This window comes from Solanum lycopersicum, chromosome 12 (genome assembly GCF_036512215.1).
Source record: "Solanum lycopersicum chromosome 12, SLM_r2.1".
In the NCBI taxonomy this organism is placed as follows: Eukaryota; Viridiplantae; Streptophyta; class Magnoliopsida; order Solanales; family Solanaceae; genus Solanum; species Solanum lycopersicum.
The window spans coordinates 5,089,081-5,231,359 of NC_090811.1; the positions used below are offsets into that span (position 1 = coordinate 5,089,081).

Sequence of the window (142,279 nt, forward strand, 5' to 3'; positions counted from 1 at the left end):
AAAATTCAATCATATTTAATATTGTAATCATATGAAATGAGTTACAAAAAACTCCATCTATTGACATTCTCCACTTAAATAGCATGTCTTTTCAATTCCCTTTTAACTATTTTTATGACTTATTTTATCTATAAATACCAATTATCTATGGAGATATTGCATGTTCATTTCCATTTTTTCATTCTTTATTTTTAGTAGTATAATCTTTTAATTTTATTTTCTTCATTTTTCTCTTCATCAAGCATGTAGTTAAGTAATCAAAAAAGAAGACATAGAAACGATGATATCACGATATGATCTTCACTTTGATGAAGATCATCGGTATATTCTTGAAAGATTCATCACATTATTTGGTACAAGTTCAACAAATTGAAGAAAGAAACTTAATTATCTTGGAGATTCATGCGTGAGTTGTAGTAGTATAAAAGTTTGATTGATTTTCAAACCTTTTGAAGATTCATTGTTGTATTAATTTGATTGATTTTCAAACATTTTGAAGATTCATTGTTGTATTATTTTGATTTCAATTAATATTATTTTATTCTCTTTTATTTTATTTCTTCATGAACAAAAAAATGATTATATATATTTCTATCTAATTAATATTTTAGATTTTTCCATGGTTGAATTAAAGGTATATTATCTATAGTATCTACTGAATCTTTTTGTCCCTAAAAATATATGATATGGTATATTATATTAGTAATCAATCACAAAATAAATGAATACATATATTTTTTTAGTATTGAATATTTTTAATGATATATTCTAATTGAGCACACCCGATAGCACTTTGTAAGAATACACTATATTTTTGTTGTTTTAATTAGAGAAAAGACATAAAGTCAGAACTGAAATTGTCCCGAATTTTTAAAAAGACACCTTAACTTTACAATCGTCTTATTACCCCACTAAACAATTTTGAATAGATATAATTGCATCATTTTTCGTTCATCTAACAAGAGAGTAGTGTGCACTCTCTCAACAAAGAGTGAGCACCCTAAAATAACTAATACAATTTTATTTTTATAAGTATTTTGTTATAAAATATATTTTCTTATTTTTCTTATTATTTTAATTTTTTTTCCTTTTTATTTTTCTCTTTCTTTTCAAAATTGATTTTCATCTCCGTCCATTGAAACTTCTTATGTTCAATATCATTTTTACCACAACTTCACTTTTTACTTTTTATTACTATTAGTTTTACTCTCTTTAGTTTTAAAATTTTATCTAAATATTTTTTTACATTTCGAACAATTCGATAAATTCATTAGATTTGAAGATGATTAGGAATCATCATATAGTTTTTTTATTCAACTTCAATTAAGTTCTTTCAATTTTTGAGAAATTCATTGATTCTTTTAAAATTTCCATTTCTAATTTTGAATGTATATGAAAATGAGTAGTTGATAATACCTTCGTACTTTTAGATTTTCTTAAAAAATAATTAATTTTGTTATCAATAATTCAATAAAGTTTAAATAATTGTATGAATTTTATAAAGAATTTGACTGGAGAAGAAGAACAAAAAAGAAGAAGAAAATGAAAATGAGTTTCAATTTGACATGGGAGGCTGGAGGGTGAAGAAAAAAAGAAAATGAAGGGATGAAAGTGGAAGGTGGAAGATTAAATGAAATTTAAGATAAATCAAAATTAAAATTTAAAAGTAAGAGAGAGAAAAATAAAAAAAGAAAGAGATAAAGGAAAAATTTTAAATGAATTTTTTTTAATAATTTTAATTAACACGTGTCACGTAATGATTGGGGTGTGAACTCACTTGCTTGTTAAAATTTAGGGCTGATCGAAAAATGGTATGATAACATCTGTTCAAAATTGTTTAGTGATGTAATAGGACAGTCACAAAGTTAAGGTGTCTTTATGAAAATCCGAAACAACGTATTTTTTAAGTTAGTAATGATATGTAAATTTGTGACTAATAAAATTAATTTCGATTAGAGAACTTTTTTATTGTAATTTGTTGTTATTAACATTTTAAGTTTCTTACCTTTTCATTTTCTCCTATTAAATATATAAGGGAGAAACTAATCTTACAAACATAATTGGAACTTTGAATTTAGCATTCTCTAAAATTATCTCATTAATTTTCCCTTCTTAAACTAAGAAATATGTATTTCTTTATCTTCATAACTTATATTTCTATAATCTCTATAACTCCTCATAACTCTCAAATTTTAAATGTGTAAACTTATGATAATATATTGTGTTTCTCAATGAATATCTATATAAATGTGTATTGTAGGACAATCTTTTTTTAAGCAAATGTTATTGTATTGTCATTCATATTTGATGTACTCATGATAGAGGAAAATCTTATGAATTATGTATAATGATTTTTTCTTGCTTTTTAGTTAGTCATGTTCAAGAGATCAATTCTTGACCACAGAATCTTAGGCTCTAAATTTATATTTCCATAATCTTTACAACTCCTCATAACTCTCAAATTTTAAATATGTAAACTTATGATAATTTATAGTGTTTCTTAATAAATATTTATATGAATGTGTAGAGTTAATACCTCAGATGGTCACTCAACTATGCACTCTTCTCTCAGAAAGTCACTCAACTTTCAATTTTTACTCAAAAGTCACTCAACTATGCACTTCTTTCTCTGAAAGTCACTCAACTTTGAATTTTAACTCAAAAGTCACTCAACTATTCACTCTTTCCTCAGAAAGTCACTCAATCTATTAAATTATTTTTTAATTAAAATTTATTGATATTAATTATTTATATAACAAACCAAAAATTTTAAAAAATAAATTAAATCATTTAGTGATCCACCCACCTAACCCGACCCATTAAAAAATATGATATGACCCATTTTATTTTATCTTTAATCCTAAATTAATCTCTCTCTTTAAACCTTGAATTAGGATTAAAGACAAAATAAAATAGGTCATATCATGTTTTTTAATGGATCGGATTACGTGGGTGGATCACTAAATTGTTTAAATGGGTGTAGGGCCTGTCAAATGAACAAATGCAAGTGGACAAGGAAGCATTTACATGTAACCAAACACCGGGTGGGAAACCAAAAAAAAAAAAGCATTTACATGTAACTTATTATTCTCAAATCTACTATAAAGAAATACATTTTTAAAAAATATTGTATTCTTTTGCATCATAGACTAACATGTATACATGTTTAACATAAAGTAACTATTAATTTATATTTGAACTCTATAAATATAACTCTATTAAAATATATGATTTATTATCTTTGGAAACTAGCATTAAAATATAATTAATAGAATATATATACGTGCAAATGCACGTAACCAAGACTAGTATTATTACAAATGGGAAGCTCCAAAGATGAAAAATTAAATTATTATTTTATCCCTAGACTAAATTAAACATCTAATTAATTAAATAATATTTTTTTAATTATTTTTGAATTGTAAGTTATTTATTAGAAAGAGAATATGAAAAAACAAGAGTCAATTACGATTTCTTAAAAAACCAACTTTTATTAAAAACATAATATAAAAAAATTATTATTATTATTATTATTACAAATGGGAAAAAATTTAGGAAAAAGTTCAATTATTTTTTTCCATATATTAAATTAGGCAGACTGCAACTAAGTTCCAATCCGATAACATGACCAATTAACAAGTCACAGATGATCCGTCATAATTAAATTTTTAACAGTACTATGACAAGAAACATCAAATGTGAGTTTTTATGCTAGAATTAATTACTTTCACGCTATTAACTATAAATCTCAAATTATTAGTTATAAACAAAATTTCAATTAAATGTTTCACTCTTGGTGGCTAGTACCAATTATTCCTTATTTGTTTTCTCTAAATAATGTTTCCATTTCGAGGTCATCGACTATCTCTGCCGTTCGTGTCACCAAAGACAATGTGAATTAATGATACCATGTGGAATTTTTCAAATATGATGAGATGGAAAATAACTAAAGCAGTAGTTGAAGCAAATGCTAAGAATAACAAGGTTCTTATTCATGACATTATTCCAACATTGCTTGTTAATATTATACGAGATCTATAATATATATCCCGTAGGTGAATTATGTAAAGGTTTAGGTACGACAATGAATCTCATCTCATATTGCCAAACCAGTTAAGGATTGAGTCATGAATCATATGAAGCCACCAAGAGTCCAGGGACCAGGTCCTTTAAACCCTAAACTCGAAACCCCAAACTCGAAAACCTAAACCCTACTTTTTAGAGGACGAAGATACTTCACCAAATAATACTCACTATGTTCTAACTTTCTGTAAATATTGTTTTCATTTCGAGGTCATCGACTATCTTTGCAGTGTGTGTTACGCTAGACGATGTGAATTGGTCCCATTACGTAACACACCCTGTACAGAAATTCTCTGCAGACTTCTAACAAATTTCCAATGAGAAACTATACAACATTAATTAAAGACATGATTTGACACCTGCATTTCCTCCTACATCTACTCAGATTATCTACTTAGAGTATGTAACAAAACAATGATACCTTGTGTAATTTGGAAGTCATTGAACCAAAGTAGTGGTCCACGCTAAGATAAAGAAAATTTCTTTACTTTCTTAAACTTCGTGTCAAATCAAAATCAGATAAACAAGTTGAAATAGATGAAGTATATCTAATTGCACAAAATAATCTCAGATAAGAAAACACTTATTCTATTCCATGATAATTATAAAATGCAGATGTTACCATATTTGCTTCTAAACAACTGATGTTCTTGGATATCTTTGATGTAGTACACAATTTCATTATTGCAAAATAAGGATCCGACTCGGTCTTACAATTCTTTAGACACAACTAAACCGGAACATGTATGCTAGATAGATATTAAACAAAGTCCATAAAAGATATTCATAGCCTCTAAAGGATCCAATTGGAGCTACTAAGAAACAGCTAGTTTTCCGCAGTCGAAGTTAGCAATTTTTAGTGTAACTGATATAGTAACTCCACCTAAAAAATGTTGTCTTAAGAAACTGATTATCTTGTTATCAGTCTCTTGTATGAAACCAGATAAATAAGCAGCACTGATAAATGTAAAACTTCTCCATCTCCTCTCTTTAGCATATTTCTCGAGTCCTTTTCTAATCCTCATAGATTCATCGTCTTCTTGTTCTGTTATCGGTTTTATCAAGGCTTCTGCAAGGCACTTTGCGATAACAACACTGTCCTCTAAAGCAGAACATCCACCTTGACCAAGATCAGGAGTCATGGGATGAAGTGCATCACCTACCACACAGACGTTATTTTTCAAAATATTCCCAAACAGAACATTCCATGGTACTCTCAATTTCAGCTGAGCAATAGATATAGAGTCGAGAGTTGTTCTGTCTATAACGGTGGAGAGTTCTTTAGACACATTACTGGCCTTGTTCAACACGAATTGCTTCAATTTAATTGGATCTTGTTCTGCATTTCCATCAACTGCATAAAATCCCAATTAAAATGAACAACTAAACATGACTAGTTTATGAGATGTAAGATATCTAGACAGCTCGGTGCACTAAGCGCCTGCTATGCACAGGGTTCGGGGGAAGGCCTGGACCACAGGGAACTAATGTATGCAATCTTAACCTGCATTTCTGCAAGAGGCTGTTTCTACAGCTCGGATCCGTAACCTCTAGGTCACATGACAGTAACTTTACCAATTACGTCAAGGCTCCCACTTCAGAGAGTTAAGCTCTCTAGCCAACACCAATATCCTTCAAAAAGTAAATCTTCAAAAGAAACGGTATGTAAGAGGTGGCTTACAATGAACAACAGATGGTGTGAATGTGCAAAACCAGTATAAACTCTTCTCATCACTAGGAAGAAATCCAAACCGAACTCCACCTCCAAAATATGCGTGGAACTTAGGCTGATAACCATGTTTTTCGGGATACTCAACAAAGCCTCTAATTGCAGAGCGCCCAGAATAGACAGGTTTCTGAAGCCCAAGCCAGTTTGCCACCACAGAATTGACTCCGTCACACCCAATTAAGGCCTTAATTGAAGCTTATTAAAGTTAGTCACGTGTTAAGACTAACGTAAGGAATTGATATAATGGTCAAAAACACGTCTGATATATCAGTGAAAGATTTACCTTGGTTCTAATAGTGCAACCATCTGCAAGATGTACCAATTTCAATGGTCCAGATACTTCAACGGAATCTACCTTAGAAGAATATCTAATAGCGCCTTGAGGCAGTTCATTAGCTAATGTCTCCAACAGATCTTTTCTTCTCACACAACGACTTTCATACTCCACACTGCAACGATAATATAACTGACCTTAGATGACTATTGACTTCAAAAATAGAAAATGTTAGCTGACGAATGATCAGTCCATCCAATAGTCGGAAGAAAGACATACAAAACCACGTCAACTCAGTACTAGTGAACAATTTAGAAAATTCAGTATGCAGCATCCTTGATTCATAAGTCCTTCGTAAACAGATGTGATTGTTCTCTACAAATATCGATGCTGTGAGAACCGGAGGTTAAATACGTTACTGGTTCTTACTGTACTTGAATTACTTCGACGTTTGTGAGGAACTTTTAAATCGATGGTTAGAAATTTATACATCTCTATATAGAGTTCAGATTCGAATTTGCCTTACAAACTAAATTATCAAGTGTTTAGAAGAAAATGAAGATACATAAAACGAATAGATAAAAGGACTTATATAACCGACCCCAACTAATACGAAAATTGATATAACGCTAACCTGTTATTCCCCACAAATGATACCTCCGTGATAGGTGCACCTGATTCCGCTGAGAAACTTTTAAACCTGCACATTTTGGACAATCAGTAACGTTATTTTTCAGAGCTAGAACTCCGCAAAACACATTTGACCATAAAAATACGAAATTGAACTTCAAGTTGCTAGTAATCGTAAATCCTAACTAATAATATAGAGGTAACTCACCCAGTAATGGATAAAGAACGTTGTCTAAGAGAGTCCCCAATGTCCAATGCATCCAAAGCTCTCCAGGCATTAGTCCACAACGCCAATGCAAATCCAGTAGCTCGCAACGAATCAGCTGATTCCAACACAATACTCCGCAGCCCCAATCTACATACACACCTTCCGCCAAGTTATTTCTCAAATCGTCACTCAACTAACAGCACTATTATACCAAAAAATCATCATAATATATAAATACATCATCTAACTTAGCCCCACATCTATATCCTCCAACTCTGAATATGTCCAAGTAACACTTAAACTACTCAAAAGTTGAACAAGTTAACACAACGTCCAATGTGACATCTTATCTAACAGTTTGACCAGGGGATTCAAAATCTGCAGAAATAGATTCACGAAGTAGCTTAAGGTGGTTCGACATCTACTATATATACATAACAAATTATTTTAACTACGTATAAATAATATAATTTTCTGCTGAAGGGGTTCGGATGAACCCTGCTTACCTGACATCCTACGCGTATTACTACTTAGGTACGTCCAAAATTTGAGGACATAATTGCTCGTTGAGATCAAGTTCTTCTAAATCAAAATTTTAGAATTATTGAACAAGTAATAGAATAGAAATTATTACCTGTGAAGGGCCAAAGAAGTAGCAAGACCAGCTATACCAGCACCAACAATTACAATATTTTCTTCAGTCTCCATTATTTCTCTGTTTCTCCCAATTTAATTTTTAATTAATAGATGCAAAAATCCTCAATATATATATATATATATATATATATATATATATATATATCCAATCATTATTAATTAAAAACAAATGGGTCCAAAGAATATAAATGACGCAAGCTCCTACGTTAGCATTTTCAACATTAGTCAATATTGACGTTAGCCGCCATTGACAGACGTTTTAACTTAAACAGACTACTAGGTCATATTGGTAAAACCGTTTCATCCTTAATCAGAAATTTCGAGTTCGAACATAAAATCATTCTAGAAACGGTTGTATAATGCGTGAATAGCGAACAAGTTAAAATGAGTAGAGTATTATTTTTTCAAATATGTTTTTATATTTGGTGTATATTTTTTCCAGCTTATTTTTATTGACATTGATATGGTAAAGGATAGAACAGCAAAATTACTTAATTTATTAATGATTTCTTAATTATTGTATAATATATGAGCGTCCATTTAATATGTAACGGAGGGAGTAATGTTAATTGAAAAGTTATATTATATAAATATGTTATTAAATTTAGTTTCAGTTAATATTTATGTCTTTTAATTACTTTAAATATACACAAATAGATATTTTAACTAATATAATATTAAATAAAAAATATGCATTTTACATGATATAATAATAATAATATAGGAATACGTATCAAATGAACTGTCGTATAAAACATCAAAGTAGAATATATGTTTGCGAGTACACAAATTTAAATATCTATTTCCTTTAAAATTAAAAGATACAGATATCATTTTGATGTCGAAAAATTAACTAATCCAACCAATAATAATAGGGATAAGGGTCTGATATACCCCTTAACTTTCTCATTTAGAGCTGATATACCCCTTGTTATGAAAGTGGTTCATATATACCCTATTTGTAAACAAATGGCTCACATATACCCTTTTCCTCTAACGTAAATGAAAAAAAAAATAATTTTGATCTAAATTTTTATTATTTTTTTCTAAAAAATATAATCCCATATGAGTAAATTTAATCATCGTCAAACATATTGTTTTTGACTTTTTTTTGTTTCAATGACTAATTTATAATTATTATTTTGATAATTAAATTTATTTATGTTTCACTAATATTCTTGTAAAACTTATTGTAGATGACATAATTTTTTCTTCGAATACGAAATTAAATTACAATACACAGTAAAAAAAAATAGTTTAATTTTTTTTCCTTTAAACTAAGGAATGAAAGAAAAAAACAAAATAAGAATAAGAAACTCAAATAATTATAATAAAAGAAGTCAAAAAATAATTTATGTATGAAAAAAATTAAAATATACCTTGAATTTTAATAGAAGAATCATATATATCCCTAAATAATTTTAAAAAAAAAATTAGAAGTAATAAATATAAATTATTTTTTAATAGAAAAGAATTAAAAATATTTTTAAACTATTTGAAATAGCTTATATATATCCTTAAATTATATTTTGATTCAAAACTATCTTACCCGTCAAATTATTGAATCGAAAATACCCTTCTACTTAACAAAAATTATTAAAATGTTCTTCTAATTAATGGATGAAGTATTGTTTTTCAATTCTCTTTATTAATTGAATTTGATTTTTGCACGATCCTAATACCATCATATAAATTGTTAAAACGCCCACTGTTAAAGGTTGTTGGCCCCACATCAAGTGGTAAAAAGCTCAATTTTTTTTCTTTTAATAGAAAAAACAATTCGGCTGGCTGACATAAAGCTTAACAAAAAGAAAAATATAATCAGAAAAAAATATTTGGAGGAATAAGTAGAAAAATAACTACTAGAGGATAATCGGTGAAAGATCTATGAATCCTAAATATACTTCAAGAGAAATAAGAAGTCTTTTTTCTTCTTTCTACTTTCTTCTTCTGCTAATTTCATATAGTTTCATAACATGTTATCGGCACGATTGTTCTATTCTTAAAGAATTATGAAGAAGACGGGAAAAGTGTAAAAATATCTTGCATACCTTATGCAATAAGATTCTTATATCTTCAAGGTATGATTTATTTTTATTTTATAATTATTTATGTAACAGATCTGGAGGTACCATATAAAGTAAGTATTTAAAGAGACTTGTCGACTTTCTATACGTTTAATTTTAACCGACAGAAAAAAGAATTTCTTAATTTATTTTAATAATTAAATAAGCACAATTTAGTGAAAGATATGTTTTCAATTTTTATATGAGGAATGTGATCTATTAAGCTATATTTATTAACTACTAATGTTGATTATAATAAATTAAAAATCTCAATTTTGTGTGTAGTTATAATGTACGATCATATTAATTATCATCAAAAGTAATAAAATTACAATTATTTTGAAGGCTTGAGGTTGAGCCTCATTATGAGTAAGACGATAGATTTAAGTTTTATCGCACCAAAAGAATAAGACGATGGATTTATGTCCAATCACAAAAAGAGGGTAAAACATTGGGTTAAAGTCCTGATGCACCATGATGATAAGATATTGGGTTCAAGATCCATCGATTTATGACCTAAGACACTTTTATATGGGATAAGACATTGAATGTGAGTCTCAATGTACCATATTGATGATATAATAATGACTAAAGGGAAAAACTAATGTGTTTTTGATGAGAAGTCATGAAATCTATTGAATTTGCTCTATTACATAAAGTGAATGTGGTTGTAGTGCGTAATATGCCTGAAAGAAGACAAGTGGTTGAATAATGCACATAAATATGGAGTGATGTACTAAAGTTATCATAATTTGATAATCTCACATGTTTGTGTTCCATTCATGAAGAATGAGAATTTCTGATAAATGCTAAAATATGGATCCATTCTCTAAAGGGAATGAGGTGTAAGCCTTCTAAAATAAGATTTTTCCTATAAATAAAGGGTTTTCTTCATTGTAAATAAGATTAGTGAAAGATCTATGAATTCTAAATATACTTCAAGAGAAATAAGAAATTTTTTCTCTTCTTTCTACTTTCTTCTTCTTCTTCTAATTTCATATAGTTTCATAACACCTTTCATTTTTCCCTTATTAATGTATATAATTATAACCCCTCTTGCAAATGCATTTAAAATATTTATGGATCAAATTTTTAATAGAAAGGATTAATAACATCCTCAACATATAGTAAATGGCTCAAAAGATATCCTATTTTCAAATATTAATTAATTAAATGATCATAAGATAATTTTCAAAACTAAAAATGTCCTTCAATTATGACAATAGCATAAATTAATTTTTATTTAAATTAAATACATGGTTAACAGAATTATAACACGGCATCTTACGTTAAATAGAATGGATTCAATTAAACCTTAAGAGAACAATTTTAAAATATTGCATGAATTAGATAGAAAATGAGTAATATGCTTTTTGAAAATAATGAGATATTATAATTATAAGTAAAAAAATTTAGTTCAAGATACCTAGGTTGAAGAATTAGTCCACGTGGTTTTGCCACATCACTAACGGCGAAAATAACTTTTTATTTTAATATATGATAAAAAAATATAAATAACCTATTATACATAATTTTTATTTTAATATATAGTAAAAAATATAAGTAATCTATTATATATAATTTATGAATAATTTTAACTCTTTTTTGTAAATTCAATAATTTAATTTTGATAAAAAATATTTTCTTCATTTAAAAAAGAATGATTTTATTTTATTTTTTATCGTTTCAAAAAGAATGATTTCTTTATTTTTTTGGCTACGTAACTTTAACTTTTCAGGCGACATGTTTAATACTACAAGATTAAAAAATATTTTTGTATATATGACATAACTTTAATTTAGAACCACTAAATTACAAATTGTATTTTTTTACAACTCAAGTCAAATTAAATTATTCTTTTATAAATAGATAGAGTATTTTTTTTTTCAATTCTCTTTATTAATTGAATTTGATTTTTGCACGATCCTAATACCATCATATACATTGTATTTTTTTGATAATTCAGGTCAAATTAAATTATTCTTTTATATACGGATAGAGTGTTTTTTTTTTCAATTCTCTTTATTAAGTGAATTTGATTTTTGCACGATCCTAATACCATCATATAAATTGTTTAAATCGCCCACAGATTTGTTAAAGGTTGTTGGCCCCACATCAAGTGGTAAAAAGCTCAATTTTTTTTCTTTTAATAGAAAAGACAATTCGGCTGGCTGACATAAAGCTTAACAAAAAGAAAAATATAATCAGAAAAAAATATTTGGAGGAATAAGTAGAAAAATAACTAAATGGATAAGGATATGACTAGAGCGGTTAAAACGGGTTTAACCCGTGAGGTCGGTTTAATTTGATTTTTAAATTAAATATAGTTATATTTAATTTTTTTAGTCTATTTAGGAATAAGCCTTTTTAATCCAATCTCACTTGGTCTGCTAGTCTCGTAGATCCAATCTGTTAAACTCAAAGGCCAGTCCATGGATATTGAATATTTAAAAATATTATATATATGCATATATATTAGTAGTGTTTTATTTATAAATGTTTAATCAATAAATATGTTAAAAACATAAAAATCAAGTCTTTTAAACTGGCTTGTTTTTTGTGGGAGGAAGGGTTAAATGATCAACATTTTTCTGCTAAATCTTACGTTGACTATTATGTATTTTGATAAGCGTTCATCGAAGTGTGATATTCATAAATGTACTTCTATAAGTATTCGCTGAAGTGTGTTATTCATGAATAAAAATTTGCATATGTCTAGTTCATAGCGACTCCTTCTAAGAGAATAATATTGTTTATTTTTTTGTTAAAGGGTCAACCCGTTCTAACCTGTACCCCGCTTAGGACTGGATTAGATTGCTATTTTATTAACCCTTTAACTAAAAGGGTCAGCCCGTCCCAACCCATTTAACTCTCTAGCCCGTTAGGGTTAGATTGGGTTGGGGTGGGTCAACCCATTGACAGCTCTAGATATGACATGTACATTACAAAAAAAATGTAAATTTTTATACAATATATTAATCATCTTTTTTTAAAAAAAATATAAAAATATAGTTTCTTTTTTAATTTGTTTTATAAAATATATAAACGGAAAAAGGCCTAAAATACCCTTAAAGTATTGAAAATGGTACAAAATTACTCTCCATCCACCTATTGGCACCAAAATGCTTTTTCATCCACATATTGGCTTCAAAATACTCTTGTCATCTATCTTTGGGTTCAAAATTGACCACTTTTTTAATTATTTTAAAATTAAACTCTTTAAATATTTTTAAAAATACTTGGCGTTCAACTATTGATTATAATTTTAATTTATTAATATAATTTATAAACTAACTCACTACCCACTCATTACTAACTAAACCTCACTCAATAATAATCCAATTTTAATATCAAAATCGTCATAAACACTAATAAAACATGATGAAATTATAGATTCCTTAAAATGACATCCAAAATATATTCGAGTCCGAATTTAAGCTCCAATTAAATTTAAGTTGAGCCGCTTATTTAGGATGAGACTTTCAATAGGATTCTCTTTCAAGATTGAATTATAAATTTATGATTAAAGATAAAGAAGTAATACATCCCGAATTAATTCATGTACTTTTTAAAAATATAATTTTATAAATATTTATGATTTGTTTTAAAACTTTAATATATTATTTTGAAAAAAAGTTACCTATGAAGTAACATCACATAATTGAGACGTAAGAATAATTAAGATGAACATAGTCAGACTTTTAAGTTTATCGGTGATTTTATTTAGCCACTTGAATGTATGATAATTTACTTCTATAATTTTTAAAAACACTTAATTGGCAGTAGCTTGCATTGATAACGTGACGGGTTTATTAAGAGGAATTTAATTAGTAATGGATGAGTAATTGATTGATTTATAAATTATACTAATAAGTTAAATTATAATAAATAGTTGAGCATCACGTATTTTAAAAAATATTTAAATAATTTAAATATAAAACCGTTAAATAAGTGGTCAATTTTGAACCAAAAAGTGGATGACAAGGGTATTTTGGACCAAATAGGTGGATAGGAAGGGTATTTTCGAGCCAATAGGAGGATGTAGGATAATTTTGTATCATTTTTAATATTTTGAGGGTATTTTAGACTCTTTTCCGATATATAAATTATTGAAAATATTATTACTCTTTTTTCAATTTATGCGATATAAACAAAATTTGAAAAATTAATATAAAAATATATACATATATATTTCATATGCACGCGCATAATAAGAACAGAGCATTTTTGTATAAGCTATTAGTGATACTCACACTTTTGAATCAAACTGTGATAAAAAGAGAGGTAATTTTTAGATTAAATTGATAATTTTTTAGTATATATTTTTGAAAAAATGATACAAATCTTCTCTTATTATTATTATTCCCTATTATTTTTATAAATCTTTAAAAAATTTTATTTTTACGTATCAGATTGATGTATCAGCGCATCAAATTAATGTATATCACGTATCAGATTAATGTATCTCACGCATTAAATTTATGTATATCACATATCAGATTAATATATCTTGAGCATCAGATTATTATATCGTGTATAAAATATACATCATATTAGTATATCGTGTATTACATATAATATATCTCGCAATCATATTAATTTATCAAAGCTTATATAATATTATCACTTTTGAGAGATTTTATTATAAATTTATAAATGACAAATAATGATTTTATCTTAAAATATGTGATTTCTATATTTTTTTGATATAAAAATTATAGTAAAATCTAAATGGATAAAGACATATAGAAGTACGAGAAACCTTATCCATCCTCATCATTGTCACGTCACACTCTTTAACACTTCTATCACTACAAGATAACATTGACATATTTCATCTCCAGCATACTTTATTAAATTACTATAAAAAAAAAACGTTAGTGTAAAAAGTTTATTAGTATATATATCCTCCTTCAGTAACCATTTTTTTATGTTGTTAGATATTTCATCTTGAAGCTAAAAAAAACAAAAAAAAAAACAAACGATGTTGGCTATATTTCACAAGGCATTTGCTCATCCTCCTGAAGAATTAAATAGTCCTGCATCAAAAAAATGTTTACTTCCACAACAAACGCTACAAAAATTCGTATCGACTCGTCCATTTGACACCTCTTATGTTACTTTTGGAGATGTTGCTGCTCTTGCTTTTGTTCGTCCTAATTGCACCTCCTTGCTCAATCACAAACAAAGGTAAAATAATTACTACTAATTTTACTACTTTTTCGGTTTATTTTATATGATACTGTTTGATTTTGATTTGATAATAACATAAAATTGTATTATAAAATTTTTCTTGTATTAGGGTATAGGTGGATCGCGCTCCCTAGGAATTAGTATGAAAATTTGTTTAGTCTGATTTAGTTGTCAATGTATGTAAAAAATAATTAGTTTAAAATATTTTTTTAATTTAATAAATCAAGAAAAAAGTACTATTTTTGTTCAATTTAATGTAAAACTATTTGACTCTGAAATGATATTTAAGGAGAAAAAAAGGAAGATTATCGAAGTTTGTGCTCTAAAATAATATTTAGATGTTTTTGTGGTTGGTAATCATTTCATCATTCGGAGTAAAAATAATATTTGAAAGTTAAATTGTGCATAGTAATGTGATATTATTTTTGGAAGAGACTAAGAATGAAAAGTATTCCACATAAAATGAGACCAAATTTTGCCCTTAATATTAGTTATTTTCGAATTTAGAGAAGTGAAGTAAATAAAGACTAAAATAGTTCATAAGATATATATATATATCAGTCAAATTACACCCCATAACTTCTTAAGAATTGTGTAAAACAATAGCATAACGAGACAACTAAACAGGAACAGAAGGAGTAGCTCGTAGCTAGCTGTCTATGAATTTTGTTGTTTAGCTGAAAGAATGCTTTTTTGTATTGAATTTCATGGAATTGAAGCGCGATTATAATTATTGTTGTAGGTATTTTTGTGGTTATGATGATATTTACTGTTTGTTCATGGGGAGTTTGAACAATTTGTGTGCACAAATCAAACAATATGGGCTATCACCAAAAGGTACAAATGAAGCCATGCTAGTCATTGAAGCCTACAGGACACTTAGAGACAGGGGACCTTATCCAGCTGATCAAGTTATTAAGGATTTTGAAGGAAGTTTTGCTTTTGTTATCTATGATAGTAAAACTGGAACTGTATTTGTTGCTTTGGTAAGTATCTGTATTACTCCCTCCGTCCTATTTTATACGAGTCAGTTTGACTATTGACACGAAGTTTAATATAGTTTAGAATAAGTTGATACAATATTTGTTTGTGTGCCTATAAATTATTTCATTAAGGATAAAATAGTCTATATAGAAATATGTCATTTTTTCAACAGTGACTATAAAAGACACTGAGTCATATAAACTGGGATAGAGGGGAGAGAGGGAGTATTACTTGTTTGTTCATTTACTCAGCTCAGTTTCAATATGTTTGTTTGATTTTGACTTGATATGAAGTTTAAGAAAGTAAAAGACGGAGTTTTGAATCTTGTTGTGTTTAAACTAAAGATATTTTGGATGTATCAAAATGTGGTTTAATCTGTTGTCGTCATACAAGTGCAGGGTTCAGATGGTGGGGTGAAGTTATTTTGGGGTATTGCTGCTGATGGATCTGTGGTGATTTCTGATGATGTAGAGGTTATTAAAGCTGGATGTGCTAAGTCATTTGCACCCTTTCCCACAGGTAACATCTATAAGGAATTTCATATTTTATAGATGGAGGAATATTTTGGTTTCTTCGTTTCGTAGTAAATAGGAGAGGAAGTTGAATTTAGTTCTTCGATTTTACAAAATTTGATTCACTGACTTGGCTACATCAGCCCCCTCGTCTACTTAACGTTCCAATTGAAATGTACAGGTTGTATGTTCCATAGTGAGAAAGGACTAATGAATTTCGAGCACCCGATGAACAAGATGAGGGCTATGCCAAGAGTAGATAGTGAAGGGGTAATGTGTGGAGCCAACTTCAAAGTGGATATGTATTCAAGAGTTAATAGCATCCCTAGAGTTGGCAGTGAAGCTAACTGGTCTGACTGGAACACTTCTTACTAAGTCGATTCTCTGCAATTTTCAAACTTCCTTTAGTGTTTGTTCTGTTTTGGTTAGATTTTCGAGTTTGTTTTAGGTTTGGTTTCTTTCCTGTACGTGCTTTGCACCTGTGTATAACGCTTGAAAAATAAATGAAACATTAGAAATGATTCAGCTTATTCGATGACATATTCGAGCTTTTTCCCGTCTTAAAATTAACTTGGTTTTGGCATAGTGGAGATATTACAAGTACCCCTACTGCATAAAATTTATTATGCAGTTGATTGTTATTAGGTTTTCCAGGGAAATTTCCCCTCTGCCTATGCAATTAGCTCGACTCCAAGTGTAGCTCTTATATAGAACTCAACAGAAGTTGTTTGTTGCTAATTTTTGTTTTTATGTAGTGAATACGGAATCATAATTCACATGATCATTCATACTGGAAATTGTTGAGTGAGTCATTGATCGAACATGACGCTTGTTGGGTGGACTTAAAGTTGTGAGCGCTATAATTGTTGGCGTGTTGGTAAGCGCTCGATTCTAAAAGGATGAATGATATTTATTCCTAACTCAAAAATTTTACGAAGTGACAACTTTTTAACTACAACAAAACAGACTCGATTCAAATTCTCCTTCATCAACTCCTTTTTCGTGTTCGTCTTGGTGATGGTTGAACTCAATCAGCAAAAAATCTAAGCCAATCCCACGAGTTTCTCACTGACTTCCCACACTTTACGCGCTTTCTCAACGTCACTAGCTTCTTCTGACAACTGGTTCTCAAAGGAGGAAGAGTTCTTGTTCCAGCTCCAGTACACACCTGATTTTGTAAGACTTGGATCACTAACAACCTGTAAATAACAAACAAACAACATCTTATGTTTAGTAACTTTAGTGTGACAAAAATTAGTTTCTTGGTTAGGCCTAAAATCATCTTTACATGGTATCCCTCTTTGGGCTCCCAGTCTACGCTTCAGTTGGGCATGGGCGTGAAGGGGAGTGTTAGAGTGAATAAAAGTCTCACATTGGTTGATGAATGGATTGGTGCTCTCCTAATATAGACTCGAGCAATCCTCTCCTCACGAGCTAACTTTTGAGATTGAGTTAGGCCAGGTATCTTATCTTTACGGTTACTGTTATAGTGGATAAAGTTCAGTGGTTATACGTGAAACTGACACTAATAAATATTACCTGTGCAAGTCTCTTTCCAGATTCTGCCTCGGAGACGAATCCTTTGGTGATAAACTTCTGGAATGGAGGGAAAAGGAGCCTAAACAAGGGGATATGCTCCCTGAATAGCCCTGTTGTCGCGATGCAGCCAGGGTATAGGGAGGCAAATGTGATGCCAGTCTCTTCGTGGTATCGTCTATGGAATTCCTGCATAGTGAGCATATTGCAAACCTTGCTGTCTTTGTAAGCTTTGGCACCATCAAAGTCACCACCGTCAATCATGGCTGAGCTGTTAAGTCCATCGAGCCCCCTTGCTAAACCCCTCAAGTCCCCGAGGTTGGCCTTTGGAGGTACATTTCCAGCCAATGTGTTTGTGTTTCCTGATATTTGATTTTCAGTAACAACGATTAGTCTCCCACTAAAATGAGTATCAAAACTATCTAGACAAACGATGTTGTTATAAAGAGGTCTGACTGTTACCTGTAATCGAACCAACAATGATGAGTCTCTTTGAAGGGTAATCAGACTGCTTCAAATCATCAATCAACAATCTCGAAAGAAGGAAATGACCAAGATGGTTAGTCCCAACACTAAGCTCAAATCCTTCAGCTGTAAACGAAGGCTCTTTCGCGGTAGGCTGATAAACAGCTGCATTGCAAACCAATACATCAAGAGGATTGCCTGATCTCCTAAAGTTATCGACAAATTGTCTGACGCTGTCAAGCGATGCAAGGTCTAAATGCATTATTGTATAATTCTCCTTAGGCATCCCTGCTGATTTTGCTGCTCTTTCAGCTTTAAGAAAGTCTCTACATGCCATAATTACATGCCATTTCCCTGTCTCAGCCAGAGCTTTTGCTGTAGCTAGTCCTAGTCCTGAAGACGCTCCAGTGATTACTACACAACCTTTTCTTAAGGTTTTCTTTCCTGTCACAGGGGTACTCGTTACACCGGGAGATGCAACCATTGTCTCGGCTCTAATAGCTCCGAGGGATGACTTTCTTCCGCTCTGTAACGAAATTACAACAGGTTAATTTCACGTATGGTCACTGAATGCACTAGTATAGTTTGGAAAGTTCAGTTGCTTCATAATGTGACAAAAGGAATGTGTGTTGTGAGTTGTGACATCGTCTTGGCTCTAATAGCTCTGAGGGATGACTTGTTTCTGTAATGAAATTCTAACAGGTTAATTTCACGTATGTGTACTAGAATTGCTCGTTAAGTTTAGTTACTTTATAATATGACAAAAAAATGTGTGTTGTGACAATTGTCTCGGCTCTAATAGCAACGGGGGATTACTTTCCTCCAATCTGTAACGAAATTACAGTAGGTTAATTTCACCTATATCATCACTAAATGTAATAGTATACCTTGTAAAGTTAATTTACTTTATAATGTGACAGAAAACAGTGTTTTGTGACTTTAGTGTTACACAGTAGGTAAAGTTTAATGACAATTTTTATTTTTGCGTTGCATCGAATTAAACCACCTGAAAGCTAAAATTATACCTTGATTTTGAATGAAGAGCCAAAATCAGATTTAACATGGTCAGAGAGAGAAATTCCAAAGAGACTCGAATCCTTCAAAGATGCACTAGTTTTCCCCTGCAACATCACATAAATGAGTAAAAAAAGTATTTCTTTGGCTTTTTTAGAGTCAATTTATCTCGAAATTAAATTGAACTAGATCAACTTAATATCATTGGTCAAAATTTATACATACTTTCCCTATTCTAATTTACGCGATCGTCAGGCTTTCATTTTTAATCAGTTAAAATAATGACATATTTTTTATATTTAGTAGCAATTTAACTGTAAAATGTTTATTTTATTTTTACTGAAATGATTTATAGTTACACCAACATAGATGGAGACGTAGATATTCAAATTTTAGGAAACGAAAAGTGTCACGTAAATTAAATCGAAGATAATATAATGAAAGACAAACCTCCTTTGGAATAGAGAAAGTAGAAGGAAGCAATGCAGCAGCTTGAAGAGCCATGATTATATTAGGAAAATGATTTTTGTTTTGAAAAAATTGTAAGATGGAGATTTTAAAAAATGATTTTTGGACTGATAGTGTGTGTAGTAAGAATTTGGGACAATTATATTTATAGTTGAGATATTATGGGGTGTTACATGATATTTAGACAAAAACAAAATAGAGTATCATTTTGGATAAGATAAATATTTATGAGTTGTGTCAATTGTAAGCCACCAATCAGGCTTCAATGTTTAGATTTCCTTTTGATATTTCTACAATAAAATATATTGTAATGCTCAATTTTTCGATTTTTTTAAAAAATAAAAATCTTTTGTTAAATTAAAATCAGATAAATAAAGTTAAAATAACAAACATATTTCTATGTCATAATGTTATTTAGGGTCCGTTTGCTTAGGAAAATTTATCATTTTTTTTTCTAGAGTTGAACTTCACGAAAACATATTTGGCCATAAAATTTTAGAATTTGAATTTCCGAAAACAACTTAGTTTATATTCATGGCAAAACATACTTTAATTTTTAAATATGATTTATTGAATTGAAAATGTATATAACTCTTTTCATTTCAAAAATATTGACCTGCTTTTCTTTTAGAGGGTGTTTGAATTGGTTTAAAAGTTGATAAAATTTACTTTTACGTCGGTTTTCGATTTATGTAAGTGTTTGCAAATATAAAAATAACTTAAAATAAGTAAAAAAATGATTTAAAATAAATTAACAAATATTTGGCAAGGTCAAGAATGACTTAAAATAAGTCAATAACCAAAAGTAAGTTTCCCCTACCTTTTATTCTTTTGATTTAAAAGTCATTTCAGTTTGAATTTTTCTTTTTGATTTAAAAGCTACTTTTTCAAAGTCAATTTAAACGGGCCCTGAGTCTATTTTTTAAAAAATGACTCATTTTTTTTCACAATACACTAATTTCAATTTTTCATGCGACATATTTAAGGTGACGAAATTAAAGTATATTCTAAAACATTTGATACAACTTTATTTTATGATACAAAGATAAAAAAAAACTTTTTTACTATCTTTGATTACTTATTAAGTCAGACTAAATTATTCTTCTTAAACGGCGAAATTCTTTTTTTAAAAATAATTCAGAAACACTCTTTTAATTCAAAAAAAAAATGGAGATATTTGGCTCTTTACCCAAGGCAATCCTCTTATATTTAGTCATGGGCTTCATCATGGGAAATCTACTAGTGACAGGGACAGGGGATAAAAGGGCAGTTATTAAACTCCATTGTCACATGGAGTAGTACTTGCTATTCAAAAGAATTTAAGTTAATATTTCAACAATTTTTATTTAATGTTTTTAAGTCACTTTATAAATAAATGTAAGGATAAAACAAAAAATATTTAATTAATATTTTTTCTTAATTTAATAAAATGAAACTTTTTAGTAAGATAATTAACTTTCTAGTGGAGGGTGTCTCTTGACACTCCTCATTCAAGGGTACTTTATTGCTATTTGAAATATATTGTGCGACTTGATGTTGCATGACTCTAATTTAAATTCACTTCTAAATAGTAAAAAAGTGTAGATAAAAGATATAATTTTTTTTTGTAACTTATAATGAAAAGTAAGTTACACGTTTATACTATTGTGATAATTCATTACACACCTAAATTACTTAAAAGTGAATTTATTTCAATATTGATGCATATACGAACCACATCAATAATTACATCATATTTTTTTCAAAAAAAAATCCATGTCACCCAATTTCTTCTTTCTATACACCATCAAATCCACCATTAAATTATCATCCATAATCAAATTCACCACCGGAATCTTCTCACAATCATTGTCATCATAAAAAATCGATAACAAACATCATAAATTTATTAATTAACCATCAGAACCATATCACTATTATTGAAATTCATCACAATCATAATCATAAATTCACCATCCACATCAAAACCATGAGTTTCATTGTCATTATCGAAATTAAAAGTCATACCACCACTAATCTTTCACTCATCACCAAACCCACCACAAAAAATTATCCCAATTCAAGCTCAAAGAAGAGAATTGTGAAAAGTTACAATATTTTAATTGTTAAGAATTTAATCGAACAATTGAAAAATTAGTGCTTGATTTACTATTATTGATTTTGAAATAAATCTTGAGAGAATTTTTATAAGAGAAGAAGGATCTATGAACATACATTAAAAAATTAAATTTCGTGCAAAAATCCAAAAAAAAAATACAAAAGAAAAGGCAGATCTGATTTTTTAAAAATTTCAAATGCTCACAATCAACAAAAAAACACAAAACTAAATTGAATAATCCGTTCTTGACTTGACGAATTTGATATGGAGATAGTGTTTGTGATAAGAAAAAAATGGAGGAAGAAGAAAGGTAGGGTAAGGTTAAGGAGAAGGGTGGACGTGGGAAATTTTTTAACTCAAACGGGCTTTTTTATTTTTATTTAATCTTATTTTCATGTCAACTTCGAGGATGGTATTAAATTCACTTTTGAATAGTATAACTGTGTAATAGTTCACATCAATAGTTTAAGTGTGTAACTGACTTTTCGATACAACTTCAGAGGTGATTTTTTTTTTAATCAAAAGTATAAAATGCATGTCATCATAATAGTTTACGCATGTAACTAACTTTTCGAGATAAATTTACCAGAAAATTTATCCCTTTTCCGTTTAGCATTGTTAAAAATTTATACTCAAAAACTAAAAACAAAAGAACATAGAACATAACTTTCCTTTTTCTTGAAATAATTTATTCAATTGCATTCTTCATCTAAAATCAATAATACTAAAAAAGATGGATTTAAGATCACTTATAAATTGATTATTATGATGTCTTCACTCATGAATTGAGAGAATGAGCCAAATTTGTCATGATATGAACTTGGTTGGAAATAATTTTAGTGGCATATCGCTGTCTATGTATACACCAAAGTTTAACGGTTTAACAATATTGTATCTACTGATTGACCGAGTATATCCGATATATATTCACTACGAAAAATCCAAGGCGAAACCTACTTATCCAGATGCTATTGATCCTTGCTAGTAAAGTGCACACTTATTTTGTGCGTTCCTTATGCTATAACTATTCTCCATTCATGCGGGGGATTGTTGGGCATGTAGCTAACAGTTGGATTCTAATATGTTTGTATTTTCATGTACCAACCCGATAAACGTAAGGGGGACTGTATTCATTTTTTATTTAATCTTATTTTCATGTTCCAACCCGATAAGGTACAAATGTCTTTTCTTTCCGTTCTGTTTTTTTTTTCAGATTCTGATATGTTTGCAGATTTTTGTTGTTGTGAATTAATCTTTGTTCTTCTGATCTTACCGATTCATTAAACTTTGGTTACTTCGTATTTCTGCAAAGTTGTTCAAATTAGTAATTCTATTTTAAACACAAATTGACAACAATATTTGTTATTTAGAGAGCTTACCTTGCTGAAGGGGAGCCTTGATGTAATTGGTAAGGTTATTGTGATAATATAACCTAGAGGTCGCATTTTTGAGCTGCGGAAACAGCCTTTTTGCAAAAATGCAGGCTAAGACTATATACAATAGACTCCTATGGTCCAGGTCTTCCTTGAACCCTGTGCACAGCAAGAGCTTAGTGCACCGAATTGTCTAGATATCTTACATCTCATAAAGTAGTCATGTTTCGTTGTTCATTTTAATTGGGATTTTATACAGTTAATGGAAATGCAGAACAAGATCCAATGAAACTGAAGCAATTCGTGATGAACAAGGCTAGTAATGTGTCTAAAGAACTCTCCACCGTTATACACAGAACAACGCTCGACTCTATATCTATTGCTCAGCTGAAATTGAGAGTGCCATGGAATGTTCTGTTTGGGAATATTTTGAAAAATGACGTTTTCATGGTAGGTGATGCACTTCACCCATGACTCCTGATTTTGGTCAAGGTGTATGTTCTGCTTTAGAGGACAGTGTTGTTATCGCAAAGTGCCTCGGAGAAGCCTTTATAAAACCAATAACAGAACAAGAAAACGATGAGTCTATGAAGATTAGAAAAGGACTCGAGAAATACGCTAAAGAGAGGAGATGGAGAAATTTTACATTTATCAGTGCTGCTTATTTATCTGGTTTCATACAAGAGAGTGATAACAAGATAATAAGTCAATATTTTTTGGCTGGAGTCACTATATCAGTTACTCTAAGAATAGCTAACTTCAACTAACTGTTTCTTAGTAGCTCAATTGGATCCTTTAGAGGCTGTGAATATCCTTTATGGACTTTGTTTAACATCCATCTAGCATATTGTTCTGGTTTAGTTGTGTCTAAGAATTGTAATACCGAAATGGATCCTTATTTTGCAATAATAAAATACAAGTTGTGAGCAACCAATTGTTTACTTCATCAAAGATATCCAACAACATGAGTTGTATTTGGTGAAGTCTTCTTCGTCCTCTGAAAATTCTTGTGGGAATACAACAAAATATGAGTAACAAGTTACTCATTTACAATAAGCCACCCGTTAACGTGTGACTTAGATATATTGAGGCGATCCTTGTTGGGTATGTAGCAAGAACTAATGGGAAATGAAGGGAAGATGAAAAGAGAGGAACTTGAAATTCCTCTTATGTTTTAGTGAAAAAGCATTTGTCCATCATCGGTGGTAGAAAGAAAAATAGGAGAGTTTAAATATAGAAATACTCCTATTAATTGTTAAAACGATTGGAAAGAGGGACCTCCCTCGTTCCGTTGTCGTCGCTCGGCTTCGACTTCGTCTAATGATCGAGAGATTATTTTTTGGACGAAGATTGTTTTATTTATTTATTTATTTAATTAAATTGAATTAAGTTACCAACACTCGACTTTTGAGTTGATTATCTCAACCCGACTCGGATCCATACGACCCGTTTTATTTAAAATCTTTCCCGAATTTATTTATATTTTCCACCATTTGGAAATGAATGTTCTGACATGTTGCAACTTTAAGGAACAACCAAGACCTTTTGAAAGGTTGCAAACTTTCATTAATAATCGTGTGAATTCTGAAAGGGTTGCAACATTTCGGAACCTGTTCCTCTTGCTTATAAATACCATTTATTCTTCAGAATTTTTTCTTACGATTTTTTTTTTAATTTCTTCTTCTTCTTCTGCACAAATATTTGCTTCTGAATTTGCCTTTATAGAGAAACAGATCCACAATATAGAGAGATTGTGTGTGCTTCAATTTCTGCTGTATTGTTTGTTCTTAGTCCCTTGACTCCTGGAGGGCGATTCACGACTCAAACCTTGACTGGTTTAACAACATGAGATGGGATTCATTTTCGTACCTAAACCTTTCACATAATTCATTTACACGACACGTAATATAGATCCTGTATAATATGTTAGAACCTTGTATTTTTTTAGTATTTGCTTCGACTACTTATTTAGTTATTTCCCATCTCATCATATTTGTCCTTTTTTTTTCTGTAGTTTTTGTGGAAATTGGCTTAAAGACTTGGAAGTTTTTTAAACATCTATTTCTACTACAACTACATGGATATGAAAAGTCTCGTGGAAAATTGTAGAGTGACTCACAAGTTTGAAAAATTCCACACGGTATCATTGATGTTACATTACATACTCTTAAGTAGATGTAGGAGTTAAATCATGTCTTTAATTATTGTTTTTTTTTTTACTTTTAGGAAAACTTAAGCAGATGTAGGAGTTAAATCATGTCTTTAATTATTGTTATTTTTTTCTTTTAGGAAAACTTAAGCAGATGTAGGAGTTAAATCATATCATTAATTATTGTTATGTTCTATTTTTGGGAAAAGGGACCGAAAGATATTTTCACTTTGACTGAAATTTATGTTATGATACCAAATATTATGGAGGATCTTTACCCCTATACTATTTAATAATGTATTTTAAAGGTATATATGTGTCCGTGTAGACATATTATTATTTATAATAATGCAATATTTATGATGTTCACGTGGGCACATATATACCTTTAAAATGCACTATTAAGTAGTGGAGGAGATAAAAGGTTCTTTCCAAAGTTCAGTATTGTTACAACAATTTCGATCAAAGTTCGGATATATTTCAAATCTTTTTCCCTTTATTTTTCTTACTCGACTAAGTGAAGCAATAGTATCTCTCATTGGAAATTTGTTACAAGTTCTGCACCAAAATTTTCTACCGTGTGTGTTGCGTAAGGGGACCAATTCACATTGTCTTAAATAAAACACTGCAGAGATAGTCGATGACCTCGAAATGAACACAATATCTAAAGAAAAATTAGAAAATAGCTGAGTATTAACTATTTTGTTAAATTCTTTTGTCTTCCAAATAGTCTTGTGGAACACTACAAAATATGAGTAACAGGTTGTTAGAATTGAGACTATTGTAGAGAATAGGAGAAAAAAAGGTATAATCGGGAACCTTCTTCAATCTCAAGATCGTGTTAGTGTTTTGCCCTGATTTTTTTAATCATATTTGAGTTTTATTTTTGGCTTAAAAAAAAATTAAAGTATTATCATAATTGCTTTTACTTTTTTTCTGAAAGGAAAATATAATTCTCTTCATATTTAGTTGATTCTTTCCTTTTAGAAAAATATTTTGGAGTGACAAGGTTTTTGGAGTAGCTAGTTTTTTCCACAATGTAGTCGTTTATAGGCCTTTGTTTATGGGGAGATTTATTCTCTATACAGTTTCAAACGTTTTTCTTTATAATAGTTTTGATACAATAATATTTTGATTTTTAGTATTAGTTTTTGTTCTAATTTATTAACCATATGATTTGCAATTTGTAAGCTTCCGCATGACACCCTAATCACCCCTTCACATAACCAACAGATCGTTAACTAAGATCGAAAGATTCAACTAAAGAAAAGGAAGCTAGAAAGGAGAAAGAGTACTATTTTGAATGAAAGAGCTTTGTTATATAAGAAGACTATTTGATTTTTGTTGGTATTGAGTTGTTTACAAATGCCTAATACCACTCCTATTTAAAGTTGTGTAAGGATGATTCTAGATACTAATATAATAATCTAGACTATTCTAACCTCTTCCTACAAATATCTAAAACTCTGGGACTATCTAGATTTTTCCTAACTATAAATATCTAATTCTCTAGAATATTAATATTTTTTTTAGATATAACAAATACTAAAAATATCTCTATAAACTATAAAAATTTTTACTAAATATCTAAGATTATTTGTACCTTTGAAAAATCATCTTTATTTTTCACAACTATTACTCATCCATGGACCACAATTTGTGTATTTAGTGATGCCAAAGTTGTATTATTTTATCTCAATTTATGCCAAAGTTGAGCAAAACAAATATTGTATAATTGTTACTATCAACAAAAGACTGAAAAATTCGGTCAGTCTTTTTGGAAATAGACTTATGAGGGGTAAAGCACCCACTTTTATTTGTATGGATATTTTTCATTTATTATATCCAAATAAGTTGGGGCCAGTGATATGAAATCTTCAAAATTGTAATAACTACATTGAGATAATGACCAAAAAGTCATTTATGATAATAAAGATTTTAGGATCATTTTTAGCATAACTTGATATGATATACAATAATAACAAAGAAATTGATGGAGGTCATAAGAAAGGAGTCCAAAGTCATCAATTTGAATTTAATTAATGATGATCTTGTATCAATGTGATGTTCCACTTTACTTGGAAGCAGGGGCGGACCCACCTTATAGCAAGCTATGTCACCCGACACTGCTTCTCCGAATTTATTTTATATTTATGCTCATATAAAACCTAAAAAACAAAATATGTTACTGGTAAAATGAATTGTAGTAGATGGTCACATAAGAGATCTTGGCCTATTGGTTGGGAGCATGACTTGTGTGCAAGAGGTTGTGAGTTTGATCCTTAGCAGAGCAGACCCTTTTCTATGAATTTAATTTCATGAAAACGTTTCGTTAAGAGTTTCACTAGTTAACATAATCATGTTTATTAATACGTCTTGATTAATTTTTATTAATATAATGTTGTTCATACTATTTATTTTAAATATCGACATCGTCTACACAAAATACTGCGTACGCTACTGCTTTTTTTTGTCTCTTTTATAACGTTTGATATTGTTCTTTACAACTTCTTAGAATATAAAAAATTTCTTTATATTTGACCAACTATTTCCAGGGAGATTTTCTTAAACTTATTTTTTATACTTAAAATCTTCTATGACTCATAATTTTTGTATAATAAACACAAAAATTAAAAGAATATAGCACTTTAAGATTTTGAAGGAACATTTTACCTTAAGATAAAATGTTCTTGACAATGTAGTGTATGTATCGAAAAGACGAACATTACCGAATGATCATATATAAGCTTAACAAAATAGTTCAAATCTCGTGCAAAACATGAATAATTTATCTAATTTAAAATAAAAGTAAAGAAAAAAGATTCCCCCTTTATATGTAATAAGTGAGAATTATATTTTATTTTTGCTATTTTATTTTATTTATTTCTAACTCAAACGAACACTAAAAAACAATTTCTTGATTTATCGAAACCACAAATAAATTCTAATGAAAACTACAACCCTAACTCCTCCAGTTTCCATTGCCACCATCTCTTGAAGAGCAATCACTGTAGTAGCTACCTATTTAATATTTTCTGCAACTTTTGAAAATTTAAAATATCCAATTTTGCTATGCTAGTAATTAATATTTTTAGGTAATGTTCTCAACAGACACAAAAATAAATTAATATGGGTAAATGTGTAATTTATTATTTCAATACATGTTTAATTAATATTTACATAACTTATTCTACATTCTAACAACATAATTTATAAATAAATTTTCTCATTACTTATATTAATATTAATTATGTATGACTACAAAAAACACAACCAAATACAATATAAAATTTATACATGAATAACTTTTAGATAGTGTTTAAAATCCTACCAACTAAACATGGTATACGTTAGATTGATTTTTCTACCAAAAACAAAACTTCTATCAAACATAATAAAACTAATATAATTTTTTATACATGAATAAAATGCAAGTTATACAATAACCAAACAGCGCCTTTGTGATGCCAACGCTGTATTATTTTCTCTCAATTTATGCCCAAGTTGAGCAAAACAAATATTGTATAGTTGGTACTATATCAACCATGACTAAAAACTTGGTCAGTCGTTTTGGAAATAGAATTATTAGGGGGAAAGTACCCCATTTTATTTGTCTTTCTTGTCTCTCTTTAATTTAAATCTCTGACTTTTATATATCCAGTGTAATTCCTTAATTCGGGGTTTAAAAAAGGTAGAGTGAATGGAGATTTTGACTTGAGATAATTTTTTTTTTTTTTTTAAAAATGTATGTTGTGATCTGAAATTAAAATAAAAGTATGTAGAATTCCACTGGAACATTGTCTTGTTAAATCATGTGTTCAATTATTGTTCTTTTTATTTTTCTCACTTTACTTAGTCAAGCAATAAAGCTTAAAAGACTTGAGAGTCTTAATGGAAATTGACTCAACATTTTGGGCAAGTACCCCATTTTATTTGTCTGGATGTTTTACCCAACAGTTCGATAGACAATTCAATAACGACAATAACATATTCAATATAATCTTATAAGTGGGCCTAGAGAAAAATAGAGTATACGGCTACCTTATCTTTATGAGAGATTACTTTTGATAGACCTTCAACTTAAAATAAAGCATAGCATAGCATTTTGAAAAAGGAAATACAAGTATATGAATATACAAAAATCAGAAAATGAAAGATTTACCTACTCTGGACTCATTAGATGCAAATTATTTGTTGTAATTTATATGGAATATGATAATACTCGCATATTTTCAAACAATATTATTGATAATTTAAAAGATATATATTCAATGTTGGAATTATCTATTTTTTATGGTGTGTCTTAGGGTAATACTCCCTCTGTCCCTATTTACTTGCCCATATTTTCTCTTTTGGATGTCCCTATTTACTTGTCCATTTTGACAAATCAAGAAAGGACAAAAATTTTTTTCTATTATACCCTCATTTAAACTTCTTGAATATTTCTAAGTTTTAATTCATCATTTTTGAAATCATATTTAATAAGGGTAGAATTGTAACTTCACTATGTTAATTATTGTTGTCTTAATATGTGTGTCTTTTTTAAAGTGGACAACTAAATAGGAACAGAGGGAGTAAGTAGTATCATTTATGTTTTCTTTAGATTTGTTCATTTGTTCTACTTTATAAAAATTAACAATAATAATTATAGATTATGCATTGATTTTGTATTTTTTTTGTTTCTTCTAATTCTTGCCATTAAGGATATATATATATATATATATATATATATATATATAACAAGGACAAAGAAGGAAGAAATATATTTTAAAAAAAGATTGAACAAAAATGATTATTTCAACAAAAATTTTACCATTTGACGAAAGCAATAATTTATTTCCTAAATACATATAGTTAAACTATTTGTATTAACATCATAATATGAATTTTTAGAAATAAATTAGTTTTTTTCATTTTAATAAATTGTAAATAATAGAAAATATATAATTCATTTTAAGCTCTATCTACTAAAACATCTAAAAATTAAATCGCAAAATTCAAACACTAAAAATAAATTAAATTAAGAGTCTTTGTAAGAAAATAGCTCTCAATATCTTTTTTTTAATATATTTTATGTCTGAAGTTCAAATGGATTGTTTGTGTGATATAGTTGTTGTGAACAACTATAAAACAGAAAAGTTGGTTGTTATGTGTACACACTTGACACTACCTTTTTATGTATATATATATATATGTATATATTATGATGATTGATTTAGCAACATCATCTTATTATTTGCTGAAAATAAGCAAAAAGAAGATGGGAATTCTCTTTTTGTTTTATTCACTTGTCTGCTGTATTTTGTTGATAGTTAGTGAAAGCTTTTCTTCATCCATGCATCATCTTTGCTCTCCCACTGAAGCTTTTGCTTTGCTTCAATTCAAACAATCCTTTCAAATCGATGACCTCTGCGTATGTTGGGATGATAGTAATCTGAAATATGTTGATATCCCAAAAACGAAGTCTTGGAATGAGAATAGGGACTGCTGCAGTTGGGACGGGGTCACTTGTGACATGTTAACCGGTCATGTTATCGGACTGGACCTTAGTTGCAGTTTGCTTGATGGAACTATCCATCCCAATAGTAGCCTCTTCCAACTCCATCATCTCCGGACACTAAACCTTGCTTATAATAACTTCCATTCTTCTTTAGTCTCGCATAACATTGGCCGATTGACGAATTTGAGGCATCTCAACCTTTCTCATTCTTTCTTTGAAGGGGAAATCCCTTTCCAATTTGGTTTCACTTGATCTTTCTTCTATATTGGTGTATGGATTACAACTTGATGAGACAACATTTGAAACAATGCTTCAGAACCTGACAAATTTGGAGGTAGTTTCTCTCTCTGCTATCAACATCTCATCTCCGATACCTGTGAATATTTCTTCTTCCTCCTTAAGGTACATGTGTTGGGAAAGACAAGACACTAACAAAGAATGTCTGACAGGATAACAACGGAAGAATACCCAAGTCTATACTTTCCCTTCTCGATTTGAACCAAGAGAATACAAACAACCACAAGCAATATGATAGTAAGGCAGCAAGTAATTCAACCAAACAAATATAACAAGACAATAATAAACCAATCACACAAGACACCAAGATTTACGTGGAAAACCCTTCGATGTGAAGAGTAAAAAACCACAGGACCAAAAGCTCCACTATAATAACCAAGAGTTACAATATTGTTCTCCAAAATTGGCCATAAAACAAGTGCCAAACAACGAGCAACAACAAAATAAGATTGCACCAAATCTAGAGAATTAAAGGAGCAAAATCACCAATTTCGCAGCTACTGTTCACGACAGCAAAACTGAAGCTTCAGGCCACCAAATCCAACTCTGTCAGTTTCTAATCAAAGATTGAGATGAATATAATATGCTGTCCAAAAATCAGCTCAATCGGACAAGAAACGAAGCGGGAATCGCAATTTGAAGTTGGCTGTTAGGGCTGAATTTTGACTGCGAAAAACTGCTCTTTTTCTCTCTTTTTGGCTACTGAAAAAACTCTCTGTGTATTTGAAAATAAGACCTAAATAGGCTTATATTTGCCTCATAAGAATGGGCCTATGGGCAAAAATGGGTTGGTCCAAATTGGACTTTTATTTATCCACATAGGAAGGGAAAAAGGTCCATAACCCAACAATTCTCCCCCTCACGACTATGTGGAGGAGACCGCCATCCCGGCGACCATGCAACAATCTTCAAACTTCCCTCTTGGCAAAGCTTTAGTCATCATATCGGAACCATTGTTATTTGTATGAATCTTTTCAAGCTCAAGCAACTTAGAATCCAACACATCTCGAATCCAATGGTATCTCACATCAATGTGTTTAGACCGACCATGGAACATAGAATTCTTGCCAAGATGTATAGCACTTTGACTGTCACAATAAAGCACATACCTCTCTTGAGCACAATCAAGTTCCCCCAAGAATCTCTTCATCCAAAGCAATTCTTTACGAGCTTCAACGATAGCAATAAGCTCAGCTTCTGTAGTAGATAGAGCAACACATTTTTGCAACCTAGATTGCCAAGACACAACTCCCCCTGCAAAAGTAACCAAGTACCCTGAAGTAGACTTGCGAGTATCAACATCACCAGCCATGTCTGAATCAGTATAACCACCAAGAATAGGCTTCCCTGTACCAAAACACAAACTCAGACTAGAAGTGCCACAGAGATATCTCATAACCCACTTCACAGCATTCCAATGTTCTCTTCCCGGATTAGAAAGAAAACGGCTAACAACTCCAACAGCGTGAGCAATATCCGGTCTTGTACAAACCATCGCATACATCAAACTACCAACAGCTGAAGCATAAGGAACTTTCTTCATATCTTCCTTCTCATCATCACTAGAAGGACACTGTTTCGTGCTCAATTTGAAGTGCATAGCTAAAGGTGTACTGACAACCTTAGCTTTGTCCATGCTGAACCTGCGAAGTACTTTCTGAATGTACTTCTCTTGTGATAATACCAATTTCTTGGCCTTTCTATCACGGACAATCTGCATGCCAAGAATCTGCCTTGCTGGTCCTAAGTCTTTCATAGCAAAAGACTTACTCAAATCTTGCTTCAACTTCTGAATCCTGCAAGTATTATGACCAACAACAAGCATGTCATCAACATAAAGCAACACAATAATAAAGTCACCATCAGAGAAATTTTGCACAAAAACACAATGGTCTGAAGAAGTCTTCTTGAAGCCCTGCTGACTCAGAAAAGAACCAAACTTCCTGTACCACTGCCTGGGAGCTTGTTTCAAACCATACAAGCTCTTTTTCAATTTGCAAACATAATTCTCTTTACCCTTGACTTCAAAACCTTCCGGTTGCTCCATATAAATTTCTTCATCTAAGTCACCATGGAGGAAAGCAGTTTTAACATCCATTTGCTCAATCTCTAAATATAGACTTGCAGCTAAGCCTAGAACCACACGAATGAATGACATCTTCACAACTGGAGAGAATATCTCATCAAAATCAACTCCCTTTTTCTGATTAAATCCCTTGACAACTAATCTAGCTTTGTACCGTGGAACTGGATTACCATTTTCATGTTTCACCCGAAAAACCCACCTGTTTTTCAAAGCTTTTCTGTCTTTAGGTAACTTAACCAAATCAAAGGTATGATTATCATGCAAGGATTTAATCTCATCTTCCATAGCATCAAACCACCTTTCTTTTTATTCACTTTCCATGGCCTCATCAAGACTCTCAGGTTCTCCCCCGTCAGTCAAGAGTACATAATCATTGGGAGAATAACGAGATGAAGGAATTCTCTCTCTACTAGATCGTCTAAGAGAACTCTCTGGAGCATCTATAATTGGTTGTTGGACAACTACATCATCTTGCACTGGAGCATCAACAACATCATGCCAGTCATTCTGAACATGATCACCATCTTCATTATCAACTTGATTTTCATCATTATGAAGATTTTCTTCCGGTGCAATAGTCAAAGGAACTGGATCAACATCAACTAAGCTCTCACTACTCTGAAAATCAGCCTTGTCAGCTTTGTCAAAATCTTCAATTGTTTGGTCTTCAAAGAACACAACATCACGACTTCTAACAAGTTTCTTCTCAACAGGATCATAGAAACGATAGCGAAATTCATCTTGACCATAACCAATGAAGATACATTGCCTCCAAACTCTGTCAGGGACATCACCATCTAAAGCAACAACAGGAGATAAATTGATAACATAAGCAGCAGTATTAAGTGCTTCTGCCCAAAAAGAATCTGACAGCTTAGCATCTGAAAGCATACATCTAACCCTCTCAACTAGAGTTCTGTTCATCCTCTCTGCTAAACCATTTAACTGAGGAGTCTTTGGAGGAGTTTTCTGATGCCTAATACCCTGCTCTCTGCAATATCTATCAAAAGGACCAATATACTCACCACCATTATCTGAGCGGATGCATTTCAATGTCTTCCCTGTTTGTCTTTCAACCAAGGCCTGAAAACTCTTGAACACATCAAGTAGTTGATCCTTGGACTTCAAAGGAAATACGCAGAGTTTGCGAGAATGATCATCAATAAAAGTCACAAAGTAAAGTGCACCACCATGAGATCTTACCTTAAAAGGACCACACAAATCAGAATGTACCAACTCCAGCAGATCAAGCTTTCTTGAAGGCGGATGACTCTGAAAAGAAACTCTTTTCTGTTTACCGGCTAAGCAATGAACACATTTCTTCAACTTTGCTTGTTTCACTCCAGAAAGCAAATTTTTCTTAGCCAAACTATCAATCCCCTTCTCGCTCATATGACTCAGCCTTCTATGTCATAACTCTGATGAAGTATCATTCTCCACCAAATTTACTGAGTCTCTGGAGATGGAGCCCTGAAATACATACAAGTTAGACAACTTGTCACCACGGGCCATAACCATCAAACCTCTAGTAAGCTTCCACTGGCCAACACCAAGTGTATTAACATAACCCTCATCATCAAGATATCACACAGAAATCAAATTCAAGCGAACATCTGGAGCATGCTTGACATTATTGAGAACTAGTTTGGAACCATTGTTACTTTCCAAACAAACTGTCCCAATGCCAATAACTTCAACTTCATGATTATTGTCCATTTTCAACGTTCCAAAATTACCTGGAGTATAAGAAGAAAATAATTCCTTCTTTGGCGTGACATGAGAAGTAGCACCAGAATCCACAAACCAGCTAGACTTATCACGAACAAGATTAATGGCATTTGCATCACAAGAAACAAGAAGATTATCATTAGCAACAACAGCAACACGAGTTTCATTATCGCCTTCTCTCTTTTGTTGTCTCATATCTCTCTTGTGCTTGTAACAATATTTCATGATATGCCCATTCTTGTGGCAATAGTCACATGTAATATTCTTGTATTTAGACTTTAACTTGCTTCTACTTTTACCTCTATCATTCTGACCTCTGGACTTGTTTCTCCCCCTATCTTCAGTAACCAAAACATCGGAGTGTGAAACTGAAGAAGATGAGGCTTGAGATCTTCTTCTCATTTCTTCATTCAAGACACCACTCTTAGTATATTCCATGGTTACAACACCACTGGGAGCAGAATTAGTCAAAGAAACTCGAAGAGTTTCCCAAGAGTCTGGCAGAGTATTAAGAAGCCAAAGTCCCTGTATCTCATCATCAAACTTTACACCCATTCCGAACAGCTGGTCAAGAACACCCTGAAAATCATTAATATGATCAGAAATAGAAGTGCCCTCTTTATACCTGATATTCATTAATTGTTTCAATAGGAACAACTTGTTGTTGCTAGTCTTCGAAGCATAAAGTGTCTCGAGCTTGTCCCACAAACTTTTGGCATGTGTCTCATTCACAATATGATTTCTAACATTATCTTCAACCCATTGTCTAATATAGACACAAACATGCAGATGCTCAAATTCCCATTCTTCATCATTCAAAGACTGAGGCTTATTAGAAGCAAACACAGGTAAATGCATCTTCTTGACAAATAGAAGATCTTTCATCTTGCCTTTCCAAATATGATAGTTACTACCAGTTAAACACACCATTTTACTCATATTTGCCTCTATCATTCAAAACGACAATCAACAATAATCAATGCTCTGATACCACTTTGTTGGGAAAGACAAGGCACTAACAAAGAATGCCTGACAGGATAACAGCGGAAGAATACCCAAGTCTATACTTTCCCTTCTCGATTTGAACCAAGAGAAGACAAACAACCACAAGCAATATGATAGTAAGGCAGCAAGTAATTCAACCAAACAAATATAACAAGACAATAATAAACCAATCACACAAGACACCAAGATCCACCCTAGCAACACTACTATGTTGGAGTTGGATATTTCTAACACAGGAATCTCTGGTGAGCTGTCTAATTCAATTGGCACCTTCAGTTCCTTGGATATCTTGAACCTCAAAGGATGTCAATTCTCTGGTTTCATTCCTGATTCCATTGGCAATCTTACGCAAATTAGGTATTTGGATTTCAGTTATAATCATCTCATCGGCCATATTCCTTCCACAATCTCTCAATTGAAGCATCTCACTATTCTAGGTCTTTCGTCCAATTCCTTTTCAGGTGAAATTCCCGATATTTTTTCTAACCTCCAAGAGCTAAGTTATTTAGATCTTTCTAACAACAACTTCATCGGTTCGTTTCCTTCTACAATTGTAAGCTTGACATATCTTCAAGAGTTAGACTTGTCAAGTAATTCCTTATCTGGCCCACTGCCTAATAATTTGAGCATGCTTCAAAAGCTAACCCGACTGGGTTTGTGGAACAACTCACTGAATGGTATCATACCATGTTCGCTGTTTAGCCTCCCTTTGCTAGGTCAGTTGTGTCTCGATAATAATCGGTTTAGTGGACTACCCAATGAGCTCAAAACAAACCCAACATTGGTACGCCTGGGTTTAAGCCATAATCAACTCAGTGGTTTTTTTCCTCAATCACTTGTGAATCTCACAAATCTTTCTACCCTTGACCTTTCATCAAATAGCATCACCATCGATGAGGGAATACAAATCACTTTTCCTAACCTAGAAATTTTGCAGTTATCATCTTGTGAACTGAAGGATTTTCCGTACTTCTTGAAAAATGTAAAGGAACTTCGGGTCTTGGATATTTCTAACAATAAGATTCGTGGAGAAATCCCAAACTGGTTTAGCCGCATAAGGTGGGACGAATTGAGGTACCTAAATCTTTCGCATAATTCTTTAACAGGCCACCTACATCAATTTCATTTCCATAATCTGCAGTTTCTTGATCTTAAATTTAACTCCCTTCAGGGTCCACTACCATCATCCATTTGTAACATGAACTTTCTTGAATTTCTAGATTTATCACGCAACAACTTCAGTAAGTCGATTCCAAGTTGCTTGGGAAGCATGTCTAGTCTAAAAGTGTTGGACTTAAGAAGGAACAATTTCACAGGGAGTATTCCCCCATTATGTGCGAAGAGCACTTCTTTGATTACCATTGTCTTGAATGACAATCAATTTGAAGGAACTCTGCCTTTATCGTTGATCAACTGTAGTAATTTAGAAGTTTTTGATATGGGGAATAATGCAATAAATGACACATTTCCAGCTTGGCTAGGAACACTTGAAGAACTGCAGGTCCTAATACTAAAGTCTAATTTGTTCCATGGACCAATTAGTTCTTGTCAGAGTACACTTTGCTTTCCCGAGTTGCGAATTTTTAATCTTTCGCATAACCAATTGAGTGGCTCAATTCCAGTAAAACTCTTTGGAAAATTCAAGGCAATGATTAAGTTAGATGGTGAAGACACAGGAGAGATTAGATATATGGAACCAAATATGATTTCATTGTACACATCCTACGAGGATTCTGTGAGTTTGGTGATCAAAGGCAAGGACATTGAGTTAGAAAGAATCAGCACAATTATGACAACCATAGACCTCTCGAGCAACCATTTTGAAGGTGTCATTCCAAAAACACTAAAGGATCTCAGCTCACTTTGGCTACTCAATTTATCCCATAACAATCTCATAGGTCACATTCCAATGGAATTGAGGCAATTGAATAAGCTTGAAGCGTTAGATCTCTCCTGGAATCGTCTCACCGGAAAGATTCCAAAGAAATTGATAACAATGAAGTTTCTAGCAGTCTTAAACCTCTCTCAGAATCTTCTTATTGGATCGATTCTCAAGGTCTACAATTCAACACATTTGAAAATGACTCGTATGGTGGAAACCTTGATCTATGTGGTCCTCCTTTATCAAAGCAATGTGGAACGACTGATCCATCCCATGTTCCTCAACCATTGGAATATGAAGGCGAGTCATATTTTTTTAGTGGATTTACGTGGGAATCAGTAGTCATAGGCTACAGCTTTGGACTAGTTGTTGGAACTGTTGTGTGGATCCTCGTGTTTAAATACCGTAAGCCAAAATGGTTTGTTGAATTTTTTGAAGGCATTTATCCCAAGAAAATGAGAAGGTCAATGAAGAGAGCTCAGAGACGACACACTTAATGGAAGAATGCAAGAGTGAACTTTTCTGTTTTTTTAGTTATCTTTTTGTTGTTTGTATATATGCTTGATAACAATATAATTGCATGTGTTATTTTGTGAATTTCCACTGGATTAAAATAAGTGTTCTTGATCTTTGCTTTCAAACTAAAAAATTAAACTCAAAATAAACATAACTTTCCTTTTTACTAAAACAATTTATTCAATTATATTCTTGAGTTTAATAATCTTGAACATGTTTGGTAATATCATCTCAAATTAATAATACTAAATATGATGGATTATAAATTGATTATTATGATGTCTTCACTCATGAATTGAGAGAATGAGCCAAAGCTGTCATGATATGAGCTTGATTTGAGATAATTTATGTAGTTGAAAGAATTAGTCCCAAAACAATAGAATATATGATGAAATCTATTAACTACTAACAATCAAACTTCTCTAAGCTTCCATTAACAGCCATTAGAGGAAGCTTCAACAAGAAGGAAAAGAGAGAAGAAGTTTATTTTGTAAAAAAGAAGAATACAAACTGAATACATTGTATTGTAACTTGATGCAGTACATATACTGTTTTACTAACTAACTTCCTAACAAACTTCTAACTAACTACACTTAACAACTTTAACCAACTTGATTAAACAGTAATGACTAATTTGCCCTTGTGTCATGTAATGCCTATTTCTTCAGTCCCCCTCAAGCTGGCTGGTATGAAGATATTCAACATGCCTAGCTTGCCTACTAGATATTCATGTTGTTGTCGCGATAAACCTTTAGTTAGCACATATGCCAATTGATCTTTGGAACACACATGCACTGTTTTGATCAATCCTTCTTGAATTTTCTGCCTGATGAAATGGCAGTCTATCTCAATATGTTTTGTACGTTCATGAAAAACAGGATTTGCAGCAATCTGTAATGCAGCCTTTCTATCACTGTGCACAATTACAGGAGTCATTATTTCACTACCCAATTCTTTCAATAGAGTAGTTAACCATACTACCTTAGAAACAACATTTGCCATACTTCTATATTCAGCTTCTGCTGAACTTCTGGACACCACAGTCTGCTTCTTTGATTTCCATGAAACAAGTGAGTTCCCATGTTTGATTACAAAACCTGAAACTGATCTTCTTGTGTTTGGACAAGAAGCCCAATCTGAATCACAGAAAACTGTCAGTAAATTTGAAACCTTGTTACTCAGTAATACACCTAAGGCTGGCTCTCTTTTGATATACTTCATTACCCTTACTGCTGCATCCCAATGAGATTGTTTAGGCTGTTGCAAAAATTGACTAAGAGTTTGTACTGCATAGCTTATGTCAGGTCTGGTAAGTGTCAAGTATAGCATCTTCCCAATCAACCTTTGGTATTTTGTCTTGTCTTCCAGCATGTTATCATCTCCTCCTTGTACCAAACTATCAAATTCTAGTGTAGTCAACTTTGCATTAACTTCTAGTGGAGTCCATGCTGGTTTAACAGCTCCTATACCCAGTTCTGAAATGATTTCCAAAGCATATTTCCTCTGATTTATCAGAATACCTTTAGAAGATCTGTGAAACTCCATTCCAAGAAAGAATTTCAGTGTACCCAAGTCTTTGATTTTGAATGCTGCATGTAAGGCTGCTTTTGTTTCCTCAATAGCAGATATACTGCTACCTGTTACTAACATATCATCCACATAAACCAAAATAATAACAATGTCATTCCCTTTCTTCCTTATGAACAATGAGTGATCCATAGAACTTTGAATAAAACCTGATTGAATCAATGCCTCAGATAACTTCATATTCCACTGTCTACTAGCCTGTTTTAAACCATACAGGGATTTAACAAGTCTACAAACAATGTTGCCACCACTACACTCCCCCTGACTTGATAAACCCTGAGGAAGTTGCATGTATACCTCATCATCTAAATCACCTTGGAGAAAAGCATTATAAACATCTAATTGATGAATATGCCAATTATGTTGAGCAGCCAGTGATAAAACAATCCTCACAGTAGCAATCTTGACAACAGGAGAGAATGTTTCATGATAATCCAGCCCTTCCTGCTGATTATACCCCTTAGCCACCAGCCTAGCCTTGAACCTTTCCACTTCACCAGAAGCCTTCAACTTAACCTTATATACCCATCGACAGCCAATGGCTAATTTTCCATGAGGTAAAGAAACCAAATCCGAAGTATGATTGAGCTTAAGAGCCTCTAACTCAGAAGCCATGGCCTCAACCCACCTTGTATCCTTAATAGCCTCAGCATAGGATCTAGGCTCATGCATATGAGAAAGAGAGCTAAGAAATACTTGATGTGAAGGAGAGATATTTTCATAAGACAAGTATGCACTGATGGGGTAAGTAACATGAGCTGCATTTTTAGTGACATAATCAACATGCCAAAGTGGTGCTTTAGAAATTCTGTGTGACTTTCTTAATGGAACAGGATTGGACATAGGTAAGATCATATCTGGAGATGTAGAAGGAACAACAAGAGATGGAGTTGGTGAACTAGAAGACTGTATAGGAGAGAAACAGACTCTTCATTCTCAATGATAGGTGAATCTGTACTAGGTGTGTCTTCATTAGTAGGAAAAGACTCAGAAGACCAAGGAAAATGATCAACCTGTGAAACTGGTTTAGAAGAAGATTGAAAAGGAAAAATATGTTCCCTGAAGGTGACATCCCTATTGATAAAAAACTTTTGTTGATTTAGATCAAATAGAACATATCCTTTAGTAGTAGTAGAGTAGCCCATGAAAACAGATGGTACAGCTCTAAAGGCAAATTTATCCTTTCTAGGTAATGCACTAGCATAACATAGACACCCAAAAGTTCTTAAATGACTAACTGAGGGTGGCTTCCCAAAAAACAATTCATAAGGAGATTTACCACCAAGAACTGTTGATGGCAGTCTATTAATAACATAAGCTGCAGTTAGAATGCAATGACCCCAGTATTTAATAGGATCATGTCCTTGAAATCTAAGAGCTCTAGCTACTTCAAGTAAATGTCTATGTTTCCTTTCAGCCACACCATTCTGCTGAGGAGTATAGACACAGGTTTTCTGATGTATAATACCAAGCTCTTGAAGAAATCTTTGCATCTCAGCATTGACAAACTCACTGCCATTATCTGTTCTAATCCTTTTAACATTAGCCTGGAATTGAGTGTGTATCATCTTGAAGAACTGTCTCAATACTAATACCACATCACTCTTAAACTTTAGCAGAAAAATCCAGGTAATATGAGAGAAGTCATCAACAACAGTCAAAAAATGTTTATTCCCATCAAAAGTTTCAGCATGATATGGCCGCCAAACATCTAGGTGTAACAACTCAAAAATTGCAACAGAAGTGCTAGTAGAATGCTGAAAAGAAATTCTGGTGTGTTTAGCTAAAGGACATACTTCACAATCAGCTACAATAGATTTACACTCATCTAGTTTATAGCCAAACAAATGCCTCATAGAAACACTGGAAGGATGAGCAAGTCTTCTATGCCACAACAACATATCTTCCTGTCTCTTCTCTGCAACATTAACTCTGTGAGTTTCTCCAGTTGAACTATTAGAGTGTTTATCATTTTGCTGCGAGAACATTATGTATAAACCATCACTCTCCTTACCAATCCCCTTCAAGATCCCACTTGTAAGGTCCTGGAACAAGCAGAAACCAGGATAAAAAGAGACAAAGCAATTAAGTTCTCTTGTTATCTTAGAAACTGATAAAAGATTATACTTAAAGTCTGGTATGTATTAAACATTATCAAGCATCCCTATTCCTCCCAAACTGTATTTTTCTTTGTGAGATACCATTGTCACCTCACCATTAGGCAAATGAACTTTCCTTTTATGAGATGATCTCACAGATTCTATATCATTCAGTGTATCTAAACTAGCAGTCATATGATTTGTAGCTCCTGTGTCTATTATCCACTTTATTTGCTTTACTGTGGACAAAGTTTTGAAATTAATACCTGCCATATGAGCCATGTATTCTGGTTGCTTATCATTATCAAGCATCATTTTGATCTTATCCTGCTGTTTCTCAATCAAGAATGGTGCTCTTTGAAAATCTCCTCTTCCACTTGAGGATTCAGTATTAAATCCTGTATTCATATCTGAATGTACACTTTCAGTTTGAGCATTATAGGCAGTAGCTTCTCCTTGATACCTCTGTTTACTATTATCTTCATTTTGGGCAGTGTTTGCATTAGGAAAATCTTCCTTCTTCTTTCCTTTATATCCTGGTGGATATCCAATCAATTTATAGCATACATTCTTTGTGTGACCTTTAAGTTTGCAGTAATCACATTGAAGATTCCAATTCTTTGGAGGTCTGTGATAAATGTTTCCTCTTCCTGCCATCATAGCTCCTAATTCAATTCTTTCTCCGGAATTGATAATTGACCTTTGACTCTCTCTTTCGATTAACATAGAGTAAGCCTTATTGATGTTAGGAGTTGAACTTGTCATCAATATTTGGCTTCTAGCTTGTTCATAGTTTTCATTCAGCCCCATAAGGAATTGCATCACCTTTAACCTCTGAACATCCAACATGAAATCCTTGGATTTAACACAATCACAAGGAGGTGGTGTCATACTATCAAACTCAGCTCAGAATTGTCTCAATTTTGAGAAATAAGTTGACACACTATCAGTTCCTTGACTCAAGGTCACCATATCTTTATGCAATTGATAAACTCGTGAAGTGTTTACCTTATCAAATCTTTCCTTAAGATCTTCCCAGATCATCTTTGCATTTTCTGCATACACAATCCCTGCATGTAGTTCCTTTGTTACTGATCCCAATATCCATCCAATCACAATAGCATCACATCTATCCCATTGATGAGCTAAATCTGAAGGAAAATCCTCTTTCTTCCAGGTTCCATTTACGATCCCAAGCTTGTTTTTTCCAAGCAACTGAATTCTCATTGATCTACTCCAGATTGAGTAGTTTTCAGATCCTATTAATTGAATAGGAATAATCGGACCTCCAGTTGTATCTGAAGGATGTATGAAGAGTGCATGTGTATGGTCGATCTTCGTGGCTGCCATTGCTGTTCTGCTTCAGCAATTGCACTCACCTTTCAACTACAATGCTACTCTATCTAAAACAATCGATTAACAACTCACAACAGTGGTTATTGCTCTGATACCATGATGAAATCTATTAACTACTAACAATCAAACTTCTCTAAGCTTCCATTAACAGCCATTAGAGGAAGCTTCAACAAGAAGGAAAAGAGAGAAGAAGTTTATTTTGTAAAAAAGAAGAATACAAACTGAATACATTGTATTGTAACTTGATGCAGTACATATACTGTTTTACTAACTAACTTCCTAACAAACTTCTAACTAACTACACTTAACAACTTTAACCAACTTGATTAAACAGTAATGACTAATTTGCCCTTGTGTCATGTAATGCCTATTTCTTCAATAACCATCATCATAATTCTCCATTCCATGTGCCATTAGTTGCCATACTAAACTTCCTCCCATTGTTCCACCTTCTTTTGCCAAATTATACACATTTCTATACACACTACTCATAAATATATCTCTTGATCCTTCACCTGATCTACTAGACTTTCCAAATTCAGCAAGCACTAAAGGTTTCTTCAATATATTTCTTGCATCTTCCCAATGACTTGTTATCCACTTTTCCATCCACGCCAATTGTGCTTCATCACTTTGTCCAGATAACCTATAACCATCGATATAAATAAATATTTAAACTTATAAAAATGTACGTACACATTCGAAAGATCATGTAAAAACTACGTACCATTGGTCAATGTATGAACGGATTGTAGCAAAAATCAATTTCATTGATAAGCTGGTTACTAAAGAAATTTGTTCCAACTTGATAACCAGGATTCACTGATTTCCTTTCAGGAATTGAATCACCATAAAATCCTTCAATTTCAACTTCCAATTTGTTATCTAATGACTTCACAAAACTCGCCATTTCTTGAACCCAACCAACCCTATAACAATATTCATCAAAAACATCAATCACAGATTTAATATTGCTAAAATTAAACTTAAATGTGGAACTTATATTAACAGTTGTTTACATCCCTACTCTTTCGAAATAGGGCGAAACATCGCGGCAACTCGAAAAATAATTAATTGATTTAATTGTAACAAAATTTTAAAAATAAATGAGTTTTAAAAAAAAAAGAGTCGCCACCTAATTTTAGGAAAACTAGGAAACCAAATATTTATCTACGAAACCAAATTGATTCTAGGTAAGGGGTTCAAGTTATTCCGAAGGGAAGGGTTTAGGCATCCTTCGGAATCCACAAATGTGGTTCCCGACTGAATTCATTTTTTTTCAAATCGAGGAAAAATATAAAATAATGTACAAGTATAATAAACATTTAATATGCACAATAAAATAAAATAATAATTATCGGCATAAGGTTTGCCTAACGTCAATATTTACAATAATGAAATAAAAGGAAAAGCACCTCCGGGTACCTGTAAACACACTTAGTAAAAATGTTAGTAAAGAATAAATATGATTAAAATTGAATAAAGCAAATAATAATTAAAAATAAAAATCCGTCTTATCAACATGGGAGGCCTTGGAAATCGACGATAATTTCTTCATCGGCCAATTCCAACAATTTTTAGAATATATAAACTTGAATTAAAGTTCCGTCTTTTAAAATGGGGAGGCCTCTAAATCCGACGGATAGATTTTTCATAGGCCCTTTAACAATTTATAATATAAACTAGTATAGCATCAAACAAAAATTTAGTAAATAAAAGAAGCATAAAAGATAATAAAAATTACCCCATATTAAAGTAATGTAAACCCCATTGAAATAAATCTTCAACAATAGAATAATCAAACTAGCTATATACAACTTCATAGTGGCCCACAATAACTAGAAAACAAGATAACAACCAATAAGTAATGAAGATATATAAAAAAAAATAATTGCTGCAAAGTCTAAACGATAGCAATATATATATATATATATATATATAAATATATATATATATAACATTATGTATCATCCAAAATCAAAATAGCATTGCTGATTTTTTTTTTTTAAATTTTTTGCTTTTTGAACATTTGCAAAGATTAACAACCTAATTGACAAAACTTAACACAAAAATAAAACAAAAAAAAGTAAACATGGCATCATTAATATAACATAAAACGGATAACACACAAAACTAATATTAGCAGCAACAATAACTAAATGTCAAAATATAATTAAAGTAGAATACAATTACTCTAACTATGACTAAATAACTCATCAAATAAATATTAGGGAAAATAACAATATAAAAAAGAGACAAAATCACAATATACACAAATAATGATAATAATAATAAAATTATGTGTGACAACTCAACAATACAAAAGATAATACAACAATTAGTATAAGCATGAACAAAACAATGACTAAAAAAAAAGGGTTGTCAAAATTATTACCTTTTGGACAGATCTGAATGTTTTCTCTAACAAGGTCGGAGTTGATATCATCTGTGGTGCTCGCCTCCTGGAGCTGCTGACGCTGATGGTGTCTTCACCGGATAAGTATGCGAGTGGTGGCGCTGCTATTTCCGTCGTTTGTTGTTGCTGCTTCAGCCGGAGCTTTTGCCGGTTGCTGTCGCTGCTTTGCCGGAGAAGAGGGAGAGGGCGGCGCTGCTTGGCTCGCCGGCTGTTGGAGCTGTTGTTGTAGGCTGTCTCAGCTGCTGCTGGGTTGTTGTCGCTGCTTTGCCGGAAAAAGAGAGAATGGAGGAGATAGAAGAGAGGAGAGGAAGAGGAAGGGGGAGAAACGGGAAAGAGGGAGGGAAAGGGTGAGAGGGGCTGACGGAAAAGAGGTAGAGGAGGAACGGTTTGGGAGGAAGAGAGAAGAGGAGATGGAGAGGGGAGAAGAAGGAGGCGGCTTGGAGAGGGGGGAAGGGTTTCTCCCTCTTCTCTTTCTGAAAAATTAATTCCCTCCCTTTTTGACCTAAATAAAGACTCAAAAGGGCTTAAATGACGGGCTTAGCATTGTGGCCCAAAACTACGAAATTTTAAAAATGCTAGGCCAAAATTGGGTGTCAACAACAGTTTTTCCTGAATAGTCAGCTTGATCGCGAGGCTCATTCATAAGTTCCCATGCCATAATTGTTGGATCGTCTTTGTAAGCAACTTTAGTGATACTATTCAACCTTGTAACAACTTTCTCTAACAATTTCATAATATTATTTATTAAAAAAAGTTTTTTATATGTATTAAATAATAATTACCCCATGAATACTCAGGTGCCACTCGACACATTTGCTTTGCAAAAGAAGCCTTTGCAACGTACACTCCTGTTGAGTTCAATGAAGATTTATTCATGGGAAACACAACAACAACAAGGATTGCAGGAACTGGAAAACTAATGTGGAAAATGACACTCGACAAGGTGTTGACTTTGAAGAGTGTTCTGTATGTCCCTACTATTAGGAAGAATGTAGTATCCGCTGCACTGATCATTAAGAACAAATTTAAGTGTGTCCTAGTTAGTGACAATATTGCAATAATTATGAACCATATGTTCTTAGGAAAAGTTTGCCTCAATGAGGGTCTCTTCAAACTGAATGTAATGATTGTTGACAATATTAATAAGAATTCTGCTTCTGTTTACTTATTGGAGTTAAATGATTCATGAAATATCCGTTTGGGACATTTAAGTTATAAAGCGTTGCGAAAATTGTTTACTTTAGAAGTATTGTCTTATTTTAAATGCGATAAATCGAAATGCGAAATTTGTGTGGAAAGTAAGTTTGTTAAACATCCTAATAGGTCTGTTAAAATAAATTTAAAACCTTTATACTTAATTCACACAGATATATGTGATATGAAGTCGACACCATCTCGTGGTGGGAAAAAATATTTTATAACTTTTTTGACGATTGCAGTCGATTCTGTTACGTATATTTGATTAATAGTAAGGATGAAGCAATTGATGAGTTTAAGCAATACAAAAATGAAGTGGAGAATCAAGTGAATCTAAAGATAAAATGATTCAGAGTGATAGCGATGGAGAATATGAATCTTCTTTTGAAGAGATATGTTTGGAATATGGTATTATTCATCAAACTACTGCACCTTATGCACCACAGTCAAATAGTTTGGCGGAACAGAAGAATAGAACATTAAAGAAAATGATGAATACATTGATAATCAGTTCTGATTCACCGCGAAATCTTTGGGGGAGTCCATCCTTACGGATAATACGATACTCAATAGGGTGTGTCGTATCAAAACACAATCAATTCCATATGAGTTGTGGAAATAAAGGAAACACAAGTTGAAATATTTCAAAGTGTGGGTGTCTAAATTGGACCTGTCACGCCCCGAGCCTACACTCTGGGCGGAACTGGCACTCGAAGACTCTGGCCTTGAGCGGACCCTTGGTCTGAATTACCTAACTCAGAAGAAGACAATTATCATATCTATCACATCAATGAACATAACTTAACTGAAAAAGGATGTAATAACTGAGAATGTTTAAAATTCAAACATTCAACTTGGCCAAAACTGGCAACCCAAGTCTTAACAATAAGAGATAATATTAAAAGACTCAAAGGATTAACATCTGATTGTCAATCTATGGAGCCTCTAGAACTGAGATGGATGTTGGGACAAACCCCACAACATCCTAATGAATTAAACAATAAAACAAGTAAAAGAGTCCTATGGAATGCAAGGAGGCTCACCAACTTACTCTGGAGTAACCAATTGCATCAACGGTGCGTTGGATGTCGATCCTTGTTACCTGCGTCTGCATCACAAGTCAACTGGTATTAATACATTGAATGTACGAGTATGCGAATTGGAATGGTAAATAATACAACGTACGCTTGAAAGGAGAATATGGAGAACTTACCTGACTCAACTCAACTCTAGAAGACCGAACTCATTTCAATATGAAATAATTTTAAAACAAGTGCAATATAAAGAAAAGTTGTTTAAAACATGTTGTCAACTCTTTATGTATTGCAAAGATACAATATTACTCTGAGGTGTATGTAAAAATACAAATAATTGTATATAAAATTCATTTAACTTCTGTGGGAGTTTTCTCTAACCGACAACCATCACTTAGGAGTTATGGTGATGATACAATATTTTGCCTCACGCTGCCAAGGCCGTCCTATTCTGTGCCATTGGTATAGAACCTGAACTACTAAGTGGATCCACTAGTCTATGCTAAAAAGCACTACAAGAATCGTCTAAAAAGTTGACCCTTTTCTACCCATGGTGGCTACATGGTTTAGGGGGGTTGGGAGTTATCTGAACTCTCCCCCATAAAGGTGCTCAATACTACTCCCAAAAATATTATTATATTAGCTCTTATGTTTTTAAGACATACTTACTTCTGTGGTTTGAGATTAGTGCTCAAAGGATATCTTGGAAATCTTAGTTTCCCTGCTTGTTTTATTTAAAAAATTATTTATCTTTTATGAAAACTAGTCTGAGGGCTCTTTGAAAATCTCAATTTCCATTCTCATTAAATTTGAACTCTTTCTCATAAAGGTGCTCAATACTACTCCCAAAAATATTATTATATTAGCTCTTATGTTTTTAAAACATACTTATTTCCGTGGTTTGAGATTAGGGCTCAAAGGATATCTTGAAAATCTTAGCTTCCCTGCTTTTTTTATTTAAAAAAATAATTAATCTTTTATGAAAACTAGCTTGAGGGCTCTTTGGAAATCTCAGTTTCCATTCTCATTAAATGTGAAAACATTTTGTACTTCTTTGTGAATACTCAGTCCCTATGTACTACTTTGAAGAAAAGACTTCATTTTACTATGAATTAAACTCAAACTTAAGTCTTAGAACAACGTTAAAACATTTGTGAAAGACTTATGAAACTTGAAATGAACTTATTATCATTATATTTACTCTTTACTCAACTTGATCTTTAAGTCTTAAAGCAAAGTTAAAAGCATTTGTAAAAGACTTTCTGAAAAGACTCTAAGAACTTTCTAGACTTGACTCTTAACTTTCCTTGAATTTGAAGTTATAGATTCAAGGTTTCAATTCATATTTCTAGATGATTTCTATATGATTAGAAGTTATTAAGAATAGTTAGAATCATTAGGAAATGTTAAAACACTTTAGAAAGGCTTAAACGGAATGAACTACGAAAACTGGATAAAAAAAATACCGATTCAGGCATATTTGGGGGGCACCGTGCCAGCCTCGCTTGACTGAGGCTCCATTTGGAAGAACTGTAGCATGCCACCCTGGTCCCACTGGCGCAGATGGGGCACGCCGTTCCTAACCCTCCGTAGATATGCCTGACAAATTTTTCAACTCGTTTTCTTATCTTAAATCGTTTTAACTCGTTTCTTTTTCTACTTTCACTTTAAGATTCATGTACCCACATCATATATACAAGGATATAACCCAATGAATTCAATAAACAACACTTAGATCATCAAGGAACTCCTAAATCTCAACTTATGTTCAAGAACAAAAGCAATTCAAAAACAACATTAAAGAAAATTCAAAATCCAATCTTTTAAAGATAAAATCACGTTGAATCAAACATGATTGACACGTGGGTGAACAAACCCAATGTTGAGATAGACTCACATAACAGATCGAAGTAAATCCTTGGCAAAACCAGTATCAATCTAGAACGATCTTGGTCAATCTTGCCCTTTTCTTCTTCTCCTTTCTCATTAGCCCTAGCATGAAAATTTCCAACTTCTAAAATTGATTATGTTCTGATTTGTCCCATATTAAGCTCCTAAAAATGCATTTAAATAATAGGATAGTGAAAAGACTAAAATATCTTTAAAATCCTGGATTTAGACATTTTTCTTAATCCGATAGCCCAACTTCCATGTATAACTCACTCATATGAAGTTAAAATTGCAGAAACTTGGCGGTGTTGGAAATATCGTTCCAAAATCTTACCATTCTAGAACTACACCTCATGTATCCTGAGCTAGAAGTTATGACCATTTGAAGTTGACCAAAAACTCTTTTTTCAACTTTTTTAAATTTCTAGATTTTCTTATACTTTCCAAAATAAGTATTTCCAGATTTTAAACTCCTTTTTAGTTATGTCTAATCGCAAAATGTTACGAGAACCAAAACGGTAGATTGTGTATTTATTGAACATGTTGTGAACAGTTAGGCCTGCCGATTTTGATTCACAAATATAATAATCCTGAGATTCATGTTAATATGATAATTGAGTAAGATAAAACAAAGTTTTTTGAACATATTTATCCGTATAAAACTGAATGTGATTCGACAAGTGAAAGACTTAAACGACTACGAGAAAAATCAACAGAAAATACATTACCTTAGTGAGGATACTAGGAGTAGCACTCGCCAACGAAAATCCACTTCTAGCGGATTAGATTTTCTGGCACTGTTGCTTGAAAATGAACCTCAAACATTTAAAGCAACTATTTCTTCATCTGAGTCAACTTATTAGAAAGAAACAATAAATAGCGAGATCGAATCAACTTTAAGTAATCATACTTGGGAATTGGATGATCTTACTCAAGGAATTGGCCTTTAAAATCAAAGTGAATATTCGAAAGGAAAAATGAAAGTTGATGGGACTATTGAAAAATATAAGGCTAGAGTTGTAGTCAAAGAATATAGACAAAAGGAAGGTCTTAACTACTTTGACACGTACTCTCCACTGACAAGGATAACATCAATTAGAATGTTAATAGCACTAGCGGAAGTGCATGGTCTTAAAATCAACATGGATGTAAAGAAAGTCTTGTTAAATGGTGGATAGTTAGAGGAAGAAATTTACATGGAACAACCTAAAGGGTTTGTAGTTCCTGGTAAAGAAGATAAAGTGTGCAGACTTGTGAAGTCGCTTTATGGGTTCAAGCAAGCACCCAAACAATGACATTCTAATTTTGACCAGACAATGTTGGCAAATGAATTCAAAATTAATGAATGTGATAAGTGTGTTTACATTAAAAACGTTCCAAATTATGAAGTCGTTGTTTGTCTGTTTGTTTATGACATGTTAATAATACGTAAATTTGTTGACAATATAAATGCTACTAAACTCATGTTGTCTAGAAAGTTTGATTTAAATAACTTAGGAGCTGCTGATTTGATCTTAGGGATCAGGGTTCTCAAAACTCCTCACGAACTAGCGTAATCTCAATATCATTATATTGAAAGAGTATTGGATAAGTTCAAGTACTTGAATTTCAATGTTGTCAAAACTCCAATTGATTTAAGTTTTACATTTCAAAAGAATGCAGGTGAAACTAACTCTCAATTGGAATATGCAAGAGTAATGGAAAGTGTTGGAAAGTTTGATGTATATTATGAATTGTACGCGACCAAATACAGTGTATGTTATTAGCAAACTGAGTCGGTTCACTAGTAATCTGACTCTAACTCATTGGATGGCAATGAAACGTATGTTGGGGTACCTGAAACATACACAACACTATGTTTTGAAGTATAATAAATATCCTATTGTGATTGAAAGATATAGTGATGCAAATTGGATCACCGAGTCAAATGAAGTAAAATCTACAAGTGATTATGTGTTTACACTTTGTGGAGGAACAATCTCTTGGAAATTATCCAAATAGACATGTGTCGCTCACTCAACAATGAAATTTGAACTTATTGTTTTAGATAAGGCTGGTGAAGAAGCTAAATGACTCCAGAATTTTCTAGAGGATATTTTATTTTGGCCTAAACCTGTGGGATCTATTTGCATACATTGCGATCGTCGAGCTGCAATAGCTAGGACAGGGAGCGTCATGTACAACAGAAAGTCTCGTCAGATAAGATGGAGACGTAACATCATAAGACAACTGCTCTTTAGTAGAACTATCACAATAGATTATGTGAAGTCAAACAATAATGTGTTAGATCCACTAACGAAAGGCCTAACGAGAGAGGCAATTGAAAGATCATCTAAGGGAATGGAGGTACGGCTTAGGACAAGTCATCATGACGGTAACTCTATCTAGCAGACTAGAGATCCCAAGAGCTATATTCTAGGAGAAAAATAAAGTTGTGACTGGTGGTTCAACATTGTCAATCAACTCAATCTATTCTCATGATGAAGACAATGTTCAGGAACAAGGTTAAGACTTTAAGACTTGTTAATGAGTTGATAAAGCTTAGAGTTTTTAATGATTTGCTAAGTTTGACATATTCGACCAAATAATGTATCTGCGAGATGACATAGTTAGAAATCACCTATGTGAGTGTGAAGTGTAAGCCGCTTCAAAGAGAATTTTATGTCAAAAGTCTATTCTCTATACACTCATAAAACCAGGAGGTGTTCATGGTTGAAACTAACACAATTGCAAGAACCATAAACGGTAAAAAGCTAATTTAGTGACATATGGTTGTCTAGATATACATCAAAACTCGATAGTTCAAAGATATCGCATCTACCGATTGACTGAGTATGTTCGACATATGTTCACTACAGAAAGTCCAAGGCAAAACCTACTTATCCAGATGCAATTGATCCTTTCTTGTAATGTACACATTTTTCCGTGCATTCCTTCTGTTATAATCATTCTCCATTCATGTGTGGAACTGTTGGGTATGTATCAAAAGATGAAAAGAAGAGCAACTTGGGAAGTTGAGAACTTGAAGAGTAGGGAACTAGAAAAGTCCTCTTATGCTTTAGTGAAAAGACATTTGTCCCTCATTGGTGATGGAAAGAAAAACAAGAGAGTTTAAATATAGAGTCACTCTTATAAATTGTTAAAAGTGTTGGAAAGAGGAACCCCCTCGAGCCGTCATCGTCACTCGCTCGGCTTAGGACTTAGAAACGTTTCTTTGTGTAATTTATTGTTGTTGAGTGGTTCACTGATACCAGAGTTTTGAGTATCAATACGCTGGTGATTGAGATCATTGGCTTGATCTTTAACGTTTTGATTGGTTAAACTTTGGTTACTTTGTGTTTCTGTAAAGTTATTTCTAGCCGCCTTAAACCTCTCTCAGAATCTTCTTATTGAATCGATTCCTCACGGTCTACAATTCAACACATTTGAAAATGACTTGTACTGCGGTAACATTAATCTATGTGGAACGAGTGGTTCATCCCATGTTCCTCAACCACTAGAGTCGGAAGACGAGTCATATTTTTTTAGTTGATTTACGTGGGAATCAGTAGTCATAGGCTACAACAGTGGACTAGTTGTTGGAACTATTGTGTGGAGCCTAGTGTTTAAATATTGTAAGCCAGAATGATTTGCCCAACTTTTTGAAGGCATTTATCCCAACAAAATGAAAAGGTATAGAAGATGGACTTTTCTGTTTTTTAGTTTTCTTTTTGTTGTTTGTATATATGCTTGATAACAATACAATTGCATGTGTTACTTTGTGAATTTCCACTGGATTAAAATTAGTGTTCTTGATCTTTGCTTTCAAACTCAAAATAAAAACATGTGGACATATAACATAACTTTCCTTTTTACTAAAACAATTTATTCAATTACATTCTTGTGTTTAATCAACTTGAACATGTTTGGTAATATCATCTCAAATTAATAATACTAAAAATGATAGATTATAAATTGATTATTATGATGTCTTCACTCATGATTGAGAGAATGAGCCAAAGCAGTCATGATATGAGCTTGGTTTGAGATAATTTGTGTAGTTGAAGGATTTAGTCCCAAAACAATAGAATAACCATCATCATAATTCTCCATTCCATGTGCCATTAGTTGCCATACTAAACTTCCTCCCATTGTTCCACCTTCTTTTGCCAAATTATACACATTTCTGTACACACTACTCATAAATATATCTCTTGATCCTTCACCTGATCTACTAGACTTTCCAAATTCAGCAAGCACTAAAGGTTTCTTCAATATATTTCTTGCATCTTCCCAATGACTTCTTATCCACTTTTCCATCCACGCCAATTGTGCTTCATCACTTTGTCCAGATAACCTATAACCATCGATATAAATAAATATTTAAACTTATGAAAATGTACGTACAGATTCGAAAGATCATGTAAATTCTACATACCATTGATCAGTGTATGCATGGATTGTAGCAAAATCAATTTCATTGATAAGATGGTTACTAATGAAATCTGTTCCAACTTGATAACCAGGATTAACTAATTTCCTTTCAGGAATTGAATCACCATAAAATCCCTCCATTCCAACTTCCAACAAGTGTTTGTTATCTAATGACTTCACAAAACTCGCCATTTCTTGAACCCAACCCTATAACAATATTCATCAAAAACGTCAATTATAGATTTGATATTTTTAAAATTAAACTTGAATTTCAAACTTACATTAACAGTTTTTCCTGAATAGTCAGCTTGATCGCGAGGCTCATTCATGAGTTCCCATGCCATAATTGTTGCATCGTCTTTGTAAGCAACTTTAGTGATACTATTCAACCTTGTAACAACTTTCTGTAATAATTTCATAATATTAATTATAAAAAAAAGTTGTTTATATGTATTAAATAATAACTACCCCATATGTACCTCAATGTGATTCTTCAAGTATTTTTTGAGTATAGGATGAGTATAGAATTCATCGTCATTACTAATCTGAACTCCTGCATTTCGCGCCCACCACACATATTCAGCTTTTCCTCCAAAATCATTCCATTGATTTACAAAGCTCAATATTAAACGAACACCATATTTCTTAGCTTCCGCGATCACAAAATCCAAACCCTAAATTTAGAAACAAGTAAGGGACTCACATGCATTGAAATGCGACAATGCAAAAAAAAAATCATTGATACTATAACAACAAATGTCCTTTACCTGAAAAACACGTTCATCATAAACACCAGGTGATATTTGTAATGCTCTATCACCTCCATCACTAAAAGCCCAAGTACGACAAACAGAAAGACCAGCGGTAGAAGCATCTTTAAGAACCTCAGTGACTTTGTACCTTTCAGCAGGGTCAGCAGCAACATGCATCAACCAATATGAGTTGAAACCATTGAATAGAAAAGGAGATCCATTGAGTTCAAAATGAGAATCTTTAACTCCTATAAACCCCGAATTCGCTTCACAAGAAAGAGCTAACAACAAGAGAAAGAGCCCAGAAATACAACTTCTTCTATGTGTATAAGACATTTTGTATAATGAATAATAGATGTTATATGTGTGATATGTTAGATGTCACCTTTTATAGTGTGTTGAAGATAAGGAAATTTACTAAAAATAGCAAAACTTGCAAAAACTAAAAAAAATAAAATCCTAGTGGATATAATTGGTTATTTTGAAAAAAATGTTTTTGTTCTTAAAAGGTATGATGGGATGTTGATTTTTTGTTGATAGAGAATTAAGGTAGTTATTTAGTTAAGATAGAAAGATAGGTCTATTGAAAGAATTTTATAGGGTAAATGAAAAAGAAAAAAATATGGAAAACATTAATTGATTGGTTTTTAAGGTTTGTTGAGTGTGGATTTGATGATGAAATAATATAATGGAAACGTGTACTCATAGTATTATATTTAATTTAATGCAATGAACTCTTCCATAAATTTTAATTTCAAATACAAATGCAAAACATGTACACTAAACTAGTAGTAATAATGAAATACCAAAACTCATATATTAAATCATCAATTAGTTTGATTCGTGGAAAAAAGTTGATTTTTTTTACTTATTTTATTAGTATTCGGTAAGAAAGAAAAAAAATTATATCAACATATATAGTAACGGAACATAAATTTATGTGGGGCCTCGGGGCCCGGGGGTAATAAATTTTGTTAAATAGTATATTTATGTTCGTAAATTTATCAAATACGTATAAATGTTGAATATAGAAGTTAATTATTGTCACTTAAAATTATTATTATCAAATTCACAATTCATAAAATTGAAATTTTAGTTTCGCCTCATATGGATCACACGATACTATAGAGTTAGTTTAGCGTGTTAAGTAAGACACGTATTAATTTTACCCGCTACAATAATTATATTATAATCAAATAATTATATTATAATCAAGTTTGAGGATGTCAATCTATTTGTCCTTTGAAGTTTTTACTTCAGCCTATCTCAACGTATAACTGATAGTAAACGCGAATTTTATTCTTAACTAAGTCCATCAAGCATAAATATATGTTTCTTCGTGGATCTTCCGTAACATTATCCAACAAAATTGTATTTCTTATCTTTAAGGTTGGTTTTAAAATTATAACATATGAATATTTCTTTATATTAAAAACTAGTATAACGTTATTTATATTTGGTCACACTTTGTTTATTTTTCATGATCGTGTAAAGCGCGAACAAACTCACTATTAACAACAAACTTGGTCCACACATTTCAATGATAAAAGATTCTCAAGTCTTGATTAAAAATAAGACATATATTCAATTACATTTTATTTATTTTTCACGATCACATAAAACGCTGAGAATTCTGAAAGTCTCGACTAGATATAAGAAATTTATTGAGGGCAATTGCTTTGCCCCTAACCCTCCTAGTAGTCAAAAGAAGGTGTCTCAATTGATCCCATGTAAAAGGTAAATATTTTCTTGGATTATAAATTGGATGTATTAATTGAGGTGGGCATTCAATAATTGCATTACTTGTTGGACTCATAAAATATGCTATTGATAGCCTTTGCTTCTCTTTATTCACCACTGCCCTATGTATAACACTCTTTAATCTTCCATTTGTCCAAGCCTACAAGAAACACAAAGGTTTAATCATAATTACCCAAACAATCTATAAAAATTAAAAAACATACGTGTTTGGTACGATAAAAAGTCTCTTTTTTCATAAAATTAAAATACATATTCTCTAGTGTTTGGTTAGTGATGAAATTATTACGTTTTCACTAGTTTTTCTTAAATTATATGTAAGATAATATAAGTTAAATAATGTATTTTGAACACCCTTAACACAACCAGGTGTTGTAGCCTTGTGGTTTAAAGGTGCCTTGAAAGAGCCAAGTTTTTAAGCATTTTTGAGTTCAAATCTCGCTAGCAGTAGCTTTAAGCCCCTTCTTTTAAAAAATTTCATGTATATTTTCAAATTTTTATCTTCTTTTTTTCAAAAAAATTCATGTATATTACGTACTTTTTTTTTAAAAAATCATGTATATTACGTACTTTTTTCAAGAATTTCATGTATATTATGTAGTTTAATTTTTAAAATTTCTAGTGCACTCTTTTATCTTTTTTTTTTTTAAAAAAATCAGGTATATTACATACTTTTTTCATGTATATTACGTAGTTTAATTTTTAAAATTTTTGGTGCAATGATTCATTCAAAAGAAAAAATGTACTCGTATACAATTCTTGCACACCCTTTTTGAAATTTCTGACTACGACGCTGAAGACATCGTTAAATTGCTCGAAGCTAACAAATTTTCTTGATCGCCCTTCAGTTGATAAATAGAATTAGCGATAAATTTTATTGTTTGAGTAAACATAAGAGAGAGATTATGACCTCAAGGGTGTCACCAATATTGATGACAAATGAATTTGGAAGAGGTCTAACTCCAATCCATTGCTTATCATCTTTGAGGACTTGAAGGCCACCAACTTGATCTTGATGCAATATAGTTAAAGTTTGTGGGTCTGAATGGATCCCTATACCAACAATCTTCTCTGGGAGAGGACAAGGAGGATATCTACTAACCCTAAAATAAGTTGCTTCTTTTTCTTCAAAATTTTTGCTAAAGAAAAAGTCATCTTCTAGGCCTAATCCATGTGCCAACATCTTAAATATAACCATTCCTAGCTTGTCCATTTCTTTCATGTACTCAATCATTGGATTGCTGTTTTATCATAAATCAAAATATTAGTATGTTTGGAAGAATAATATAATATTACTCGACAAATTTTGTTTTTCAAGAATCAAACAGTTTAAGTTTGACTGAGAATTTGCTCATGAAATCCTCACGGAATCATTGCATGGTTGTTTTTATCATAAGTCAAAAGATTAGTGTTTTTCGAAGAATAATGTACAGTGCATGCATCCAATAAGGGGCGGAGTCAACCTTAAAAACTAGGGGTTCGATAAAACTCAACAACTTTGGTAGAAATTTATTTTTATATTAGGATGGAGGTAAGTACAAATTAGAGCAAGACAAGATTTTGGGTTAAAATTTGATCATTAAAATGAATTTTTATGTGTGTATACTTGTGAAGAGGCTTATTAGAAATATATTTGAAAATAAATATATTATACTTTATCGAAACATCTTAATCTATATAAGATTGTATATATATGTATATGCAACGTGCTACTAGGCAAAGCAGACCGAATATTACACCCTAGATAGTAAAAAACAAGAGTGACATGTATGTGTATACATACCTAAACGTGTGATATTGATCACCATATACCTTTTTCGCGAATTCAACAACCATTTCTGGCGATTGAAGTAGCTGCAAGACTTCAGCCCAAGGCAAATTTTCCCCATACTCAGGATTCGAGGCATAATACCCCAAAGGCAAACTTGATGTCTTGCCACCTTTAAGCTTTTTTTCCATTGGAAGATCAAAAAGTTCATGCAAACGAGTAATATAATTCTCAACGATCTCACTAGACACCCCATGGTCAACAAGCTTAAAAAATCCCCAATTTTCACTTGCTTTCACCATAACATTGCATAGATTGTCATAAACTTGTTGATCATCGTTGTCACGAACACGATTATTAAGACTTATCACCGGAATATCATCTTCAACGTCTCCAAAATCGTCGTGTTTTAAAGTAGGCCATTCTTCTTTAGACCATATGAAGTTTTTTACTTGCATTTTGTTGTTTTCATTCATTGAAAGTGTCTTAACATGCTCTTCTTCAATTGCATGTTCCATAATTGGAAGTACCTAACTGGAACTATATAGTATATTTATGAATATACAATCCTTTTTATAGGGTGTGCAACTAATATACATACAAAAAGATGGAATCTTGCATTGTTCAAGATTTTTAAATTTGTTGTGTTGTGTGGAACATTAATTGTTGCCACCAATGTATAGAACAAAAAACAAGTCTAGGATTCTTCATCACTAAGGCATCCTCTAACATGAACATGTTTTTATATGTGGAAACGTTCATTAATCGAGACGTGTATATGTCATGTTGAGTGTCTCACGTTGGTTATGGATAGAATATTTACAAAGTTAATATGAAAAGAAAATACACTAGTTATGAATATAGGAGAAATAAATCGTAGTAATAGTGATAGGGAAAACTAGACTATACTCGATTACCTACTCATATTTTATCTTAATCCTCGACCTTCATGTCCTCCTATATAAGGTCAATGCCCATGATAAGATGAATCATAGTTTGTTTAATTATTTCTCCTCGTACTTCTTCATCCCTACCCCCAAGCCCTATGTAGCTAACCTCTCACACCTAATCACTACGACAACTGATCATTTTCTCTTCACATGTCTTAACCATCTCAGACTCCTACCCCTCTCATCTTGTTCACCACGAGGCCACTCCCACCTTGTCAAGAATATCCTCTTTCTTAGTCCTACGTCTTCTAGTATACTCACACATCCATCTCTATATCCTAATTTTCTCTACTTTCGTCTCCTGAACGTGCAAGTACTTAATCAGCGAACACTCTACCTCATACAACATAATTGATCTGACCACCACTTTAGAAAACTCATCTCTCAACTCTTGGTGTACATTCTTATCTTTTGCAAGTTTACTTACATTAGAAATGATCAAACAACAGCAATCTAATCCGTCAAATTCAATTTTTCAAAAGGTTAAACAGGCAACTTTTTATAGGACGAATTCGACACGCTTATATTTCTTGTTTGTAGAGTTGCAAGAAAATAAGAGGCATCGATATCAGTCTTAATGCAAGGTTAATTTGCTACTAGGGATTAACATCAATAAGGTGGAGATCGAAGAGAATAAAAAGATGGGAGTGCAAATGATATTACACAACAATACATGAACTAGATTTCAACTCATCTAGCCTAGTGATATCTAGTAATAAGCTTAGACTTGCAGATGAATCTGCAAGCATATTTACTCAACGAAAAGGAGACAGAAAAACTAAAACATGTAGTCTAATGTAATCCGTTGTAGCGTAGACCAAAATTTTGCAGAACCTCGTCTACATAGGGAGATCAGGGTCCAAACGTCTTTGAATAGCAGCTGCAGCCTATCAGGACATCGGAAAATAAGATCAATGAGCGGAAAAAGAAAATAGTGTATCATGATAAGGCTCATTCTCACCTCAAAGTTACCAAGCTTGTATTGATAAGCCATCTCTTCTCTTAATTGAGCTTGTTCTTTCATTGCTTGCGCCTTAGAGATTCAAATTTACAAACAAAAAGAGAGGAGTTCGTCACATTATATACTTTTCACCTGTTGTATGGAGAAAGGACAAAGGTAGCAGAATACATACCATTCCACTCTGCATCTCGCGCTTCAATGTTTCCACCTGTTCTTGCTTGTGCTTCTCACGCTCTCGCATCAGTTCTTGCCTACAATAACAGAATACGTAACGACTCAAAAACCAGACTATGCCAATTTAATGGAAAGATGAAAATCTCCTCCCCTTTTTTCCCTTTCAATGACAAAAGTTGGAGCCGATTTGTCTTCAGGAAAAAAAAAATACTCTTGTATGTTTAACTATATAGTACTTGCTTAATGTGGGATCCTATAGCTTCCAGGATGCTAAAATTTTATACATACCACCATCTTTGAGTATTATAATGTGGTTTCAGGTCTGAAAGATTAAACTAGGGCAAAGCAATAATCTATACCACCACTGCAGGATAGTGGCTCTGTTCAAATAGCTCCAAAGAGCACGAGATCACATTAGAAATTTGAAACTTCAAAGTTATTTCCTCTAAATAAGAAATAAGAAATCCGATGTTCCAGCTTTGAAACGTAAATTCAGTGGATAATAGGTGTATCCTTCTAGATTTAAAAACCAAAAGTCCAAACTTGGTTCTCTAACAGTATTTGAATTTGTGTCATGCCCTTAGCTGACTTCATACTACTCAACCAAAAAACGATTTATCAAATGAAATGGCAACCGTGTCCATGACTTACCTGCGCTGTTCTTCATCATCGAAGACAGTACGTTCATCGTCCACGACCTTCTTGACACCTCTTCTACTTTCCTTTTCCATTTTACGTCTGTAATAGGCGTCAAGGTTATAATATCTGCAAAAATGAAGAATAACAGACGTACTGTTAGATGATTATAACATAACTCAAATATCAAGCATCTGTATACCTATCTCTCTACGTGTATATGTGTGTACAAACACATATCATCCTGCAAGGAACTAGAAGCCTCACATAAAACACCCAACTCAATACATTTATTGCCAATATAGAAAAAAAAACCCATCCCAACCAGAAAAATAAGTTTAGATTGAAATAGTGCAGTAGCCTTACTTTTTAGAAGGGAAGGTTGCAGTGTTATGATCCTCCATGAATCTGCACAATAGTTGACTATAAAAAAGTGGAAGTTCCTTGCATATATTGCTTAAACAGAGGTAGAGAAAGGGAAAGAACAGGTGCTAATAAGAACAAGCTTATCCCTTCTCGATTTACTTACTGCTTGAACAATTGCTTCTCTTCCCAATTTGGCAGGCTTTCCAGATTCACCTATAAATGACATAAGAAATGAGAACTTCCACAACTAGATATAATATCTTACACAAAATTGAATAGAAAGAGAATGTAGTGCTATGCAATGGAAGCTTTTTAATGGGGACCTTTGGAAATGCACTATAGTGCACTAAATGGAAAATGAAGACCTATCCAAAAATATTTATCAAAACAATTGGCATATCCTGCAACAAGTCCTGTGTGGATGATCAACATGCATAAGCTTAAAGAGTCACTACGTACCTTCTTTATTTCTGCCAACCATGCGGTAAACTCTGGCCGTTTGTTCCTACAATAAGCAATAACTAAAGTTGAAATCTATATAAAAACAATCTGATCATTAAAACTGACACCAAAGTGAAGAGAAACATTTCCTGCAACCTTCTGAAATAAAATTGCAACACACAAGAAGGTGACGAGAATCCATCGTAATTAGTTCAAGCATAAACATATTATCACCGTAATAATGCACGAATTCAGAAATTTCCACTCTCTTTTATATAAATAAAAGGTACATCTACACAGATGAATGGTCCAACCACAATATAAAAAAAAAGGTATATCTTCATATACAGCAATATGACTGACTTCTTTCTGGACAATATAGGAGTCAATAGCATGTCTCTCACTACTCAAAATGCTGCATCCTCTTAACAATTATGCCAGAAAATGATCCAAAAGTAAGGCTCTGTCTGGAAATCATATGTTCTAACCTATATAATGGAACAGAGGATAGATTGAATGATTGTTCAGAGCATTCAAGTTACATTAAGGGGTAAAGCCTAAAATTTGTAGAATAATCACTCACCCGTGTGAGCTTGCTCACAAAGCCAGTCTCAAGGACAGATAACGGAGCCAACATAAATCTTAACACAACCAAAGATGTGTAGGGTGGGGAGTGTAAAGACAGCATTGTCTCCTTTTTTCATGAAGTAAGATTATATCTTTTAAAGGCATCAAGAAGATGCATAAGAAACAAGACATACAAACCAGAAGATATCGATAGCTCCAATACAAAAGGTAAGCATAATGCCGGGTATGTTGTTGTGGTTTGCTTACAATCAAGTAGTTATGTCTTTCAAGTATTAGCCAAAGAATACATTTTTATCAAAAGAGAAGTCATTTCCTTTACTAATACACTTCAAATCACTACTCCAAACCAACATTTCAAGCATTAATTCAATTCATAATCCAAAGAAGTAAACACTAAAAAAGTTAAAGCCATGAAAAGTTGCTCACCACATATCAGTTTCCTTGATGATTCCATATTTTCCCCAAGAGTTTGTAACAGCACCAGTTTTCCCCTTCTCTTTCTTTTTCTTCTTCCTCTCTTTCTTCTCTTTCTCCTTCTTCCTCCTCTTCTTCTTCTCCTTCTCCTTCTCTTTCCTCAGCTTTCGTTTCTTCTCTCTCTCCTTTTCCTCTCTTCTCTTCCTATCTCTCCTCTTTCTACGCCTCCTCTCCTCTTCCGAATCCGAATACTCCGAACTACTACCCGACTCTGAATCCGAATACGAGTCTTCAGAGTCCGAATACGAATCTTCTCCAGATGATGAAGAATCCGAATCGTCATAATCATCCCGCGATCTTCTTCTAGAACTTCGACTTCTCTTTCTGCGGTGTTTTCTCACTTCTCGTTCCGGTTCGGATTCAGATTCATCTTCTCTTTTGGATTTTGATTTGTGTTGCCGCTTCGATGGAGTCGCTCCATTTTCGTCTTCTGAAGCTTTTACTCGCTCTTTCGCCATTGTAGGGGTTTTGGTTCTAAGCTAGTGAAAAATCGAGTTGAGCTAATCTTTAAAACTTAAAAAATTAGTCTGTCACTTATGACCCCTTAAGTTTTAGGGATTGATTTTATTCGTCCCCTTTTATATGATAAATGAACAAGTATGATCCTTTAAATGTACAAAGTAAGACGTTTTTGGTAAGTAGGTGGATGAGATTATTTCACTCTTAACGAGAAGTTTTAAGTTCGAAATCTTGAGAAGAAGAAACTAAGTATGTTAAGGGATCGATTAGGTACCTAAGTCTAAGATGAAGTTATTGGACTAGTGTGGGCATCGACTAATTCATCTTCTTAAATTCACATTCATATCATCATAATCACGACGATAGTGTGTGTAAATTATATCATGAAAACAAGGTGTTGTTTAACATGAGTGTAATTGTCAATGGGATGATAATTAGAAATACAAATTATTTTTCTTACCCTTGAACGGATTAGAATGAGGATATTTGAGATAAGGTGGAAGTGATCTATGTAGCATACAAGATAAAAAAAAAGCCAGAATGAAATGATTTAGACATGTGAAAAGAAGATGAGCAGATGCCCTAATGAAGCAGAGCAAGAGATGGATGTAGTAGGTACAATGAGAGGTAGGTTGTTCGAAATCAAACCGAAATCGATAACTCAAACTGAAAAAAAAATTTATTGGTTTGTCCGTAATAGATTATTGGTCTAGCAATTTTGATAACGATTATGATTTTTTTGTTATCGATTCTTAACGGCTTTAGTTTTTTTCTTAACGAGTTAACCGATAACTCGATAGTAAATTTAACAATTATATTTGTACCATTTTGTATATAAAGTCCTTGACTTAAGATTGGTTTCTTACTTCCACTTTTGGTTGTCCCAAGCTTTTGGTTATTCGACAATACATATGCAAGTGTTTGCTTTTGAGAAAAATGTAACTTGTGAACTCGTGTGAATGGTACATTTGGTTTGTCACCTTATTTTCAATGTTTTTTTATCAAATCTTAATGGTTAAACCGATAACAATAAAAACTGATAAACTAATGACCGATAAGACAATATCTTAATGGTTTAGCATATCTACAAATCGATAACCAATAAATCAAACTGATAAACTTCAAAATCGAATTGACCGATAGGCAGCCCTCTCAGTAGAGATAGACCGAAAAAGATATTGAAAAGAGGTGATTAAACAGGACATGACATTAAATAGAAGGGCAAAAAATCACGTATAAGAATAAAAGATTAGTAGGTATAAAGTGTTGTCTTGATTTTCGAAGGATTTAATCTTTTTCTTCTAGTGTTTTGCTTTAGATTCCACCAGCACTTGTTGTTGATTGCATTTAGGTTATCACATTATTGTTTCCTTAGTAGTTGTTTTATTTCTCCACTATCGTTTTTCCCTTTTTCACTATCCTGATATGTTATACTCAAACCGAAGGTCCTCTAAGAATCTCCTTACCTTCCTAAGGTAACTCTACTTTCCCATACCCCTTGTAAAATTTTACCAAGTATGTTGTTGTCATGGACACTTGGACATACATTTATGAATTAGTAGTAGAATGAGATCAGGTCCTTAGAAGCATCAAGCACAACAAAGTTTAAGCAAAATGATCATCATTTCCATTTGTTATGGCAACTAATACACATTTTAGAACCATTTACTAAGAATAAAACTTCTGTCAATTACGAACCTTTTGCTTGTTTAAACACGTCTAACTTTGCATAAAATGAGTAATAGTTAACCAAATAAACACTAATCACAATACGAATATAAGCCCTCTATCGCGGTGAAACATATTCCATTAATTAAGCATAACAAGATTCGAACATGCAATCTTCAGGTCATAAAACCTAACGAGTTAAACAAAATTTGTCCACCTAGCATTCTCTTGCAGAAAAAATAGAAAACATTGTCATTCCATGCACAAAGCAACTCAAAGTATCAACAATATAAACAAACTAACATGTTTCATCTGTTGCTATTTTCTGAAGAAACAGTACAATTTTGCCAAAAGAGGCACAAGGATAAGGAAATGAAGCAACATTAGCATGGTGTATAAAGCTATATTTCTACTAAATCTCTTACTAGTCTATATTTGTCTACTATGAACTATTACCTGATTGTTGTAAGCACAACCACATATTTATACAAATATATGATGAAGATAAACATTATATGAACCTCAAAACAGGAGTAGGCACAAGATAGAGCAGCAGAAAAGAAAGATGAACAATCTGTTGAGAAATTTGTCCATCTGCATTTCTTCCCTTCTCATTCTAAGACCACTGCGTCCTCGGATGAGATAAGATCTAGGATGAGGATAAGCGATTCCAAACAGTCTTGAAGAAAACAGTTCTCCAAACACACCAACCACTGGGCTGAACAAACTGGTCATTGCTGTGCTCCCAAAGCTAGATGGAGCCAAAGCTGCGTAGTTACCAAAGGCTTGGGGGAGATATTGCCGGTGATGTTGAAATGTGGAGGGTCGTGGAGGGTAGACAGAAGTTTGACGAAGTCTCTGATGTAAGCGAGAGATTGGAGAGTCTGAATTATGCGGTGTCATCGTCCTAATAGCTCGAGGCCTATGAGGTATGTCTACATCTGCCTGATCCTTCTTGGGTTCAGACTCTAATGATGATATCCCACGACCATAGAGAGGCACCAGAGAGGAGTTTGAAATGTGAGCTTTACAGACTGGACATTTAGGGTTCTCTACTGATCCTGGTCCAGAGCTCTCAACCTGGAGCCACTTGTAAATGCAAGGCCAGCAGTAGAGGTGACCGCAGAGGGTGACTACAGGATCATGTGCTGAGTCAAGGCAAATGTTGCAATCAAAACAGGAAGATTCATTATCAGAGGCTGATGTTGGAAATGGAACTGAGTTTTTCTTATCAACGGAAATATCTTCATCAGACCCAACGCGGGTGATAGTCATGAAATCTATTAAAGATGAAATTCACAAATAATCACGGACCTCACAATCACAAAATGCACTATAGAAATCAAACATATGTGTATGAGCAAGCAAACTACGTGAAATGCACAAATGGGACTAACAAACTTTTGATGAGTGATAATTAGTTTGGTCTTCGCGGATTAATCAGAAAAGCGGCTCATTGTTTTCTCCTTCTTTCTGTTTAAGAATCAAATGGGAGTGAGAGTATGAAAGCAATTAGTATGGATTGGATACAAAATCATGTCAATTTAAACACCTCTTTAATCAAGCACTAAAACAATGCCCTACAAAGTTTCATTTTACTAGCTTGAGTCTGGCCCATCTCGAAACCATTTGTTGAAAAAATATAGTAGTTCAAGTTATGAAAAAGAGAAATAATTTATGATTGCTTTCCAAAATTGAATATATAAACCTGGATTATTAATTGGGTTAAAACACTCAAACATCCATTAGGATCCATGGATTTGGAGAACTTGTTTGTATAAAATAATTGACATGTATTCCCAGTCATATTCTCCATATCATTTTTTTCCAGACACCCACAAACGCTACCCTTCAGGTGCACACTGAGTAAACCCGCTCCTGTGCAATAAGTTGCTAACCACACAGGATACTCAGAAGGCTGCTGGTGGGGGAAATCGATCCAAGGCTCCCATGTGGGAAACCACTCACCCAACCAACGTCGCCAACCCTTGCAGGTTTTTCTCAATTATCATTTGGTCCCACACAATAATGAAAAGTATCAGATGGAAATATAACACCAGATAACATAAAACCAGTCTCGAACTCAAACCCCCCCAAAGCTCAAACCAACCCAAATATCAATACTGTTTTCATTCCTATGTTCAACAATGTTGCTTTAAAATATCACAATTTTACAACTACTACGTTTCAACCCCAAGCTATCTGCAGTCAGCTGATTAGAACTGATATATACTTGTTAAATCAGTACCAGAACCTAAAGTTTAGTTTCATTTCTCCCAACCTATGCTGCTCGAACTCGTCAAAAATGTTGACGGATACATGTCTGACCCTCAAAAAGTATCGAACTTTCAAGGATCCGACACAAGTGCAGCAACATTTTCTGAGAGTACAAGCAACATAGCTCCCAAGTGACAACAAACAAACTGAAACAGTAAAACAGCAACATCTTACCCACCATTTTCGAATGTGAACCAAAATAGCAGCAACACAATATTCCATAAAAAGCCACAACAATCAAAAACAAATCCTACTAAGTGTAAAATAACCAAAATTTACTCACATAAAAGAGAAACTAGAACTAATACCAAACACCCAAATCTCTTTTTTTTTTTTTTGAAAATCCCCCAGAAACTTTTCAAAAGATTGATTCTTTCAGTGTTCCTTCCTCATTTCTCAAGCTAATAAAGCGCACTAACCCCTTTTCATTGAAATTAAACACCTATAATCGATCTCAAGCATCAAAAAAATCAAAAAAAAATTCATACCCATTGACAAAAAGCAATCGATTGATAGAGAAAACTCGTTGAGAAAGAGAAAAATCATACCGATAGATGAAAAACCCCAAAGGAGAATTGGAAGGACCACTAGAGAGGAAAAAGATAAAGGAAACGAGTAGAGTACCAAATATACTGAATAGGGTATGATTTATAGCGTGAACCCCATAAAAGCAAAAAGCCTCATAAAGGCAAATATGACAAAAAAATAATAATAATAATAATTATTTTTTTATAGTTGATGAAATATTTTATTTTAAAAAAATTGAATTCATTCTATATTTACTAAATAGGGCAAGCAAGGAATTTCATTCGTTTCGGTTTATTTGTTCGGTCTTAATATAAAGTTTAGTTTTAAAGTGACATGTTCTTTTAGTTGATTACTTGAATTTGATTATGAAATAATTGTGTTATGATGATATACAAGAGAAATAGTGAACATGTTATGATTAGCGTGAAGCGATAGATAAAATTTGTTTGACTCTCCTATCGAGTTTTAATACGTTTATTAAGATATCGCATGATTAAATCTTCCGAAAACATATGTCGCCCCACCTATTGAAGGGGAGTACAAAATTTAAGTCTTATTAATTTTTACAACTACCCTTTTAAGTAAATAGTCTTACCTAACATCTCCTAATCTTTTAATTTTGTTTCCATTTCATTCAATTCATAGTCAACATGACTGAGATTAGAAGCTAAAATATCTTTTTTTTTCTTATATTCAAAAAGCAAAAAAGAATATACATATTTGCGAATTATCGTAAATATTATATAGATATCTTTCGTCATACTTTTGGAATATAGATGTTTCTACCGTTCAAAAGCTAAAATATATATATATATATATATATATATATATATATATATATATATATATCTTTTATACTAACGGATATATACATGTCATAATCTAATACACAGATCCGATATTTATTAAATATCTTATCAACGGATAACATTGAGCCACGTATCTTTATTTAGTTTTTCGTTAAAGTGAAGGACATATATGCCTAGTTTTTGAACGATAGAGGTACTAATGTCTCAAAAATATGAAGAAAGATAATCTGCATACCACGTACGACAGTTCAAAGTATATTTATCCTTTTTTCCTTCAAAATATTAGTTTAATAGGAGTAACTGACTATCCATAGATTTTTTGTGTAAGATTAATGTGTGGATGTTGATTAGTTAAACTAGAGCTCATACAAAGGGGATGACAGAATCAAATATACATTCATAATAGCTAAATTAACCCTTTGTGCACTATATAATTTTCCGACGAAGAGTGAACACTGAACCATCTTTTAACCTAAGGTGGCTCCATCCATGGTGAAACCCCAAATATCTTTAAAAAAAAAAAAAGTGTTATCGGGGAGACCATCTTCATTGATGGTGAAATGAAGCCAATATAGAGACAATTTTACCAGTGAAATTTGAACTTCAGAAACATTGAAGCAAACATAATGACAAAGAAGAAACATAGCATATAACACAACTATACAGACGAATCTCAGATTTATCAAGTTATAGTTCTTGCAGTGCAAAAGGCAAAAGAGGGGAAATATAAAAGAGCTCTACATATGTACCATTTTACAAGAATTTTTCTATGCAGGCTGTCAACGTTGTTTTAGGGACTGCACCAATGACTGTATCTTTCTTCTCTCCATCCTTGAAAATCATGACGGTTGGGATACTTCGAATCCCATATCTGGTCGCGATGCCAGGACTTTCATCCGTGTTCACCTTGAAGAATTTAAACTTGTCAGCAAATTCCTGTGATAGTTCATCAATAACCGGGTGAATCATTCTGCATGGACCACACCATGGAGCCCAAAATTCAACCAGAACAGGTAACTTAGACCCGATTACAAGAGTCTCCCATGATTGATCATTAACACCAGGCACTGCATTTTACAATAACTATGTTAAATAAACAAAAAAAGCTGATAAAATAATGGATTACAGTTTTAGCACCCTAATATGTATTCCACTTCATGTAATACCTCGACAACCAAAAATTACAACGTAAGACATCGGTGCATCATATTTGTTGCATTACTCCTTGTAATTAGTCAGAGTGTTGGCTAGCATGGAAGATTTGACAACAGAGGATTACATTTTTCTAACTAGGATTATTATTATTATTACAAGGGCAACGCCTGTGCTCTCACACAAAAAAGCACAAGTGATTCATCCCCTTTTTAGCGAAGAATGAACGAAGCATGGGATGTAAACACACCGTACTGAATCCTGTGATCTGAATATAGTTCCACATAATGTCAAGGAGAAAGTAGAAATTAGAACATATATGCAATTATCGCTTTTACTACAATAGTAATGTACCTCAAAGGAGTTCAAATATTTAACAGTAAATGAAGTTCAAATGGTAGGATTTGTTAGAGTTTACACTCTCCAAATATGTATTCATTCCACTTTGATGGATTTACTTCAATTCTTTTACACGCATCAGGTAATTCTAGTTTATGTTATTTGGACTCTTAAAATATATGGACGAGTGTGTGTAGGATCCTCCACAAGTAGTGCATTGTTGAAGATTTGACACGGGTACGGCAACAATTATGGGGAGTCCAAACAACATAGATTCTAGTAGTCTTTCCACTCATTTGATTTCTGCATTGTTCATAGAAACTTGATTTACTCTTTAATGAGCTGTTGAATATCCAACTTGAATGTCATGGAACTGACTTCTCATCAAATTTAAGACTGTGATAATCTGGGAGCGATAATCTGGTAAATAATTGACAATTGTAGCAGTAGATAGCTAATATTTTTGAATCATGACAACAAGCCTACTCTGCCATATGGGTGGATGTAGTGTTAATGTTACGGATTTGTCGAAACTCGGTAGCTTTTGCTCATTAGTCAGTACTCACTCTGCCCAATATGTGAAAAGAGTACAAAATACAAGGGTCAAAACATTTGATTTTAACTACGAATTCGCATACAAATTCTTAAAAAAATTTAAAAAGTAAAATTTGTAAATAAGAAAACACACTATAAGTGAATACAGCTAATAATTTAAAACAACAAAACCCCCAAGATGATTGGAAGTGTAGAGTGTGCACGACCTTAGAGCTCCACGTAGAAGGTGGAGAGATTGATTCTAATAGACCCTTCGCTCGAGTAATGCACATCAAAGAAGTTTAAAAAGAAAATTACACGAGTAAAGAGGACACAACAAATATTAGGGAAAACATTACATAACATGATTCAGAAAATAGCCAAATAATACGATAACCAAAACACAGAAAAAAACAAAAATCATCTGAAAAGAAACTACGAGAACAATGCTACTAAAACTAGTATGAACATAGAAACAGCTACAGTGCATCAAACTACCATCAAGCCCATCCAGCTGGAAAGCAATACAATACTCAACTACCTACTATACTAGAAATGCCAAACTCGAACTCGTAAAGTTCAAATCCTGAATTATCTTTGCTTTGCTACTTTCAATTGCGTGTTAAATCATTTTTTTGGTCATAATTAAGTTTTAACAACAAAAAAAATCCCCAATCAACTCAATCTACAGGCAAAACTCAAATAAGGATGAGAAAAGAGATAAGCACCTAGAACAGCAGTATCCTGAGCCTCACAGACGATTCTTCCTCCTCTACTGGGAACAGATTTTGTAAATGAGCTAAAGGATACTGATGAACGAGTCGACTGGATCTTAAGACCATTGAATAGAGAGAATTTAACAGAAGACCGGCGACCGGAAACAGGAGACAACGACGGCGAAGCAGCGGCGGCGGCGGCCCGAGGAACTGCGATAGTTTCCAGCAAACCAGCCATAGCAGGGTTGATAAATTTGTGTGGCTGAGTAGAATTTGATTGGGCTTTTTTGAGAGTTTTGGTTTAGTGGTATTGTTGGATAAAATGGATGAGGTGATGAATGTGTGTTAGTTGATGATTGGATGAGGAAGAGCTAATATTCACATTACACGTGTCACTTTCACTTTATTTTTTTTATTAATATTGGAAAATTTTGATAAATAGAAATAATTTAAAAAAAAAAAAAAGAAGAAAGTTAGTACTTGAATTTAAAAGCTTATTTCAAAAAAAAATATTTATGTAGTAAACATATTCATCAATGTCTATTTTGTGGATTCATTTGGAGAAAAGCTAGGAAATCTATTTTGGGATCGACTCAATAATTTTTGTAAAAAAGAAAGGTGTTTTAGTTCGGAATACTTTTTTATATTTTTCTCTTAGTATTGATGTTGTAAGAGTAAATTTGAGGCATGAAAAGTAGAGAACAACATATTAATATCATTAATCGGTTGTTTTTCCTCGTAGTTTTAACGGAGAGTAATTTTGAACAAGACAGAATTGTACTCATTAATAAACTTAAAGTCTTGTTGCATTAGATGCATCCATTTATATCATATTTTTAGGGCCTAAGTCATCTGTAGCCCTTAAAGTTGTCTGCATAATTCATTTAGACACCTTAACTAGGACCTATACCTATTGAACACCTCTACCCTCTAGAATTTGAACCATTTAAACACTTTATGCAGATGTGGCATAAGAAGTGTGATGCACGCTTGGTAAGTGCGTGAAATCGTAATTTTAACATTTTTCTTTTTATCTTTCAATTTTTTCTTTTTTTTTTCCTTTTTAGTTTTCTATATTTTCTTTTTCTCTCTCTCTTTTTTTTTTTAAAAAAACACAATCTTGTATTTTTGTAGAATACTCCCGTCATTTCTGCAGCCATTCTTGAAAAACAATTTGATGTCACTTTTTTCTTATATGAATTTCCATTTTTTTGTTCTTAATTTTGTTTAATTTATTTTCTTATCATTATATTATTAATTCTATAGATGTAGAAAGAACTTCCCTTTTTTCCGAAAAAATAAAGATCAATATCAGCAGTTCTTTACCGAAAAATGAAGATATAAATCTACATCTTCTTCGCTAAAAAAATGTAGACAACAATGGTGAAGAAGGGTGAGTATTAGGAAAAGGAAGAAGGGACATTGGGGTTGGGATGCAATGGGAGGTGGGTGAGAGGTGTATAATTTATTTTTTTTAAAAAATAAGTTGGGAAACTTTTCTTTTTAATTTTTGACTTATTTATATTAAGAAATTATAATTATATTTCTTTTAAATTAAAATGTCACGTGTCTTTATTTGATTTGCTATATTGACACATCATATGCATGTGTATCACACGCACTTCCTTTTTTACCCAGTGTCAGAAAAATGTTCAATAGGTGTTTATATTTTAAGATTGAAGTGTCTAATAGGAAATGGGGTCTGTTAAGGTGTCAAAATGAATTATGCGGACAACTTTAAGGGGTCACACATGACTTCGGCCTATTTTTAGATATATGATCATCTTCAAGTGGTCATATCTTTCTATAAAAATAAGTAGAGAATTTGATCAAGACGATGACATAAGAATATCATAGGTTTAACACATTTTTGTTTTGATACTTTATTGTCATCGTTAAATGATGTCTCCAAGTCCCATAGCATCCAAATGGATTTCAACATCTAACACTAATGAAAGGTAATTTTTGTTTGACTTATAATAGGTAACGAACTCAAGATTAAACATAATAAAAGGAAGAAAACTAAATAATATATTAACCTTCAAACTTAACTCATTACCTTTCATAAGCCAGGCAAAAATAGTCCATCATGAATGTTGGATGCTGAAATTCTTCTGTAAAAAAGCATGAAAAAAAATAAAACCACTTCAAGATGACTATACATTAAACGCATAATATGATTGAATGCATCTATGGTATACTTTTCCTCAAAAACACAATAAGCAGTTTTGAAATTTTAGCTGGACCAGCTATATGTTGATGATGAAATGCAGATACTTAGCCCTAGCAGGTTCTTGTAATATGTCTATAGACATAGTTATAGTTTGATACAAACGAAAGAAATCATGAATAAGCTAACAATCTTGTTACCAATCCCCTAATGATTTGGATTTGGGACTTTCATGTTAGAGGTTTTAAGTTCGAAATTTCTTACCAACAAAAGCAAGAGATTTAGGGTGTGTTTGGTATGAAGGAAAATGTTTTCAATGAAAAATATTTTCTAGATTTTTCTAGAAAACAAGTAGATTTATGACTTTTTTCTAATGTTTGGTTGTGAGTAGAAAATATTTTTAGTGTGATTTATGAATGAAAAATAAAAATGTATTTTATTTTTACTAGAGTAGAAAATAATATATATTTTTTGGTGGATGGAGAAGGGTTGGCAGGGGTTAAGGTGTGAAAAAATAAAAAATTTAAGTTGAAATATTTTTAAAAAATAAAATTATTATTTTTTTAGGTTGGGGGAAGGAAAGGAAGAAGTGGAACTTTGCATAAAGTGAAGATTTTTGAGCATGTAGAAATGATTTTTTTTTCATAAATAGTAAGATTCCATTGAGGGAAGGTGTGGGGGGGTCAAATAACAAAAATTTAAAGTTGAAAATATTTTTTAAAAACAAAATGCAAATTGTTTCGGGAAGTGGGGTGAAGGGATAAGTGTTGGGGGCGGGGGTCAAGGTAGGAGTGAAAAAAAAATAAAATTTGAATTTGAAAATATTTTTTAAAAACAAGCTTGAATTTTATTTATTTATTTTTTTTGGGGAGAGGGGGGGTGGGTATGCCGGGGGGATGGAGTCCAAGATGGAGGTGAAACAATAAATTTTTGAAATTGAAAATATATTTTTAAAAACAAATTTAATATTTTTTTGGAAGGAGGTGGAGGGATGATCGGGGTCGGGGGGAGAGTGGAGTAAAAATATAAAATTTTGAAATATAATTTGAAGTTTTATGCGAGTTGAAGAATATTTTCCTTAATTTTGAGAAAAATGAGTTGATTTGAAAAATATTTTCCACGGAACCAAACATAAGAAAATTGAAAAACATTTTCCAAAAATGTTTTACTTCACACCAAACACACCCTTAGTGATTTGGACTTAAAGACTTCCATTTGGAGGTCTCAAGTTCGAACTCCCTTCCCGGCGAAAATAAAGAATCTGCCTTTTGGGACGAGCTTGAGCTTGTCACACTGGGGATTACCTCTCCTTATGATATGCAAGTTATTGCATAACAGTGGGAGTAGCGGCTGCGAATTCCCCTTGTCATCCAAAAAAAAAAAACAATGTTGACACCAACATTTAACAAACAGTTGCTTCATCATTTAGTTCAAATGAAAAACTATTGTCATAGCAGCCATATACAAATTTACCATCCAAAAACATGGACATTCAGCTGAAAGATGCAAGTCTGAAAACTAGTTTGTCAACATTAGGTGTATAACAGTACTGAAATCTACATATGGTCAGCAGTCTCTATCAGTCTATCTTAACTGGAGTTGCTCTGGTTGACGCTTTTTCTGCCAAGGGAAGAAACTTATCACAATCCTCGCAACCAATCTTTTTGAACGCCTCTACAAGTACCCCGATGAATCCCGCCAACATGGCCTTGAAACTCCGAGAACCACCTTTGTCACCACCCTTGCCACCATCGCCGAGAACACACCCTCTGACAAGGCTACCCACACGAGCACCTTCCATATATGCTTTACATGCCACAAGAATATCTTGACAGCTTTGAAAGTAATGCCCTATGACAAAATCCTCAAAGTGCTGCAGCAAAAAAGCAGAATGTTCAAATTCGTAGTACTTAATTTAGAACGAAAAAGTCACACAACTATTACAATAAAGTCACCTAGACGAGTAAGTTTTGTTGTTATAAGGAAAAGTCTTGTGACTAGACTGTTATAATGGTGAAATTCTGCATCTCTATCGACAAAATAGTCATGACTTTGTTGTTGTTACAAGGGAGGAAAGTTTAGTCACTTTGTTGTTACAATGTTAAAGGTTCAGTTACTTAATGAGACGTTAGAATTTAGTTTTGTAATTTTACTGTTCCAACAGATAAATCGCATGGAAAAAACATCGCAAGGCATAATTGAAAAGTTCATTAAGTTATAGATGGTCATAAACGATATACCTGTGGTGGTCGCCTCATACAATAGACCATTGTCTTGAGATTAAAAATGCAAGTGTTCTCGTTATAGCGCAGTGAGTTTCGTTCCCCTGAGGCTGAGCCATTCATCCTGGCATATCCAGGCTCATTGAAATAGGGCTTAGCGTTCAATATTAGCCCTTGTATGGAAACCAAAACTTGCAGCATAGTTGATTCACCAGGGATCCATTTCTCCTTCCCCCTACCATCCCAAGTGTTCAGAAGGCTCAGGCAGACTTTTCCACACTCATACAAATTTGGATTGATCCGGAGGCCAAAAGAATGGTAGTGTACATGCTGGCAGCAATAATTAGCAAGGTGTTAGGCTTGAGGTTAAAATAAAGAAGAAGAAAAAATAGAACAGTTCCACAGATAACTTGAGGCATCTTAGGTGAAAAGAAGGCAAAAATAAAGGAGTCAGAGAAGAAATGAGACACATACCGGTGGAACATTGGGATAGTTGCTAGGGAAGTAAACATCAAAAAAGAACAAACCGTCATGGTAAGGAGTTCCATCAGCTCCAATAATCACTGCTCTCAACAGATCCATCCTTGTTTCATACACTCGGACAAATATGGTATCTGCTCATGAAAAGGCATTCAGTTGTGGTTATATGAAATACGACAAGCAGATTTTTATCACAGATCACATTATGAGCTCCTCAGAAATTCATTACTTAAACAAATCCTGTAAGCATGTATGCCAAATTTCAATAACTTGATGCCAATATAATCATCACAGATCAGGTAGGAATGCTAAGAAAGACTGGAAAATTTGCTCATGTTACCAGGTAAATCTTTCTCCAGTATCTTCCACTCCTCCAGTATCCTCTTGGCACAACTCTTAGAGGCCTATACAGAAAAACAAACATTTAGAAATAAGATAATGAATGACTAATCAAAACTATCAACCACTTACAGTTAAACTAACCAGGTTGTCATGAGATGCAAGTCCAGAAAAGTAATGGCCTGAATGATCTTGAACAGTATCAAATTTCTTGAAAAGACGGAAATTCTTCAGGCTTTCACCTAAATTTCCATGTTGTTCCTTACTAGGAGCTGATTCGCATTGGAGTGATAGACTTGCACTGTTATGCGGACCATGAGTCCAGAGTTCATGATCCATTTCCTGATGGAAATAGTGCATAGCACCTGGTGCAAGAACAGGCCCCGTAGAAAGCAGTTCTGGAAGAAAATAGTTCATAGTATCTGGTGGGATAATATACCCTGGATGAACCTGTTCTAGTGGAAGAGAGATCATATCACCTGTTGCAAGCATAAACCCTGGATGAACCTGATGCAGAGGGAGAGGGTTCATATCACCTGGTGCAAGCATAAACCCTGGATGAACCTGATGCAGAGGGAGAGGGTTCATAGCACCTGGTGCGAGCATAAACCCTGAAGAAGCTTGAGCAGTTGGCATATTAGGGGGTAAATTCATCCAACTAGGCATTGGTGGAGGTACAAAGTGAGCTGTAGGGAACGGAACTCCACCAGGAATAGATGGTGTATGCCAACTCTGAGAAACTGTTCCAGGGGATAAATGTATCTTCCTTCTAAGATGAGACCCTTGAACGTTAAGAGATTTTTCTACCCCGGGCGAAACATTTGTAGAACCATTTTGTTCTTTAAAACATATCCCCTTTGAGTTTGCTTTGGCAGAAAATTTGCCCTCGACAACAGCAGGTCCCAGAGATGACGAAGATAGCTCAACTGGTGTAGGCTTAAAAATATGATTTAAGTCATAAATTGAAGTGGACGGGTACTTTAGTACCTCAGGGGTTTCTCTTCCAAAAGGAGAACTCAGAGCTTTTGAAGTGGACGATGTGCTTGTAGTGGCTGATGCCATTTTAGCTTTAGCAAAACCAGACATCCATGGGATTGGAACCTCAACTCCAGGTGGAGTATCCATATGATCAAAATGTGATTGCAAAATGGCATAGTCATAATTTGCAAGCTCACTAAAGTACATGTCAATAGACGGATTATCTTCATAAAATAGGTTCGCAGGCACTTCACCTGATTCTGAAGGGCAGTGCTTCTTCGAAGACTGAACTTGACTCGGTCCAACACTATATGCTGAATCACCATAGCCAAGGGATAGCTCGAGAAAATCCTGCGAATGAGGCAACAATTTAAAAAATAATCCCCAACAGAAAACACATAAAATACAGAGATAATCAGTACTTCAGGAATATGCTAATTTCTTTGTAATATCTATGGTAAATTCTGATTACCTTCCCTTTGCCACGGGATCCAGTATTCCCATCAATGAACATCACATCATTATCACCTCCTTTCATGTCAACATCTCCATGGTGAATAGGCTACAAAATGAACACACTTCATCAGCGTTAGTACCATGTACTACAATCAAGTGTTACCCCTGCAAGTAATAATCTCAAAACACAAAAAAATAAAGATTCACACCAAAATATCTATGCAAATCATGTATAAAAAATTGAAAAAGTAAAGACAGAAGTCTTGCATATAGCAAGTTATATGTAATTTTTCAACGGAAGGTTAGTGGGCCACATTGCACGCTGTAAGTAATGAAAAAGACTATTTCATCCCTATATAGCATTAAGCCATTAACAATGTGCATTTTTTTTAGGTCAATAATCGATAATTATGCTTCTTGTTTGTTTCTATTCTAGCCCCAACATTAGTTTATCTGTTGAAGGAATACACGTGTGCACCATGCAGACAAAAACTTTGAGAAACCTGATTCTAGCCGAAGTCTACAGCTAGTTTGTGTTCCTTGTACTAGGACGAGTGAAAGCCAACAACAAATTTTTTTTATCTCTTACAACCTCCTAAACTGACTTGCCATATTCTTAACAGATTTGAAACTCATCACTGCTGTACTTCAAACTAACTCGTGAATCTTAGGACAGCTGTGATGTTATTCAACTTGACTTCAGTATTTCAAAAGAAAAAAGCGGGACTTTTGCATTACCTAATCTAACTTTTATTGTGATTCAAGAAATTGTACATCTCTTATACAGAGAACTATTGGGTTCTTAACAAATAGTCGGACAGATTTAGTGTATACTTTTTCTAGCCGGTATACATAGATCATAGATATTATATATCCACCGGCAATTTTTAGTTTAATCAATAGGGTGGACGACTATTTAGGTTAATGGCGAAAACTTCTTTAAGAAACTTCACAGTACAATTAATCTTAGAGAAGAACCAAATGAAAGGATTTTATACCTCCTTCTGTTTAGCATTCTCTGATTTTGAAATCCGAGCAATCGTAGATGAGACTTCCGGCACCTGCACATTGGTTGAGCTCCCACCAGGGAACACTCTTTTCCTGTGCATTAATTCCATCAGAATCACACAGACCAGCACAATGAAAACAAAGAAAATCAAATTGGTCTGTTTTACTTGGAATTATGGGAAACACTCTTTAACTGTGCATTAATACCATCAGAATCACACACTCACACAATAAAAACAAAGAAAATCAAATGGGCATGTGTTTTACATAAACTCTGCTGAAACACTCTTTCCCTGTACATCAAGAACATCAGAATCACACAGACACACAAAACGAAAACAAAAATAAGAAGAAAAGAGAATTGGTATTTGTATTACTTGAAGTATTTAGGAAACACTCTTTTCCTGGGCATCAATAACATCAACACACAAAATGAAAAGAAAATAAAAGAAAACAAAACCATAATAGTATGTTTTTTACTTGAAGTTCTTTGGAAACACTCTTTTCCTGTGCATCAATAATATCAAGAATCACACAAAATAGAAGAACAATAATCAAATTGGTATGTGTTTTACTTGAAATTCTGTGGAAACACTCTTTTCCTGTGCATTAATAACATCAGAATCACACAAAACCATGGCGGAGCCAAAAAGTTTACCAAGAGGTTCAAAATCTGAGGAAATAAACACATGAAAAAGCCAAAGAAGGTTCGGCGTCTACTATATAGATAAAAGATAATTTTTATTCATGTATAAACAATGTAATTTTCTATCAATAGAGGTTCCGACTACGGATGAACCCCTCCGGGCCCTACCTGGCTCCGACCCGACACGAATCCACATAAGGTGAATAAAAAATCCTAAAAGAATAACAGTATCAACAGAATCACACAAGAAAAAAAGGAACCAAATTAAATGAAAAGCATTGAATGGTTCTGTATTTTGCTCAAAATTCTGTTGAAACACACTTCATTAAAGCATCAGAATCACAAATAAATGAAATAACATAAAAAGATTCAATCTTTTTGGACTTTGGTCCAACTTCAGGTGGAACACTCATTCCATATGCATAAACACCATTAAAATAACAATAAAAATGAGCACTTTAAAAACACCAAATGACCCTTTTCTAATGCACTAGTATCATCAAAATCACAGTCACCACCATCAAACATGCATTTTTTTTACTCAGAAATCTAGAGAAACACTCTTTCCTGTCAAAAATCACATAAAAAAAATACAAACAACAGAAGAACATCATTTATTAATCAGAATTCTCCACTTACATACAAAGAAAAAAGAAAAAAAATAACATTTTTAGGTTAAGGGACCACATAAAGGAGGAAAAAATTAACTTTTTGTGACTTTGTATTTTACAAGGAATTCTCTTTCTTGTATATACATGATTAAAAAATAAAAATCCCCAAATCAAAATGAACACAGATTAAAATAAAAATGGGAACTTTTTTTAAAAAATTCACCACATGGGTAATGTTTTTTTAATTCAAAAATCGCTTTATCTACACATCACTATCATCAAAATCAACAAAAAAAAAAAACCAGACACCCAGGTGGGGTCTAGATGATGTACTCAGCTTGCGCACAAAATTAAAAAAGATTATTTTCTATAAACCTCTGTTTAAAAAACTACAAAAAAAGGAAAAAGATCCGAATGAGTATGTGTTTATACTAAAAAAAAAAACAACCTAATTCTTTATCTACACATCAAAATCAACAAAACCCAGATACCCCAAATGGTGTCTGAATGAAGCGTAAAAATACTGTTTTCAATAAACTTTGAATATAAAAAAGAAAAAGATCCAAATGGGTATGTAATTTTACTGAAAAAAAAGTAATTTTTATCTACGTATCAACAAAAAAACCCAGACACCCCAGGTGGGGTCTGGATGAGGTACTCAGCTTACACTAAAAAAAGATTATTTTCGATAAATCGATATGAAAGAAAAAGAAAAAGATCCAAATGGGTATGTGTTTATACTAAAAAAAGAAACTAATTCTTTATCTACACATCAAAATCAACAAAACCCAGATACCCCAAATGGTGTTTGGATGAAGCGTAAAAAGATTGTTTTCGATAAACTTTGAATATAAAAAAGAAAAAGATCCAAATGGGTATGTAATTTTACTGAAAAAAAGTATTTTTTATGACCTATCAACAAAAACCCAGATACACAAATGGGGTCTGGGTGATGAGTACTCAGGTTAGAGGTAAAAAACGATTGTTTTCGATATAAAAAAACTTAAAAATCCAAATGGGTATGTTTTTTTACTGAAAAATAGTAATCTTTATCTACATATCAACAAAACTCAGAAAAAAAAAAAGGTGATGAATCAGTGTTTTTACTTGGAATTCTGAGAGAAGTATCTAGACGGCGGTAACTCCATTAATGGAACTGCAATTTTCAGAAGAGAAAATGTGAATGAAGATGAAGGAGAGGCAGCTAGGGCTTCAACTTATATAGTGATCAAAAATCTTGTTTATATATATATATATATATATATATATAGAAATTACGTTATTGCAATTCCCTTCTCTTCAGAAAAACCAAAAACTATTTTATGGCTGATTTGACAATTTTAAGTGTTTTACTGTTTACTTGCTTTTTCAACGTGTCTTCCCCTTTTTGACACGCCTTCGCGCCTCCACCTCGGTTTCAAGGTTTCACACTTGTCAAATGACTAAAATACCCCTTATGTGTAACGAACTTTTTCGACACGTCTTCACGTCCAGTTAGGATACGACGTCGTAGGGTTTGGAGAGCATGGAGTGTGTGCAGGTTTTATTTTTATCACAGATATGGAGAGACTATTTTCGATGGATCCTAAGTTTAAGATAAGACACATTGAATAGGAAAGAAACAGTTAATACTCTCTCGAAATGACTAAAATACCCCTTATATATGTAACTGACATTTTTGACACGTCATCGAGTCTCGTTAAGCTTAAGATAAGATATGTTGAAGAGGCAAGTAAACGTTAATTAAATACTCTCTCAAAATGACTAAAACACCTCACATATATGTAACGAACATTTTTGACACGTCTTCACGTCTAGTTAGAATACGACGTTGTAGGGTTTGGAGGGCATGGAGTGTGTGCAGGTTTTATCTTTATCACGATGATGGAGAGATTGCTTTCAATAGATCCTAAGTTTAAGATAAGACACGTGAAAAGGCAATTAAACAATTAATACTCTCTCGAAATGACTAAAATACCCCTTATATATGTACCGAACATTTCCGACACGTCATCGAGTCTCGTTAAGCTTAAGATAAGATATGTTGAAAAGACAAGTAAACATTAATTAAATACTCTCTCAAAATGACTAAAATACCCCTTATATATGTAACTGACATTTTTGACACGTCATCGAGTCTCGTTAAGCTTAAGATAAGATATGTTGAAAAGGCAAGTAAACGTTAATTAAATACTCTCTCAAAATGACTAAAATACCCCTTATATATGTAACTGACATTTTTGACACGTCATCGAGTCTCGTTAAGCTTAAGATAAGATATGTTGAAAAGGCAAGTAAACGTTAATTAAATACTCTCTCAAAATGACTAAAACACCTCATATATATGACGAACATTTTTGACACGTCTTCACGTCTAGTTAGAATACGACGTCATAGGGTTTGGAAATCATGGAGTGTATACAGGTTTTATCTTTTATCACAGTGACTAAAATACCATTTATATATGTACCAAACATTTTTTACACATCATCGAGTCTATTTAGAACACCACATTGTATAGTTTAGAGAAGATAAAATGTATGCATACTTTATCTCTATCTTAGGGATGGAGAAATTGTACTCGATAGATCCTAAGCTTAAGATAAAACACGTTGAAAAAGAAAGTAAACATTAAATACTCGCTCAAATGACTAAAATACCCCTTGTATATGTAACGAACTTTTTCGACAAGTCTTCACGTCTAGTTAGAATACGACGTCGTAGGGTTTGGAGATCATGGAGTGTATGCAGGTTTTATCTTTATCGTTGTGATGGAGAGATTGCTTTCGATAGATCCTAAGCTTAAGATAAGACACGTTGAAAAGGCAAGTAAACAGTTAATACTCTCAAAATGACTAAAATACCCCTTAAATATGAAGCGTACATTTTTTACATGTCAATTTAGAACACCACGTTGTATAGTTTGGAGAAGATAAAATGTATGCAGATTTTATCTCTATCTTAGTGGAGGAGAAGTTGTATTTAATAGATCATAAGCTTAAGATAAGACATGTTATAAGGCAAGTAAACATTAAATATTCTCTCAAAATTACTAAAACACCCCATATATATGTAACGAACATTTTTGACACGTCTTTACATCTAGTTAGAATACCACGTCATAGAAGTTTGGGGAGGATAGATATTAGAGTGTGTGCAAATTATATCTATATTGCAGAGATAGAAAGATTATTTTCAATAGATCCTCAATTTAAGATAAAGATAGTCTAAGAAAAGAAGTAATAAAGAACATAAGAATCAAAATAGAGTAACAAAAACATGAGACGGGGATGAGATGGGGAATAATAGGATAATACGACGTCAACAAGATAATACTATAATTAAACCATGTGAAACAACAATTAGTAATTGAAGTCGAAAAACAAAAAACTACTAAGATTAATATTATGAATACTAGTATGGACAACAAGTCGATACCTCTTATCTATTACTATGTACACTTTCTTACTTACTATTGTTACGATCCTAGGATACCCCCTATACTAACATGGCACATGAATCCCGAAAGGAACCCAAGTAAGCCACTTAGCTTATCATCATCACATAAGTATAAGTATTGAATAATAAGGAATAAAACACAATTTTAAATCTTTAGGAAATCTTTCATAGAAATAAATCGAAAGTCTAGACAAAGTCTCATTAATCCATCTACTATAATCGGAGTTTCAAAATAATAGGGACACAACCCTTACAATAGAGAATATGAAAACGTCTAGCACAACTAAAGAAATGAAACTACATAGACTTGTCCTCGGGTCTATGAGGACTTACCACAAGTTTGATGAGAAGTCAGCCCGAGCTTGAACTAGAAGAATTCATCATAAATGTCGGAACCTACACTTTATAGTAAAATAGAAGAAATATGAATTAGCACACAAAAATATACCAAGTATGATAGTTATGCATAAAAATCATTAAAATTCTAAAAAGGAACATTTTAGTTGAAAACTATGCATTTGATCAAGTTTGTGAACTATCATAGAAGTAAGTGCAAAAGCATAATACACTAGCATATTCACATATTTATCATCTCAACATAAAGGAAACAAACCATAAGAACCATCAAAACAACTTTGTACAATGTATGGATAAGGTTTCATACCCCTATCCACTCTAAGGAAAGTTCATTAAGTGTTTATAATTCATAACTCTAATTCTAGTTCATTATATCATACTGTATTAGTTTTAACCAATATAGACCATGAGAACTTAATCATGAAATCTGATTTCTATTCCATACCGAAAAGGAATTCTTGTACTTGCCTAAGGTAGAACTAAACTCTTAGCTCATGTGAATTCACTAGCTAAAGACATATATGGACATATAGTTCATGGGATAAGGGAATTACTTCTGGAAACTCGCCCTCTACTAGCGGAAGAGCTTCTATCCCATGAGACTTCTTCTAGAAATTCGTCCTCTACTAACGGAGGACTTCCGCTCATAACGATATTCGCTCAGTGCTAAGCATGACTCCCATTAAATTTACATCAAGTTTTGACTTAAGTTGATGATTAAGGAAGAATTTTTTGACGTTCAACCAACAAACTCATACTAAAGCTCCTAAGTTCAATAGGTGAGACTAGTCTCCAAACGTTAGAACCATTATATGTGACAAACCTTTCATATTGCATTTTGTTCATATCTAAGTGTGTACACGAGGATAACTATCCAATCAACACAACAATTAGATTGTACTGCAGTTATTTTATTCTCAAAACAAACTCATTGTATACACACAAATCTCACACACATAGTCAATTTCTTATATTTTTGCCCCTCAAGGGCTATAGATCACATTTCATCAATATCTCTTAAATTACCTCATTGAACATGTATAGTAACATAATCCATATAAGAAATCCATCACATTCATAATTCAAATACAATCTACTCACAAAGACGACCCACATTCATGCGTTAAATCCAATTTAGGAAAACCTAGAAATTCTTGAATTCTTGCATAATTCTTTAGGAAAACAATAATAATTCATCAAATTGATCATAATAAAAGACAATAAATACATCGAGATCGTTTTGAAAGTGAATACATGTCATAGAGTTAAAACCTTAGGTTTTGAAAAGTTCAACTTTGAGACATAGAGTTTTGAAGGGTGTTGTGAAAGGAAACTATCCATAAATCAATATTACAATGCCTTGATTAGAGAACCTTCACAAAATTGAAGAAGAAAGATGTGTTCTTGAACCTTTGTCTCCTAGTTTTTTTTCTTCTCCAATGGTATTTTCTAGTAAGAGAAATTTTGAAGGGGAAAGCTTTTGATTTGGTTCTTTAGAGAATGAGTTAGTTTATTTAGTTTAAGGGTCTTATTAGGTATTTGTAGGTTTCTTCAAAAATATTAAATGAACCTACTAGGTTACTTAATTAACACTTAAACCCCAACTTAAAAATTAAGGAGCAAAAATTACCCACGAGACTCCCACTCACGGACCGTGGGTGGGGTCACGAGCCGCACAGGTAATCCGTTGTTTAAGTCTGCAACTTCGGAAGAACGGAGAGGCCAAGCCTCGACCCATGACCCCTACTTATGGCACTACTACAAAAATAACTTTTAGCGGCATTAAATATTGATATTAATAAAGAGTGCTAAAGTCTTTACCGGCATTAGTTAAGCGTCAATAGAACCAATATCACTAAAGGCTTTAGGGACATATACAAAGAGTGTCAATTGCCGCTAAAAATACATATTTAGAGGCAATTAAGAATCAATTGCCGCTAATGATCATTTTTGTTATAGTGTGGGGCATGTGTTCACCCACGGTTCATGGGTGCCCAACCGTAGACCATGTTGTTTTAGACAGCTTTGGAAGGCTGCCTTTAGGGACCCCTCAAGGGTCCTTGGTTGGTCTTTGGGGGGTCATACCTTGACATTTACACCCTAAATGTTTATACCAAGTCTCATAGGTTATTTTATGACCCTAATCATAACACTAAACCTCAATTAGGTTACTAGGTAACACATTAAGCTTTAGTTGGTTCATTAGTTTTCGGGAATGTTACAACTATCCTTCTTACTCTAATATGTGTTCTCGACACTTATCTATCTAATGTTATCTTCGATTAGCTATAAATGTGTCATATTTTGTTTAACCACATCTCTTTGTGGCATTTCTTCGATCGAAGTATATCTACCTCTCTTGAATCTATCATAGACAACTTCGCACACCTCCGTACTAAGGTAAATGTGTTTTTCCTAACCACACATCTCAACCATTACAATTTCACTTCTCACATCTTGTCTTCCATTGAAGTAACTCTCACTTTGTCTCGGATTTCCTCATTTTAAATATATTTTTTCTAGTATGTTCACACATTCAACACAACATTCTCATCTTTGGCACTCTTATTTTCTTATTTTCGGAGTGTCAGGGTTCTTGAGTTCCAAACACTCCTCGTACAAAAAAGTTGGTCTTGTTGGCACATTCTTATCACATAAGGCATCGGATACAAGCCTCAATTTCATCATACTGCACTACTACCCGGAATGACATATCCTCGTTAATCTCCCTATTTTCCCAGATAAGACCAGAGATATTTGAAATTGCCTCTCCTTTGAATAAATTATGTATCAAATGTTACTTTTACATCAACCTCATGCATAATATCATTGAATATGCAGTACTTTACGTATTTTATCTTGGTCCAACAACCTGAAATTTTTAGACTATATGATTTCTCTCCAACTTTCTAGCTTAGTGTTTAACTTTGTCGCGAGTCTCATCAATCAAAGCTATATCATCTGTAAATAACATACAACATGACATATCATTTTGAATTTGTCACGTACATTATTTATCACCAAGGCTTATAAAGATAGGCTAAAGGTTGATCTTTGGTGCAACCCCATCAAAATGAAAAAGTGCTCTGAGTATCCTTTCAATTTCTTTACTCAGATCTTGGCTCCATAGTATATGTCCTTGATCAATTTAATGTATGTCACGGATACACTTCTAGCTTCCAAGCATCTTTACAGAATATTTTCAAAGAATCTATCATCCTTTTCTAGGTCAACGACTTAACAAAAATCATGTATAAGCCTATTAATTATGTTAGAGGTTAGGTTTGAAATAACCTATTAAATATTGAGCAATTTGATTTTTTAAATTGATCAAAATAGGAATTATTTGATACGTGAACGGGATAAAGTAAATTTCAAATTTTTTGTTAAATCTTAATCTTTGTTAATCTTTTCTCAAACTTCGTTAAAGGAATATATATATATATATATATATATATATATATATATATATATATATGAGTTCTATATGTAACAAGTAAAAGGTATATATAAATTATTTTTATAACAATAATTATATCGGCTTTAAAAAGTATTTTAAATTTACAACTATTAAACACAAGGGGTATTTTTGTCACTCCATTTGCTGGTCGCAAATGTTATGGTTTAATCATTATTGGAGACAAAGGAATATGTGGGCCCAGCTTGCATTATCCAGCCACGTAGGATAAAGTTATTAACCATTTGGAACTTCAAGGAGAAAAAATGTATTTTAAACTAATACATATTAAAGTTTTGATTTAATTGTGCTCCAAGGAGAAAAAATGTATCTTAAACTAATACAGCTAGGGTTTGATTTAATTGTGCTCCATAGCAAACGTTAGCTAAAGTTTGTCAGACGTGTCTCTCCCAAAAATCTCGCTCGCCACTCTCCATTCTCGCTCGCCTCTCTCGCTTTATACACATAAGTGTATAAATTATGTTTCTGTTTTGTATAAAGCGAGAGAAAATTGTATATACACATGCAAAAAATATATTTTCGTGTTATACACTTAATTATACAATTTACAAACATTTTACTTCAAATATTGCAGAGAAAAAGGTCAACGAATTATATAATTGCGAATTATACAATTGCAGTGAAATACAATTTTCTCTAACTTTATACAACATAAGTGTATATATTGTGTTTCTGTTTTTGTATAAAGCGAGAGAAAAACATATATCTTCTTGCTATACACTTATAATTATGCAATATACATACATTTTAATTCGCTTTAACTGTATGCAAAGCAAATTCTATAAAAATATTGCAGCGAAATAGGCAGCGAATTATACAATTGTGCATTATACAATCGCAGTGAAATAGGATAGTTAATTATACAATTGCAGCGAAATAGGCCAGCGAATTATACAATTTTTATATGTATAGCGAATTATACAGTTTTATATTTGTTATGGAGCGCAATTATGCAAACTTTGTTATAGCATACAAATATAAATTTTTTATTTGCTATATGTGAAAGTTGCCCTTAATTTAAAGCAAAGTTTACCTTAAAAGAGCATTTTAAAAATAGAAAAGTTACGTGTATAAATAAACATATACAAGTTGATTATTTAATATAATTTAAGTTAATTATAATTCATGATTTACTTTTAGTTATAATTTTGCGGTTTAATCTTTTAGTTTTGTATAATTTAAAATTGGCATAATACATATATTGGACTCTAAACTTGACTTCAAATTTTAACTTTGGCCTCCAACTTTCATAATGCACAAAAAGGCACTTTAACTATTCAATTTTTAAATAAATAAACACATAAGTCCTACATGGCAAAATACACGTAGGACACCATGTAGGACAAAAAATGACATGTTATACATGTGTGTGTATTTGTTCAAGTTTATACAAGTTTAAGTGTCTACTTGTGCACACCCAAAGTTGAAGGGCATAAATGTGATTCGAAGCCAAGTTAAAGGGCATATTTATGTATTATGCCTTTAAAATTCGTATAATATAATTTGTATAATTTTTATATAATACGGAAATTGTATAACTATTCACACTTATGATGTTTGTAATTGTATAAATTCATTATTTCGAATTTATATAAAAATAAATGAATTATGTAAATATACTCGTGAATTATACAATAAGACAATTTAAACTATAGCAACTTATAGCTACAATTTGTAAATATATAAATTATGACTATAAAGTATAATTAAACTTATTATAATGACTATTTATAAAAATTCCTCTTTTAAGGATAACAACAGCGAACTTTCATTTCAACAAAGAAAAACTGATAAGTATTTTTTCCTATTCTTTTCATATTTCATATGTATAGAGAGAGAATACATAAAGGGGCAAATAGTTATCATTCATTTTATAAGTTTTTCAAAATTCAATATTTTTCTCTATTAGTATCTCATTAAATAGATATAAATTATTTATTTATGAATAATTTATTTGAAATCTAATCATCAGATTTTTCTACAATTCAAAAATTATAAATTCAAAGATTTAATTCTACATTTGATGAGATTTCACTATTAGAATCAAATCAACACGAAATATATAAACTACAGTTCTAAAGATAGACAAAAATAAGAGAAGAGAAAAGACGAAAGAAGAGTTAATTGAATCCAAAGTTAAGTAATCTTAAAGTGAATATAAAAGAGAAATTCACTTAAAATCTACAAACGGGTGACTCAATATAAAATCAAAAGCAATTAACCTCAATATAACTTAACGATTACATGAATTATACACTAACTATATATGAAGTATATACAAATTATTCAATTCTGACTAACTTAAATCCTCTAAATAAATTTAAATTTTAGATATGAAATTCTCTCTATGTTTCGAATTTTTTGATATATTATTTACTTAAAATGTGAATCATTTACAATATATTAATTTTTTTAAAAGAGGAGAAGTAAATGTAATCAGTAAAAAAGAGAAGGGTAGACCGGAGGAATTTGACACTAGTCATCCATAAACTTCGGTATATTTTTAACTTCATTATATGTCTCGACAATTAATAATATGTTATTGACAAATAGAATATATTATGATATCACTGGATATGTTATTCATCACCAAAACATATAAAAACATGTTAATCATGTTACAGTTTCATCCCGATAATTGCTCCGGCCTCTGCATCTCCTTCAATAGTCCTCACCCAAGTCTTGACTTCATCATATACCGTTGTCCTTAATAGTCCTAAATATAAGCAGGCATTTAGCCTCCAAACATCTCTATAAAACACCTAAGGACTTCATCGTATATTTTTTTAGGCTAATATAAACATTATATGTAAGTCTTTCTTTCTTTCCCTATACTACTCCAATATCAATCTCCGAATGAGATGAATAACTTCTAAAGTGGAACACCTAAACATGAAATAGACAATTGACTAATCCTTATCTCCATCACCCTCTCTCATATTTTTATAGTGTAGCTTGACAGTTTGAAATCTCTATAGTTATTGTAATTCTGAATATCACTCTTATTTTTATACTAGTTTCTGATAAGGTGCGTTGCACGTTTATCCCTTACTATTATTACAATTTTTTATTTATTTAAAAGTGAGTTATAAGATATAAAATATTGAAATTAACAATATTAATTTTACTATATATTTTTATAATTCATTAAAATAAATCATAAAATAGAATGGTGCATTTGCTATCAAACCAGAAATATGTGAAACTCTGACTGTAAAGTATGTCTATGAACTCCTCATTGAAAAAATAATAAATGTATCTATGCTTTTAATGAAATAACAAGGCGCGAGACAAATTTATCAGAAATATAAATTTCAAATTACATACTCCGCATGCTACAACAAAAAGAACCTAAAATAAGTACCAAACAAATGACTTATTTTTCTATAAAGCACCTAAACATCAAAGTTTAACAACAATTATAAGATTGTCTTGAGAATGCAATTACTTGTGATAAGTCCACAGGTCTACATATCCTTATTGAAACTAAGTTATAAAAATATTCGGATAAATCTATATACTTTGAATTCCAAGAACACTTTGAATTGCATCACAAATTAATCTAAAAGAGGCATATTCTACAATAAGAGGTCAGCGTTTTAAGAAGACAACAAAGAAATAGTGTTAAAAATTTGAAACCTTCCAATTTAACAAAAAAATTTGATGAAGGGCATGGGATGCAAGGGGACTATGACATTTCTAGGAACACAAAATCAGTTTCGCACCGTTGTCGCTGTCGAAAAATCGATGTAGGCACCACACTTCATATGATTGTCTTAGAGTCTTCGATTTCTTAACTTAAATGGTGTTCCTATATCTTCCATGCCTTTTGAAATGTATATGAAGATGAAATGATTTACCTAAAGATGAAACATAGTTTCTTTATTTACGTGAAGAAAGTCATTATTCACTTGGAAAAAGATTTATTACTTTCAATTGTCTTTTCGCTTACCCTATTCATGGTTATTTAAATTTAAGTTTCATATTGTTGTCTTTTCAATTATCCTAATTATTGTAATTGAAATGTGAATTTATTTTTTAGATAATTAAAAATTAAAATATTATGCTTTTATTTTCATATAATGTTATATATATTCAAATAATGTCCAAATGAAGGGCAAATTCATAATTTAACTTTAAGCTAAGGGGCTTCCCACTTATAATATAATATGATAATAAAGGGAAAAAACTTAAATATGTCACTGAACTTTCAGAAAATGCTCATTTATGCCACCAGTTAAAAATTTGGCTCATTTATTTCATTACCGTTAAAGAAAAGGATATTCATGCCATTATTTTTTAACGATAATTTTACAAAACCATTTTTAACGCGTGGTCAATTATAATTTGACCACGTCATCAAAATTTAAAATAAGAAAAATCATAATTCTGAATTTTTTTTGAATTAATCATGATTTTAACAAATCAGTCGATCATTTCTAATATCATAAAAATAACATTAAACAACTCAGTCGATCATCCCATAACATTAACTTATTATTTTATTCCCCTTGTTAGAATTCATGATTTTACCACTGATGAAATAGACTATCCTTTGAACTCTCATCTCATGAAAATCTTTATTGTCAAATGTCAAATAGAAAATAGAATATTGGAATTTTCTTTTTTGATAATTTGAATATTGAAATTTTCCATATGTCCAATGTAGATATACACAATTTGTTAATTTTGTTTGTTTCCAAAATAATTCAGTGGATTATTGAGGACCATGGAATCAAGTACTTTTCCTTTAAATAGATTAAAAGGTAAAAGGCATTTTTCACAAAGAGTTTCAAAAATCTAGATGAATAGTGAAGGTTGAGAGCAATTATCTAACCATTTTTAATACTGATTTAATACCTAAAAGAACCCCCAATATGTTTCTGTTTTATCAATTTAATAGTTAAATTATGGATTGTTATTATTACCTAATTAATGATGCATAGTATCATATTTCAAGTTACATATATATTTAGATATATGTATTTTTGCTATAAGACACTAAAATAGGGAGAGAGACAGTCGCGATAAGAGAGATCTGAATGAGAGAGTCAGATACCTATGAATCTAATTGGATACAATGTATATAGAGAGAGAGATCAAATTGAGCCTAATTTTGACTTCATATATCGTGATACATGTATCTCGACGTATTTAAACGTGTCATATACATGTATTCAAAGTCCAAAATCTAATAAAGTTCGTAATATTGTAAACTAGAGTGAATCTAAGTATTTATCTCCTAAATTAGTGACATTTATATAAATTGGAATTTTATTAGGCTAATATAAAATGTAAAAAATCATCTATCTAAAAGAATCAATAGTGTTTTGAGTAGTAAATTTGATCAAGAAAAGAATATTGGAGAACATGAAGGTGACATGAGAGGATGAAAAAAAACCGGGCCCAAAAGACTATTCAATATTCAATATTTATTTTAGGGTCTGACAAAAAATCACACCTAAAAAACCTAAAATATTTCCCATATCCAAAGCTATTCCATATTCGAGTCTCAAACTCAAATGCGAAATCTCTAATTATCATTTCATCACAACCTTTTACGATGGATAAGGTCTTCCTCCCCTTTTGTAGATTCTTTTTTTCCAAACTTTTTTCTTAAAACATTTGTGCTCTCTTTTAAAGCCCTATATGTCATTTCCATCTATAAATAGCAACTCAAATTCATAGTTATAATTCAAGGTATAGCAAATTCATAATACACACTTGCTCTCCTACATAACCAAAAACTCTATTTCATCCCCCTTCACTTCAATCTCCTAAAAAATGTCGGACAAGCGTGGTAGTTACAATTATGCTGACATTAACAAATGTGTGTAAGTAATTATCGATCTTTAAATTTATATAACGTAATTTAACCGAGCACACATAATTTAACAAAAAAAAAAAAAGAGTACTACTTTTTAACCTTGTGATTGATTTAATTCGCTTCCAATATTAATTAAGTTTAGATGTATAATCATGTCAAAGGAAAAAAGTGCCTTTCCACTTTCGAAATAGATAGAAGTGGATTTAATATTTTATATTGATTGGTCATGTGAGACATTGTTACAATTAAAATGTAAAGCTAGCAAAATAAATTTTGGAAAATCACAAATAAGAAGCAAAATTATCAGAATTATTATATAAAAAGAAATATAATTATTTAACATGATTCGAACAATAATTGCTCTAATCTACAAATAGATATGGATTAAAGTTATTAAAAAACAAGTAAAAATAACGTAAAAAAAATAGCCTCATTTTATTTACTCAGAATAAAATGATATACACAAAAAATAACGTAAATTTTGTATATATCTCACAAATATAGCTATAACATCCACTAATTCTTTTATCATAATTTATGTGAATTTCTATTAATAAGTATTTTGATATTTTTTTTTTACCTTTTAGAACCTTTTAGTATATATAGTTCAAATAAAAAATAATGTATATTAATGTAAAGTAATTTGTTAATGTAAATATTTCAGGAAGAAGGAAAACCAATATGATATGGCCTTCATCGACAAGAGGTAATTTGGCGATTTTTAGTAATATTTTATGTATCTTTTTAAAAAAATACTTGCGAATTAACACCCAAAATATTAATTGATTTTTGATACTCGTATTTCAATCATGCAAAATAGTATTTTTTTTTTCATTAAAATTTTCCACTAGAAAAAATAGTTATATGAGAATATTTTTCATCGTCTGCTTTCCTAAAAATCTCGAAAATGAATGAAAAAAATCATATCTTATAGAATAATTGTTCATTCATTCTTGGTGAAAAAAACTTTATGCCTAGTAGATTAAAACAAAGGCAGAGCAAAATAGATTACTAATTCCCATTAAAAATTTTGGTGCATGTGTTGTCTTTTTGTCTTTCTTGCTATAATTAGAGTCGTCAATATGGGTTAGGTCTGTTGGATCGGTCTGACCTAATTCTGTATTGAATAGGGCTGAGCTACGATTTTTGGAACCCATTTTAGAAAAGAATTTTTTAGTTCGTCCTGAATAAACCTGCTGATTTGGGAGCTTGAGAAATATCGATAGATTCAACCTGTGGGCCATTAAAAATTAATCAAAATATATGATATAATATTAAATTTTAAAATTAAAGAAAGTTCAAACTCAAATAATTAGGTTAATATTTCTATTTAGATATTTATACTTTTATTTGAAAAAGAACTTAATAAATAATATAAAGATAATTTTCTTTGTGGATTTGATTAAAAAGTAGTAATATTAATATCATGTAATATTCTTTTGTTGATATTTATGATAATATTTTTAAATTATAATCTATAATTTTATTTAATAATTCTAAAAAAAATATAACTTTTATAAAAGTGGGCTGACCCGACAAACCTGTAGCCCATATACTTGTGGGTCGAACCGATCATTTTCTGGCCCACACAAAAAATGAACTAGCCCGACCTGACCCGTAAAATATCGATACAGCGAGATGATGGCGATGATGACATTGGAGTTGAAGAAAATGATGGAAACTGCAAATGAAAATTGCAAATGTGGCAGCACTTGCGCCTGTGTGAACTGTACTTGTGCTCATTAAAAAATGTCATAAACAAATATTTATCTAAAATTATATGAGTAATATGTGTTTAAATGAAATAATGGTACTTTGATATTTGTGGTGTAATAAGAGTTCCTTAAACACAAAATGTAAAGGGGTCAAGTACTCTAGTTAGTGTCTTTGTCTCTTTTGGTCAAGTTTGTAGCATAAGTTTTGATTGTTAAATAGACTATTACTACTTATTTCGTTTGTCTCAATTTATTTGATCTACTTAATTTTGTTTTTTACTTTATAAAAAATGACAATAATTATTTCTATTAGATTTTTAATAGTTTTAAATATTACTTCATCTACCATATTTCATACTTAAGATACATAAGTTTGAATTTGTGAGATACACGTATCTGTCGAAAATTAATTGATTATAATCAATTTTCTTAATATAAGGCGGAAATCAAGAAGTGTATCTATTTTTAATTAATTTCATTTTATTATTATTTGAAATAATAAATTTGTGAATATTATTTATAAATAAAAAAAAACATATATATCTTGGTCATGCAATTTAATTAATATCATGTTATTACTCTTTAATTAATAAAATTTATTAATTTGACGTATCTATTATCAATATATGATGTATCCAACAAACAAAACACTTAGATACATGAGTATCATACAAAGTAGAATCATATGTACCATAGAAGTATCTAATACTAATTTTGTGTAATATGTGTCTAGTATTAATTTCATGTATTTATTATATGATCTAATTTTAATTTCATATATCTATTATTAATTTGATGTATCAAGTATCAGTTTCATACATTATATCCAAAAGCATGTATCTTGGATACATATCAATATTCATATTCTTTTTTGAATTATGAGTCATTGAAATGGAGCAAACAATATAAAAACCTGTAATATATTGGCTAGAAAAAATCTAAAGCATTGAATCAAATATATGATATGATTGAAAACAAATATACAATGGAAAAATCAAAGAAAATCTTACTTTGCACTTTAACTAATGTTGATTATGTAGAGTTTGATATGAATTTAGCACATGAAAAAGGGAATAAAAATGGTTAAGGATAAAGGGAATGTGTGGGAGTGGGAATGAGATACAAACTTTTTTTTGTGTGTGTGGTAGGGGAAGGAAACGTTTAATGAAGAAGAAGAAGGGGCAATGGTGAGATACATGATGTATCTGTTTTGGGATTTGGGAAGGGAATCAATCGAAAAGAATAAAGATAAATTAATTTGAATTGTTAGTGTCTTACTAATTGATATGTACTTTTAAGATTATTATACATTATCATATTTAAAAGGATTATGTATCTGATTTTTTTTTTAAAAAAAATATGGTATACTTTTTTAAAAGTGATATTCTACTAATATTTTAAAAATAGAGATAAAATATGTATATATGGTAGTTACGTATGGATAGATAGGTAGTTTCCCCTTTAACTTTTCATCTATAATTTTAAGTGATCACATATCTTACAACTATAGATAGGTAGCTTTTCCTTTATCTTTTGATCTATACTTTTAAATAATCACATATTTTACGATTAATTAAGAATTTTTTATCATATATTGAGAAAAATACACTTATATACATGAATTTTTAATATAAAATACACTAAAGTAGGGAGGGAAACAAGCAAGATGAAGATGAAGGTGAGTGTGAAAATCATGTATCTCTAAACATGTGAATCATACCATATACATGTATCTGATGTGAATCGCATGCATTTGTGATATTGATACATAAGAGACTAACAAAGGAGACGACCGAGAGACGTATGTATCCCAAATATATGCGAATATACAATGTATTTAAAATAAATTATACATAATTTTAACCTCATATATTTGTATGCATCAAATCTGAAAAGAAATTATAATTCGTAATTATAAACTAAAGTGTATCCAAGCAATAAGCTCTTAAACTAATTTTGATAAGCTTCCCTATCTAATTATTTTTAGGATAAATTACCTATATGCACATCTTTATTTTTTATAATTTCTATTATTCCCTACCATTTTAAAATATTTTTAAAATCTCTTATTTTTTTTCAATTCTCAAGTCAATAAGATACATAAATATCACAGCCTTAACACACAATTTTTCTTCCTTTTTTCACTCCTTAAATCTCTCCCTAATTTCATTCCATAATCTTAGTAGTTACAATTTTCATATCAATTTGATTTACAAAAGGATTCTCTCTCCACTAAATCAAATTTAAACTACTTTCTTCAATTTTATTTTTTTTCTTCAATATTTTCTGATATAGTGTGTCACCTCCATAGTCGTCTTCTTCAATTTTATTTTATTTTCTTCTTATTTCTTGATACATACGGATTAAGATCCTTATTTTAGTATTATAATTGCTCAACTAGTCGAAGAAGGATGCATCTACGACTTCTAAATAGATTGTGAAAAAAGCGGTCAAAAAGATGAAAAAAATTAATCTACTGGTGGTTTTAGTAAGGACTTTGGATCGAGATTCATGAATGATGTCTATGTTAATAGTTAAAAAAACATACAAGGATAAATGTAGAAAAAAATGGATGTATATTTATCTTCTTAAGTGAATGTTGAGAAGGAGAAGTCGAAATAGATCAAATTGTTGATTTTCTTGTTCATCTTTTTCTGATATATATGGGTTCAGATTTTTAATGTATTATGTTGTTTTTGTTTCTTAAATTATTGTATAATACTTTAATTTCAACAGTATGATATATTACAAGTTCATCATGTACAATGTATCGCGTTTAAATACTAAATTATCTTATGATTATAGTTTGTAATACATTGATTGTTTTTAATGTATCTAGTTAACTTTGTTTCTCAAATTAATGTATAATCTCCTTGTTTCAACAATTTGATACATTACCATTTTATCATGCATAATGTATCGTGTTCAAATATTAGTTTTGATACATAAACTTAATTAGTTTTCATACTTGATACAAAATTTCTACCAAATGTATCATGTATCTAGGTGTTTCTACGTATCTTCTTATGTATCCGTACACAATACATGATACATTAAAGTGTCGCACAAGTATGTATTATATTCATAAATCGTGATATGTAAATGTTATTATTAAAAGTCTATTTAGTTTGAGGCGATATGTGAAGATCTTGAAGATCATGTACACAGTATTTTGTCATTTAAACAGTGCTAATATCAAATATTTTTATCAAACACAACTATACAAATTGTGTGTTAGATATATAATTTTATAGAATACAATTTTACATCTATTAAATCGTAGAACTGATACATGATACTCTATATTGTATCATATACACAACATTCTATTTTTGCATGAGCAAGTACACAATTTTTAGACATGATACATAAATTTGAATTTATACTAATGATATCTAATACGTTGATACTATCACAAAGTAATGTATCAGTCTCAAACCTAACATTTGTATGGAAAACAATTACATAATGTATCTAGTAGAATTATAACACTTATCAATTTAAACGAGATACATAAATAGTAATATATTTATAAATATATCCATATCAAAAATAAAATTCGAAAAAATGATTACGCAACATTACAAAAGGTTTGAATGATCTATCAAAGCTATGCATATCTTAGCATTTGTGTTTGTTGTTTCAATGCATAACAAATACATTGAAAATCGTAACTCTTGTTTCTTCACCTCAACGATGTATTAGATCTCCAAAATTTTCAACAACTTATCGATCTTTAGTTCAACTACGATGGTTGATTTGTGATTCACAAATCAATATTTTGACCAACAACAATTTCATCACTTTTGTATCGTTCATATCTCACCTCACTTTCTCATATTTCGAAATGTCTCAACAAGATCTACATGTTCAAATTGTATCATTACAATTTGTTGACAAGTTGATTCAAAAAATTGAGATTTTTTTTAGAAAGAACCAGAAGAAGAATTTTGGGATACATTAACTAGATTTTAATGTATTATGAAGTACAAATTGAAATGGACAGTAGCTTCTTTGGTCATCTCCTACTGGTGCCCACTGTCGAGATGAGATGAAGAGGAGGCCAAGCAACATAATCAATATTTTCCTATGATTTCCTTCTGCTATATATCGAATTTCCAAGTTTTTCCTCATCTCATCGATATACTGCAATGGTGAATTTGAGATTCACACAAAATTTTTATTTATCCAACTACTATTCATTATGCATCTTATCAAATTTTTGACAAATTTGAATGATTATTTGATGAACGAGACGATGATTAATAAGAAAAAAATGAACTTTGAATTTTTTTTTATTCTGAAAGGATTTCCATTTGAATGAATATTTGGAAGAGAATTGATGGAAGAAAATTGGTATTTTGAATTGACTGAAGTTGTTACCATTTGGGAGATATTAACATTAAATTAATTAGCATGATTTGGGGAAGTCACATTCAAAATGAATTCTCTTTTCTTTAAAAGTGTAACTGAATTTGTTTTAATGTATAAAATTTATGTATCCAACTCGTTTGCATGTATCCGAACAACACTTATTTTGAGAGATTTTTATAAATTAAAAAATAATAGAAATAGAATGTAATTTAGGTTATTACATTCTGGAATTTAGGTAAATTATACTTGTTTTTACACTATTATTATTAGGCTTCTTTATGGTTAGGCCTTTGGCCCAACAACCTGGCCAACCGTTGTCCAAATAAATGGCCCAGAATTATCTGAGTTATCCATATTATTACGTATAACTTATCTAAATTTCATAATTTTAGTATGAAATTACAACTTATCCTATTTAGTTTGTAATATATATTAATTTCTTAAAAATAAACACAAATTGAATATATAATATATAGCTTGAATATATTTTAACATAGCTCGAATATATTATATATAGCTCGAATACATTAAATATTGACTTAAGTATATTAATGTGTTACTTGGATACATAAAATAAATAACGAATTTTAGAAATTATTAAAAGTAAAAAGAGATATTGAAAACAAAGTATTTTTTTTAATTATACACCACAATTTTATGCATATATATGTTATAAACCCCTCATGACAACTGGCTGTGTCCCCAATACAAAAAGCATTGATGTTTCCATCTCTACATAATATATTTCACTGTGAAATAAAATAAAAAATTGAAATCTTCATCATTATAATAAAAAATGATTTTGAAAATTAAAGTTATTCTTTAATCATAAATATAAATCAAAGTTATTTTTTACTTTTTATGAATAACTTAGTGTGAAAAAAATAAAAATATCTTTTCGTTAGTATTGGAACTCTTAAGAATTCTGAAATTCTAGAATTTTAGGAGCAAACATATTTCTTTTTTTCTTTTCTTCTTACTTAAATTCTAGGGATAATATCCAAGTACCTCCTCAATATATGCCCGAAATTTCAGAGACACACTTATACTATACTAAGGTCCTATTACCCCTGAACTTATTTTATCAATAATTTTTTACCCCTTTTCGACCTACGTGGCACTATCTTGTGGGTCCAACGATGGTTGATTTTTTTTTCAAACTAGTGCCACGTAGGTAAAAAAGGTGTAGAAAATTACTTATAAAATAAGTTCAGGGGTAATAGGACCTTAGTATAGTATAAGTGTGTCTCTGGTTGGGTATTTTCCCTACATTTTATGATAAAAAGAAATTTATTTAGTTTGGGCCAATTTCATATAATTGGACCAATTTTAGGGTTCAATTGTTGTAAACATTCTAATTTGCTGACAGAGGAGTTTGATGAAAAAATGTCATTTTTTCAGTTTTTAATAAATTATTGATAAATCAATTCCAAATTTACGTCATCTTTAAAGAACTTTTTTTCTCTCAAGTGGCTGTGAAGTTCCCATCTTGAAATGATGTAAAGGTTGGTATACTTTATTTCTAATCTTTAATTCATATACGATATCGAAATCAAAATTTTCGCTAAAAAAGTATCATGAGTCTATAATAGGATAGTTTATTACAATAGCATGTTAAATTAAAATGTAATTTTTATATATAATATAATTTTTTAACGCTAAAAGTAACTCCGCACTGATCTACATGTTTATAAGAGATAATGAAAAGTATGTAATTTTTTTTAATGACTTTTGCTTTTTTTTTTCTTGTTTCTTTTTTATTTGAACTATCATTTTATAAAAACTCATCTGATTTAGTAATAATGATAATTTAGTTGAAAAAAAGGAAAAATGCCCAAGTAGCTCAATCTATGCCTGAAATTTCGGAGAGACACTTATATTTTACTAAATTCATATTACTCTCTCGAACTTATTTTATAAATAATGTTCTATCCTTTTTCGACCTACGTGATACTATCATTGAAAAAGTTATCAATACGTGCTGAATCAGAAGATAGTGTCACGTAAACAAAAAATGAATAGAAAATTATTTATAAAATAAATTTAGACAATTTTAATATAGTATAAATATGTCTCTAAAATTTCAAATATAATTTAACAAATACTTATCTATTTTTCCCTAAAAAGATAGCTTGAATCAGATTTGAAGTATATTTTAATTTATAAACATGATGATAATAGTCATAGTAATAATAATAATAATTGAGATTTGTTTTTGAGCATAGAAATATTATTTTAGAGTTGCTTGGTATGTTGTAATGTGACTAAAGTAGAAAGTATAGTCAAGGTAATAAATGAGTAGTTTGTCATCTTTGAAATCAATGGTCCTTGTTGTTATAGATGTTTTTTTTTTGTTTATTAATTTTTTTCTTGGTATTTGGTCCACAGGAAGATGAGCTACATTACTAGTGAGTATTTGGCATCTCTGCTTACTCTCAGAGCCTTTGAGGATGTGAATGTGCCACGTATTTGGGATGTAATAGAACCTAAAAATCAATGAGTTGTAGATAATGAGTGGACCCTTTAAAGCAATAGAAAAATCCATTGACATAATTAAATTAATGTATAGTACACTCTTTTTCCCTTTGAAGAAATGTTAAATGGTAAAAACCCCCCCTTTTTTTTTTGTTCACACATCCTGTTTAAAGAGGAAAAAGATTTGATTTTTATCACCAATTTTCTGAGGTTGTACTTGTTTTACAATAAAATATAGTAATACTATACTATTGTTTTTTTATTTTTTTTGTATATTTTCTAAAAACTGCAGTATCTGTTGTGTGGTTTGTGGTTCTTGTGTTTTTGTTTTCTTGCTCTTGTGCTGATATACAAGCTCAGGTTAATGCTTTTCTCTCTGTTGATATTATTTTGAGCGGTGCTGTTGGTCTTTGCTCAGATATCTTATGTTGTTGGTGTTTTGAAAGGTGATAAGTAGTACAGTTGTTGTGTGTTTTGATATTTTTGTGTTGTAAAAATGTGTTCTTGATTCAATATGGCTATGTTGGAAGTAAGGGGTTGTGTTAGGAGTTTGAGGATTTTCCAGTTTCTTGATTGTGTGGGTGTTATATGCATTGTCCTATGTGGATAACAATGGAGGGTTCATCTCAGTCTGGTAGGGAGAGGTCTGAGAGTTCAAGGGGTTTGAATAGTTCAGGTGTTGTGGATTGGAATTCAAGATTTCGTTCTGCAAGTACTATAAGGCTGTCTAGTGATGCATCTCATGATTCTGGATTTGTTTCAAAAGGGTGGGAAAGAATTGAGTCATCTGATGTTAATTGCGTTAAAGATCAAGGGGTTCGAGGTATCGATCGTAAAGATGTTAGTTTGAGGCATTGGTTGGATAATCCAGAAAGAACTGTTGATTCACTTGAATGTATGCATATATTTACTCAGATTGTAGAGATTGTAAAACTCGCACATACTCAAGGGATAGCTGTGCATAATGTGCGCCCATCATGTTTTGTTATGTCTTCATTTAACCGTGTTGCGTTTATTGAATCTGCTTCCTGCTCTGATTCGGGATCGGATTCATGTGAAGATGAACCAAACAGTTCATCTTCACCTTTGCAACTTGAGATGATTCCTGGGAAGGACTCTGCTATAGCATCTGAAAGCAGTTGCTTGCAGTCAAGTTCAGGTCATATGGTGCAGACTTTGGAAGCTAATAAGAATAGACAAGAGGAAGATAACAACAAGCATAATTTTCCAATGAAACAGATATTGCACTTGGAAACTAATTGGTATACTAGTCCAGAAGAGGTTAATGATGCTCCAGGCACTTGTGCTTCAGACATTTATCGACTCGGAGTGCTTCTCTTTGAGGTTAGTAGCAATACTTAGCAACTCATTGGCGTTGAGGTGTGTGCTCAGTTAAATTTAACTGTATCCTCCATGATGATGTTTTGGCTTAATGATGCTTATAATTTATGAACAGCTATACTGCACCTTCAACTCATCAGATGAGAAAATTGCAAATATGTCATGTCTAAGACATCGTGTCCTACCCCCACAGTTGTTGTTGAAATGGCCTAAGGAAGCTTCATTTTGCTTATGGTTACTACACCCGGACCCAAGTAGTCGGCCAAAAGTGGGGTGAGCATTCTGTTTTTTTTTGCATCTGCTTGGTTTATCTGTTTTTGCCAAAGAAAGTTTTCCTTCAAGGCATGCCAGTTTTTATTTGTTTGCAATCTGATCAGGTTGTTGTTGAAGTCTTCTAGGAGTAATGTTTACTGATATATAACATTATCCTTGAGAGCCTCGATTGTGGTCCTGTGATTGTTGATTTCCGAAGTGTTTACTTATTAAGGTTTATGTTAGAGTATCTATTTCCCTTGTGGAAGATAACTCGAAAGGTAAGAATCATGGGTTTTAGCTTATGCAGATTCTAGCCGCAGGAATAAAGGCAAATGCAGCAATGAAAACTTATCTTTATGCTATTAAACTAGGAAAAAAAAAATATTACACGTCATGCAACAGCAGTATCCTTTTTTCTTAATTAAGAATTGATCAGTATAATGGATCTAGGTTAGTATCTTGGGAGTAAGAATATTTTCATTGTAAGAAGTAAACTAGTTACACCCACCGAGGAGAGGGTGTTTATATATGATTTATGAAGATATGGCAGTACTATATTTCATGCATAATTAGCTAACCAATCAGCAGTGAGTCCCTTTTATCTAATCATGAAATTCATTTCAGAAATCTTGCTGTTCTCCTGAACTTTTTACTTCATCTGCTGCTTTTAGCGGATTTTCATTAAAATGAATATTATGCAATTGATCATCTTAACATCAATATCCTTGACTCTTTGCCTTTCTTTTCCTCATTCATTCCTTTAAATTGATGACAGTGAGTTGCTAGAAAGTGAGTTCCTTAAAACTCCAAGGCATGACTTGGAAGAACGTGAAGCAGCGATAGAGCTTAGAGAAAAAATAGATGAGCAGGAATTATTACTGGAGTTCCTTTTACTAATCCAACAGAAAAAGCAGGAGGCTGTGGAAAATTTGCACGAAATTGTGTCTTTTTTGTCGTCTGATGTAGAAGAAGCCACTAAGATGCAGACAACCCTCAAATTAAAAGGAGGCTCAAGCGTAGAAAAAGCAGAAGAGGCCACTAAGATGAAAGGAGGCTCAAGCTTAGAACCAGCTAAGCATTTGAATTCTCGGAGGACAAATATTACTGAAGATCACGATTCAGGGAGCTCTGGATCTCGAAAGAGGTCTAGGCCTAGCACAGGTGAGGAATCTGATGGCCGTCCAGATGAAAGCCAGAAATTCGAAAGGCATATTGAAAATAAAAGCAGCATTTCGGCAAAAAGTTCTCGGTTGATGAAAAACTTCAGAAAATTGGAGGCAGCTTATTTCATGACGAGACGCAGGGTTATTAAAAGGGACAAATCTATGAGTAGAAACTGTCAAACAAGTCCGGAATGTAAAAGTTCCGCTACAGCTACTGAAAGGAGTTCTCTGAGTAATTTGTCATCAAAGGGAGGGTGCAATGGTGATAGACAGAGGGGATGGATCAATTCATACTTGGAGGGCCTATGCAAGTACTTCTCTTTTAGCAAGTTAGAAGTGAAGGCAGATTTAAAGCAAGGGGATCTTCTAAACCCTTCCAATCTCGTATGTTCTCTCAGCTTTGATCGTGATGGTGAATTTTTTGCAACTGCTGGTGTAAATAAGAAGATCAAAGTTTTTGAATATAACTCAATTCTAAATGCGGATCGTGACATACACTATCCAGTCGTTGAAATGGCTAATAGATCAAAGTTGAGCAGTATATGTTGGAACGGCTATATCAAAAGCCAGCTTGCCTCAAGTAACTTTGAAGGTGTGGTGCAGGTACGTCAAATTCATGATCATTCAGTCTTGTTTATTTAGCAGTAGCAGAAAGACGTTTGCTTAGAAACATAATACAGGTATGGGATGTCACAAGAAGTCAGCTTTTCATGGAGATGAGAGAGCATGAGAAACGTGTCTGGTCTGTTGATTTTTCTTTAGCAGATCCAACCATGTTGGCAAGTGGGAGCGATGATGGTTCTGTGAAGCTTTGGAATATCAATCAGGCAATTCTACTTTTGCACTTGGTGGATGTCAGCTTTAAAACTAAATGTACTACAGTCATCTAGTTATTGTTGCTGTTAATTGAATGTGGATGTGTAATAAGTTGGTTTGTCTTACCTGTTTGCCACAGGGAGTCAGTGTTGGAACGATAAAAACAAAAGCCAATGTCTGCTGTGTTCAGTTCCCTGTTGATTCAGGTCGGGCCCTTGCTTTTGGTTCAGCAGATCATAAGATATATTACTATGACCTACGAAACTCGAAGTTGCCTCTATGCACATTAATTGGGCACAACAAGACAGTGAGCTATGTCAAGTTCATAGATTCAACAACTCTTGTGTCTGCATCTACGGACAATACAATAAAGCTGTGGGATCTGTCAACATGCACATCTCGTATTCTTGATTCTCCTCTTCAGTCATTTACTGGACATATGAATGTAAAGGTATCATACTTAGATCCTATCACCTGAATAAAGATTTTGTTTCTGTGATCTCATCGAACAGTGTGACTGTTGTAACATTCTCAGTGATATAGTTAAGAGAGATCTAAGTTGCCCATACAGTTGATTAAATCCATTATTCTAAATTCCTATCTGATTTCCGTTCTCCGGGAGTTCAATTTTCTCTTAATTTTTCTTCTTCTTAGGTAAAAAGGAAAAAGTACGTATTTTGTGAATTGTTCACCTGATTTGTGAAATCAAGATTGAGTGCAAATGAATTTGCCAATTTCCCAGCCATGGACGTATAACGTTTTTGTATAAGAGCAATAGGTAGGTTTGGGTCTGTAGTGTAGCTAATCTAGAATATTTTCTATCCGAGCTGGACCGAAATTATTCAAAGCGGAGTTTGAACTGTTCGATTCCTTTCATATTGTCTACTCTAACTACTCCACAAGCATATCCGCTTGCTCCAACCCCTGCTAGCCACCTGTCATGCCCCAAAACTTAGTGACTGCATGATGAGCCCCCACCGCCCTAACTTCCATACAGTGAACCAAGTGAACATTTCATACCCATTCATAGACTGTGTGCACCATTAAATTAAGCATTCACGGTCTTTAAAGGTTAACATATGGCTCATTCTTGTTATTTATCCTTTCTATATCTTCTAAATTATACCATGCATACATTATCATGTCCCAAAAACTTCACCACCTTCATGTGGGTCCATACACACCTCAGGACTACCTGAATCATGCAATTAGGATTGTAACTTGCCCAAATAATTTTTTAGATGTTTCGGGGCTTTATGCCACCTAGTACTGAATGAGTCTCAACCTAAACATACCCAGTCCTCTACTTGATGTCAGCCAGTTTTGATCCTCTTCAGAACCACGAGAGAAGTTGGATTTTTGACTACCAGCTTGATTCTTCACTACCCTTGGTAGAATCTACCTATGTCTCAATGACAACAAGTCTACCTATAAGGCCTTTCCTGTTCCACTGTTATGGTAAACTTTTAAATAGATGAATTGGAATGGAGTTTTGAATAGCTTTTGTTGCGGGTTAAGGAAATGGAGATTTTACAAAAAAAAAAAAAAAGTAGGGTGGGAGCAGCAATAGGGACTAAACCAGGATGAATAGATGAAGAAGAGGTGGACAGAGAAAGGAAGCGATTAAATATGTGTACATGTTGCATAAATTTAATAAATATGCACAAGCTTGTCTTGGATATCTAGAGAATCAAGTTACAGTCTTGCATATGTGACCCGTCTTAAAGCATTCATATGTCATATTGCACTCTCTCTATAATGTAGTTATTCAAATGATAGATTATTGACACGTAACTTATATTAAGTATATAGAAGCTTATGCATCTATAAAGTAATTCTCAGCCATACCTAAAAAAAGATTAGTTGGTTTGTATCATCAAGACTGTCACCAGTCTCTTCTTTTTGAGATATGACCAAAAGTAACCAAATCATGTCTCTAGTTTCTGCATACAACTTACTCCTGATTTGTGCTTTGTATCTTCCCTTTCCCGTGATAATGTAATTGTGCTTGAATATGCTTTGCTACTGATGAAAGCATTTCTTTGTTTCAGAACTTTGTTGGCCTATCTGTATCTGATGGTTACATAGCAACTGGCTCAGAGACAAATGAGGTATCATTTATTACCGCAAAGTTGAATCTGTACTTGTGTACTTGAGTGCATTTTAAATGAGTTATGAGCAATAATTCCACCGAAAATGTTTGTTTACATCATATTAAAGGGAATAGTTGACTAGAACTGGTTCCTTGAGCATCAAGATACATGCGGCTGCAATTTTTGTTTAAAGTTCCAGATAGCTGTTTACAATAAAGGTACAGAAAGCAAGTATTTTATGCTAAAAATACAAAATGACTTATCATGAAATGATTTTTTTTACCAGAAGGCATACAATATGACCAGTCATGCTGAAATACAAGTATTTTATGCTAAAAATACAAAATGACTTATCATGAAATGATTTTTTTTACCAGAAGGCATACAATATGACCAGTCATGCTGAAATACAATATGAAAAAAGTACAAACTGGTCAAAACTCACTTACATGAAATGGAATTTGGCACCCTCAACACTAGGTGTAATCTGAATGTTCTAGACAACACGTTGGGTTTTGAGCATGTGTTCACCTTGTGCCAATTGCCACTTGTGCAATATGTTACCCGTCTTTATTTAGACATTTATAGATCTGTCTTTAGATTATACTGTGCATGTACGGCATTGAGACGTGCACATGAATGACATCACTAATTACATCCTTACATGTGTCCTTGTGATGGCTATCATTTATTTGCCTCAGACTGTCAGTTGGTACCTTCTGTTTATAATTTGCACAAGTAGGTTCCTAGACAGTCTGCAAAAGATGTTTTCCTTGGCTTCAGGAGGAAACCAAAGGATTTCAGTTTCTTTTTATGGCTCTAAGTTCACATAAATATTACAACCACACAAATATCTAAGGATTGTTTAGATCACAAGTTTCAAAAGTCTTCCTTTTTTCTTAAATTTCAAGTGGTTTCACACTCCCTTGGCAATTCAAAGAACTGTTAAAGATTTGATGTTCAGTTGGAAGAGCAGGAGAAGGAGAAGAAGACGAAGGGTTTGGAATGTGGTTCCACTTGCATTAATGTGGGTAGGTTGGAGAGAGAGTAATAGGAGAGCTTTTGAAGGAGTAGAATCGAGTCTCCCTCAGTTGGGGAGTAGTCTCCGCTCCCTTATTTTCTTTTGGTGTAAATAGAAAGTTCTTTGTTGTATAGATGGTTGGGTGGAGTTTGTAGAGAATCATATTTTGTAGAATCTTCACCTTTTAATTTGGTATATATACCCCATGTATACGGCCAGTTTGGCCATGTTTATGAATGAAAATACCTTTACTTGATCAAAAAAAATATTTATGATCTGATTCATGTATTGTTGAGCCTTCTGTTGATCCTTTGAAGAATGAAGCGCTCATTCTTCTTTGAAGTATATAAAACTATAAAAGGAGATGAAGTAATTGACTGGTACATCCCATAGCAGAATATCTAGTACTTAGATAATGCTCTAGACACCTAATGTGCGAAAAGCTTCAGTCCATATTATCGAGCCTCCAACTCCAAACCTTAACAATTTAACAGTCTGCCAACAGGAAGAAACTACTTTTTTATCCTGTATCTTGAGTAGTTCTGTTTGATCTGGTTCTCTCCTCACATAATGTACACACAGAGAAGGGAAATTTGGTTCGAAAAGTTTGTGATTCTTCTGTAATCATTCCCCTCCCACATTTCCCACCGCAAAAGAAATAAATAAGTATGTGTAGTTCATCTTTGAATTGAGGCAGGTTTCTTTTGGAGTCCCCATCTTATAAGCATTTGAACATTATGCGTATGTTGCTCGGAATCTCCAAAAATGTTTCCGCACCCATATCTGATCCTCCAATAATACTCTACTTTTGGAGGATCCTACACGCACCGTAATATTTTCGAAGAGTCCGAACAATATATTCCATCATCTAATGCCATTTCTGGTGATTATTAGTGCTGACTGCTGCTGACTTTTCCATTATTAATGTGTAATTGTTACATCCGTCATGCTGCAGGTTGTCATCTACCACAAAGCTTTTCCCATGCCAGCATTGTCATTTAAATTTAACTGCACAGATCCGCTTTCTGGTGATGAAGTGGACGACAGTGCACAGTTCATCTCATCTGTGTGTTGGCGTGGTCAGTCCCCTTCTTTAGTTGCCGCAAATTCTATGGGAAATATCAAGCTCTTGGAGATGGTATAATGTGGTTTAATTCCATGAAGGTTGACTAGTTACTTCAAGATGAGGAAAGGTGTGAAGGAGAAGAGTTCGGTAAATGTCAATGAGGGAGTTACATCAAGATATTGTTGTAGAAGAGATAAACTCGATACGATGCCATGGTAACAAGGAAGTTGCCATCAAGAAACAAATATTTTTGTAGTTAGTTCATAGCGGAAGCAACTCGATGGAAGCATGAGATTTTTCTCATCGTGGAATGTGCTGTAAATAGATATTGGTTAGGGGGTGTGGGAAGGAAGCGATGCAAGTGTTATTCTCTTTGTATATTCTGTAATTTTGAGGTCTAACGGAGATTTCATGAATGTTATATCTTTGCCTGATGACAGTGAGTAGAAGAATACAAGCAGCGTCTTAGAATCCATGCTGTATCTCATTTAGTTCACACTGATCTGATCAGCTGCTAAACACGCGAGTACAAGGAGGCAGAGGTAACATTTCAGATTATTCACTTTCGAGTACATTCTGTCTAAGATATGTATGCTGTTCATAACCAGCCAACTTGTTTGACAGAAAAAACATACAAAATCATGAATACAAAGTTTCCATCATTCAGTGGGGAGATAGTGGCTAATGTGATATGTTTGAATCATTTTCTGTTTCTAGTCTGAGATTGTTTATTATGTTACCACTGTATATACCGTAGACAGACCTATCATTGCAGGTCATATTTACCTGACTCTGTGGAAAACTTGTACACTGCCGGTGCATAGAAGTTAAACTTTTGTTCTAATCAGTTGATGGTGGTGATCTTATCGTGTTATATTCTCATCTACTGGCCTGTTTATTCGACAAATGGCTGAGTTCATTGTCGATATATTTGTCTGGCTCTTTTAATGATACATTTTTGTCCCCCCTGCTTTTGTGGATTAGCAAGCAAGGATGCAAATACAACAAAGATCTAACTACACTGGTTCTGACCATATTTAGCTGAAAATACTAGTTCATCAATAAGACGTCGAAGTCTTTGACCCCCTGGACCTGGCCTAAGTTTTGTTGGATTTCCAACTTTAGAACAAGGAGGATTTCCAGCACACCAACCACCAGGTGTGAAGCTACCATTACTCCTATTTAGTAATTCCATATCAATCTTGTCTAAAACAGGATCATCTTGCTTGAACTTGCGCGCAAACGCTGCTCCACTTGCTATCATATTTGCAGTGTCATTGAGGGTAAGTGTATGTGGATGCTGTCTTGGAGGAACATCCCAAGAAATATAGTGCATGTCATGGTTGATAACAGTTGAAGTGAATTCTGGTGCATTGCATACAACTGTCTGAAAGTAGCCTTCTGGAGAGGACACGAAATTCGAGTAGTACAGAAGTAGGTTCCTAGGGAGATTATCCCATCCCCATATACAGTATTCCACAAATGCATGTGAAAGGATCATCCAAGCTGAACCTGTGGTCATGTTTGTAACATGCTTTAGAGTTTGAGTTTTATGCATCGTTGTCGTACGTAATATTTACACAATCAAATCACTTATAAGGTAAGTCAAAATACCAGTAAAGAGTTTAAAGGCTGTGGGAACATGTCTTTTTGGTGTGACCCAAAATATATCAGACTTTGTGGTTTTGTACAACCCTGGGTCTATAATTAGTGGCATTGCCCTTTTGGCCCTGCAAAATGATAATAAAATATAGGGAAAAAGGAGAAATATACCCAAACTATCGTAAATAGTATGTAGATATCATCCGTCATACTTTTTTGGGACATTAGTGCTCCTGTCATTCAAAAATTTGAGCGTATATATCTTTCACTCTAAAGAAAGACTAAATAGGGACACGTGACACAATCTTATCCATTGATCTGATGTCAGGTTGGTGGATAAAATTATGACACGTGTATGTCAGTTAGTATAAATGGTATATGCTCTAGTCTTTGGACTGTAGGGGCACCAATGTCCCAAAAGCATGACGGAGGTATCTGCATACCATTTTTAATTATTCGAGGATATATTTATCCTTTTTTCCTAAAATATATAACGACATTAGAATTAAAGCTTGAATAGTGAATTATTCATAGCCACAAGAGTACTAAGTTAAGACACATACTCTTTCCAACCTAGCTCACTTGTGTGCTCAATGAAATTCAAGTCTGATTTCAAATCAGAAAATGTGTAGAGTAGATCTGCATAAAAAAGGAAAATCAGAGATATCCCGTTTAATAGTTTAAGTTGTTAGAGAGAACATTGACAACAAACGCATCTCAGTATGATCTTACAAATAGAGTCTTAGAAGAACAGTCGTGTGTACACTATCCTTAAAGTTTAATTGCCGGTGTTTGGACTTGCAATCTGTACACTTTTGAACTACCTTTATTTATGTCATATACAAAATTCCCTCATATAAATCGAATTTAACAACTTATATAGATACAAAAACATAGTCAAACAAGATTAAAACTATCGAGAAGAACACCGCGAATAGGGCGACCATCAACAAATTAAATTAGTCTTTTAATCTACGTCACACAATATTATTTTTCGACTAAGGAATTCGATTTCATTGAAATATAGCTCCGCCCTTTACGTAGGGTGGAACTAAAAAAAAAGAGAACTAATCTAAAAAGTCATTCATCCAACTGATTTAATTCAAAATAACTGGCAGATAAATCTGTCTGACTATTTGTGTGAACATCGATTTAACAGAATAAAAAAGGTGTACTAAAGGACTAGAGTACTAACCATCTTGAGTAACCAAAGGATAATCAGAAGCACTCAAATTGATAAACCAATCCCAATCTTTATGTTTCTCAAGTAGAATAGCACAAGCATGAAGTGTGTTAGCAACCATAGTTGGTCCTCTATATGTAACCATATTTGCTTTACTAATCATATACACATTTCCAACTTTTGTATAAATTTCATCTTTTTTCAATCTTAAAGCAAGTTCCAATCTCTCTTGTACATTTGACTCCAAGTCCAAATGAACAACATAGTAATTCCATGGATGATATATTGATCTCAAACACCTCCATAACTTTTCAAGATCACCCTTTGATCCAGAAATCAAGTAAGCGAATCGAGGTATCGAACGATTATTATTATTATATTGAGGTATTTGATTGATTTTTGATTCAACAAAGTATGAATTACTATGTTGATTATTTGTAATAGTAATATAAGATGGGAATATTGAGAAGATTATTGAAGTAATTGTGTGAAAAGGGAAAATAAGAGTCATGTTGATAGAGGTTCCAAGTAGGAAAAAACAAATAATAAAAGTTATAGCTAGAGGATTTGCACATGTTTTCTCCATGTTCAAAGATACCATTGTTGAACCTTGTCATGAGTTATTTATAAGAATCCTAAATAAATATAAGGTCCAACATAAAATATTACGCTACACCGTTACTTAATTCGGTATATACTATTATATATAAAGTGTATAATAATTGTATATGATTGACATTTGTATACAAATATAAGATGATTAAATCGACTAACAAACTTACGTGACATAAATATTTTCTCGCAGTATTCCCTTTTTTTTATATAATAACTAAAAGTTCACTGATTTTTCTAGTAGAATTGTTCAATCAAAAGCCAAAGGTGAAAAGTTTAGTAAAGTTTTTTCACTCAATTTTTTCGTGGTTGCTTAGTAAATGGTCTTCTTTTATATTTCTAAATATCCCTTTAGAACATGTTGAGAATTTATAAGAAAATATTAAATTATGATATAACATTTTTGTATATGTTAAAATGATAATCTAATATTTTGTTAGTCCCCAAACGATATTCACACAACTTTTAGAATTAAAGATAAAATCTAAATAATAATATAAAAGAAAAGGGAATATTTATTCTTGATAACAAGTTTTTGCAACAGATTTAAAATAAATAAATTTGAAAAGATCTATTTAATTTTTAATTACAGTTAGATTTAAGATATCATTTGATATTTACAAAATATAAGCAATATAAAAATGTAAGATAAAATATTAAAATTATACAAGAGAGGTCTAAAAGAAAGACAAGTATATAGTACTATAAATTATGTAATTGATTTTTATCAGGAAAAGTCAGAATTTAGCATTAGAATTATCGAAAACATAAAAAAAAAATTAAAAATTGGAATTGGCCATGAGCTGACATGTGTGTATACTTCTAGATAATAATATAAAGACAAAACCATTTTTCCTCTAGTTTGACCCCAAGACGGCAATTTTATTTTTAGGTTTGATACGAGGGATAAAAGAATAATTAATTTTAAAATAATTATTAAATATTTTTTAATTTATTATATAGTTGTAAAGATTGAATAATTTATTTCAGGATTAATAATTATATTGAGATAAATTATCTTTTTATCTTGAAATAAAAAAATAACAAAAATATATAATTCCAGCATATAACGATATAAATATTACTCTAAAATATATTTTATTGTAAAGAAAGCTCAGAATATAAGAAGAAAAATACAAGAAATATAAGATAGAGGAGAGAATTTCCTTATTCAAGTATGTCTTCCAAATGGTGAGTAATTTTCTATTTATAGTGTTGAAATATCATTCAAAAAGTCATCTAATTAATAGATACATAGTTATCTTGGAAGTTTTTATCACCTTGAAAGCATCTATACATGAACCCATTTAATAGTGGATAAATCTAATGGATAATACACATATACTATACAATGGATTTACAATACTCCCCCTTGGATATCCATAGATTATGTGTCTCGTTAAAACCTTACTAGGAAAAACCTAGTGGCAATAAACCTGGTGAAAGAAAAAGAGTACACATATCTCATAATACGCTTTGAATGTTGCCTCGTTAAAAACCTTACCAGGAAAATCCAACTTGGGACAAAACCATAGTTAAGAAAAAGAGTACAACGCATAATGCGCTCCCCCTGATGAAAATTTTACTTGATATCTCGGAGACGGTGCATCCCAATCTTGTATCTCAACTTCTCAAATGTTGATGTTGGCAATGCCTTAGTGAATAAATCAGCAAGATTATCACTTGAACGAATTTGTTGAACTTCTATCTCACCATATTGTTGAAGAACATGCGTGAAAAAGAACTTTGGTGAAATATGCTTTGTCCGGTCTCATTTGATGTATCCTTCTTTCAATTGAGCTAAACATGCAGCATTATCTTCGTACATTGTGGTTGGTATATTCTTTTTCAAAGAAAATCCACACCTTTCCTGAATATGATGGGTCATTGATCTCAACCAGACGCACTCTCGACTTGCTTCATGGATGACTACTATTTCTGCATAATTTGAAGAAGTGGCTACCAACGTTTGCTTCATTGATCACCAAGATATTGTCGTGTCTCCACATGTAAACAAATAGCCTGTTTGTGATCGAGCTTTATGCGGATTAGATAAATACCCTGCATCTGCGTAACCAATCAGTTCTGACTTCGATTCATTAGAATAGAATAAAACCATGTTCATGGTCCCCTGAAGATATCGAAGTATGTGTTTAACACCATTCCAATGTCTTTTTGTTGGAGAGGAACTGAATCTTTCAAGTAGACTTACTGCAAAACAGATATCTGGTCGAGTATTGTTAGCAAGGTACATTGTGTCCCAATCGCACTAAAGGTAAGGAGTTTCATCACCAAGAAGCTCTTCATCATTCTCTTGAGGTCGAAATGGGTTTGTATTGATGTCAAACGATCTTACCACCATTGGAGTACTCAATGGATGTGAGTTATCCATGTAAAAACGCTTTAGTATTTTTTTTTACGTTGATTGATGAACAAGTATTCCATTTGATAAATTCTCAATTTGTAGGCCAAGATAAAATTTTGTCTTGCCGAGATATTTCATTTCAAATTCTTTTTTCAGACACTCAACAGCTTCTAAAAGCTCTTTACGAGTGCCAATGATGTTCAAATCATCAACATACACAACTATTATAACAAATTCAGACCTCGACCATTTAATGAAAATGCAGGAACAAATCGGGTCATTTTTATACCCTTTCTTTAACAAATATTCACTCAGACGATTGTACCACATTCTTCCTGATTGTTTCAATTCATACAGAGATTTCTGAAGCTTTATTGAACAAGTTTCTCTTGAATCTTTGTATGCTTCAGGCACTTTGAATGCTTTAGGAATTTTCATGAAAATGTTGTAGTACAATTAGTCATGTAGATAGGTTGTGACAATGTCCATTAGACGCATTTCAAGTTTTTCATGAACTGTCAGATTTATGAGATATCTGAAGGTGATCTGGAGAATATGTCTCCATATAATCAATGTCAGGTCTTTGAGAAAAACCTTGAGCAACGAGTCAGGCCTTATATCTCACGACTTCACCTTTCTCATTTCATTTACGTACAAAAAACCATTTGTATCCCACTGGCTTAATACCTTTAGGTGTTCGGATTATTGATCTAAAAACTTCACGTTTTTCTAGTGAAGTCAATTCAGCTTGAATTGCATCCTTTCATTTTGGCCAATCATTTCTTTGTCTACATTCGTGAATAGATTTTGGCTCAAAATCTTTATCTTTTTGCATTATGTCAATAGCAACAGTATAGGCAAATATGTTGTCAATCACAACATTATTTCGATTTCACAACTTTCTCGTCGAGACATAATTCATTGAAATTTTATTGTTTTTAGAAGTTAGAACCTCCTCCTCATCATGTGTTATGACTTGGGTCTCATCTTGAGAAATTTCTTTCAACCCATGATCATCTTGATCATTTATTCCTTTTCTCTTTCGAGGATTTTTATCCTTGGAACCAATTGGTCTATCACGCTTCAAATGTGGTCTAGACTCATTTGCCTTAACAATTTGTCCCGTCGGGATATCAACTCGAACTGGAGCATTAACAACTGGAATATGCGATTTAGTAATCCTTGGAAGATTAGTAAATGCATCTGGTAGCTGATTTGCAATGTTCTGCAAATAAGTTATTCTTTAAATTTCTTGCTCACATTGGTTTGTTCGAGGATCCAGATGAGATAGAGATGATGAATTCCGATCTATCTCTTTTCCCAACGACTTATGTTCTCCCCCTAATGTTGGGTATACTGATTCATCAAAATGACAATCAACAAATCTTGCCTTAAATAAATCTCCAGTCATAGGCTCCAAATATTTTATGATTGAAGGAGATTCATACCCAACATATATCCCCAACCTTCTTTGGGGCCCCATCTTTGTGCGTTGTGGTGGAGCAATTGGGACATACACCACACATTCAAAAATTCTAAGATGGAAAATGTTTGGCTGGCTCTTGACCAAAAGTCAATTGTAATGGGGAGAATTCATGATAATTGGTCGGTCTTATGCGCACAAGTGTTGCTACATGCAAAAAAGCATGCCCCCACATAGACACGGATAACTTTGTTCTCATTAGTAATGGTCTAGCTATCAATTGCAGACGTTTAATCAATGATTCTGCAAGACCGTTTTGAATGTGAACATGCGCAACTGGATGTTCAACTGTTATACCAGTAGACATACAATAATCATAAAATGCCTGAGATGTAAATTGACCAGCATTATCTAGACAGATTATCTTTATTGTATAATCTGAAAATTGTGCTTTCAATCTTATTATTTGAGCCAACAATCTCGCAAAAGCCATGTTGCGAGTTGATAATAAACACACATGTGACCATCTTGTAGAAACATCTATCAAGACCATATAATATTTAAAGGGTCCACATGCAGATTGAATTGGTCCACATATATCACCCTGAATACGTTTCAGAAACGCAGGGGATTCAATTCCAACCTTAACTGTTGATGGCTTAATGATCAACTTTCCTTGAGAACAAGCAACACAAGAGAATTCCTTTGATTGAAGGATATTTGGGCTCTTTAAGGTGTGCCCATGTGAATTCTCAATGATTTTGCGCATCATATTAAATCCAGGATAACCCAGCCGGTCATGTCAAATGATAAAATCATTAAAATTAGTAAACCTTTAGTTTACTACGGCATGTGATTCAACTGTACTTATACTTGTATAGTACAACCCAGAAGAAAGTGTAGGTAATTTTTCATGCACAATTTTCTTCTCTACATTAATTGTAGTAATGTAAAGGTATTCAACCTTTCCTTCATTAGCCGTCTCAACATGATAGTCATTTTGGCGAATAACTTTGAAACTTAATAAGTTTCTTTGAGACTTACTACAATATAATGCATTATCAATGTTTAATATTGTCCCTCCAGGTAGTAATAAGGTCGCTCTTCCAGAGTTCTCAATTAATTTTGTACTACCTGATATTGTGTTGACATATGCCATTTTCATAACCAAATTAGAAAAATATTTCTTTTCTTTGAATATTGTATGCGTTGTAGCACTATCAAGAAGGCATACATCTCTATTACTAATCTTGAATCCAACTGACAATTGTGAATTTCTATTAATTTTCATTAAAATAAAATACATTAAAAGAAGGAAGAAACAAAATTAACAATGGAAATTTAAATACTTCAACATGAATAACATAATAATTAAAAACACATAAGTAAAATATTATGTAAAATATTAACAGACTTCATTCCCCAACTAAAGATCAAACATCAGTTTCGATCTCCAAAGAAGTCATCAACTTTCATATGAGTAATGTCACCAAGGCCATTAAAAACATCATCCTTTAAAGTCAAATTTGCTTCAACATCCTTATCATATTTCTGAGATGTTCCTGGCTTATCATCATCTTTAAAAGTCATATATGACTCAGCTCGAGCATTGGAAGAGGAAGCGCCACTTTTATTTCCTTTCTTTTTAAAGGAATTTTGATAGAGCCTTACAAAATGCTCATGTGTGCCACATTCATTCTTCCAATGGCCTTTCATGCCACAACGACGACAATTACTTTTTGAGGGGTTATTTTGAGAACTCATGTTGTTTATTATGACCACCACCTCGATGATTAGTGTATCGTCTCTTATCTTTGTCACATTCCCGTGCATTATTATAGCCCCGATGATCATCTCTTTTTACTTCAGATTGATCACGTGCTCCCATCACATTTGCCTCCAGTAATAGAGCAGCTCCAGTGGGACGAGCTTCATGATTTTTCATTAAAAGATCATTATGTTGCTCAGCCACAAAAGACATGAAATTAGTTCTGAATATTTCTGAAACCCTTTTCACGATATTGTTGCTGCAATATCACATTTGAAGCATGGAAAGAAGTAAGTGTCTTTTTCAACATGTCCTCATCATCTTTTATAGTCTCCCCACATAATTTTAACTGGGAGGTTATCCTTAATACAACAGAGTTGTATTCAATTACGGTCTTAAAATCTTGAAACCGTAAATGCATCCACTCATAACGAGTTCTTGGCAACATTGTTGCCTTTAGGTGGTCATATTCCCCTTTAAATCAGTCCACAATTCAAGTGAATCTTTTACTGTCAAATTATCAATCTTCAGGCCCTCATCAAGATGATGACGAAGGAAAATCATAGCCTTCGCCTTATCTTGACTCGATGCTTCATTTCCCTGAGTAATAGTGGCATCAAGACCTTTAGCAGCCAAGTGAATCTCAACATCCCATGAAAGATAATTCTTTCCAGAAATATCTAATGCCACGAACTCAAGTTTGGATAAATTCGACATAATGAAATTATGAGAGAATATGTGAATTAAATAAAAATATTTATATAATACCTTTGCAAGTAGCAACTTCGTACTGATAACGTATTGTAAATAAAGCTCAGAATATAAGAAGAAAAAGACAAGAAGTATAAGATAGAGGAGGAATTTTTCTTATTCAAGTATGTTTTCCAAATGGTGGTGATTCTCTATTTATAGTGTTGAGATATCACTCCAAAAGTCATCTAATTAATAGATACATAGTTATCTTGGAAGTTTTATCACTTTGGAAACACCTATACATGAACCCATTTAATAGTGGATAAATCTAATAGATAATCCACATATACTATACAATGGATTTATAACACATTTAAAATTTTAAGTTAATTGAGTTTGGATTGTCATTAGGTGGCAAGACATACAAGTATAAAAAATAAATAAAAAATTTAATGTCCATTATATTTATTATATATATTTAATCCCGGCATAGCGATATAAATATTACTCTATAATACATTTAAAATTTCAAGTTAATTGAATTTAAATTGTTATTAGGTGGCTCAAAATATGAAGAAATAAAGTATAAAAAAATAAAATAAAAATTAATATCCATTATATTTATTTTATATACATATATAGATTAAAAAATATAAGTAGCTCATCTTAAAGAAATTATTGCAAACACAAAGCAATATTATCAAGATAACAAACATAACAATAAACTATTTGCTTTTGTAACTAAAAACAATTTATAAACGGAGGAAAATTAAAGATCAGTTTCATTGAAAACTGAAATATGTAATATTAATATTAATATTAATTTTACATGAAAATAAGAAGTGGTATTAAAGTAAATACTATTAATATTGATTGTAGTAGAGATAAAATATTTGTAAAAATATTTTAAATACATAGAGAGAGAAATATTTGGTTTTCTTTTATGATATTTTATTAAAGGATGAAAAGAATCCCAAATTTAAGTAGCTTTAACTTCTAATTTGTTACTATAACATTAAATTAGGAATTATAGTTATTTTTCCTATTCTTTAAAATCTCCATATACATAAAATAACTTTTATATATATATATATATATATATATATATATATATATATATCATGATTGATCTCGCTGAATATATCTAACACCATATATGTAAATAAGAAATTTAAAATAAAGGTTCCTATGAATAAGTTAAGAATAACATTTTGATTACACGTCAATTTTTTGGGCCTAAGGTAATAACTTTATCGCTTCTAGTCTACCTTGAAATCTGATATCTAAACTGAAATAATTCGATCATATTAAATTTCAAATATCATATATATTTAATACGATATATTAAAAAAATAGAGGGGGGGGGGTTGAAGATATGTGGGGGGTGTCACTTGTTTCTCTCATAATCTCTCTTTCTATTGGCCCTCTAAAATTTAGTTCCAAATGAAAGGTACACTCTCTTTAAAAATCTCTACCTTCATTTTACCCTTTCACTCTCCCTTATACATTGCTTCATTTTTTAAATCCATTTTCATTTCTCCCTTTCTTCACTCCTTTAACACTTTTCTCTTTTTTTTTTCTTCTAACAAAAAAAAAAAAACAAAATAATAATAATAAAAAAAAAATCATATTTTCTTTTGGTGTTTGATTATTTCCTTTTTTTAACTTTCAATCTGTGTTGATCTTGATCTTATAAGGTAATTGCCTATTTTTGACAATTGAATTTTATTTGGAAATTGAAATGTAACATTATTGAATTACAACAATATTATCAATCTTTTTTTTAGTATTGCATTAAAGCATGTATATAATCTTTATTGTTATTTACGATGTGATTCGTTAATACATTATGGTTGTGTTAAGTTTTTGACAAATATTACATATGAAGTTTAGTGTGAATATCTAGTCGGTCAAGACCTTGCACGTCTAGAAGATGAAAGTAGGGGGAAAAAAAGGGATGTTAAGATTGATGAATAGGCATACCAGGAGAGATAGGATTAGGAAGGAAGATATTTGAAAAAAAAGCGGGAGTGACATCTGTGGTGGATAAGATGAGGGAGGTTAGGTTAAGATAGTTCGAGCTTGTGAATAGGAGATACACATATGCCCTTAGTGAGGAGGCGTGAGAGGTTGGCTATGGTGGGGTACGACGAGAGGTAGAGGTAGGTTGAAGAAGTATTGAGGGGAGAGGATATTAGTCAAGACATAACTTATCTGCAACTTACCAAAGTCATGACCCTATACAGAGGCAGAACCAATATTTTTAATAAGGGGGTTTAATATTTGTAGAAGTAGACACATGAAGTAGTCGAAGGGGGTTCGACATCTACTATACATACATATAAAATTATTTTAACCATGTATAAATACTATAATTTTCCCCGCCCTTTGTACAAGGTAGCTCCGCCGCGGACCCTAGATAGGAAGATATGAAGGTCGGGGATTAGGGTAGAAGGTTAGTATAGTTTGCGAGCATTTTCTAGTTTCCCTTGTTTGTATTGTTATTATGACTCTGCTGCATTGTTATTCTTCAATTTTTATTAGTACTGTATTTCCTTCCGTACTTGATTTTGATATGCTTTACTTGAGTCGGGAACCTCTCTACCTTCACAAGGTATGTGTAAGGCTGCGTACCCTTAAACTACACTTGTGGGATTACACGGTTGTTGTGAATAGGTTCTGTTACTTAGAAACTTTTGTTTACTTTCTCCGTTTGGTGTTCTGTGTCCCCGGGGCACAGTTTTATCATCCAATGAGTTAGTAACTAAGGCTAATATGTTCTGTTTTCGCTTGATTCAGGATTTTAGAGTTGAAGGCTGAGTTTTGTTTGTTTCTCAGTGAATTGTGGTTAGAGATATGGCGTCTCAGTCAGCTCGTGTTCCAGCTGAAACTGTAAGCGAAAAGAAAAACCTTCCGAAGGAAAATAAGAAAATGAATAATGGTGCGAAGGTTAATGAGCCTATTAAATTTGGCTCTCATGGTACTAAAGAACCAATTAAGGAGGAAGGGAAAAAAGTTCCTGTTACCGCCCTCCGAAAGGATGCAGTTGAGGACTGGCCTGAACCTAAGCAGATCCATTCTTTCTACATTGTAAGATATCGAAGATTTGAAGACCAAAACCTGAAGCCCAAATTTGATCAGGCAGAAAAAGAGCTACAGAAAATGAACAAAACAAGATTTCAGCTTATTGAAAAATTGCGAGCCAGGAGGGTAAGTTTTGTCCATAAGTCTTCTTTCAGCTGAACGTTGACATCGTTCGTTGTTCTGTTTAATGTGTTCAGAAGAAATTTAAAACGAGAAATGAAGTCAAAATGGTTGAGTTTTCGAATCATAATCATCCTTTTTCTTCTCCTCTCTTGCTCATTAGGCATACAAGCATTCCAGATATACTATTTTCCTTTAGTATGGTTGATTGCATTGCATAGAACGCTTGCACATTTCCTGCAAGTATCATTTATTTACTTTATCCGTGTGAACCATTGATTTGACATAAAAAATCGATTACGCTAATGATCATGAGACCTTTCATAACTATGTGGTAGTTTGATGGTATCTGTTTACCAAGACTTTGAAAGATTACTCTGGATGAGTCCAAACTTGTGTTTTTGCAGGCTGAACGATCAGAGTTGTTTGGTCAAAGGAAACCTGTGAGTGCTGAGAATAAGGAGTTTCGGACAGTAATTGAAGGGAAGAGAAAGGAAATAAAACCTCTGCAGGATGCGTTGGGAAAGCTCCGTGGTCCTAGGAAAGATGGGAGAGAAGGAGGTGTTGGTCTGTGTTCATCTGAGGCGGAGCTTGATAATCTTGTAAGCTCTAGTCTCTTTGTTCTTTTAAGTTCTTACGTTTTGTTACTATCGAGGAGTCCCGGAATTTAGGCCATAGTTCCAAATGAAAGTAAATCGATTTTTTTTTTCATTTCTGAAGAGTTGTACATCCTTCATTTTCTTCGTATCTTCATCAGCTCGGTCATTGATAACTTTACCTAACGTTCATGGTTTAACTTTTTATTTGGATATCATTTAGATTAAGAGTCTGCAGTACCGCATTCAGCATGAAAGCATTCCTCTAACAGAAGAGAAGAAAATTCTAAGAGAAATTAAACAACTTGAAGGAACAAGGGGAGAGATTAAAGAAAATGTAGTTCTGAGGGCACAGATTCAGGATTCAATGGGTGAAAAAGAATCAATCCAAAAGCAGGTCAAGGTAACGGACAGATCTTGTCGTATACATGTAGAAATGATGATATTAAGTTTTATAGCCTTAACTTCATTTTCCCTGTATTGTCATTGTTAACTAACAATATTCGACACTTTTTTGTACTATAGCTTATAAGTGGTGGACTTGACGGGGTTCACAAGGAGCAACAGGCAGTTAAGGCCAAGCTGAAGATACTAGATGATCAGCTCGATGCGAACACCAGCCAGATCAAATCTTTGGATGAGGAATTGAAGGAAGTAACAAAGAAGAGGGATGCAGCGTTTGTACGCGTTCAGGAATTGAGAAATCAACGGGAAGAAGCGGTATGCTGCTCTTTCCATGTCAATTGCATTATTCTTAAGTTTACTAGATAAGCACTTGTATATTTTACATGGCATTTTCTAGATGATAGTTGATTTATTCAATGTAAATCAAAGCATTCGGAAAGTCTTTATAATCAATGTCGTTTCATTTTCTCAGAATGCGCCTTTCTACAAAAACGTTGCACTGTTGCAAAAGGCAAAACTGCTAGCAGACAAGAAGGATGTTGAAGCCCTTAAAGAACTCTCACTTACTGAGGTACCTTTGATCTGTCTTTAGTTGCTGAATTTGAACATATCAAAATTTTGACATTAGTTGCTAAAACTACGACGTCGAATCAGACCCCAATAACATCTCCTGCAGCATGCGAAGAAATTCTAGAAGGCACGTGTGAATGCCATTCAAATTGAATCAAAGGCTAGACAGACCTTAGATCTGTCTTTAGTTGCTAAATTTGAAGTTTTGCATGTTTCTTTGCTGACAGTAATTTCGTTTGTTTTCAGGTCGATAAATTCATCTCACTATGGAGTGGCAAGCCCTTTAGGGATGACTATGAGAGGAGAATTTTGGCATCACTTGATATTAGGCAGTTGAGCAGGGATGGCAGGATGCGGAACCCTGATGAGAAGCGACTTGTCTTACCACAGGCGCAGACTGTTGCACAGCCTGAGATTGTTGAGAAAACTACTGTAAAACCGTCGAAGGAAGAATCAGAGCCTGCTCAGAAAGTAAACAAAGAGAAGAACACCAAGAAGACGAAAGATGCAAGTAGCAACGTTACGGATACTAAAGAGAAGAACACCAAGAAGCCGAAAGATGCAAGTAGCAAAGTTACGGAAACTAACTACATCTTTGATATTGAAGAGGAGATCCATGGTTTAGAAAAGCAACCCAAGGATGTGAAGCCAAAAAACAAGGAAACTGATGAAGCAAAATTGAAGGAAATGAAGAGAGAGGAGGAGATTGTGAAAAATCGACAGGCAATGGAAAGGAAAAAGAAGTTGAAAGAGAAAGCAGCTGCTAAAGCAGCAATAAAAGCTCAGAAAGAAGCTGAAAAGAGGAAACTCAAGGAAATTATTCTTATCATTCTACTATTTGCTTTAGCTTTTACGTCGTTGGAATTTACATTTTACATTAGTCGTGGACTTAACACACCTTTACTCATTTCAGGAACTTGAGAAGAAAGCGAAGAAGAACGCTGGAGATTTAGTTACCGAGGAACCAGTTGAAATAGTTGCTGAAGAAGTCAATTTGGAGGAAAACATTGAAACACCAGCAGCACCTAAGCTCAAGGAGCCTAAAGGTAAAGCTGTCAAGCATCGAGCAGCACGAGCAAAAAACACAGAAATTCCTAAAACTATACTTAAACGCAAAAAGGCGATTAACTATTGGCTATTGGCTGCTCCTGCTGCGCTTGTAGTTCCGCTACTTCTTCTAGCATTCTCACATCTTCTCTAGGATAATATGAAAGACAAGAAGTAGAGGGGGGGAAACTTGGTATTGCTTAGAGTGTTGCAATATCAAGGTCTATTTTTTGTAATTTCAAATCATGCCTATCTTTTTTCAGTCATAATGTTGCTGGTAGATAAGGCATTCAAGAGTAACTAAGCTTGTTTGATGTTGGTTGGTATAGTAGTTTCAAGTTTTGACATTTGCTTAAAGATTTTTATCTTTGGCATTAATTGTAAACATCTAAGTTCTTTATGATCTGCCTACATTCTGTTTCATTGAAACAAAGTCTCTTCTCTGTTATGTTGAGTGAAGCTAAGTGTCATTCCCGCCAACAGATCAGTCGAATCGTTGAGGGCCGCACGGAGCTTTAACAAAATACTCTAAGTCCCTTCATGTTGTTTTGCACAGGAAAGAAACCTATGTTGCTCGAACTCTAGTTTGCCTTCGTGTTGGTCGGATAAAGTATTTTTGTTGAGAAATAGTTTGTGTTTGACCAATAAATTTTTGAACCATAATTTAGCGTTTGATCAAGCTTTTAAAAGTACTACGAGAAAAAACTACATTTTGGCTTTTGAAAAAAGTTACTTAATTTTTCATCCAAAAGCTTGGTCAAACACGTTAACTTTTTAAAAATACATTTTATAAGCACTTTTTATCATCCAAAAAGCTCATAGATTTTGAGATCAAGTAGCTCCTGATAGCTCAACACTTGCATAGACTCATAGATTTTGAAAGTAGATTTTTTACTTTTTAAAATAAAATCAAATATTGTTTGTAAATATAATTTGATCAATTTCAATAAAAGAATCAGATTTTAATAAATTTTACCTTCACTCACGAAAATTTAAATATTTTCAAGTTCTCTTTCCAAAAACTCATTTTCAACACAAATTCAAAATAACATTTATATTTTCCAAATTTAAAGTAAATAAATGTAGTAAAAAGACAAATATATATCAAACTATCGTAAATGGTACGTAGATACCCTCCGTCATATTTTTGAGACATGGTGCATCTGCCGCCCATAAATTAGAGCATATACGTCATTCTCTTTAACGGAAGACTAAATAGAGACACGTGACGCAATCTTATCCATCGATAAATGTTGAATCGATAGATAAAATTATGACACGTTTATGTATGTTAGTATAAATGGTAGATATGCTCTATTTTTGGACCGTAAGAGCATAAATATCTTAACGGTATGACAAAGTGTATGTTACATACTATTTACGATAGTTCGGATATATTTGTACTTTTCTCTCCTTTTTTTTTTTTTTCCATTATGTGATTTTTCAATATTAATTTATCTCCATTCATCCAAAATCTTGCTTTATATTTTACTACCCCAAAATCACGAACCAATGTGCGCACTACGTGTACCGGCCATGGCTGCCGCCGGCTTTGCCGCACAATCGATTCTCAGAAGAGTAGTTCCCTCATTTCTATCTACTCGTCCCACCACTCATGTCGTCGGAGACTTCTTTTCCGGTACAAACCTCATCCTCCGAACACCTCTACACCCCTCAGGTATGGAAATTTCTTCATTTCTAGCGTGTCTACTTTTTGATGATTTTGTGTCAATTTGTATGGTAATTTAGCTGAAATAGTTGAGTGCAATGCTACTTACTTGTTAAATGGTGTATCTACTATGGACAGAGGTGGAACCGGAATTTTGCAGCTTCGATTTTAGCCTTTTTGAAGTTATTGAGTTCTAAATTAATAAAGACTATGTATTAAATGAATTTCTTAAGACAAACATAGAGTTTGGGTCAAGGTTACTGTGTTCGGACTTTGAACAAAATGGTATCTAGCTCACTATGGACTAAGTGAAATCAATGACCCAAGTAGTCTTTATAAATATTTCGTTTACTTTCATTTGATTCAAATTGTTAACAAGTTACCCATATGGTTCTTATTATAAGCTTGTGAAGGAACTGGCTAAACTAGCCTATACCAGCCCCGTCATAAGTTAACGGCATGTTGTTAACGCGTTGGAAATAGAAACTGAAAACTCTTATCCTATTTAGGTTATGTTGCTCGTACTCTCCGAAAATGTTGTTGAATCTATAGTAGATCCTCCAAAAATGTACAAGGATACCAATGATTATTGGACTATGCCAGTACACACTTCTGACCTCGTTAGTTGCTGGATCAAAAGGGACGCAGCAAAAGTCAGAAAAGATGGTGGAGAACAGTTCGAACGTGTATCTGGTGGATTATATGGAAAAAATGGAATCAGAGGATTTTTTGAAGGAAAGGAGTGTACAATACAGAAGGTCAAATGGAAAGTAATTACTTCTCTAGGTTTTTGGTGTAAAGAACAGGATATAGAAGAGGAGTTCCATTTAGTGGACTTCGTAGGTTCTCTGTATCTCCTTTTAGTTTTTTCCGTTCTTGTAATAGTTTCTTGGAGGTGGCCAGCATAGCCCTTAATGCTGAGCAATACAAAAAGTTACCAGTTTTTTTAAAAAAATGTACTCTGTTTGGAGAATCTGCCACGAACCTGGAAAATTTTTTGAACCAAAACAACATAATACATAGATACAGTGTATACACCTGCATGTTCCCTAATTCTTTATTAAACTAATTACTTTTACATCTCCATGTTCCTAATTCGTTGTTATGCAAGAAGAACATTAGTGGGCTTGTTGAATATCACAAATCTCACAATTGAAATTACATACAAGAACAACAATGCTTCAATACAGACTAGCTAGGGGTTTATATAATCTTTTTTATAGCAGTGATGGTTTAATCAGCGACACACACCTCGACTTTTCCTTCGGACACCTGTTAGATATTGAGTAAGTTGCTCACTAAGACTTAGGCAAATGAAAGAAATCACTTAGTGTTGGGATTCAAACATTGATCTCCAAGGTATGTAAGACAGGTCTATGTGAAATCCTAATAATCATCTCACTCTATTTGGATCCTTTTATCATTATACTCAATAATTTATCTTTTAGGACAAACTACAAGTTCTCAAAAATTAACAATTCCTTAAGTTCACACTCATACTATCAATACACCTTCAAACTGCTTTGTTATGCGCTACTTGAGCTGAAACAGTCTCTCTACCTCAATAAGGTAGGGGTAAGGTCTGCTTTGTCCAATCTAGTATTGTTGTACATTCATATTAACATTTTTACATTCCTATGACACATCGTATAGATATGTTTGGCCATACATGCCAACACTCACTCACGGGCAACATTGTTAGTCTTTACAATCATAGAATTTTTCCTTTTTTTTTAGCCGTTCATGTGCACTTCACAAGATCAATAGGCTGAAAGCTTTTTGCGCGTATTACCGGCTGGGCCAATTCGGTCACTTGCAGACTAGTATAAGGAAAATATGAGTCTCTTTGAAATTATAGTGACCAAATAAAACCAAGGTGGAAACTTCAAAGTACTATTTTGGTCAACTTTTCTTTTAGCATATATATATATTTTTTTATGACAAGGGAAACCCGCAGCCACTACCCTTTGGGTGCGCACAAGGTAAACCCCACCCCCCTCTTATGCAATAGCTCGCAAACCACATAGGAGAGGTAACCCGCACCAGGACGAGCTCGACCTAGAAGGCAAACCCCTTGCTTTCGCTGGCAAGGGGTTTCGAACTTGAGGCCACCCAACATGGAAGTCCCAAGCTCAAACCACTGGGCCACCCCGAAGGGTCTTTTAGCATATATTTGTCTGTCTCAACTTCCTCATAAAGATCACATGAAACAATGTGTAATAATTTGAGGGCTATTTGGATAAATTTGTTGTTTCTTACATCAGCATAAATTGTTTAGGATTGTAAGATTCCTTGGGAATATCTATTGACCTAAACATTCTACTTTTAGTTTCAAACTTTGATAGCTGATGACCCACATGTTATTGGCCTCTTTCAAAACAGCTTTTGGAATATGCAGCCTACCACAGGCTATTAAGGGTGATGCTGATATTTTACTGAAAGGAGTGAGAGACAAGAACACCATTGAAGATGTGAAACGTATTGTTGAACTGGTACATATACATCTACCTGACCAATCACTCCTCTCAATTAACAGTTGAGAAGTCTTGTCTAGTTTTTCAACTCTTTGGTCCTTGTTGTAGAAAAAGCACCAAAACATTGTCCTAAGTCTTAATCTAAACTGATTATCACTTGCGTACTTCTCAGGCAAAACGGGCATCATTAAGACGAGAAGTTTTACATACTGAGTTTCTGACTCCACCTGTATTAAAAGAGTCAATGCTAGTCTTAGAAAGGTTAGCTGATCTCAGAATAGTTGCACAAGGAGGATACCCAGAGGTTGGACACAGTTTGTTTTACAAAACTAGTTTGAGCAATAAAGCTGCTTGAATTTATATTTACTGTCTCCTTAAACAGGCTGAACGATGCCGACTCTCAGTTGGACACGTGGAGGCATTAACAAGTGATCCAGATAATGTTGCAGCCTTGAGGTATGTCCTCCTGTAATTGTTCAGTTATGCCTGCTGTTTAATTCGACCAATCAAAAAATCCTCTTTATTATTGTGAAAAATGGTCCTCTGTCCAGTATTTCAGGGAACTTTTCATTTCAACCTTGTTCTCATGGTGATTTCCTTGGTGCAATCCTTGGTACAGGGATTGCAAGGAATAAGCTGGGAGATATACTCTTGCAGGTATTTTGTTTATTTATTTTTTGGAGGTTTTCTATCTCTCTTACAAGTTTTGGCAACACCTAGTTGATTTCATCATTTGTTCGCTTAAAAAAAATATATGTAAAAGAAAGATAGAAGTGACAGAGGGTGATCAATTGTTGATCAAATAGAGGGCTCTTGGGCAGAGAGTTGCGGTCATTACACCTAAGAGAGGATCCACCTCTTTGTAGCTGAGTTATTATGTACTCCCTCTGTTCCATTTTAGTTGGCCCTTATACTAAAAATAGATTTTCTTGTTTACTTGTCAATTTCAGCAAATCAAGAGAGATTATTATTTTCTTCTCATATTAACCTTATCATGGGTAAGTATATGAAGTAATAGTTGTCAAACCTAGATTTTCAAAGGACAATTATAAGGATAATTTAGTAAACAAACTCCTAATAAATAGTTTCTCAAGAGAAATGTCAAATCAACAAGGGCCAAGTAAAATGGAACATAAAAGATGAGTCAGAACTAATATGTGGAGGTAGTGTATGCTTAAGAAGTAAACTTGTTGATCAATACTTTGATATCTAATGACTACTTTGTTTTAGTGTGGAAGTGGTGATTCAAACACCCTCAACGAAATGTAGAAGTAGCACAAAGCTTGTTGAATGAAGCAACATCCAAGATAGATTATTGAAATGTCCCTTCAACACCGAGAACATACTACTAAATTAGCTTAGGCACATAAAAAACTAGAGTATGACAATGCATGTAATTGTGTAAGTCTAGTATAAAATAAAGTGGGAGGAAAACCATGAGGTCTAAGGTTCAAATTCCAGCAGAAGCAAAATACACTAGGTGATCTCTTCCATCTACCTAAACCTTGGGGGTTAGAGTTAGCCGATACTTGTGTTGGTGGAAGTAACTGGTATCTGATGGAATAGTCAAGGTGCCCACAAGTTAGCCTGAATGCTGCCGTCGTAAAAAAATACAAAGAACCAGAGCACAACAAAGAATCCTTGCTTAGCTACTATATAAAAGCAAACTGCCTCCTAAAACAGAAAAATGGTTGAGCTTCTTTGGAGATTGTTAAATGGCTGTTTTAAACTAACATCAAAGTTACGCTTCAGATATTTAAATGTTTCTGAATTTCTGTTCTTTTGAAACTATATTAAATTCTTACTTTCTTTCACACGCTCCGACTAATTTCATGGTGTTGGTCTTGTGTGCGTATTTGTGCAACTGTTGTAACGTATTCCACTTCCCATTTCTTCTACGTGTTGGATTATCCTGAACATCGCTTTCTGATGTTTAGGGTGAAAAGGGAGCTCATGTTCTTGTTGTTCCAGAACTTTCTGACTTCCTTATATCAGCATTGGACAAGGTAACGGTACTTTGCAGATTACTTCCTCTTACAGTATCTTACCAATTCGCCACTAGCTTCTACTAGCCAATTAGAGTGAAATTCTAAGTAATTGTGAATATCAAGGAATACTGTGCTCACTGCCATCATCCACTTTATCACATGATATTACATTGAATTGGAGAATGACTGAGCATGAATTTTCTTCATAAAAAATAGTTGACAGAAATCCCAAAGGAGCGAACAGTCGTAATTTTTTTAAAAAAAATTGGAATAATAAGGCTTCCACTTAATATTTTCTTGTAGGTTGGAAATGTTTCTGTCTCTTGCAAGAAGATTCCATTGCTTGCCCTTGAATATGAACCACCAAGGTCGAAAGTGTTACACTTATAGTTCCTTTGATTTCTTCCCTTCATACACAACACATTTTTATCTAGGATATTTCCACTTTTATTTTACTTTTTCCAGGACAAAGTCCTCAAAATCCATTGAGGCATCATTGAGACTTGATGCTGTAGCTAGTGCAGGATTCAAAGTTTCTCGAACTAAAATGGCCAGTTTGATTAGGTAATCCCCCTCTGTATATTTTTTCTCTGTCCAAAATATTTTGCTTGATGTGTGCTTGGCGTGGTGAATGACTACATAATGATCCTTACATTAGTTATTCGTATATAGATAAATAAAAATGGTTCTTGCCTCAATTTATGAACCACATGCTATCCGTAATCATTGTCATAGATTGGTTAAGCTATCCTTCCCAAAAACAAAGGATCCGCACATAAGCTGTCCTTCCAGTACAGTATGACCTAGAAATTATATATATGGTATTCAAATGGGTCCCTTCTATGAAATTTCTTCAACTTCTCATTGATTCTCACATTGTTTAGGTCTTTTCTATACCCTGTAGGCTTTAAATTTGGGTTCATTTTGATTGTCACCTGCAAAAGAGCGAGGTAATTGAAAAGATCCACAACCTATAATCTTTACTAGGTTCAACATCTGTAACATTGCCATAAACGGAATCTCACTGCATTGCTGTGCATTCTCCCTTATCTCATAAAGGCAAAACTAATTTCTTGAAGGGACTGAAAAGTCTCTTGCTATGGTTTACTGCTTGAGTTGGATGTTTGGAAGGATTTATTTTTCCTTGAAATGGATGCTTGCTCCAAGGCAATCATAAATGGACGATGCCTCTAGGAGAAGCTTTCTGTGTGAGGAAAGGATGCACAAGCATAGACATAGATTAGTTCATGCATTATACTGGTAGAAGATCAGGTGAATAATTAACAACTTGAAGGAAGTTGTTATTTGTTAATCACTTCCTAAAGAAGAAATCAAAAAGAAAAGAAGATCCAGTAATTTATCCAAAAACATATATTATCCACTCTTCGGTGAATGTCAGATCCTCCAAAAATAGTTTATTTTTGAAGAATCCGAGACGGGTGCGGCAACATTTTTGGAGAGTCCGAGCAACTTAGGTTTGCTGTTATAGTCTCAAAAATTGAATGAATCACTAACAATGTGGATAATATGTTTGTTTGTACCCAAGAGTGTGGTCTAATGGTCAATGAAGTTGGAGGAGAACGATGAGGTCTATGGTTTAAATCTTAGCGGAAGCAAAAAATACTAGGTGCTTTTCTTCCACCTGCAAGTCTTTACCAGTAGCTGTGCTAATGGGAGGTAGCAGGTAATCGGTGGAACAGTTGAGCTGCGCTCAAGCTGGCACACATATTACCATCATAGAAAGTGTTAATTTCGTTACAGTTCTATATGTTTTTACTGCTTTGATATTACAGATGTATTTGGCCGAATACATTGTTGCCTAAGTTGATACTGTCTCACTCTATATTGTTTTAGTAATGGAGATGTTCGTGTCAATTGGAGCACCGTGACAAAAAGCAATACTATCATTAAGACTGGAGACATGATATCAGTTAGCGGAGAAGGAAGACTTAAAGTAAGTTACTTCTAATAAAATTCTTCCGTAGTTGGTAAAGTGAATGAATCAGAATGAATTACCCTCCCTTATCGCGTGCCCACGCACACAACAAATAACCTAAGGATAGAAGTAGTCTTTGCTTTAAATTTTATAATGCTTTTTCAGTATTGAGTTAAATATTCTCTTCTCATTGGCTCGTTGGTTGCAGAGGCGGATTTGAAGCTTATGGGTTCCTACAATCAAATATGTATAGATATTTAGAATATTTCAACATACATATACAAGATTTAGGTGAAAGCTACTGGGTTTCCGTGAACCCATAGATACAGGGCTAGATCCACATCTGGTTGGCCGACCAAAAGGACATACTTATCTCTTCCTATAAGTTCTGACGTTGAAATTCCATTTTTTCAGGAGTTCACTTAAAATGTGAACTCCCATTTCCTTAACTACTGGAGTATCCTTTTCCAATATCACTCAACTTAAGTTCATCCAAAAACATTGTTTCAAATTTCAAAGTTCTCTTTAACCTATAAAACAAGGCTAACCAAAAAAAAAGTGACTAGAGAAAAAAGCAAATAGTAAAGCTTTGGTTTAAGTTTTTTGATGCCTTGCTATAATGCCAACTTGTTGACAATTGTTTTTAGATTAATTAGGTGATTGTAATTTAGAGAATTTCTGCAGGATATTCATAGGATAAGTGTTGCAGAAATATGTCTGTTAAGATGGATGGGTGGTGGTACAAGATCAGGAATTATCACATTTGGCTGAAGGTGCAGTAGCACACATGGAGGGATAAAATGAAAAAAAGTCTCGAGATTAGTCATCTCTTAAAATATCAACTTGTAGGTGTGAAACCATGGTAATATAAAGTGTTAAAAGGGACGAGGTAGACATAAAATTAGATGGAACGAATTATCCCAAAGACCTACATCTTCTTGGAATCCATGTAGACTTAGCACAACATATAGAAAAATAGAAGAAAAAACTCTATACATGTGATCTAACTAGTTGTCATTAGTTTGCAAGGAGCCTTTATCTTGTTAGAGATTTGTATGCCAATAGAAAATATAGAGAACTTTTAGTGCCCGAGTACCTTAATCCTCAAACTTTTAGTGCCCGAGTAAAATATCATACAGCGGACACCGCTACTAGTTTGGGATTGAACTTCTTGTTAGAGAATTTTACTTGGGGCAATAGTTAGGTTTGGTTGCAGAATTCTCATTTTTTATGGAGTCTCTCTATCAAGACTTCCTTCAGATAAATGCTTAGTTTGTTTGATGACATGACTTACTTTTCCTGCTTAGTGATTTAATGAAAATGCATACTGCGGATAGTGTGATCAGTGATTTTGGAGGTTTGGTTGTTTATGTTGTGAGAATTACTTGTTGCGAAAACTAGTATATGCAACCAACCAATGCTTAGCTCATTTTGGGGCTTTGAATGATCCGTGTTATATCCTATAGAGAATTGTTAATATGAAATGAGATTGCTGTTTCTGCTGCTAATGGATCTCTTATTCACAGATTGGGGAAATAAGCTCAACAAGGAAGGGAAAGTTCTCTGTTGAGCTCATTCGGTATTTGTAAAGCATGAAGTTATTTGGCGATATTGATTCCAACAACTTAAAGGCTGCTATAGATACTTATCAAGCCCTCATTTGCCATTCCACCGCGCTCCCTAATCAAAGGCAACTTCATACCCCAGGGATATTCGAACCCAAGATCTTTGATTAAAGATGAAAAACTACTTACCATTCCACCACAACTCCTGGTACTCGTTTGTTACCTTAAGGTGTAAATAATTCAAGCCTAGACATCTGATATTTCAAAAATATATGAGTGTAAGGAGTAGAGCTATTAACACAGGCTGGCTTGGATTGAGCGGGCTAAAGATTTGAACAGCCTAGCCAACCCAACTATTCATTTGAAAGGGCCTCCAAAATACTAGCTCAATTGAGCCCTAAGCGGCCGAGCTAGCACTAAATTGTTATTTTTTTCAGAAAAATGTATGAGTTATTTTTTTAGGAGGAAATCTTTTAAATGTAATTGTGTATTATTATTGTTGTTTTAATTGTTAAAGATTAAAGAATAAAATGTATAAAAACCTATATCCTTATTTGTTAATCTTATATGAAGAGCTAAAGCCGTCAAATTTCTTCTCATAGAATTATATTATGTGTTATACAATGTGTTACTCCATAAATTACTTCTTTGTCTTTGGTTTGGTAAGTTAAAGTCTTCAAAAATTTCAATAAAAGTAGAAAAAAATTGAGTACAATATTATTTATTTATTGCACTATATAGTATCATTTACATTCTTGTATGTTTTTATCTTTGGAGATATGTGTCTAAGGACAATATTTATTACTTAGTAAGATATTTATTTATACCGTTATACCAAAATTTTATTGGTTCGTATAAAACTTGTATAAAATTTCTAAACATACTTTATATATATATATATATATATATATATATATATATTCGTGATATTGACGTGCAAAGCACTTGTCGAGAACTAGCATCTTAAACAATAACAAACAAAATGCAAATTAAAAAAAGTATGTTTAGAAATTTTATACAAGTTTTATACGAACCAATAAAATTTTGGTATAACGGTATATATATATATATATATATATCATTATTATTTTCTCTAACATCACTATTATGTATTTATTTAAATTACTTCTATTTAAACAAAAGCATATTTTGCACAAACCATTCAAGTATTATCAAACTCATCATGTATTAATAAAATTTTGTAATTAAATAACACTTAAAATTATAATAACATGAAAATAAAGAATTTTTATTTTCATAACAATGCAAAATAATACATAATTAAATAAAAAAATGGATTGCATATCAATCCATTTTGGACAACCATACCATAACTCCAAAATGAAAAGGAAAAACATAAATCATAATCTACATAAGAAAGATCTAAAGAAATATATAAGTCATATGTTATACCGTTAAGTTTAATAGTTGAACTATATCAACTATATTCTAAAAAAGCTTCTCTTTTAATTTTAGAATGAAGTTATTTGTTCTTCTACTCAGTTAGCTTCTTACCGACTTGTATTCATATCATAAATCTAAGAAGAAGAAGAAAAGAGAATAGTAGATGATAGAAAAGAAAATAATTTGATGAAATAGGAAGCAATTAACTGGTATTTATAGTGATATTTGATTGTCATTTCACCTACCAAAATTTTTAATGGTGCACATTGAATATAAATTTATTTTAGTTTCAAAATTCAAAGAATCACAAAAATTGAAGAGTTCCAATACATTATTGTTTCATGATAGATAAATTTATGTTAATTTCAAAATTTAAAAAATCACAAAATTCGAAGAGTTTTCATACATTATTGTTTTCTACTTTAATTTAATTCAACCTAATTAATTATAATCATAATGTCATAACTAAAAAATTAAAGTGTAGTTGTTGGACTTCATATTCTATCATTATGTAATTAAATATTAGTATTTAAAAAATAAATTAATTTATTTTAATTTAAGTAGAGGGGTAAAATGGTAATTCAACTTTTAAGGTTAGAGCTTACCACTTATAATAATACTAGTTTCTGGGTAAGCGCCACGCACATGTGGCCATATAAATAAAAAATATTTTTGTGAAGATTGAATATTAACAATATTTTTAAGTTATATTAAGTGTTATAAAATAGAAAATACAAACTAAATGTTCTTAAAATTGATAAGTATCCTATATGGTGTTTTTGTTTCTAAGATCCAAAATCCAAAACACTATACAACTACAATATTTAAATGAATAAGTGAAATGTTATGTGCTACATTAATGAAATATGTGTAAAACCAGTAACATATAGAAATCTTTTACCGTAAAATTGATATTGTGCGTTACACATATTAAGCCTTAGCCAGGAAATTAAATAATAAGTTCACGAGTGTATTCTTCACTAAGAGATTTCTTTGACGAATCCAACAACATCCATAACTGAAATTTTTGGACAAATCAAATAACATTCATAGCGTATTTTTTGACATTGATTGAGAAAAAACTGCCCACAGAAATGATATACTCTTCTTTAGAGCCCATAAAAATGGAGAGGAGAGGAAAATGAAAACCATTCTTGGCTTTATATAATACTTTCACTTTAAATTATTAATTAGTCTCTTTAGCTTCTTTTCATGTATTTATCATTGAAAATAACATATATTAATATATTAACTATGGGATTCATTGTATTGAAATCTACAACTTTGAACATTCTAGCAATGTAAAGATAACTGCTTCGATATTTTGGTTAATGTGCAACTTAAATCTCTACCTAACGTTTAGATTATTTAATTTTTATAGCTTTTCAAATATTCTCAATTCATTAATAGTAAAAAAAAAATTACTGCTCAATATTTTTCAAAAATAAAATAATCAAATACGAATATAACATTTTTATTTAGCACAAGGATAAAATGGTAAATTTAATTTTACATCTTGAGCTTCCCACTTATAATAGTATATCATATGATAAGTTGACATTTTAGGAGTATGAAAGTTGATCCATTTGTTGATGAGTACATAATTCAATTTTTTAACTTAATGACTTTTTGTTTTACTTGCCCTTCCATGTAATAATAATATCAAATTAGAAATTAGCTAAATGAAGTCAAAAAATTACTACACATTCATGTACTTAAAATGATAGTAATTGTATGTTCTATAATATTTCAATTATAGAGGAGCAAAAACATAATCCAACGAACCACCCAGTTTTAATATAATACGATTACACTCCAAAAGCCACTCTCTGCACACAATCAGGGCGCCGTTTGCTTGGCATACGAAGCAACCCTGTTATCTGCAGCTCCATCACAGCTCTGCAAAACCTTGCTCTATGCAACATTAAGTCAAGGATCCAAAATACACCACAATTATGAAAGACAAAAAATCATGTAATAAGTACTCAAAAAGGGAAAAAACATACTGAATGAAACAAATGAACCTAAATGGTATATTAACACTTATTGCCAGAGAGGCTTCATGGAATTTACACAGAACTACAACAAAACATAAGCCAGGGATTACTAACATGATGTGGAAACATATAAGAATCATGATAAGCATCCAATGAAATTGTTAGTAGAGAGCAAGAGGACTATATACCACATCAATATGACACCTGTTTCAACAGCCAAGAGAATGCTTGAAGAGATAAAAGGATACTGCAACAATGCATCAGAATTGTTTTGAGAAGAGGGGTTCTCCTTTCTTTTCTTCGGTGAAGCCAACTTCTTCAATCCTTTGTTTCCTGAGCTTGAAAGAGAGGCTTTAAAAGATTGAAACCAGTCATGAAGATTAATGAGATCACCATGCTCTTGAGCCAGTGTATACCTGTGTGAGAGGATTCAAAACAACTTCAGCTCTCCTGTTAATCCACGTGAATGCAAAAAAAAAAAAAACATTTTGAATATAAAAATAATTCTAATGAGAAAAATATAGCATATCAGCTTCATCACTTGAGAAAATATGCAATCTAAAGTTACAAATAGTTGCCAATATATAATATATTAATATCAAGTTGACTTCAGCCTTCAGAGTACTTACCCTTATATGAACTTGACTCTCCCTAAGAAAATACTACTCCCTCCGTTTCAATTTGTCTCACTTTATTTTTAAGTTTGTCCCAAAAAAGACACCCGCCTTCTATATTTAGTAGTTTTTTTTTTCATTCCAATTTAACCAAACGACATGGCATGTTGAAACCACATATTCAAGGTGCATTTTTGGTTAGACACCTTTATTTTAAGACCATAAGATTCAAAAGTGTTCTTTACATTCATAAACTTCATGCATACCAAACCAAGACACAAAATGAAATGGATGAAATACTTAATAGAAAGCAGAAAGTCCAAAAGCATCATCTATCACCAAAAAACAATATTTATGTAAAACCTTTTTATTTATGTAAAAATAACAGGAGCGGGTGCGCTCAGTTGGACTTGAATCCCAAATGGCGCACACCAAAATAGAAGTCATGTAACCTCACAGCGGTGAGAAATTTTCCTAACTGAAGTCATTTATGCATATTCAGACACAAAGTCAATATGATGCAAGCAGAAGAAAAGAACAGAACAGGTAATGTTTTCCCCTGCATGAGACTACAGACCCAGAATACTCACAGCACTTCTTTCATTGGCAGGAAAGCATAGAAAACTATTGGAAAGGAGACGTGAATTGTCCATCTAAATAGCCTAGTTAATCAGGATGAGTATAATATTAGAATGATAGCACATCAATTAAGGGAAGAAAGTATAAACAAGTCTGCATTGTATTTGGTTTATGATCATGTGACCAAACTTAAGCAACATGCCACCTGGCATGTAAAAGCTCTAATGGGGAAGCATTGTAAACAATGAGTAGAGGTGCTCAGAGCAGTCTTACATTATTGATGTCTCATGCATAGATGGTGATAGTGTACCACCACTATTGCTGCAACATCCACACTTAAGAATTTTGTAGAAATTCAAGAGATCAATTTGAATTCTTCTTCTTGGATCACCAGCCAAAGCCTACATAGAAGCATAAAAACAATTGTAAGCCCGTGAATCAACTTGTAATTTCACAATGGTACTTTTGATGTTAAATACAACTGAAAGAATCACATACATAGGTGACATGGCAAAGCCATACCCCCCAAGGCAGGATCCAAATACTGGTTCTTTCCCATTTTGCTCTCTTGGTGACTCAAACCCAACATTATGATTGGATGTAAAGGTTCATTTCCACTACGCTATCCCTTGTTATCAAAGAATTACGGCCAAAAAAAATTGATCTAGACTTATAATTCACAAAAACATTATACTTATGCTATCTTAATAACCTTGATTTCTGGCTCACCATCATCAAGTAAAATAAGAAAAAGAAAAGAAAACTATGGAAAATGCAAAAGCGAGTAATAAACATATTATTTTAGAATTACTGATAGTACCATAAGTTGAACTATCTAACCTATATTAAGGTATTCCTGAAACTTGGTCTGACTAATGACAAAGTTGATAGCTACAGTTAAGATATCTATTAAACATAGTATAATGCAATTAGCATCAATGTTTACCAGGTTACAAGAACTCTCACTTAAAATAGTAATAGTAATTACACTACCAGGTAAGTATGTGCTTGCTGGAGAAAAAGATTGAGGTAGATGAAGCACAAAGGAAATTTTAATTACCAGGTACCCTTAAGTAAGCACACATGTCTTTAGATTGAAGTCTAGATGACAAATATAGCAGCATACTACTGTGATCGGTCATGTCTTGAATGAATATCAGGAACTTAACTGATTGGAGATTGTCAACATCCTTGAAGCAAATAAGTTCATGAAATGGTATACACTCAATGGGCTGCATACTGTCCCTGTTTCGTAACCAATTCAAGAACAGTTAAGTAGTGGTGAAGAAACTTAAATTTATCTCTTGAAAAGGAATCATCATCCCAAAAATTGAGTCATAAACCTTCATAGATACAGGCAAAGGACTATCACGCATGGTCTGGAACATGAAGGCACATGATAACATTACTTCTTGGGTTCTTCTTTTCCAGATTCTAATGCTTAAGTACAATATCTTGGTAAGACTTCAAAAGATAATTTTGCAGGACTTTCAGACTCGAAATAAATTTAAAACTTTGAGACTTAGATTAAGAAGCACCATTGTGGCATGAAACTTGCTCATTTTTTGCAAATGATGCTAAACAGCTCTAACAATTAACAGTGGTGAAGGACATCACAGAAGTCATTAGGGATTAAGTTACTGTCGACAAAAGTTTTTTTCTTGATAAGGAATGTAATTTTATTTTTAACGAAAACCTCCGGTATATAAACTGTACAAGAAGTAGTGGGAGGTTGGTGTACTAGCCTTACCCCTACCTTGTGAGGGTAGAGATGTAGTTTTTGATGGACCCCTATTGACTTAGTTGTTGACACTAAAGGATTCTTTATATATCTTTATTGTAAAAAGCAGGTCCAGTTATTTCAAGAAGGATTCTCTGTGTAGGAGTTTTTCTTGTAAAAGGAACGCTCTTTATATTGGAGTCTTAAATCTACAAAGTAATATTTCTGAACAATCAAGCAAAGAGTATTCTATGATATCATATGAATTATCCTAACATGTTCCTCTATTTTGATAACAATGAAACAAGACAATTCTGTTAGGATCGAATCCACACACACACTTGATGAATTAAGAACACAAGAACTTTCAAGAGAAAGAGATGAGAGATCTAGAGAGAGAAAGAGAGAAACCAATATTTCGTGGTAACACCCCGTGAGTAAACTTCCACGGCGGTGGGTATATATATATTAATAATTCAGAGTATTTTAGGTTACCAAGAATAAATGGAGAATAAATATTGCAGCCTAAAATTTGGGCCGGGGCGAAGCCCCCGAACCCCTCCTTCGGATGGGGGGCGGGAGTCCCCCATAACCCCCTGGCAACCTCACCGCGGAGGTTAAACCGCATGAATATTAATATATGACAGTACATCGAATATTAATCAGGCTCCACAACCTAACAAATTCCAACCTACATTTACAAATAATTCTGGCAATGTT

General features: G+C 32.6%; 17 protein-coding genes, 3 long non-coding RNA genes and 1 pseudogene across 33 annotated transcripts in view; 8 read left to right on the plus strand and 13 right to left on the minus strand.

Moving 5' to 3' along the window:
• Positions 1-4,650: 4,650 nt before the first annotated feature.
• LOC101247497 (monooxygenase 2) lies at positions 4,651-7,713 on the minus strand. Its single transcript, XM_004251802.4, has 6 exons — positions 7,559-7,713; positions 6,925-7,071; positions 6,721-6,786; positions 6,096-6,261; positions 5,765-5,996; positions 4,651-5,437 (listed from the first exon to the last, which is right to left on the minus strand). Exons 1-6 carry the CDS (start codon positions 7,630-7,632, stop codon positions 4,899-4,901), a joined length of 1,224 nt encoding a protein of 407 aa, XP_004251850.1. The 5' UTR covers positions 7,633-7,713; the 3' UTR covers positions 4,651-4,898.
• Positions 7,714-14,311: 6,598 nt separating this feature from the next.
• LOC101247791 (stem-specific protein TSJT1) lies at positions 14,312-16,874 on the plus strand. Its single transcript, XM_004251803.5, has 4 exons — positions 14,312-14,837; positions 15,583-15,826; positions 16,223-16,343; positions 16,518-16,874. Exons 1-4 carry the CDS (start codon positions 14,632-14,634, stop codon positions 16,709-16,711), a joined length of 765 nt encoding a protein of 254 aa, XP_004251851.1. The 5' UTR covers positions 14,312-14,631; the 3' UTR covers positions 16,712-16,874.
• Positions 16,875-17,225: 351 nt separating this feature from the next.
• Positions 17,226-20,033, minus strand: LOC101248079 (protochlorophyllide reductase). The gene is made up of 5 exons (XM_004251804.5): positions 19,802-20,033; positions 19,363-19,458; positions 18,335-18,863; positions 17,876-18,234; positions 17,226-17,535 (listed from the first exon to the last, which is right to left on the minus strand). Exons 1-5 carry the CDS (start codon positions 19,853-19,855, stop codon positions 17,380-17,382), a joined length of 1,194 nt encoding a protein of 397 aa, XP_004251852.1. The 5' UTR covers positions 19,856-20,033; the 3' UTR covers positions 17,226-17,379.
• Positions 20,034-23,760: 3,727 nt separating this feature from the next.
• LOC138340696 (monooxygenase 2-like) lies at positions 23,761-24,057 on the plus strand. The gene has a single exon (XM_069292632.1). It carries the CDS (start codon positions 23,761-23,763, stop codon positions 24,055-24,057), a length of 297 nt encoding a protein of 98 aa, XP_069148733.1.
• A 12,206-nt stretch (positions 24,058-36,263) lies between these two features.
• On the plus strand, positions 36,264-39,541 carry LOC101260405 (receptor-like protein 33). The gene is made up of 4 exons (XM_026028678.2): positions 36,264-37,106; positions 37,227-37,971; positions 39,353-39,417; positions 39,470-39,541. The coding sequence occupies exons 1-4, from the start codon at positions 36,264-36,266 to the stop codon at positions 39,539-39,541; spliced, it is 1,725 nt and encodes a 574-aa protein (XP_025884463.2).
• Positions 39,542-43,688: 4,147 nt separating this feature from the next.
• Positions 43,689-44,545, minus strand: LOC101261302 (mannan endo-1,4-beta-mannosidase 3-like; annotated as a pseudogene).
• Positions 44,546-44,802: 257 nt separating this feature from the next.
• Positions 44,803-46,398, minus strand: LOC138340548 (uncharacterized). The gene is made up of 2 exons (XR_011213112.1): positions 45,891-46,398; positions 44,803-44,920 (listed from the first exon to the last, which is right to left on the minus strand). It is a non-coding gene; the product is annotated as an uncharacterized lncRNA (long non-coding RNA).
• A 62-nt stretch (positions 46,399-46,460) lies between these two features.
• LOC138340549 (uncharacterized) lies at positions 46,461-47,075 on the plus strand. Its single transcript, XR_011213113.1, has 2 exons — positions 46,461-46,587; positions 46,709-47,075. It is a non-coding gene; the product is annotated as an uncharacterized lncRNA (long non-coding RNA).
• A 6,791-nt stretch (positions 47,076-53,866) lies between these two features.
• Positions 53,867-55,759, minus strand: MAN3 (mannan endo-1,4-beta-mannosidase 3). Its single transcript, XM_010315591.4, has 5 exons — positions 55,213-55,759; positions 54,925-55,119; positions 54,727-54,849; positions 54,450-54,652; positions 53,867-54,368 (listed from the first exon to the last, which is right to left on the minus strand). The coding sequence occupies exons 1-5, from the start codon at positions 55,531-55,533 to the stop codon at positions 54,005-54,007; spliced, it is 1,206 nt and encodes a 401-aa protein (XP_010313893.3). The 5' UTR covers positions 55,534-55,759; the 3' UTR covers positions 53,867-54,004.
• A 1,050-nt stretch (positions 55,760-56,809) lies between these two features.
• LOC101261591 (gibberellin 20 oxidase 3-like) lies at positions 56,810-59,241 on the minus strand. Its single transcript, XM_004252063.1, has 3 exons — positions 58,739-59,241; positions 57,866-58,196; positions 56,810-57,097 (listed from the first exon to the last, which is right to left on the minus strand). Exons 1-3 carry the CDS (start codon positions 59,239-59,241, stop codon positions 56,810-56,812), a joined length of 1,122 nt encoding a protein of 373 aa, XP_004252111.1.
• A 903-nt stretch (positions 59,242-60,144) lies between these two features.
• On the minus strand, positions 60,145-63,794 carry LOC101248648 (uncharacterized). Its single transcript, NM_001366461.1, has 8 exons — positions 63,266-63,794; positions 62,270-62,315; positions 61,974-62,023; positions 61,811-61,852; positions 61,460-61,573; positions 60,807-60,885; positions 60,635-60,706; positions 60,145-60,560 (listed from the first exon to the last, which is right to left on the minus strand). The coding sequence occupies exons 1-8, from the start codon at positions 63,769-63,771 to the stop codon at positions 60,513-60,515; spliced, it is 957 nt and encodes a 318-aa protein (NP_001353390.1). The 5' UTR covers positions 63,772-63,794; the 3' UTR covers positions 60,145-60,512.
• Positions 63,795-65,730: 1,936 nt separating this feature from the next.
• Positions 65,731-68,343, minus strand: LOC101248949 (E3 ubiquitin-protein ligase RMA3). Its single transcript, XM_004251806.5, has 2 exons — positions 68,206-68,343; positions 65,731-66,720 (listed from the first exon to the last, which is right to left on the minus strand). Exons 1-2 carry the CDS (start codon positions 68,261-68,263, stop codon positions 65,963-65,965), a joined length of 816 nt encoding a protein of 271 aa, XP_004251854.3. The 5' UTR covers positions 68,264-68,343; the 3' UTR covers positions 65,731-65,962.
• Positions 68,344-69,681: 1,338 nt separating this feature from the next.
• LOC101249435 (uncharacterized) lies at positions 69,682-72,314 on the minus strand. The gene is made up of 2 exons (XM_004251808.5): positions 71,808-72,314; positions 69,682-70,121 (listed from the first exon to the last, which is right to left on the minus strand). Exons 1-2 carry the CDS (start codon positions 72,031-72,033, stop codon positions 69,808-69,810), a joined length of 540 nt encoding a protein of 179 aa, XP_004251856.1. The 5' UTR covers positions 72,034-72,314; the 3' UTR covers positions 69,682-69,807.
• A 3,052-nt stretch (positions 72,315-75,366) lies between these two features.
• LOC101261893 (uncharacterized) lies at positions 75,367-82,063 on the minus strand. 3 transcript variants are annotated; one of them, XM_004252064.5, is made up of 8 exons: positions 81,813-82,063; positions 79,439-79,541; positions 78,457-78,546; positions 77,151-78,335; positions 77,008-77,071; positions 76,662-76,801; positions 76,206-76,517; positions 75,367-75,838 (listed from the first exon to the last, which is right to left on the minus strand). In XM_004252064.5, the coding sequence occupies exons 1-8, from the start codon at positions 81,851-81,853 to the stop codon at positions 75,545-75,547; spliced, it is 2,229 nt and encodes a 742-aa protein (XP_004252112.2). In that variant the 5' UTR covers positions 81,854-82,063; the 3' UTR covers positions 75,367-75,544. The 3 variants fall into 3 exon arrangements, with proteins under 3 accessions (XP_004252112.2, XP_069148442.1, XP_069148441.1); XM_069292341.1 differs by lacking the exon at positions 81,813-82,063 and adding an exon at positions 81,154-81,245; XM_069292340.1 differs by lacking the exon at positions 81,813-82,063 and adding an exon at positions 80,734-80,777.
• Positions 82,064-93,696: 11,633 nt separating this feature from the next.
• On the plus strand, positions 93,697-95,647 carry LOC101249709 (uncharacterized). Its single transcript, XR_002026426.3, has 3 exons — positions 93,697-93,829; positions 94,491-94,532; positions 95,461-95,647. It is a non-coding gene; the product is annotated as an uncharacterized lncRNA (long non-coding RNA).
• A 5,661-nt stretch (positions 95,648-101,308) lies between these two features.
• On the plus strand, positions 101,309-111,019 carry LOC101249991 (protein SPA1-RELATED 4-like). Of its 7 annotated transcripts, none has more exons than XR_011213105.1 (9): positions 101,352-101,420; positions 102,304-103,734; positions 103,847-104,004; positions 104,762-105,752; positions 105,830-106,022; positions 106,105-106,416; positions 108,017-108,076; positions 110,035-110,687; positions 110,770-111,019. XR_011213105.1 is itself a non-coding variant. In XM_004251810.5 (8 exons), exons 2-8 carry the CDS (start codon positions 102,979-102,981, stop codon positions 110,221-110,223), a joined length of 2,613 nt encoding a protein of 870 aa, XP_004251858.1. In that variant the 5' UTR covers positions 101,309-101,420; positions 102,304-102,978; the 3' UTR covers positions 110,224-111,019. The 7 variants fall into 7 exon arrangements, 3 of the variants coding, with proteins under 3 accessions (XP_004251858.1, XP_010313897.2, XP_010313898.1); XR_738720.4 differs by having other exon boundaries at positions 105,830-105,976; XM_004251810.5 differs by having other exon boundaries at positions 101,309-101,420; positions 105,830-105,976; positions 110,035-111,019.
• An 11-nt stretch (positions 111,020-111,030) lies between these two features.
• Positions 111,031-118,887, minus strand: LOC101262188 (beta-glucuronosyltransferase GlcAT14A-like). The gene is made up of 4 exons (XM_010315597.3): positions 112,943-118,887; positions 112,311-112,386; positions 111,760-111,875; positions 111,031-111,657 (listed from the first exon to the last, which is right to left on the minus strand). Exons 1-4 carry the CDS (start codon positions 113,529-113,531, stop codon positions 111,158-111,160), a joined length of 1,281 nt encoding a protein of 426 aa, XP_010313899.1. The 5' UTR covers positions 113,532-118,887; the 3' UTR covers positions 111,031-111,157.
• LOC138340697 (uncharacterized) lies at positions 118,771-119,815 on the minus strand. Its single transcript, XM_069292633.1, has 3 exons — positions 119,589-119,815; positions 119,195-119,357; positions 118,771-118,971 (listed from the first exon to the last, which is right to left on the minus strand). The coding sequence occupies exons 1-3, from the start codon at positions 119,813-119,815 to the stop codon at positions 118,771-118,773; spliced, it is 591 nt and encodes a 196-aa protein (XP_069148734.1).
• A 1,514-nt stretch (positions 119,816-121,329) lies between these two features.
• LOC101250279 (proton pump-interactor 1) lies at positions 121,330-126,013 on the plus strand. The gene is made up of 8 exons (XM_069292558.1): positions 121,330-121,488; positions 122,591-123,001; positions 123,403-123,597; positions 123,815-123,994; positions 124,117-124,311; positions 124,469-124,567; positions 124,813-125,371; positions 125,475-126,013. The coding sequence occupies exons 2-8, from the start codon at positions 122,648-122,650 to the stop codon at positions 125,765-125,767; spliced, it is 1,875 nt and encodes a 624-aa protein (XP_069148659.1). The 5' UTR covers positions 121,330-121,488; positions 122,591-122,647; the 3' UTR covers positions 125,768-126,013.
• Positions 126,014-127,037: 1,024 nt separating this feature from the next.
• On the plus strand, positions 127,038-135,834 carry LOC101250575 (uncharacterized). The gene is made up of 10 exons (XM_004251812.5): positions 127,038-127,291; positions 129,665-129,774; positions 129,929-130,060; positions 130,139-130,212; positions 130,308-130,413; positions 131,694-131,762; positions 132,048-132,112; positions 132,210-132,308; positions 133,599-133,698; positions 135,207-135,834. Exons 1-10 carry the CDS (start codon positions 127,126-127,128, stop codon positions 135,267-135,269), a joined length of 984 nt encoding a protein of 327 aa, XP_004251860.1. The 5' UTR covers positions 127,038-127,125; the 3' UTR covers positions 135,270-135,834.
• Positions 135,835-138,300: 2,466 nt separating this feature from the next.
• The window catches only part of LOC101250867 (origin of replication complex subunit 3), a 13,074-nt gene continuing 9,095 nt past the window's right edge, over positions 138,301-142,279 (minus strand). The window contains exons 15-18 of one of the 6 annotated variants that reach the window (XR_011213228.1): positions 141,009-141,084; positions 140,113-140,240; positions 138,895-139,096; positions 138,301-138,563 (exon numbers count right to left, since the gene is read on the minus strand). Coding sequence is in view for 1 of the 6 variants with exons in the window: in XM_004251813.5 (XP_004251861.1) it covers positions 138,458-138,563; positions 138,895-139,062; positions 140,113-140,240; positions 141,009-141,084 (478 nt within the window). In the remaining 5 variants the exon portion in view is untranslated. Of the gene's footprint in view, positions 138,564-138,894; positions 139,097-140,112; positions 140,241-140,899; positions 141,085-142,279 lie in introns of those variants that run through there. The other 5 variants (XR_003244606.2, XM_004251813.5, XR_011213229.1 and 2 more) reach the window with 5 other exon arrangements.

Coding starts and splice junctions, on each gene's coding strand:
- LOC101250279 (XM_069292558.1), top strand. CDS start 122,648: ATGGCGTCTCAGTCAGCTCGTGTTCCAGCTGAAACTGTAAGCGAAAAG. Junction 123,995..124,116: donor CAATCCAAAAGCAGGTCAAG/GTAACGGACAGA, acceptor TTTGTACTATAG/CTTATAAGTGGTGGACTTGA. Junction 124,568..124,812: donor AAGAACTCTCACTTACTGAG/GTACCTTTGATC, acceptor GTTTGTTTTCAG/GTCGATAAATTCATCTCACT.
- LOC101250575 (XM_004251812.5), top strand. CDS start 127,126: ATGTGCGCACTACGTGTACCGGCCATGGCTGCCGCCGGCTTTGCCGCA. Junction 130,061..130,138: donor CACAAGGAGGATACCCAGAG/GTTGGACACAGT, acceptor CTCCTTAAACAG/GCTGAACGATGCCGACTCTC. Junction 133,699..135,206: donor GCGGAGAAGGAAGACTTAAA/GTAAGTTACTTC, acceptor TCTTATTCACAG/ATTGGGGAAATAAGCTCAAC.
- LOC138340696 (XM_069292632.1), top strand. CDS start 23,761: ATGACTCCTGATTTTGGTCAAGGTGTATGTTCTGCTTTAGAGGACAGT.
- LOC101248079 (XM_004251804.5), bottom strand. CDS start 19,855: ATGGCTCTTCAAGCTGCTGCATTGCTTCCTTCTACTTTCTCTATTCCA. Junction 19,459..19,801: donor CTTTCTCTATTCCAAAGGAG/GTTTGTCTTTCA, acceptor GTGATGTTGCAG/GGGAAAACTAGTGCATCTTT. Junction 18,864..19,362: donor GCTCTTCATTCAAAATCAAG/GTATAATTTTAG, acceptor ATTTCGTTACAG/AGCGGAAGAAAGTCATCCCT.
- LOC101248648 (NM_001366461.1), bottom strand. CDS start 63,771: ATGGCGAAAGAGCGAGTAAAAGCTTCAGAAGACGAAAATGGAGCGACT. Junction 61,574..61,810: donor GCAACCTTCCCTTCTAAAAA/GTAAGGCTACTG, acceptor TCATTTTTGCAG/ATATTATAACCTTGACGCCT. Junction 60,886..61,459: donor GATGATGAAGAACAGCGCAG/GTAAGTCATGGA, acceptor CTGTTATTGTAG/GCAAGAACTGATGCGAGAGC.
- LOC138340697 (XM_069292633.1), bottom strand. CDS start 119,815: ATGTCGAATTTATCCAAACTTGAGTTCGTGGCATTAGATATTTCTGGA. Junction 119,358..119,588: donor GTAAAAGATTCACTTGAATT/GTGGACTGATTT, acceptor GTGATATTGCAG/CAACAATATCGTGAAAAGGG. Junction 118,972..119,194: donor GAGCACGTGATCAATCTGAA/GTAAAAAGAGAT, acceptor TCCTTTAAAAAG/AAAGGAAATAAAAGTGGCGC.
- LOC101261591 (XM_004252063.1), bottom strand. CDS start 59,241: ATGGAACATGCAATTGAAGAAGAGCATGTTAAGACACTTTCAATGAAT. Junction 58,197..58,738: donor GATCAATATCACACGTTTAG/GTATGTATACAC, acceptor ATGATAAAACAG/CAATCCAATGATTGAGTACA. Junction 57,098..57,865: donor ATATTGGTGACACCCTTGAG/GTCATAATCTCT, acceptor TGTTTCTTGTAG/GCTTGGACAAATGGAAGATT.
- LOC101260405 (XM_026028678.2), top strand. CDS start 36,264: ATGTTGGAGTTGGATATTTCTAACACAGGAATCTCTGGTGAGCTGTCT. Junction 37,107..37,226: donor AAATCCCAAACTGGTTTAGC/CGCATAAGGTGG, acceptor AACTCCCTTCAG/GGTCCACTACCATCATCCAT. Junction 37,972..39,352: donor AGGTCACATTCCAATGGAAT/TGAGGCAATTGA, acceptor CAATCTGTAATG/CAGCCTTTCTATCACTGTGC.
- LOC101261893 (XM_004252064.5), bottom strand. CDS start 81,853: ATGGAGTTACCGCCGTCTAGATACTTCTCTCAGAATTCCAA. Junction 78,547..79,438: donor AGAATGCTAAACAGAAGGAG/GTATAAAATCCT, acceptor TTCATTTTGTAG/CCTATTCACCATGGAGATGT. Junction 75,839..76,205: donor GTATGAGGCGACCACCACAG/GTATATCGTTTA, acceptor TTTTTGCTGCAG/CACTTTGAGGATTTTGTCAT.
- LOC101248949 (XM_004251806.5), bottom strand. CDS start 68,263: ATGATTTTTCTCTTTCTCAACGAGTTTTCTCTATCAATCGATTGCTTT. Junction 66,721..68,205: donor CGATTGCTTTTTGTCAATGG/GTATGAATTTTT, acceptor CATCTTTAATAG/ATTTCATGACTATCACCCGC.
- LOC101249435 (XM_004251808.5), bottom strand. CDS start 72,033: ATGGCTGGTTTGCTGGAAACTATCGCAGTTCCTCGGGCCGCCGCCGCC. Junction 70,122..71,807: donor TCAGGATACTGCTGTTCTAG/GTGCTTATCTCT, acceptor TGTAAAATGCAG/TGCCTGGTGTTAATGATCAA.
- MAN3 (XM_010315591.4), bottom strand. CDS start 55,533: ATGTCTTATACACATAGAAGAAGTTGTATTTCTGGGCTCTTTCTCTTG. Junction 54,850..54,924: donor ACTTGAAGAATCACATTGAG/GTACATATGGGG, acceptor AAATTATTACAG/AAAGTTGTTACAAGGTTGAA. Junction 54,369..54,449: donor CATGCATACACTGATCAATG/GTATGTAGAATT, acceptor CGATGGTTATAG/GTTATCTGGACAAAGTGATG.
- LOC101262188 (XM_010315597.3), bottom strand. CDS start 113,531: ATGGTATCTTTGAACATGGAGAAAACATGTGCAAATCCTCTAGCTATA. Junction 112,387..112,942: donor TCCTTTGGTTACTCAAGATG/GTTAGTACTCTA, acceptor TTTTTTATGCAG/ATCTACTCTACACATTTTCT. Junction 111,658..111,759: donor AGCCTTTAAACTCTTTACTG/GTATTTTGACTT, acceptor ACATGACCACAG/GTTCAGCTTGGATGATCCTT.
- LOC101249991 (XM_004251810.5), top strand. CDS start 102,979: ATGCATTGTCCTATGTGGATAACAATGGAGGGTTCATCTCAGTCTGGT. Junction 103,735..103,846: donor TCGGAGTGCTTCTCTTTGAG/GTTAGTAGCAAT, acceptor ATTTATGAACAG/CTATACTGCACCTTCAACTC. Junction 106,417..108,016: donor CTGGACATATGAATGTAAAG/GTATCATACTTA, acceptor TCTTTGTTTCAG/AACTTTGTTGGCCTATCTGT.
- LOC101247497 (XM_004251802.4), bottom strand. CDS start 7,632: ATGGAGACTGAAGAAAATATTGTAATTGTTGGTGCTGGTATAGCTGGT. Junction 7,072..7,558: donor ACTTCTTTGGCCCTTCACAG/GTAATAATTTCT, acceptor GTGTGTATGTAG/ATTGGGGCTGCGGAGTATTG. Junction 5,997..6,095: donor GTTGCACTATTAGAACCAAG/GTAAATCTTTCA, acceptor GCTTCAATTAAG/GCCTTAATTGGGTGTGACGG.
- LOC101247791 (XM_004251803.5), top strand. CDS start 14,632: ATGTTGGCTATATTTCACAAGGCATTTGCTCATCCTCCTGAAGAATTA. Junction 14,838..15,582: donor TTGCTCAATCACAAACAAAG/GTAAAATAATTA, acceptor TTATTGTTGTAG/GTATTTTTGTGGTTATGATG. Junction 16,344..16,517: donor ATTTGCACCCTTTCCCACAG/GTAACATCTATA, acceptor TGAAATGTACAG/GTTGTATGTTCCATAGTGAG.